Raw genomic sequence first — 144,179 nt, forward strand, 5'->3', positions numbered from 1 at the left:
TGAGGTCAACAGGGGAAAGACTATTGTACCCATTTTACAGATAGAGAAACTGATTGTTATGACCTGTCCCAGTTGGGTCCTATAACATGCTGTTCATTTGACACAACCATATACTACTGCCTAGTATGCTACTATTGACTGATTGGAATCAAAGATGCAAGATAAGGACTTCTTGGAAATCACATGATCACAGATCTAGAGTTGGAATAGATCTCAGGGGGCACTTGGTCCACCCATTTCAAATGTAGAACTCAAGGCCCAGGTTGGTTGTCACCTAGGTAGGATTGGAACCCATACCCTCTAACTCCAGAGTTATTGCTTTTTTCACCACTGCCATCTTGATGAAATGGGCTAGATTATAGGCAGAAATGGAATGGTAAAGGACGTTGAAGAGGAAGAAATAACAATGATTTAATTCAGAACGTTCCCTTCCATCTTTCCTTTCCTCTATGTCTTGCCTTCTCCACTATCCTTCCTAAGAGAGTCTAAGAGAGCTGACGTAGCACCTCCTGGCACCTTACAAACCTTGGAGTATTCCAAGATTCCAGTTCCAAGGAAAGGAAAGAGGGAGGGAGTGGGGGTTGGGAAGAGGAAGTATCAGTTGCTATAATGGACCTAAAGGAAAGAAGTAAGCTTAGACTCCTGCACTTCTGGCATCAGGGAATCTGTATATCTGAGACCTGCGTTAAAAAGCTTTGGGCCTTGCAGAGGTCTGCCTTGTGGATAGGTCATTTTCCTTTGCTGTGCTCCATTTTCTTCAAAAGTACAAACCCACCTCCACTTGTTAAGCACAGTTCATAACACCAAGAGCATGATGATAAATTTGCCCAAACTTTCATTAACTTAATAGCTCCAAGTTTCTTCTGAATTACTAAAAAACAAGTAGCAAAATTCACCAATCAGTTGCCACCCTCCTAGGGTTGCTGTGAGGTGTGGGTTTTGTACACTTATCAAATACTACTTAAATGCCTGATGTCATACGTGGACAGGCCTTCATTTTACTTCCTACTGTCACTGGAGTGGGGGAGGAGGCATCTGCAAACAGGAAAGAGAAAAGAAACGCAACTTCAAACCCTGTGGCAGAGTGGTAATTGGGAAGCCAGTGCCGCAGACAGGCTGGCCTGTCTGCCATGTCTAGTGAGCAGTAATCAGGAAAGGGAGGATGAAAAGGGGGAGGTAGCAAAGGGGGGAAGTGGCTTCTTGGGGCAAAGGCTTCTGGGTCTGTGCCAGCTTCACAAACCAGTACCAGGCAGCAGCTGCAAACCACTGGTGGGTCTGTACATGTTCTTCCTGTGGAAGGGGGATGGGGGACATGCTGTAGGACACGTCCTCACATATTCAATGAGCAGATGCCATTGAAAGAGTAATTTCCGAAGAGGAAGGCTATATAAGTCAGCACATCTCTCCGAAAGGGTGATCTTCTCAGATGTCACACAGTTAGCTCCTTGTGTGGAAGCCCTCTGGCTACTCATTCCTGGGACTGTGATAGAAATACAGCTCTGCATGAAATTAGAGGCATAAAGAGGGCCTTTTGGGTATGGGTCCCAAAATATTTTGCCTAAGTGTTTCCAGTGCAGAGTGAAAGAAAGTTAGAGCATACTTGGAATGTTATGTTAGGGGAAGCCCTTGGAAAAGAAATGCCCTAAGTCCACTGATAAGGGAAGGGTTGGAGGACTGGAAGTGAGGCAGTGACTTACTCAGATTGAGAACAATAGAGTAAGATAATGGGAGAGCAATGAGTCTGGGACTCCAGTTATTGGGGGGGGAAATTCAAAGGCAAATAAGCCTTGAGAAGAGGAACCTCTTTTCTGGCCAGTTGACGAAGTTGAAACATCTAATCCTTGGCTGGATCATGAGGGGGACCTTCTAGGAACTCCTGTGAATGCCAGGCAGTACATGGAGAGAGCTATGGACACCTGGAGAGAGATAGGGACTTCACAGAACTAGGAGTAAGTTAGGCAGCCTGTCAAGAGTAGGAAAAGAGACAACAGGTATGGATAGAACTGTGAACTCTGGTGAGATCCAAGATGGAAGAACCAGATAGGACTTCCAGCCATGGAGTGCAGTGCTGTAGATCTTTCCAGAGTGACTAGGCAGGATCTCCTGGTAGGAAGAGCCTTCCTATTATATCTATGCCAACCTAAGGCTGAGGAAAGAGAGAGTGGACCAATGATTAGAATACTAGACTTGGTATCAGAACTCTTGGCTTCAAACCCTGCATTAGTCTTCCTAACTGGGTGGTCCCTGAAGGCCTCGGAGTCTGTTTCCCCATATACAAAAGGAAGATAATAATACTTATTACCTACTTCACAGGGTTGTTGTTAGGAAAATAACCCTTTTCTTTTTTTTTATAATAAATTTATCTTTTATTTTTATTTTATAACACTCAGTTCCACAAGTTTTGGCGTTCCAAATTTTCTCTCCCTCCCTCTCCCCTGCCTCCCCTCCCAAGATGGTATGTAGTTCAATGTAGGTTTTACGTATACCTTCACACTGAACTTATTTACATAATAGTCCAGTTGTAAGAAGAGAAAATAACCTTTTTCTAACCCTTAAGAGATACATAAGTGGGAGTCATTCTAGAAATCCACAGTAGACCTGTGATACCCAAGAACTGTGACATCTAGGATTGCTGGTGACCTTGGTTAAGTGATCTAACCTCTGTGGGCCTCAGTTTCCACATCTCTAAAATGGAAGGCAGGAATAGACTAGATGTCTCCAATATCCTTTCTAGTTTTAACATAGTGCCATACCTGATCATTCTTCATTTTTGAAAAAGGCCCTTTTGATACAGTTTGACCAAGATATCTGTAGAAGCAGTGGAAGAAAAAGAGATAAGATGGGCAACACAGAAACAACAGAACAGGGACCTTATCACAGAGCAGGAATGCAGGTCAAAGGCTTCCAGCTGTATCCTTCCCTTTTTGGTGTCACTGAGTGCCTTCTTCATGTTTATCTAAGCTTTAAAGCACTTTATGTGGCCTTTATACGGAGCTACCTGCCATGGACATGATGGGAATTCATTTATCCTTACCTGTCTTATCCTTACCTGTCTAGAAGTGAGGCTTGAGGTGACTTTCATTTGAGAAAGGAGCAAGGCAAGGATAAAAAAGCCAAAACATTAATTTAAATCAGGCCTGCGCAACCTGCCGCCCCCCAAGGGATTTTTTTGTCAGCATTTCTCGTGGGCCTCCCAAAATACTTTACCTGACCGCAGGTTGTGCAGGCCTGATTTAAATAATCCTTTTATGAGTCAGTCAAAAGAGCTGAAAAATCTGTCAATTAACTACTAGGAAGTGTTGACAGTCTCACAAAAGAGCAGTAACACTTGAGGGTGGGGAGCAACAAATAGCAGGTCCAGCAGATGGTAGCAGCAGTAGCAGAAGCCAAGAAGTCAGAAGCAACGAACTATCAGAGTCAAGCCAGAACTGAGAAGCAGCAAGGTATAACTGGTTATTAGGAGACAGAGCCTTGAGAAGCATATTGTTCAGTCGTGTCCAATTCTTGGCGACCCCACTTGGGATGTTCTTGGCAAAGATACTGGACTGGTTTGCCATTTCCTTCTCCAGCTAATCTTCCAGATGAGGAAACTCAGGCAAACAGGGTTAAGTGACTTGCCCAGGGTCACTTGGCTAGTAAGTGTCTAAGATCAGATTTGAACTGAGGTCTTCCTGACTCCAGGCCTGGTGCTCTATCTACTGTGCTACCTCGCTTCCCTGGAGAGGTGTAATAACTATTAAAGAACCCTTTTCTGACCTTGGAGTATGGGTTTTCCAGGTAATATTCTTTCTTCTAAGGATATGTGCATGTGGTGGTAGGGGATGGATCATGGAGGGAAGTGAGGGAAGGTCTGTGGGATATTTTATCTCTTTGTGTATGTGGACAAGAGCCTGAGGATTATTCAATTACTTGATTTTCCTTTGTTATTTACTTTGTTATTGTATCACAATTAAATGCTTTGTTATCTGTTTGCTGAATAGAGTGCACTGCACATAGGAGCTTGAACCATTTTTGTAAAATTATGATCACTCCTATTATATTAAACCAGGGGTAGCAATGGGTTGAATGAGTTCCCTATTACCTACATATTTTTAAACAAATTACAAATAATTTCAAGGTTTATTTCAGGTTTATGCATATCCTATTAATTTTTTAAAGTTTTTTTATAAGTTTAATTTTAAAAGGAAAAGAGTGCTAAGATCTTTCATAGTTTCATGATCCAATGATAGAGAGGTTCTAGGGCGTCAAAGACCAAAATCACCTACTGAAGTTTGTAATAGGGACCACTATACCTCTTTTTCCGGAGACTAGATTATAAGAACCTCCCCCTCCCCAGTAAATTATATATGTCATTTAATTCTTAATACCCCACACACTTTGTCCTGCTTCCCCTGAAGTGGTAAGGTAAGCAGGAAAGGATATGAGCCAGTTTTGTAGTCCAGAAATCTCCTATCCTGTGAAACTGTCTTTTGAAACTTGGGGAGCAAACAGATCGACCACCTAATTCCACTAGAGAAGTTCCCTGTCCCCATTTCTTCATCTGTTGTAATGAGTTGTGATAATGCCTGCAGGAACCCGGGGTTGGTTTCTGAGGTTTAGTTACGAGCAATAACCAAAAAAGGAAGCGAGCAAGCGAGCAAGAGAGAGAATATACTCCTGGCATATGTGGCATTATGCATAAAGTACTAGACTTTGAGTCAGAAAGACCTGAGTTCAAATCCTACCTCAGACTCTTGCTAGCTTTTTGACCTTGGGCAAGTCATTTAAAATCTGCCTGCCTCAGTTTCCTCATCTGTATAAAAGGGATCCCTGATCCCCAGGGTTGTTGTGAGGATCAAATTAGACAATATTTGTAAAGTACTATGGAAACTTGAAAGTGCTATATAAATACTAGCTATTGTCATTGTTAGGTTCTCAAAGGCAAGAACAGGTACCTGTGTGAAGCCCAGGAGACCAGGCCTCTGAGCTTCTTTTTAGGTTTCTCCACCCCAATCCCTACAATCCCTCTCCCCTGAATATTCATGGACACGAGGGAAATCTGTTGTTCATGGGCCATTAGGCCATAAAAGCCCAAATTCATATGCCCAAAGTCAGGGTTGTAGTTTTCATGGTGATTGCTACTCTTTGGGAAGGAAAAGGAAAATCAAATTCAGCAAACATTTCCTAAAGTCCCCAAAATGAAGGGTCTGGCTGTCAGATTACAAAAGGGATGTAAAGGTTTCCTTGGAATCAGCTGCTCTGGCTTGGGACCATCTATGTTGTAATGGGACTACTCAGGCATCCCCAGAATAGATACCTCACAACCAAACTTCCTGATTTTATATCTATTTTTATATGTGTGTGTGTGCATTCGTGTATGTACTTAGAAGTCAGTGATGCCAAAAATATTCCCTCCCTACACTTTTTTTTGTTTTCTACAGTTTCTTTATTCTATATTTATACATCAGGAGACTGGAAACTGCCCTCTTGATGGACTGACCCCTTAGTATTGGGAAATAGTAGGCAGTAGTGGAAAACCCACTAAGTTGGGAGTCAGGAGACTGGGCCTTCTACACTTGGCTCAGCCATAAGTTTGCCTTATGATTGAAGGCAAGCCTTTTAACATCTCAAAAGCCTCATTTTTCTGATGTGTGAAATGAAGGGTAAGGTGGTCTCTAAGGTTTCTTTCAGCTCTAAATCTGAGCTCTTCCCTCTAATATGGGCTTTAAAAATGGTTTCCCCTCTGTGGGGGTCATTCTGTGAGCACACCACCCCAAGCTACTGGATCTAGAATTCTATAAATGGAACCACACTGAGGGCAGGGCAACTAGGCAAAATGTAGAGAGTACAAAAATGTATCACACGTTCTTCTTCTATGTGGAAGCCATGCCGTAGAATATGGGTTCTTAACCTTCTCTGTGTCATAGACATCTTTGCCAGTGTAGTGAAATCTATGTACTCCTTAGAATAATGTTTTTAGGTGGTGCTGCTGACAGTGACTGAGCTACCTGGGTGGGAGACTTTGACTGTAAAGACAGGAACTCGGTAGGTTTGTGCAGCTCCCTCATATGGACTCTTTTGCCCAAGGACTCCAGCAACTATCTGCAGGGCCCAGACCTGTCTTAGATGGCCTCACAGTTTTTCCAAAGCCTTGGCAGGATTAGAGTCCTGTCCAACCAAAGCAAGTCAACAAGCATTTATTAAGAATTTATTATCTGCCAGCACTGTGCTAAGTGCTGGGAATAAAAATATAAGCAGAAAGAAAGACAACCCCTGCCCTCAAGGAGTTTACATTCTAATGGAGGAAAACAACACATTAAAAGGAAGCTGAAAAGTGTGGGAATGGGGAGAGAAGGAGAAGAGATGAAGGTGCATTGTGGAGAAAATTCAAGAGATTCCGGAATGCAGCCTGGAGAGGAATAAAGACATGGCTGACCTGGGCAACCTCTTTAAAATGGAAGTTCTGGACCAGACCAGGGGTGGGGACCCTGTGGCCTCAAGGCCATATATGACCCTCTAGGTCAAGTGCAGTCTTTCGACTGAATCCAAACTTCATAGAACAAATCCCCTTAACAAAAGGATTTGTTCTATAAAGCTTAAAGTTGGTCAAAAGGCCGCACCCAAGGACCTAGAAGGCCATATGTGGCCTCTAGGCCACAGGTTCCCCGCCCCTGAACCAGACAATTGGAAGGAGAGGCCACAGGGTAGGAAGGTAGTTCCAATATATGCTGACCAATTTGTGGCAGGCCACAAGGGTTTGCTTGATGTTGCTGCTTCTTTTCATCTACAGCTTTGCCATACATTTGACGTTTTGTGTCTCTCAAGCCAGAGGAGATGATTTCCAAGGTTTCTTTCAGCGATAACCGTCTATGAATATTGAAGCTTTATGTGACCCATCTCTGAGCAGATTATTATCACCTCTCCTTAGTTCGTGTTGTTGTTGCTGCTCTTCAGTCCTTTCAGGCATGTCTGACTCTTTATGAACCCATTTGAGGTTTTCTTGGCAGAGATACTAGAGTGGTTTGCCATTTCCTTCTCCGGCTCATTTTACAAACGAGGAAGCTGAGGCAAACAGGTTCAAATGACTTTCCCAAGGTCTCACAGCTAGTAAGCATCTGAGGCCAGATTGGAACTCAGGAAGATGAAGGCTTCCTGACTCCAGGCCCAGTGCTCTTTGCATTATAGCTGCCCCTCTTTGACTCACAGGGCTTCCCAATAGGAGAGGGATTTCCCTTCTCTCCCCCCCCACCTCTTTGCTACTTCTTTGAGGCACGTGGACTATTTCATTTTTGCCCTTGTATCTCTGCTTGGCTTATAGCAGGTATTAAAAAATGCTTATTGATACATTGATTCTCATCTAATATTAAATTGTACTGTCACCCTGTCAGACTTTGGGATAGCTTCTCAGAAAAAGCTGAGACCCCTGTGCTGCGCAGAATTTCTGCTGTCCACTCCTTAGAAGTGGGCAGCTCAGACCTTGGAAGTCTCCCTTCAGCTCAGCTCCATTCTTGTCCATTCCCTACTTATGTCCAGTATTAAAATATCAGAAGAGTTTAAAGTGGCTCTCCCTTTCCCATGACTTGGCTTGTAACTTACAAGCTAAGTATTCCCTGTTACCTTTCAGGAGCATTTGTTTCTCACAAATCCACAATGCTCTCCAAATTTTTCTGCTGAAATCTTAACCACCTTTTCAAAATTAATTTCGAAGAGAAGTTCCTATATGAAGCCTTCCCTCGTTCTCCACATGAGAAATGAGCTGTTCTTTTGTGAATCTTGAATGAATGAATGTGAAAGGATTTATTGCACACATAGTATAGAACTCAGTTTTCACATCTCTTGTGTACTTAGCATGTTCTGTTTTGTATGATTCAAGACTCTATTGTATCCCTGTAATATTAATTAAGTTGGGACTCTTTTTTTAATGTTTTAGAATGCTAAATTGATTAAGTGTCTTTGATTGAGCCTTAACTAGGTGCAAAGCCCCAGGCCCAAACCCCTATTTACTAGGTGCTAAGCAGATGTGGGTGCGAAGCCCCCAAGGCCCTAAGAGGAGTTGCTAAGACCAGGAGGCGCCTAAGTTCTGGTCACTCAGATGATGTTTGATGATGTCTGAAAACTGTATAAAAAGAGAGAACAGAGTTATTTGCTTGAGGCTCTCACTCCTGGAGGAGTGTTGGCATGGGACTCTAGGCAGCCACTCTAAGAGCCTCCCGGCTTGTCAACACAGATGTTGATAGTTTTTTGGTAACTATGAATTGTAATCTGGTCTGTTTATATTGTGTATGTTTGTAGCTTGTTTGTATTTTCTCTGAAGTTCAGGATGCTGGCTTTTCCTCCTGAACTAAGTTAGTTTATATGTATATGTTGGATTAAAGTAAAATTGTTAATCCCTTAACATTACTTTCCTTAGTAAAGCAGATCAACAAAACCTGTGCTGGTAGCATTGTTGTTTTTGGGCTTATGTTGGTCTTTCACCCCCCACAACAGCTGCTAGCTGAATTGTTGCAACAATTTCCTTTCTCCCTTTAGACCATATACACCAAGAAGACAGGGAAAATGTTTTGCGCCATCTTTGAGTCTCCCCTGTGCCTAGCACAGGGCTCTGCATACAGAAAGTGTTTAATATATGTTGGCTCAATTTAAATATGGAGCCTTACCATTTCTTTCCTACCTCATCAGATTCCCCCACCAGTACCTTGGTTCTTTGTTTTGTTGGCACATCTCCCCAACCTGAATCATCAGAGCTCTTCAGAAGTCTTATCAGTGACAGGGATGATAGTGACCACTCCAGTACCTTGGAAGGCCAGAGATAACAAGGCAGCCATATCACTCCAGCATGACCACAAGTCCTCCAGCTGAGGCTGAGGCTGCCTTACCCCTGGCCATCTTAAAATGCCATCTTGGAGGTACCTTTTGATAAACCCCATGCAAGCTGCTGCTTGTGGGGAGCATTTGTATTCAAACAAAAACATGTGGGCATGTTCCATTGGGATGAATACAGTCTTTATGTGAAGAACTCCCCATCTTCCAGATGGTCTCCTCCTAAGCCTCCCCTAAAGCTGAGTAACTATGTAATTAATAATCAAGATAGTTGGGGGAGGAGGAGAAAAGCCCCCTTGGAACATCTGCAACTTAATGTAAGATGGAGAACTGTATGTCAGACCTCCAGCACCTTCCAATCCTATCTGTACTGCAATTGACAAGCTCTATAGGGCATAGGAGCCTCATTGTAACAAGACCCCCTTCAATTGACCTATTTCCTAGATTGCAAAATCACAGATTTAGATTTGGAAGAGCCCTTAGACATCATCTGTCTGACACTCAAATTTTACCATCAGTCAAGAAGAGTTTATTAAGTATCTACTACATTCTAGATACTATGCTACAGGATGCAAAGATAAAAATGAAACAGTTCTTGTCTTCAAGAAACCTATAGTCTATCTGGAGCAACAACATGCACATATAAGTATATGCAAAAGAAATTTAAGGTCATGGGAAAGGAGGGGGAAAATGGGAAGCTGAGGGATGGGCATGAGGAATCAGAAAGTCCTCAAGTAGCAGGTGGCCCTTGAGCTGAACTTGAAGGAAACCAGATATTCAAAGAGGAGGAGATGATGAGGGAATGTAACCTAGGCAAGGGACACAGACTGTGCAAAGGCATGGAGGCAGAAGGCTGGGTGTGAGAAACAGCAAGTGGACTACTTGGGTGGGAATCTAGTCTATGGAGGGTTATCATGTGTACAGATGAGAAAACTGAGGCCTAGAACCTTGTGAGGAGTTCCTTTTGGTGCCTTCTTAACTTAGCTTTACAGATGGAGTCCTAGAACAGAATCAGTAAAATGTACAACACCATCTTCTTTATTTTTGCTCATCCTTTCATTGTTTCCATAACAGAATTTCCCCAAAGACTTTGACTCGCCTCTTTAAAATCTCCAAAATATTTTTATTTGAACCCTTTTGGATGGAAAACTTTCTGAGATGTATTGTGTATTTCTTTGTCTTTGTAAACAGGGGATACCGGACATAATTTCATGGATATTTTTGTTGACTTGGCGCTGTCATTAGGAGCATCAATCATGGGGAAAGCCTTGGACTTGCAAGGCAAAGACCTAGACTCAAATCCCACATCTGCCACTTACTAGCTCTGGTGACCTAGGGCAAAGCTCTTCAACCTTTAGTTTCCTCTTCTATAAATTGAGGATGATTTGCCCTACCTCCTCCATAGGGTTATTTTGAAAAACAAATGAAGATTTATGTACCTCTAATTGAAAATAACTATAGTTCTCTTTAAACCTTTACGTCTGGATTTCTCTGGACCTCAGTTTTCCCATTTGTAAAATTAGGAACTCGAATTTGGTGGTCTCTAACCTTGAGATTTTATGTACTTCTGAAGTCATCCCGTTGGCTTAGGGGTCATTCTGCTCTCAGGACTTTTTCTGAATCATGATCACAAGTTAATGTGACCTTTTTTGTTACAGAAGTTCCTAGGTCACCTTCAGTCTCTCTTTCACATCTAACCTCCAACATTTTGGCATATGTAGGGCAGAGAGAACTGTAGGTGGAAGGGAACAATGAGGATTGTGTGTAATACAGTGAGATGGCAGTGATTCAGCTGTTATACCATAGCACAGTTGAGTCATTCTTTTATTTGGCTTCCCTCTCGTGTTCAAAATGCCTTTTGCTACAAGAGATGATCTAACATGTTAGAGTAGCGGTTCTCAGACTTTCTGGACTCAGGACCTCTTTACACTCTTAAAAATTATTGAGGACCCCAAAGAACTTTTGTTTATGTGACTTATATCTATTGACGCCTACTGTATTTGAAATTAAAACGGATATGTTTTAAGTTATTTACTAATTCATTTAAAAACAAGAATATCCATCAATTGGGGAATGGCTAAACTTTTATGCTATAATATGTGACAAGCAGGATGATTTCAGAAAAACCTGGAAAGACTTACATGAACTGATGCAAAGTAAAGTGAGCAGAACCAAGAGAACATTGTACATAGTAATGGTACTATTGTATGATGATCAGCTGGAAATGACTTAGCTATTCTCTGCAATACAATGATCCAAGACAATCCTAAAAGACTCATGATGAAAAATGCTATCCACCTCCATATAAGGAACTGATGGGGTCTGAATGCAGAGTGAAACATACTATTTTTCACTTTCTTTTTATTTTTTTGGTTCAAGCTCTCTTCCACAAAATGACTAATATGGAAATGTTTCACATGATTGCAAATGTACAACCTATACCAGATTGCTTATTATCTCAGGGAGGGGGAAGAGAAGGAGGGAGAAAGAAAATTTGGAACTCAATTTTTTAAAAGAATGTTTAAAATTGTTTTTATGTGTAATTGGGGAAAATAGCATTAAAAATAAGAACACTAAATCTATTTTAGGTTAACCTAAATAACACATTTTATGAAAAATATTTTATAAAAAATATTTCAATGAAAATAACTACAATTTCCAAAGCCAAAAAAAATTTAGCCAGAAGAATGGCATTATTTTACACAGTTTTGTAAATCTCTTTAGTGTATGTATTAATAGAAGACAGCTAGATACCCATATTTGCTTCTACACTCAATCTAATGTGATATATTATTTTGGTTGAAGTATAAGAAGAAAATCTGGCCTCACACAGATATGTGGTTGGAAAAAAAAAGTTTTTTTCAGTGGGCAAATAAAGTGTTAGTATTACTATTAAAATAGCTTTGACCTTGCAACCTCCCTGAAAGGGTCTTGGGGATACTCAGAGATCTGTACATAATACTTTAAGAACTGTTGCCTTAGAGTAAAAATTTTCAGAACAGGGAGGCAATGGGTAATAGTAGGATGAAGAGTGTATCTGGATGCAGAAAACCTCAGCTTGCATTTGAGTTCTTTCAATTTACCTATGTGACTTTAAGCAAGTCACCTCAGACCTCTGGGACCCATTTCTCTCATTTGCACAAGGAGTTCCCATTAGATGATTTTTAAAGCTTCTAGTTTGATCCTATCAACTAGGTGCAGTCATGACTCTGACCTCAGCCACGTATAGCTGGTGATATCTCCCTCTTAGAGTTCTAGTGGCTCCCCTGGAGGGTTGTGGTATCTTTCTCCCATGCTATTGATTCTAGCCCCCAATCCAATGTGTTTCCCCTACTGTTAGCCACCAGCAGTTAGCACCCCAGTTCCATTTAGCTAATTAATATCAACTAGCTTTTATGAAGGGACATTTACTTTGAAAATATAGCAAGAACAAGTACAAATATTCTTCTTTCTACCATAATACTTGGGAGCCATACCCTTATCTATACCAGCTAAGGATAGTGAGCTCAGACAACATACTTTTATAGTGTTGACCCCACCAAGTTCTTTTCCCAATGTGTCATAACTGCTGGATAGATCTGTATCTCAGCTACTGCTAGGTTGGGTTCTGATAGAGCTGGTCCTTGGGGCCTTGGTTTGCTGAACTCTGTCATGGGCTCTGCTCCTGGACCTGCTGGTGGATCCTTCTCCTCACCTAATTGACATAGCTGTTTCCAATCTCCACCTAAAAGTAGGAAAATAGACACAGTAGAGATAGAATAGCATAGTCATGTTTCATGGGCCTGGTGGGAAGGTAAAGGCCTGATGCCTCTCTCCTCACCAAGGCTTTAGTCTTTGCTTTCTCACTTGAAGACACCAGGCAAGAAAAATTGGGACTAAGGGACAAGCCCTGGCTGACTAGTGTCTTTTCATTGTACCACAATTCTAACTCTATAGTCAATCAAAGAGGCTCCTTTTCACTGTGTAGTTAGTGGACCAGAACCAGGTACAGAATGTCTGTGCGTGTTCTAACATCCATACTGAAACCCTCAGCTGAGTATCCTGCATATGCTCATAAGTACTGGACTCATTGGCCTGTCCCCCATTATGTAAATAGTACTTGTACTCCCAAGCAACTCTATAATTATTATATGAAATATATTATAATTATAATATAATTATATTACATTATACAGCTATAGGTTGCATCCCCCAAAGCAGTGAGCTCCCCATCATAAAGTGTTCAAATGGACTAGTTGGCCACAGGGATGATGTAGAAGAGATTCCTGAATCTGGCAGGAGGTTGGACAAAATGTCCTCTAAGGTCTCTTCCAACTCTAAAATTCTATGTGATTCATGCCATAAATGCAAGATATTATTACTGCACCCTTATGATTATACTGTGCTGAACTCTAGGCATATGCTCAGGGACTCCTGAGGACATACCTAGAGTCCACAGGGCTATTGGTCCCTGCACCATTTTCCAAACTATGCTCTGGAGACTGTGGAAGAAAATGTCAATGCTAATATTATTTTCACCTCTAAAATATTAAATTAAATATGTATTAATTCCATGTATGATTTTTTTCTGCTATGAAAATCCAGTTCAATTCTACAAATACTTATTGAACATCTACTATGTGCAAGCTTAGGGATACAAAGATAAAAATGAAAAACAATCCTTCTCCTCAAGATGCTTGCATTCAGTTTGTCTTAATTTCTTCATTCTCTCCTAAACTTCACTTGACTCCCTCCTTTTCCCCAGGGGGTATAGAATAGCAGAAAGCTCCTAGTCAATAAATAAATATTTATTAAGTACCTACTATGTGCCAGGCACTGTGCTAACTGATGAAAATACAAACACCAAAAAAAAAAGAAAGAAAGGAAGGAAGGAAGGAATAAAGTAAGAAGGAAAGGAAGGAAGGAAGGAAGGAAGGAAGGAAGGAAGGAAGGAAGGAAGGAAGGAAGGAAGGAAGGAAGGAAGGAAGGAAGGAAGAAAAAGAAGCACAGTCCCTGCCCTCAAGGAGCCTACAATCTAATGGGGAAGACCATATACAAAAGGAAGCAGAAAAGCAGAAAGTGGAGAGATGGGACAGCTGGAAAAGGGGGAATGGTCGAAAAGTCAGAGGAATCCCAAAGTAGTGCAGCCAGGTAAGAAATGAGCAGGGCTAAACATTTATGGGTTCCACAATACGCTGTGCATATGTGTGTGTGTGTGTGTGTGTATACATACGTGTATATATGTATATATACATATACACATGTGTATACACATATACACATATACTGAGGTGCATATACATATGTGTATGCATACACATATACACATATATACTAATATATGCATATACACATGTATTGTGTATTATGTGTGATGGGCTTTGTGTATGTGTATATATATACACACATACATATGTAAACATACACACAGAAATAGACATGGATATAAACACAGATAGATAGATGTACACATATATGTGTGTATGTGTGTATGTATGTGTGTGTGTGTGTGTGTGTGTGTGTGTATGTATATCCCAGGGGTCTGAATGATACTTCTGAGTCTTACTAGCTGGGTGTGTACAAGATTTTGTTCACGATCTGTCTTGATGGTTGTTGTGAGAAAAGTGCCTTATGAACTTTGCTATAAAAACATGAGTTATTTTATAGTAAGAGGACTCGCAAGTGTGGACCCCTGCCTCCTGTTCTTTAAAGGGACAATGCTTTGAGATGTTGAGACCCACAGACAGCTGAGGCTTTCCTTTTCTGTGATTCTTAACCCTATCTTACCCCAAACCAGAAAGCTAGATAGAGCTTTTATTAAAATTTACCAGGAACTGTTCTAAGCTCCCCCCTACCAAGTTTCTGCTTTCCAGGGACTGTACTAAACTTTAAGGATACAAATACAAGAAGAAAAAAAAACAGTCTCTGCCCTCAAGCAGCTTATATCCCAATGAGGAAAGAAAATACTTAAAGGGAGTTGAAGGGAGGAAGCTGAAGGGTAGGGGAAAAGAGTATAAGCACAAGGACAGAGCTGCTGGTGAGGAAATGAAGTATGGAGAGTGAGGCTGGGAGCCTAGAGCTAGAAGTGAGCATGTCCACTTAATGAAATGGTAGTTGGATCAGAGACTAAGCAATCAGAAAAGAAATCCCAAAGGTGGAGGCATCTTGAGGGTGAGAAAACTTTCCAGGCAGAAAGTAGAAAAGTCCAGAGAGTGAAGAGTGGGAACCAAACAAGTTTACTGCACTTTACAATAGTCTATGATGGCTCTGTGTGCATGATACTTTGCAGTGATATGTGAAATTCAGGATTTTAGGGCATCTAAACAAAATACTTCTAACTCTAGTAGCTGCCCCATGGGATAGCTGAGTGAGAGAGAAAAATAGAGTTCATTTATCTCCAACCAACTGATTATTGTTGTTTAGTCCTTTCAGTCGTGTCTGACACTTCATGACCCCATTTAGATTTTTTTTTGGCAAAGATACTGGGTTTGTCATTTCCTTCTCCAGCTCACTTTACAGATGAGGAAATGGAAGCAAGCAGAGTTAAGTGACTTGCCCAAGGTGTCTGAGGCCAGATTTGATCTCAGGAATACGTGTCTTCCTGACTCCAGGCTCAGCACTCTATCTGCTGTACCACCCAGTTACCCCAAATGACTATAACCTTGGGCAAATCTTGAAGTTTCTTCATCCATAAACCCGTTGGATGCTCCCTTCTAGGTCTAAATTCTGTGATTGTGTTTCTTTTGTTTCAGCTCCCTGGAGACATAATGTGTCCACCAAACCCACCAAAGGTTGAGAAAATTCCTCCACACCTGGAAAGCTGGGCCACAGAGACAAGAGAATCCATTTCAGTAAACTAACAAGATTCCTTACACAGGTTTAGGGCTACCTGACTTTACTCTGACCTGGCCCACAGCTAGAGAGTAACGCAATCTCTGGGAAGGCATAACATGGAAATCTCTTGCACGAATGTGTGAAGGTGTCAGGGAGGCTGGTTCCAAGGAGGTCCTGGGGAATTTCAGCCATGATTAGGGATTAGAGTTCTGAACTCCTGCATAGCACATTTAAACTTTCAAATGTTCCACCTGGGCTCCCTACCCCTTAGCCCTCAGGCTGGGCCTCTCAGACCTTAGTCTGGCCTCAGACTGAGTTATGGATCTTTGGCTGGTGAATGGGGAGGGAACCCATCTCCAGTTGGGGGAAGGGCAGGGTGAGTGTTATCTATCTCTGCAGGAAGCCCCTTTCCACTCCTCCTTCACCACAGGGTTTCTATGATTCACTCTATATAAATGAGTCCATCATAAATTTTGCCTTCCTAGCACATGCCACTGAACCATGTCAGTAGTTTGGCTTGGGCAAGCTATTTTGCTGGAAGGCACAAGGGTCTAATAGGTAATCACAGCATACCACCTCCTATTTATAACGTGTCTTGCTACTCGAAGGCCTTTACAGAATGAATGTCCACAACCTTCCCTTGTGAGGCAAGGGGTTAGGATGATCATGCCCATTTTACAGATGGGGAAGCAGAGACACACAGAAGTCAAGTCCAGGGATAGCCTCCTGGGAAGTCTTCTCTACTATAGTACCCTTTTCATTCCCGTTGGTTCATTGCCTAGGTTTTCTTTCAGTCTGTTTTCCTGCTGGGCTGAGATGCTCCTCATGGTCAAAGTCAGCCCACCTCCAATGCTTGTTACTATGTTCAGAGCCTGCAGACAGAGCTAGAGGTCTAGTGGAAAGACCACTGGATTTGGAGCCCAAGGACCTACTTTAAAGTCCACTACTGACCCTCTACTTGAGAAAGCCGCTCCTTTGATGGCATCTGCGAAAGGAGAGAAGGATTGGGCTAAATGATCTCTCAGGTCCCTTCTAGCACTAATCCCTAGGAGTCTTCTGAAAGGTATGAAGCAGATGAGTTTATCATCTGTGTTTCCCACCCATATCTCTCCCTTCCTTGCATCCCTAAGGTATCTAGAGCCAGCTCCCACAGTCACTATTCCCTCCCGACTCAAGGAATTATCTTTGGATAAGGGCCAATTAAATCCCTTACCCTGAACTATCTACTGAGCATTCAAGGCCAGGCAGTGTGGTAAGGCAGCTCTGAAGACAGAGGCCCTGGGTTCAAGTTTCACCTCTGATGCTTACTCTCTGTGTAATCTTAGGCAACTCATGGGCCTCAGTTTCCCCTCTGTAAAATGCTTTTACTTGGTATAATTTCTTCATTTTCTCCTAAAACTCACTTGACTCCTTCCTATTCCCTGGTGAGGGTGGGGGAGGGGTGGTATAGGATAGCATCTGGCTTCCAGTCAGTTACTTAATTGATATTTATTAAGCATACCTACTATGCATCAGGCATCATATTAAATGCTAGGGATACAAAGAAAGGCAAAAGACAGTTCCTGCTCTCAAGAATCTCAGTCTAATGGTGAAGTCAACATGTAAAAAAACCCCAAAAAACTATGTATAAACAAGCTGCATACAGGATAAAGTGGAGATAAGATGGCCTCTGAGATCCCTTCTAGAATCGATGTTATACGTACATAGATATATATATAGTCATAGGCTGCCAGAGCCAGAAGGGGCCTTAGAAAGCCTCCAATCCAACCACATCATGTTATAGAGAAGAAAACTGAGCCCCTTAGAGGGGAAATAAATCACCCAAGGTCTTACAATGAATTAGTGGTAGAGTTGGAACTATCAGATATAACGTAATAATATAATAATCCTGATAATCAGAACAGCCAGATGCACTTATTCTGTAGGTCAGTATTCTTGTTACTACCTCCAGCTGTAGAATTTTGGGTTGTCTCATCTCTGCTCCCCTTTCAGCAACTTGCAAGGGATGCTTCAGTTCATTTCCCAATCTTGGTGAGTGGAAGTTCACTTCGAATGGCAGTTGGATTGGCTGCATTACAGGATCTGTGGGTGGTACCATCTTGCCCCTTCATGTTATGCGTATCTTTATCGGGGGCAAAGGGCCTTCTGTGATGTTCCAAACAGGCAGTGGCATAGCTAATGGGTGTGGGCATACACACTGGCTACAGCTCTGTTTGGGGGGATCCCTGGGGGTAAATCCCACCACTGTGGGTGGAGGGGGTGCCCAAGAGCAGGAACAAGAGGTACTGGCTGACCCCTGTGGGTAGGCAGGACAGAGAGGCTCATGGTACTTGTGAAGGCTGCATTAGTTGTAAGACCAGCTAAAATTGTTCTAACAGATACACAGAATTCTGGCTTCTGTAGACCTTTAAAATGGTCTGGCCCTTAAAATTACCTTGGTGCCAGCCTGTGTCTCACCTGTGTTCTTTTGGAGCATGGTTCAGTGGGAGGCAGCCAGCTATTATGGAAAGAGTCAGAAGATTCTGGGTTCTGGTCCAGCTTAGCCACTAACTCATTGAGTGACACTGAGCAAGTCACTTTCTTAAGTTTCAATTTCCTCGGCAAAATCCTCTAACTCGGCCTAGAGGGCTCTCCCTTCCTTTTTTAATTCTATGGACTTGATTCTCTGTCTCTTCAGTAAACTGTCCATCATCATTAGACAGGGCTCCACTGGGCAGAATTCAGTGCTACTTTGCAGCTCTGTGTTGCTTAATGGTTCCAGACAAGATTTCCTTGGTATCGGTTGATCCAGTATTTCTTTGGTTATCAATTGCTACATGTCCTTGAATTTCTCACAATTTACCTTCAATCTACAGCTTCCTTTAAGCATAGCCCAGGTCTACTCAAGGCTTTTTCTGTTCTACTCCAAATTGCTCTGAATTATTTTTTGTGTATCTTATATTTACTTATCTATGTACAAATTGCACCCTCGGGTCCATCCCAGGAAAATGTTTCTTTGAGAGCAAGGCCTATTTTGTTTCTGACTATGCATCACTAGCCACTAGCATAGGTTTTGTTGTTTTTCAATCATTTTTTAGGCATGTCCAACTCTTCACAGATCCATTTGGGGTTTTCTTGGCAAAGACACTAGAGTGATTTGCCATTTCCTTCTGCTATTTCCTTTGCATCCTTGCTAATTTTACAGGTGAGGAAACTGAGGCAAACAGAGTTGAGTGACTTGTCCAGGGTCACACAGCTAGTCAGTATCTGAGACCAGATTTAAACTGGGAAGAAGAGTCTTCCTGACTCTAGGCCTGGCCCCCTATCCACTGAGCCACCTAGATCCCCCTAGGCTACCCCTAGCATAGAACCTGGTACTAATAAGTAGGCACTTAATAGACATTTATTGAACAGAACTGAGTTGAATTGAAAGAAATTCATATCCCTTGGTAAATCTTCTTGAGTGTGGCTTGGAGAATATGAGCATCAGCATACAGTGACAATATTTTCCTGTGGTATTTGCTGCAAGACTCATTTCCCCCCAAGGGAAACTCCATTCCCTGGTGCAGCAGTCCCTGACACAGAAAAGGAAATAATTAGCAGGATCACCAATTAAAATATCCCTGCTTACTTATCTGTGAAAATCATTTGCTGGTGCCCAGAGGCATTGCTACTCTGAAAAATCCCTAGTTCCCCATCTCTCTCCACTGTAATTATACAGTTCTGCATACTATGGATTATTCTTTACTATATCTAATTAACTGGAAGTAATGCTCTCAAGGGAAGCAGGTCATACATTTCTTCTCTTCTTCTCTTTTCAATATATCATATTACCTTTGGAAGACACGGGGATGTTTTGGCAGTAGAGGGGGAAGGGGAATGACAAAAATGATTAAAGGGCTGGAAAGTAGGACATAAGATGAAAGGTTAAAACAACTTGGATCATTTAGCCTGAAGGAGAAAAGGCTAAGGGGCAGGCAGCTTAATAATAGTCTTCCAGGGTTGAGAAGGTATCTTCAAAGAGAATACTGACTTGCTGTCATACACGTCCACTGAGAATCTAAGAAAATAGCATAGATTTAGGACTAACAAATTCAACAAATATTTATTAATAGTATACTATGTATGTGCAAGGCAAGTAATAATTGCTTTGTGGTCCAGTGGAAAGAGCACTGAATTTGGAGTTAAAAGTTGTTGCTGTTCAGGCATTTCTTTGTGATCCTATTCGGGGTTTTCTTGGCAAAGATACTGGAGTGGTTTGTCATTTCCTTCTCCAGCTCATTTTACAGATGAGGAAACTGAGGCAGCCAGGGTTGAGTGAGTTGCCCACGATCACATACCTAGTGTCTAAGGTAGAATTTGAACTGCAGCCCTCCTGACTCCAGGTCCTGTACTCCATCTATTGTGCTACTTAGCTGCCTGGATTTAGAGGACATAGGTCCAAATTCTGGCTCTGCTATTTGTTTGCTCTTGAGCAAATTACTTAACCTTTCTATGCTTTGGTTTCTTCAACTGCAAAATGAATGGGTTGTATTCAGATGTGGGTAACCTGTGGCCTCAAGGCCACATATGGCCCTCTAGGCCCTCAAGGTGAATTCAGTTAAAGGGCTGCACCTAGAGAGCCATATGTGGCCTCGAGGCCACAGATTTCCCACCCCGGATTCATTAGATCATTGGGAAAGTTCCTTCCAGCTTTAAATCTATGGCCCTTTTATAGATACAACTCAGATAATTTCTCAAGGAGCTTTCACTCTAATGGGGAGAAAAGATATCTCCACAAATAACTATGGTAGAAGGAAGTATGGTTTAAGTACTAAGGACTTAACATGTTATGAGAAATTCCAGTTTGATGGAGTACAGTTGAGGTTGGGGAGTATGGGGAGGGGGGTGCCAGAAAGGAGGTAGGCCTTGAGCAAGGCCTTGAAAGAAAAGAAGGACTTCAACAGAGACAAGAGCATGAGGGACACAGTGAGACATTGTTGGGGACAGGAGAGTGTAGGATGAAGGTAAGGGATACACCAGAACCAAGTTTGATGGAATATATCTGAAGAGTTAGATGATGAGTATGAGATAAGACTGGAAAATGAAATTGGAATCAGATTGTTAAATGTCTTAAATTTCAGAATGTAGAATTTATGCTTTGTTCAGAAGGCAATGGAGAGCCACTGGAGGTTTTCTAGTAAGGGAGTGATATGATCAGAGTTGTGTATTAGGAAAATTTCTCAAGCAACAGTGTAAAAGGGATAAACTGAGTCACAGATGTAGAGTTGGAAAGGACCTCAAATATCATCTAGTGATAGACCAACTTCTTCATTTTACATTTGAGGAAACTGAGGTCTTTCTTGCCAAAAAGATTGAGTTGCAGAAGGTCACTCCAGTAGTAAAATATCAGAGATGGGACCTGGAGTCCCTACTTATCTGACCACAGAGCTAGTGCTCTTTCCCAGAGGCAGGAAAACCAGTTAGGAAGCTATCTTAGCACTCTAGTTCAAAAGAAAAGACATCTGAATCAGGATGGAAGCCAGGGAAACGTAAAGTGTAGAGATATGGTTCAAAAATGTGGAGGTTGGAGACCCTTCCTGGGACCAGGTCTAGCTCAGGCCAATCTAGGATTGGGATTAGAATGCCAATGGAAACGTTGTAAACCATGAAATACAACAATATGCTGATAATAAGACTAAAAATACTACCATCCCTAATTAAATTAAAATAAAACATGATCCCCCTCCTCCTCTGCTTTCCCGTGGGCAATGCTGGGCTAATGGAAATACCTCAAAAACTTCAATAACCCTGACTCTATATAGGCTGCCCTTTTTATGGCCTGAGCCCTCAAATCCTGAGGACAAACCTCTTTGCTTACTTAAAGGGAAACCACCTCCTAACCTATATAAAATAAATACTGTTCCTACTACTGAGAAACTGAGAGATTAAGTAAGTGACTTTTATGGTCATACAGATACTATGTATCAGAGGCTCATAGTTTATGTATTTTTAAACTCCTATTTTTTTAAATGCACAAAAGAGAACAGAAGGAATCTCTGGAGGAAGCACAAATAAGTAAGATAGTTTTTTTATATTCTTTTTTAAGATTTTTATTTTTCCACAGTTACATATAAAAACAATTTTAACATTCATTATTAAAACTTTGAGTTACAAATTCTCTCCCTTCCTCCCTCCCCACCCTGCTTCATTGAGAAGGCAAACAATTTGATACAGCTTATACATGTGTAGTCATGCAAAACATTTCCATAATAGTCATGTTGTGAAAGAAAACACAGACAAAAAAACCCTCAAGAAAAGTAAAGCAAAAAAAGTATTCTTCAGTCTGTATTCAGATACCATCACTTCTTTCTCTGGTGATAGATAGTGTTTTTCATCATAAGTCCTTCAGAGTTGTCTTGGATCATTATATTGCTGAGAATAGCTAACTTATTCACAGCTTATCATCCTAAAATACTGCTGTTGCTTTGGACACAGTACATTTCATTTTGCATCAGCTCATATAAGTCTTTCCATGGTTCTCTGAGAACATCCTGCTCATCATTTCCTACAGTACAATAATTATTCCATCATAATCACATACCATTCAGCTATTCCACAAATGATGGGCATCCCCTCAACTTCTAATTATTTTCCCCCAGAAAAGAGATGCTATAAATATTTTTGTATATATAGGTCCTTTTCCTTTCTGGTTTTTTTTTTATCTCAAGGCTCGTTGTTTAAAGTGTTAAAAGAGGGGGTGGAGCCGAGATGGCGGCTGGAAAGCAGGGACTTGCATGAGCACTCCCCCAGGTCCCTCCAAACACCTGTAAAAAATGGCTCTGAACAAAGTCTAGAGCTGCAGAACCCACATAATAGCAGAGGGAAGCAGGGCTCCAGCCCAGGACAGCCTGGATGGTCACTAGGAAGGGTCTAGCTCATGGAGCTGGGAGTGCAGCAGAGCACAGCCCAACATGGGCTGCGCCAGGACCAACCAGACCTCGAGCCAGGCAGAACAGGCCATAGGGCCCTAAATCATTGAGCTGTGGCAGTTACCAGACTTCTCAACCCACAAACACCAAAGACAACAGAGAAGGTTAGTGGAAAAACTGCTGGAACTAAGTGAAAGGAGTGTGCAGTAGGCCCTAGCCCTGGGGGCGCAGAAGTGATGCAGCTCTGGGGCTGCTTCTAGAGCTCCAGCTGTGGTTGCTTCTGGCTCCAGGCCCACCCTGTGGGAGGAATTAAGCAGCAGATCAGAGTGGGAATGCAGAGCCTGCTTGGATCTGGGTCACCACCCTGGTTGGTGGTTCTTGGGGGAGCAGGAGCAGGAGTTTGCTGTGTAGAAGTAGCTCTGAAAATAGCAGCGCAAGGCCCTGAAAGCTTGGGACAAAGTACTCTCTACTCTACAAGCAGTCATACACTGACAAAAGCTCAAGGGTCAAGTAGTTGGCTGGGAACAAGAACAGGCAGCGAAAATGGACTCAGATTCAGACTCAGACTTTGGAATCTTTTTTTGGTGACAAAGAAGATCAAAACATACAGCCAGAAGAAGTCAACAAAGTCAAAGAGCCTACATCAAAAGTCTCCAAGAAAAATATGAATTGGTTTCAGGCCATGGAAGACCTCAAAAAGGATTTGGAAAAGCAAGTAAGAGAAGTAGAGGAAAAATTGGGAAGAGAAATGAGAGTGACACAAGAAAATAGGAGACCCAAAAAAATACTGAAGAAAATAACACCTTAAAAAATAGACTAACTCAAATGGCAAAAGAGCCCCAAAAGCCAATGAAGAGAAGAATGCCTTGAAAGGCAGAATTACCCAAATGGAAAAGGAGGTCCAAAAGACCACTGAAGAAAATACTACCTTGAAAATTAGATTGGAGCAAGTAGAAGCTAGTGACTTTATGAGAAATCAAGATATTATAAAACAGAACCAAAGGAATGAAAAAATGGAAGATAATGTGAAATATCTCATTGGAAAAACCACTGACCTGGAAAATAGATCTGGGAGAGATAATTTAAAAATTATTGGACTACCTGAAGGCCATGATCAAAAAAAGAGCCTAGATATCATCTTTCAAGAAATTATCAAGGAAAACTGCCCTGATATTCTAGAGCCAGAGGGTAAAATAGAAATTGAAAGAATCCACAGATCACCTCCCCAAATAGATCCCCAAAAGAAAACTCCTAGGAATATTGTTGTCAAATTCCAGAGCTCCCAGATCAAGGAGAAAATACTGCAAGCAGCCAGAAAGTAACAATTTGAGTATTGTAGAAACATAATCAGAATAATACAAGATCTAGCAGCTTCTACATTAAGGGATCAAAGTGCTTGGAATATGACATTCCGGAGGTCAAAGGAGTTAGTATTAAAACCAAGAATCACCTACCCAGAAAAACTGAGTATAATGCTCCAAGGCAAAATATGGATTTTCAATAAAATAGAGGACTTTCAAGCTTTCTCAGTGAAAAGACCAGAGCTGAATAGAAAATTTGACTTTCAAACACAAGAATCAAGAGAGGCATGAAAAGGTAAACAAGAAAGAGAAATCATAAGGGACTTACTAAGGTTGAACTGTTTTGCTTACATTCTTACCCAGAAAGATGATGTGTGTAATTCATGAGACCTTTCTCAGTATTAGGGTAGTTGAAGGGAATATACATACATATATATATATATATATATATACATATATGTGTGTGTGTGTGTGTAGACAGAGGGCACAGGGTGAGCTGAATATGAAGGGATGATATCTAAAAAAATTTAAATTAAGGGATGAGAGGGGAATATATTGAGAGAGGGAGATAGGGAGAGATAGAATGGGGTAAATTATCTCACATAAAAGTAGCAAGTAAAAGCAATTCATTGGAAGGGAAGAGGGGGTAGGTGAGGGGGAATGAGTGAATCTTGCTCTCATTGGATTTGACTTGAGGAGGGAATAACATACACACTCAGTTGGGTATCTTACCCCACATGAAAGTAGGGGGAGGGGGTTAAGAAAGGGGGGATGATAGAAGAGAGGGCAGACTGGGGGAAGAAGTAATCAAAAGCAAACACTTTTGAAAAGGGACAGGGTCAAGGGAGAAAATTGAATAAAGGGGGACAGGATAAGATGGAGGTAAATATAGTTAGTCTTTCACAACATGACTATTTATGGGAGTGTTTTGTATAATGATACATGTGTGGCCTGTGTTGAATTGCTTGCCTTCTTAGGGAGAGTGGGTGGGGAGGGAAGAGGGGAGAGAATTTGAACTCAAAGTTTTAAAAGCAGATGCTCAAAAAAAAAGTTGTTTTTGCATGCAACTGGGAGATAAAATATACAGGCAATGGGGCATAGAAATCTATCTTGCCCTACAAGAAAGTAAGGGGAAATGGGATGGGAGGGAAGGGAGTGGGATGACAGAAGGGAGGGTTGGCTGGGGCATAGGGCAATCAGAATACATGCTATCTTGGAGTGGGGGGGAGGGTAGAAATGGGGAGAAAATTTGTAACTCAAAATGTTGTGGAAATCAATGCTGAAAACTAAAAAATATTAAAAAATAAAGTATGGAATTAAAACAAATAAAATAATAAAATCTAAAAAAAATTAAAGTGTTAAAAGAAAAACCCTATGATATCACACTTTAAAGCTTTTTTAAAAAAAGATTACATACTTTTCTAATGGAAACCAGTGTATTTTTCTATGATTTTATTTAGAAGTCATTTTAACATTTTGCTATTTTTATTATTACTACTTTAGTTTTAAAATAATTGAATAATTTATTAATAAGTATTCAATTGTGTCTGACAGGAGAGTGCTTAGTAACTGCTTTATCTATCTATCTGAGATGGAAATATGAAAAACTCATTAATACTGTTCCATTTTTATTCTTAGAAAATAAAAGGACTTAAAAAGTTGTAAAAGAAAAATTGCCTTCAGAAAACATGAAAGAGGGCATTATAAAGTAGATTATAAATTGGAGAGAACTATAAAAAATCATAAAATCAAAGAAAAGAAATTGAGCAGAAAAGGGACAGCTTCTGAATGTTAAAGCAGCCACATTAAGCTAAATGTCCAGGGTTGTTTCAAGAACCCAACCTGGCTCTTTCCCAGTTCTGTGGTTCTGCCCTTTCATACTTTGATTAATATTAAATTCAATGGTAATTTGAAAAGCTAAAAGATTTTGTTGGAATTGACTCTTTGAGGATGTCTTCACTTCTCAAGTCTTGTTTGTAAAATTCATATCACATCATGCCTTCCTCTGGGATCCCTGATGGAGGGGCCTTTCCTTACCCTCATGTTAGGTGGCAGATACTTTGGGATTGGGCATCTAGGCAACAAAGTGAATAGCACCCTGGGTCTGGAGTCAAGAAGACTCATCGTTCTGAGTTCAAATCTGGCCTCAGACAGTTACTAGCTGTGTGACCTTGAACAAGTCAATTAACCCTGTTGGCCTCAGTTCCTCTTCTGTAAAATGAACTGAAGGGAATAGCAAACAACTCCAGTATCTTTGTTAAGAAAACCCCAAATGGGGTCACAAAGAGTTGGACACAGCAGAACATCCTGGTATTGCTTCTTATTGGCCATAAGGACATTGAAACTGACTATTTAGTAGGAGCTCCAGGTATATACTAAAGGGGCAATCTGAGCCCATCATGACTCTGTTTCTTGATGACTCTTTGTTCCATGGCTGATGGAATACTTGGTAATTTCTTTTGTAAATTTTTTTCTCTCTCCTTCCCCCCCACAACCTCCCACCCTCTACAATGAGGAAGGCTGCTTATGCAGGAGTCCAAAATAGATTTGTTCCGCCAGAATCTGAGTTGGGGATGGAATTGGAGCACTGGGGACCCTAGTTCACCTGTTGAAAAGTCAGAAAACCCCAAAACAACGAACCTAGGGCTAACTGGGAGGGCAGATTGACAAAAATAAAAAAAGATAGATATTGCCAAGTGTTGCCACCCCAGTGTCTTCAGCCTAGCAGTGCCTGGCTAGCTACCCTGAGCATCTAGTCACACCCATAATTTTACAGATAAGGAAAAGGGCTTGCTGATAATGAGGACCAGTCATTTTTATATCAGAGAACCAGAATTCTTCCTCTCCCCTGCCCCCCAGCCTAGCAAGGGGTGGCTAGAAGGCAAACCGGCACCACCTACCCTACTGTGGGGATTCACAGAATTTTTCCTTCTCAAACACAGCTACTCATTGCCTGATTGCCAGTTCCCATCAGGTAAAAGATTCTACCATCAGCTGGATGCTGACCCTCACATCCTTATCTGGGCTGGAGGCATCCCAGAACCCCACTAGATTCTCTAAGTATTACCTGGACTTTCTGTCTGCTATTTGTTGTCTCTCCCAATTAGAATGAGAGCTCCTGGAGCAACTATCTCAGCTTTCTGTTATCACCAGTGTTTAGCATTATGCTTGGCACATAGTAAACATTTAATAAATACTTCTCCATTCCATTCCCAGAGAAGTCAAGTCACTTGCTTATTGCCACAGGCAGTATGTGTAGTACAGATATGATTCAATCTCAGACCATTTGATTCCAAATCCAGCACTTCACTAATAAACATCAATAAATCCATCCAACAGACCTACCAGTTACAGCCCACACCTATATCAGAGATAGCTAGCAGAAGATGAAAGATGGACAGTATTCCTTATGTAACACAGGACTGTTACATGGAGCTATCTCTGTCTCAGAGTCTAGCCCTCCTGAGCAGGCATCAGCATGCTTAGTTGATGCAATTCCCCACGTGGAAAAGACCAAGAAGCCTGCTTTCCAAAGAGTTGTGATGACATGTCATGGAAGTATCTTGAAGAAATTTGGAGCATGCCCAGACAGTTTGTAACTGATCTACTAACCAGGTGGTATGATTTCAGAGCCAGAATTTGGGGTATATTAAAAAAGGTACTAGCCCACAAGAAACTTCTATCTTTCTCTCTCTCTCTGGATGATTTCTACTTTCTCTCTGGCTGATTTCTACCTTCCAAGTTACCTTCTTAAGGAAGAAGAGAGACAGTGTTGTAAGGGGCAAGGCCTTGGGCCCTCTCCCTCCAAGGCCAACATATAGCCCATGACTATGGGCCTCAGTTCTCTGCCTTAGAATTTGTTCTTTTATTTTAGGTTAAAAAAAAAAGATCAGAGGCTACAGCCTTGTGAATTTTCAAAGGTCAAGAGAGTAAGCCACCCAAGGTTTGGTTGGGAGTAGAGTCTGTGCTAGAGTTTTCAGTGAGCTAGTATAGCTTTGAGACCCTGACCTTTTGGACTTAGACTAGTGGCAGCTGAGACATGGCCTCATCCAGCAGTGATCCCACATTTGGCCATTAATTTGGGGGGACTAATGCTAGGTAGCCTCTACCATCAATTCTTTCTTGTGTCCAATGAGACACTGTTAAATCTGCTGTCACTCTCCCCAGACATTGAGGTGGTATAGGGGAGAGTGTGCCCCTAAAGTGTTGGGTGGGGAAATGTTTGTACTTCTGCTCTTGCTATGTCTTTGAAGTAAAAATCCTTTTGTAAAAGCTAATTGAGGTTAATTGGTTAAATGGAACTGGAGTGCTAATCGCTAGAAGCTAAAGATGGAGGGAATACACCCAAAATAGAGGCTGGCACCAATAATCTATCCCAAACACCTCAGGAGTATCCCTAGAACACTGAAAGGGAGATGTAATTGGCTTCAACGAGGGGAGAACCAGGCCAGAGAGATGCTTGTTATACTTGATTTCTAGAAAGCTGCCAGAAGTTTCTCATGTAAACAAGGAAACAGATGAATGTTCCCATCTGACTTTCTTAACCATTTCCCTCCTAGTCCATGCTCTTGTGTTTTGGAGAATTTATGTCCCATTTTTAACCCAGACTAATGGCCCTTCTCTTGTCAAGTATCTCTTCATTCAATTTAATTTGACTCGGTTTACTTCAATGTTAATGGAGTGACTATTAATCAATCAACCAATCAATGTTTATTAAGGACCTGCCATGTGCCAGGCACTGTGCTAAGGGCTGGGGATACAAAAAAAAGAGGTAAAAGACAGTCTTTGCCCTCAAGGAGCTTCCAGTCTAATTGGGGAGGGTGTGGAGAAACGCAATGGGTGCAAAGAGTCAATATAAAGTCTAGCATAGAGTACAATTACTGAGAGTATAGAGGCTAGGGTCCTGCTTTCCTTCCTTTTCCTTACCTAGTCATTGCCAGTGGCCACTATCTCTGCCACCATGTCAGGAAGCTGGGAATGCCCCTGCAACCACAGATTTTTAGATTTTTTTTTTTAGAATATCACAAGGTCATATAGCAAGGAAAAGAGACACAAAAGAGAAGCATCCTTATCCCAGGCACAGGCTTGCTTAGGCAGGACATGTGCTTGAGGCTACTTGGGGCCAGGGTGGAAGATAGGGCAGCCACACTTTCTCCACTTGACGCTCAGGACCCGGCTTGGGATGGGAAGAGAGGCAGAGTGATGGGTTGCCTCCTTTCACAAACCCTGAGTTCCAGCTCCAGAGCCAGTTAGGAAATTCTTTCTATGTCTCACTGGACTCAGTCCCTGAGCTATTAGCTCTCCAGCTCGGCAGCCAACTAGAGGACTCCTCATCACCATATAGTATAACTGCCTCAGTGATGAATCATACCATCCAGAAGACTCCCCTCCACCCTTCAATTTCCACATGGTTGTTTGGAGCCAAAAGTGGTGACTAGACATACTTCAATGGAGGGGGAATAATCCTACTTAAAATATATACAAATAATAAAAAAATCATTTCAAGTGGGAGAGATTGCTAATAACTAGGGGGAGGGGGATCAGAAAAGATCTGATGTAGGAGATAGTATCTCAGCAGTGCCTTGAAAGAGCTAAGGATTCTTCTAGAGGCAGAGGTGAGGAGAGAGTGTATTCCAGATGTGGGGGAACAGATGCAAAGGGGGAGGGGGAGGGATGGAATGTTATGTTCAGAGAACTCCTGGAAGGCCAGTTTTACTGGAATGGAGAGTGCCTGAAGGGGAGTGAGATGAAATAAGACAGGAAAAATAGGTGGGAGCCAAATTGTGGAGGGTTTATTGTACCAGGTGCGTGGTGCCAGACATGAAAGAGCCCTGATCTCACCTCACCGGGTAAGAGGAAAAAAAGATAAGCTCAGAGTGAGTGGGTTTAGGTTTCAGGGTGGAGCAGAAACAGGGGAGGGGGCTACTGCTCTGGTTACCATATTCCAGACTGAAGTATGAAAATAAACCATTAATACTCGTCTACTGATCGTGCAGGGGCATATGGTGACCGAGGCTATAAGAGGAAAATTCAGGCTAACCTGTGATAACGTTGAAAGCCCTTAGGTTCATGGAGTCCCCAGGGAACTAATAATAATAAAGATAATAGCTAACATGTATATAGTACTTACTATGTGCCAGGCACTGTGCTAAGCACATTACAATTATCTCACTGGATCCTCATAACGTTTTACAGATGAGAAAATGGAGGCAAACAGAAATGAAGTGACTTGCCTAGGGTCACACAGCTAGCAATTATCTGAGGCCAGATTTGAACTTAAGTCTTCCAGAATCTAGGGCCAGAGTTTTATCTACTATGCCACCTAGCTATGCACACTGAGTAATCAAGCCCTGCTCCTGAGCTTGACTTTTCTTAACCTCAGTGAAAGACTGTCCCTGGCAACAGACTGAGCCTGCTTTCTAAGAACCAGAATAGGTAAAAATGGAAAAGCTCACCCAAAACAGGCTGGCCAATAGGAGAGGAATTCTTTGTCCAGGGCCATATATGAAATGAAAAATTGGCCTCAGACCTGTGTGGCCCCCTTGTGTTTCTACAGTGATGAGGACAGAGCAGGATAACCAGGTGGTACAGCAGATAGCATGCCAGGAGTCAGGAAGACTCATCTAACCAAGTTCAAATCGGACCTCAGGCACTTACTAGCTGTAAGTTACTTAGCCCTGGTTGCCTCAATTTCCTCATCTGTAAAATAAACTGGACAAGGAAATGGCAAATCACTCCAGTATCTTTGCCAAGAAAACCCCAAATGGGGTCAGGAAGAGTCAGACATAACTGTAAGGGCAGAGCAGCTGTAAAGGGGATAGGAGCTAAGAATCATGTGGTTTTTAGATGGTGAATAAATTATTACTATAAATGTTGGTACTCTAAACTTAAGAGCCTTATTTAGTCACCAACAAGCAGACAATACTGGGAGAACTGAATCATATCAGTCTTGACATTCTGAATAGACATAAAGTCATAAGACAAAAGAAAGTAGTAGCCACAAATGGGAGGATGGATCACAAGTCTTCCTCGGAGAGGCAAGTAAAGGAATTGGTTTTATCATTTGTCCAAAGGCAACAAGAAACAATTCAATGGGACACTTGACCATCTTCCTTTCTGTGTTCATGCTGGGCGTAAAGAAAAAAGACTATCATGAAAATAATTGTAGTTTATGCATCAACTCCTGTTGCAGAGCATGAGGAAGTAAAGAAAGTCTATGATGAGATACCACAAATCTGATAAACACATGCTTTAATATTTGATAACTTCAATGCAAAGATGAGCATGGAGAAGACAAAACAACATGTTGGAAAATATGTCTCAGGATTGAGAAAGGGGCCAGAGGCATGTGTGTTGTAAAGAAATTTCATGACTACCTATCATGAATAACATAATAATAATAATCTTTCAAATGGCCCCTGAAATAATCTTCCTATAGCACTCGTGCCCCATCTAGAGAGATTCAACACTGAAAATGACTGGGGAACAAACACCAAAGGGCGATTAAAGGAGGAAGTTAAAGAACACACGATTTTAAAAGGAAGGAGTTAGAACATGGGGAGTGATATTGGGAAAATAGTGACCCGACAGCCAGTGCTTTGGTGGGATTGTGGTAGCCGGGCAATTTGTATTCCTGAGGGGATAGGATGGTGGGATGAACTGCCCAGCACTTCAGGGTAAAGCCCTAATAATATCAGATGGAAATTAAATTTACATGTCTGATGTTGCTAGAGGAAAGGGAGGTATGGCCATTTGAAAGGGGAAACGCGCTAGACGATGTTCTGTTGGCACAACCATGCCATCTTCAAGAGAAGTTCCAAAATCAAGGTTCCAAACTCCTATCTCACATATGTGGATGCTTATCCACCTTGCAGGTTTCATAGGAATTAAAATCTCTGAGAAAATGCCCTTCTGAGTTCCTCATTGGGAGCTATCCCAAGGAGGATGGGAAGGGCTCTCAACTTTCCATCTTCCCACTTATCCGCCATTGGTGATGGCGGTGGGGATTCAATGAGGTGAGTGAAGGAAGTCTTGGGTTGCAAACTATATGTGCTGAGTGTTGAGGTTGGTCTATGACAATTCCTATTTTTTTCTCATTTAATCCTTTATACATGTATTTTTTTTGTGATTGTCTTAAGGAAAACACAGCAAAGTAAAGGGATGACTAGTAGGATGGTGGCTGAACCATATATATGGTTGGTGGAGGTACTAACCTACACCCTAGACAGATGAGAATGTTGACATCATCCTCAAAGGGGTAGAGCCAAGGGGTGAGAAACAGCCAGTAGTTCCAGGAGCCAGAGAGAAACACAAGGAGCATGGCAGACACCCCCCAGAGGACCTAGGTGTCTTCGGTCAATTTTATAACTCTCCATGCTACTCAATATCACATGGCTTTAAAGCTCTATGAGGAGCAGTTAGGTGGCACGGTGGAGAGAGTGCTGATTCCTCATCTGTAAAATAAGCTGTAGAAGGAAATGGCAAACCACTCCACTATCTTTACCAAGAACACCCCAAATGGGGCACAAAGAGTCGGACACAACTGAAACGACTAAACAACAAAAGCCTCTATAAGCAGGATATGAGTTCAGCACATTAGGGTCACTGAGCAAGAGCCAGAAAGGACATCAGAGGTCATCTAGTTCAACTCTTTCATTTTACAGATGAGGAAAAAAAGGCATAGAAAGATTGAGTGACACGTTCTTGTTCATACACAGTGCTAGACTATATCAGAAGTGGTATTCAACCCTATCTATTTCTGATTCTGCATCCACCAGTCTTCTCCATCCCTCTGCATCATTTAACCCATTGCTTCAGGCTTCCCAGGAAGATGCAGGTCTCCTGTTTTGTTCTTTGCACAATATATGGTCTACACTAGACCGTATGGCCTTTCATCAAGTACCTCAATAAAGACACTAATACTACAATGTGAATTAGGTTTTCAGATCAGTCTGCTCTAGACAAGAGGGACTCTTAGACCCTCCATCTCTTCTTCCCAGTTCTGAGTACCTGATATTGAAAAATGATTTGTTTTAGGGCAGGAAGAGGGAAAAGACAACAAGAAATGATATGGGAAAGTCCATAGAGAAATTTGGATTACTACACAAATTTGCCAAGGGCTGGCCTTGGAAATGCAGTTGGTACTGCGGAGCATTTAATAATGTTTCTGAATGTTTCAACACTGTAGATCACTAACCTTCTTTAAGACCAACAGCGATTATTACAAGGAGTGAACAAAGTCACAGGAGATGACTCTAAATCTTGTGCAAAGAAGAAAACAGGAGACCTGGGGCGGAGCCAAGATGGCGGCTGGAAAGGAGGGACTAGCGTGAGCTCCCTGCCGAGTCCCTCCAAAAACCTATTAAAAAAATGGCTCTGAACCAATTCTAGAACTGCAGAACCCACAAAACAGCAGAGGGAAGCAGGGCTCCAGCCCAGGACAGCCTGGATGGTCTCTGAGTGAGGTCTATCCCACACGGAGCTGGGAGCTGGGAGCGGAGCAGAGCAGAGCCCAGCGTGAGCAACACGGACCAACCAGACCAGGAGCCAGGCAGAGTGTGCCCTAGTACCCTGAATCAGTGAGCTGCGGCAGTTACCAGACTTCTCAACCCACAAACACCAAAGACAACAGAGAAGGTTAGTGGGAAAAGCTGCAGGAGTGGAAGGAGTTCGTGGTTCGGCCACCGCCCCCGGGGCAGAGGAGGTGGGGCAGCTACAGCTGCAGTTGCTTCCAGCCCCAGGACCACCTGGTGAGAGAAATTAAGCGGCATCAGAGCAGAAGTGCACAGCCTGCTGAAGATCTAAGCCCAGTCTGGGTTGGGAGTTCTTGGGGAAGGAGTAGTGCTGGTGTGGCAGACCTGGCAATCCCCCCCAAACGTGGAACATAGAACTCTGTAGTCTACAAGCAGTCATACCCCGCTGAAAAACTCAAGGGGCAAGTTAGTTGGTTGGGAATATGGCCTGGCAGCGAAAACACACCCAGATTCAGTCTCGGACTTTGGATTCTTTCTTTGGTGACAAAGAAGACTAAAACATACAGACAGAAGAAGTTAACAAAGTCAAAGAGCCTACAACAAAAGCCTCCAAGAAAAACATGAACTGGTCCCAGGCCATGGAAGAGCTCAAAAAGGATCTGGAAAAGCAAGTTAGAGAAGTAGAGGAAAAATTGGGAAGAGAAATGAGAAGGATGCGAGAAAACCATGAAAAACAAGTCAATGACTTGCTAAAGGAGACCCAAAAAAATACTGAAAAATACACTGAAGAAAACAACACCTTAAAAAATAGATTAACTCAAATGGCAAAAGAGCTCCAAAGAGCCAATGAGGAGAAGAATGCCCTGAAAGGCAGAATTAGCCAAATGGAAAAGGAGGGCCAATGGACCACTGAAGAAAATACTACCTTAAAAATTAGATTGGAGCAAGTGGAAGCTAGTGACTTGATGAGAAATCAAGATATTATAAAACAAAACCAAAGGAATGAAAAAATGGAAGACAATGTCAAATATCTCACTGGAAAAACCACTGACCTGGAAAATAGATCCAGGAGAGATAATTTAAAAATTATTGGACTACCTGAAAGCCATGATCAAAAAAAAGAGCCTAGATATCATCTTTCAAGAAATTATCAAGGAGAACTGCCCTGATATTCTAGAGCCACAGGGCAAAATAGAAATTGAAAGAATCCATCAATCGCCTCCTCAAATAGATCCCAAAAAGAAATCTCCTAGGAATATTGTCACCAAATTCCAGAGCCCCCAGATCAAGGAGAAAATACTGCAAGCAGCCAGAAAGAAACAATTTGAGTATTGTGGAAAAACAATCAGAATAACCCAAGATCTAGCAGCTTCTACATTAAGAGATCGAAGGGCTTAGAATACAATATTCTGGAGGTCAATGGAGCTAGGATTAAAACCAAGAATCACCTACCCAGCAAAACTGAGTATCATGCTCCAAGGCAAAATATGGATTTTCAATAAAATAGAGGACTTTCAAGCTTTCTCAGTGAAAAGACCAGAGCTGAATAGAAAATTTGACTTTCAAACACAAGAATCAAGAGAAGCATGAAAAGGTAATCAAGAAAAAGAACAAGAAAAAGAAATGGCAAGGGACTTACTAAAGTTGAACTGTTTTGTTTACATTCCTACATGGAAAGATGATGTGTATGATTCATGAGACCTCAGTATTAGGGTAGCTGAAGGGAATATGCATATATACATATGTTTATGTGTATATATATATATATATATATATATATATATATATATATAAGTGAATGTGTATGTGTGTATATATATACATATATATATATATATATATATATATGGAGAGAGAGAGAGAGAGAGAGAGAGGGCACAGGATGAGGTGAAGATGAAGGGAAAGAAATAAAATCAAATTAAGGAATGAGAGAGGAATATATTGAGAAAGGGAGATAGGGAGAGATAGAATGGGGTGGATTATCTTGCATAAAGATGGCAAGAGGAAGCAGTTCTGTGGGAGGAGGGGAGAGGGCAGGTGAGGGGGGAATGAGTGAATCTTGCTCTCATCAGATTTGGCCTGAGGAGGGAATACCATACATACTCAATTGGGTATCTTACCCCACAGGAAAGAAGAGGGAAGAAGATTAAAAAAAGGGGAGGGATGATGAAGGGGAGGGCAGATGGGGGTGGATGTAATCAAAAACAAACACTTTCCAAAGGGGACAGGGTGAAGGGAGAAAATTCAATAAAGCGGGATGGGTTGGGAAAGAGCAAAATATAGTTAGTCTTTCACTACATGAGTATTGTGGAAGGGTTATACACATGTGGCCTATGTTGAATTGCTTGACTTCTTAGGGAGGGTGGGAGGGAAGGGAAGAGGGGAGAGAATTTGGAACTCAAAATTTTAAAAACAGATGTTCAAAAACAAAAAAAAAAAGTTTTTGCATGCAACTAGAAAATAAGATACACAGGCAATGGGGCATAGAAATTTATCTTGCCCTACAAGAAAGGAAGGGAAAAGGGGATGGGAGGGGAGTGGGGTGACAGAAGGGAGGGCTGACTGGGGAACAGGGCAACCAGAATATACGCCATCTTGGAGCGGGGGCGGAGGGTAGAAATGGGGAGAAAATTTGTAATTCAAACTCTTGTGAAAATCAATGCTGAAAACTAAATATGTTAAATAAATAAATTTAAAAAAAATTCTTTTAAATTTAAAAAAAAAAGAAAACAGGAGACCTGAATCTTCCTGGGAAGCCTGAGGCAATGGGTTAAATGATGCAGAGGAAGGAAGAAGAGAACAAAGAAGAGAGGAAGGCATGTGGAAGGCCAAACAGACAGGCTGCCAAATAGAATTATAGCCATTTGACTGTATTATTGCATGAACACAGGCCCTGCTGATACCTTGGCCCATTATTGTGACAACGCACGGCCCAATCACATTAGGCTTATGGTATAATACATGTGAACACTTCACACAGGCTGGCAGGACTTCAGTCACTGCCTGCTTTCTTTCTTGAAATCCATTTATCAAACCTCTCTTCGCACAAAGTGTTTCCCTAATTACATACAAGGAGCAGACAAATGCTGAGGGCAACAAGTCCTTTAACCTTTCTGGTTTCCATGGAAATGGGGGTGGGGAAAGCCTATCCTAGGAAGAAATGGGCTGCCTTTCCAGACATCTGCAGGCCAGGCTAGAGGCAGGGGCCCTAGTCCTGAACTTCACGTTAGGGGCGCTTAATTAGTGTTTGTTTCCCTGAATGATGACAGACTCTTGGATTTAAGCTCTTGGGCTGTATTTGACTACCTGGAAGGTAGGGCCTGAAAGAGGTAAATTCCAGCTCCTGGAAGGAAAATGGAAAATAGAAATGATAAAATAAGATTCCTTGCATACACAAACATACAGAGCTCTAGTGCTACCCTAGGAATATAGGGGAGGAGGCATCATCAGAGAATTGGTCAAACATGCCTGTTGTTGTTTGTGCTTCAAGTGAGTCAGTGGCTCCCTTGTTCTCCCATCCATCCTCCATTTCTCCAGCAAAAAGCATTCTCTCCCACTTCATATTTTCCTAGGGCACTTTGTTTGGATCTCTCCTTTGCTCTGATCATATTCTACCTTATCTAATATGCATTTACAGACATGCTGCATTCCTTGATTAGACTGGAAGCTCCTTAAGAACAGGGGCTGTGTGGTTTTTCATCTTTGTATCCCCCAGTGCCCTAGCTCAGTGTTTAACAAATGTCTGCTGAATTGAAGCAGATGGCAGAGCACTCAGATCTAGACCCTAGTGTTTTCTCTAACAGCTGCATGTGATAAGGTTATCTAAGGCCCAGAAAGAGCACTGGACAGGGAGCTGGGAGATGTCTGTTCCAGTCTTGGCTTTTCTACTAACTTTTGTGGTCATGAGCAAGACATTCCCTCCTCCCACCTCACTGTCTTGTCTGAGAAGTGATGGGGCTCACATGATCTCTAAGGTCCTAAAAAAGCTCTAAGAGCTTATGAGTCCCTGGTAGGATCTAGGAAGGGGCCTTCAGCAAATTAGTGGTTTATAAAACATTATTGCTTAAGAGATCACACTATACTGTGCATTGTGCTCTACAGGTCACAGAGGGAGACAGTTCATGCTTTATGTTCTTACAAACTGGAAAGGCACCGGACAGAACTATTCAGATATGCTCAAGTCATTAGAGAAGATATTTCTGATAAATCTCCAAGTGAGATGGTCATGGCTTTCTCTCCATATACCAGTGCCTTTTACTTCTATAAAGTAAATTACTTGGCTGGAGATAGCTTCTCCATCTTTTCTAAACATTATGAATGAAGCAAGAGAGCTGAGGATGACAGAGGAAAGGACACTGAACAGAAAAGGAAGCAAACAAACTTGGGTTGCAGCCCTGGCTCTGTTGTTTGTTAGCAATGTAACCACAGATGAAGCTTCCTTTTCCAGATGCTGGTTTTCTTATCCATACAATGAAGGACTGGACTCAATCTCCAAGGACCTTTCAACTCTGTAACATCCTATATGATTCTAGAATCTCAAAACCTCAGTTCTGGACCCCTTACTCCCCCTAGGTAAAGCGGGGGTGGTTATGGTTATGTAAATATGGCTTGAACCCACATCCAGTTCATTCTTGAAAAACAGACCCAGAAAGTACTATACATCAAATAGCAAAGCATTTAATTAGGACAGAATAGCAGAATAAATAACAAGGAAAAATCAAGTGACAAAATCCATCTTCAGGTTCCATATACATGAAGGAGTATAATATCCCACAGAATCCCGTGTCAGTGGAGAAGGTAGCATTCCTTAGAAAAGTCATACTATTAGGTATGGAAAAGATAGATCATGCTTGGAACACCTTTTATGGCTCCCTCTCCAGGAAACAGGCTCAACACCACATTCTTAGTTCTGACTCTCAGCTCCATTGGCAGAGTGGTTTCACTGACACTGCTATCACTTTCTGCCTCTGAAGCTGAAATTTGCTGCTTCTCTGTTAAGCTTCAGCTACACTCCAAAGGAGCTATCATTGCTTAACCATGGGGTCTTCTTCCTGGGGGAGAGGGGGCAGCTAGGAAGAAGGAGGAGTATGTGTTGTCATTCTTTTTAAAGACAGAGTAGAATAGAGAGGCAATGGAATAATGGATTGAACAACACATTTAGACAGTAGACCTGGTTTCAAAGCCCATCTCTGATACCTACTAGCAATGAGATCATGGGTAAGGCACCTATTAAGAGTCTCTGAGCCTCAGTTTCTTCATTTATATAATAGTTAGAATTATATTTCCTATCTCACTGAGATGTGAGGAGGAAAGTGCTTTCTCAATCTTAAAGCATCATACTATATCTCTCATTCTCCAAGCTCATCATTATCTCTCACTACCTCCTCACTCCACTTTAGAGATCCCTCTGCCATTGGTGAGTTCTTCCCAGAACCCCCATTTTGGGGAAGGACCTGGACCAACCATCCTTTATTCTTCTGATGCCACAGTGGCCCTATATTGTTACCTCTCCCTCTCCTTTTTTTGTTCCCCTTTTACGTATTTTCTCTCATTAGAATTTAACTTCCTTGAAATCAGGGACTATCTTTTTGCATGGATTTGTAATCTCAAACTCAAGAAAGGGCCTGGCATATGTTAAGACCTTAATAAATGTGTGTTAAAAGAAAATGATAAATGTTGGAGAAGATGTGGGAAAATTGGAACACTTATACATTGTTAGTGGAGTTGTGAACTGATCCAACCACTCTGGAGAGCAATTTGGAACTATGCCCAAAGGGCTATAAAAAGTGCATATTCTTTGATGCAGCAATACCACTTCTAGGTCTGTACCCTAAAGAAATCATAAAAATGGGAAAAGGACCCACATGTACAACAATATTTATAGCAGCTCTTTTTGTGGTAGCCAAGAATTGGAAATTGAGGGGATGTTCATCAATTGGGGAATGGCTAAACAAGTTGTGGTATATGAATGTAATGGAACACTATTGTTCCATAAGAAATGATGAGCAGGCAGACTTCAGAAAAACCTGGAAAGACTTACATGAACTGATGCTGAGTAAAGTGAGCAGAACCAGGAGAACATTACACAATAACAACCACATTGTGCGATGACTAACTTTGATAAACTTAGCTCTTCTCAGCAATGCAAGGATCTAAGACAACTCCAAAAGACTCATGATGGAAATTGCTATCTACATCCAGAAAAAGAACTATGGAGTGTGAACACAGATCGAAGCAGACTATTTGCTCTCTTTTTTTATATTTTGGTTTGTTTCTTCTTTCTCATGGTTCCTCTCATTGGTTCTAATTTGTCTTTACAACATGACTAATGTGAAAATATGTTTAATATGAATGTATATGTAGAGTTTATATCAGATTGCCTGCTATCTTGGGGTGGTGGGAGGGTTGGAAGGGAAAGAAAACTTGGAACTCAAAATCTTATGGAAGTGAACATTGAAAATTAAAAATAAATAAATAAATAAATCTGTATTTGTTGAGTATACAAATGTGGATTGTTATTGTTTTGTGAAATTGCCTAGGCAAGCATACGTTGAAAGCTAATCAACAAAAATGTGCGACAAATTTTGTTAAAAACAACAACAAGAACAAAATAAAATCTATACCATATCTAACTGACACAAAACAGTGACCATCTAGAACGTTCCTTACCCTCTTAGAAGAAAATTTTTCCCACCCTCACTTTTCTTTTTTTTTTTCCTGGAGGGGGGAAGGTAGGCAATTGCGGTTAAGTGACTTGCCCAAGGTCATACAGCTAGTAAGTGTGTCAAGTGTCTGAGGACACAATTGAACTCAGATCCTCCTGACTCCAGGGCTGGTGCTCCACTCTCTTTGCCACCTAGCTGTCCCCTCCCTCACTTTTATCTGGACAAGTTAATTCCTAGAGCAACTAGTACCAGGGTCATACAAATTGACGTTAAGCTTTGATACATCTCAAAGGAGGTACTTGGTGACACTGCAGCCAAGCTGTGAAACTTTTATGTGGCTGTAATCCTACCATCGTAACAAGAAATCATTATTCCCCTTATTCACGTTTAATGACTACATGGCCTGTTAGGTCACTTTCTAAATAATGGGAATTAACAGGTCTTATGTATTGGTAAGATGGGCTTTTAACACTTATTCAATCAAGTGCCCTTGAAGAGTTTGGCCTTTGTTTCCTTGATTCAATTAGGTGTCCTTGATGACCTCCTTGCCTCAAGGGAAAGCCTAGTTTACATGGGTTTGAGTGACATGTTTGTGACATCAGAGGCTTTTAGACCACGTAGGTTTAAGTCGAATTTTTGTGACTCTTTTAGGTCACATGGGGTGAGTCATATGTGTGACTCACCTTTGACCCTGAACAAGATATATAAACCCAGAGGTTGGCATTCTCCCTTGGGGCTCTGAGCCACAGGAGAAGTGGCATCTGACTCTAGGCCAGCTGTTATTATGAGCTCCCTGGCTCCTGAACTCAATGTTGATGGTTTCTTGGTAACTATGAATTGTATTTGGTCTGTTTATAATGTAATGTCTGTAATTTGTATCTGCTCTGAAGTTCAGGGTGCTGGCTTTTTCCCCTGAACTAAGTGAGTTTATATGTATATGTTGGATTAAAGCAAGATTGTTAACCCTCTAACGTTACTTTCCTTAGTAAAGCAGATCAAAAGAACCTGTGCTGGCAGCATTCTTGTTGTTGGGCTTATGTTGGTCTTTCACTCCCACAGCAGCTGCTAGCCAAATTGTTGCAACATCTTCTCACCTCTACTTTCTCCTCCCTCTAATCCACAGGTTCTTAATTTTTTTTTCTATCATGAACCCCTTTGACTGTCTTCTGGTAATGTCTATCAACCACTTTTCAGAATAATGTTTTAAAATGCAAAAAACAGAATATGTAGGATTGTAAAGGGAATCAATTATATTGAAATAATTTACCTATATATGTTTTCTTTAAAAAAACAAGTTCATGGACCCCAAAGTGAAAGATGTATCTAGTTAGATATAGACATATTTATATGTATCTATCTATCTACCTGCCTACCTACCTATGTGTAAAATACAAGTTCAAGAACCCCCGTTCAAAATCTTTTTTCCATTCTGTGGTTAGCAATGAAGCATTCCAACTGTTTATATGTTATTGTTCCCTTTCCCATGCAATCAGCCCACTTGCTTTTCTGATCATACATTTCCTCAGTGAGATCCCTTTTGAAACTTCTTGCACATAGGTCATCACTGAAAATATGCAGCAGCCCACTTGTGGTCACTGCGCATCTTTCCATTGACCTTTGTGTCTTTTACAACCTTGATTCCTCAGTTTGTGGTATTCAAAGATTCTCAACCACTCGGCATTGCTGGGAAAACATTTATGTTTTTAAAAAATGAGTCTTTGTGCTGAGGGTAGATTGGGATCATTAAAAGCAATATGCAATTTACCAACTCACTGGGCATCTGCAGTGCCTGCCCCAGATACATGTACTGACAGACTGATTCGATGAACTGACCATGTACTCCATATCATAGTCCAGAGAACAGGTATATCATACATTTTTATTAATATCAAGCAAGGAATGAACCAGGGAAATGGCATATTTGCTAAAGGTATATGCCACTGTCACAAAGGACTGTCTTGCGAAGGTCCGAATAAAAGTGGGATTCCCTACAGATGGCGAAAATGTCCAGATGCTTCATTCATGGATGATATTATGCTGACTGCATTAAGCCCAAGAACATGATAGGTCCTCCTCAACAAAAATCATGAATACTCAAAAAGAGATTGGTTTAACAATCCATAGAGGTTAAGAGAAATATTTCGTGAATTGTTGTTATGTTGTTGTTCAGTAATTTCAGTCATGACCCCATTTGGGGTTTTCTAGGCAAAGATACTGAGGTAGTTTGCCATTTCCTTCTCCAGCTCATTTTGCAGATGAGAAAACCAAGGCAAACAGGGTTAAGTGACTTGTCTAGGGTCACACAGCTAGTAAGTGTCTGAGGCCAGACTTGACCCCAGGAAGGTCTGAGTTCAAATGCAGCCTCTAAAACACTTAGGCCTTTTTAGCATCCCTGAGCTTCTCTGAGAAGTAGTGATGATGGACGGAGTGGAGAGATATTGGAGTAATGGCCTACTGAGTTGTGCAGGCAGCCTTTAGCAGGACCGTTATGGCTCCTCTCCTCCTACCCTGCTACCAAAGGCCTTCCCTGGGTTTTGGCTATAACTTCATCGTACAGGTGACCAGCGCTGGTCCTTGTGCACTCTGACCTTATAGATTTCGTGTGCATCCTTTTCTCCCCTTCCTTAGGCCTCTGAGCATTCCTAGTAAAGGCACAAAGGTCTTTCCATGAGAATTAAATTTCCTAAAGGCTGCCCAAACAACTGGGTAGGCCATTATTCCAAAGTCTCCCACTCTTTCCATCAGAGAAGTTCAGGGATGCTGAAGAAGCCTAAGTATTTTAGAGAGAGGGACAGGTTCTTCCTCAGGGATGATTAATTTACTACCTCTGATGTCACAGATATAGGAAATATTAAAGAAAGAGGTTTCATAGGAACAAGACCAGGCCTGCAAGACTTCTGGTTACCAGAAGTTGGTAACCTCTGGTTATTATCCCAAATACTCAGTAAGATGAGTGTAACTAGCTTTGCAAACCTTAAAACATTATGTACATTCTACAGTAGAAAAAATACTGGTTGTGGAGTCAGATGAGCTGGGTTTAAATCCCATTTCTACAATTTACTGTCTTATGCAAAACAATTAGCTTCTTTAGTTTCCTCATCTATAAAATGAAACAGTTTGACTAAACAGCCTTTGAGGTCCTTTACAGCTTTAAATCTATGACTGATGTTAGTTATGATGACAATTAATACTAAAATCTTATCTTCCTTCTGTTTTCTCTTCTGAGAATAATTTTGGACTGGAAAGGTCAGAACAAAAATGGCTAATTCAGAGTTAAAAATCAATATAATGAGGTAGCTAGTAAGAGAGCACCTAAGTACCTCTGATGAGTCCAAGTCACCAGTCCCTGATGAACTACATACCTTGGTACTGAAAGAACTGGTTGGACCACTCCCAGAAACCTTTGAGAACATGAGGAGAATAGGAGAGGGGCTAAAGGACTAGATAAGGGCAAATGTCCCAAATTTTACAAAAGAGATGAATAAAATCAGTCAATTATAGGTCACTGAGTTTGACATTCATTCCTGGCAAAATTCTAAAACACATTGGTAAAAGGTTGATTAGTGAACATCTGGAAGAAGAAATAAGGATCACAAGGAACCAGAATGACTGCATCAAAAATAGCTCCTACCAAATTAATCTCACTTTCTTTTCTTTCTTACTTTCTTTTTTAGATCACAGGAAAAGATATAGTTTACCTAGATTTCAGGAAAGCATTTGAAAAAATTTCTCATGCACACATTGTAGAACATAGAAAGGAAATCTCAACGACAGCCAAGTTAAGTGGATTAGGACTGGTAGGATGCCAGATTAGAAGATCTCTGGTGGAGTGTCCCAAGAATCTTTGCTTGGCTTTGTGTTTTTAAGTAACATAACTTTGAAAACTGTATAGATGGCAAAGTTATCAAATTTGCTGATGAGGCAAAGCTAGGGGGGATAGCTAACTATATCAGATGATATATCTAAGAAGATCTCAACATGGTAGCACAGTGGCCCAAATCTAATAAGAAGAAATTTAATAAGGATAAATGTAAAATCTTACACTTGGATTTAGAAAATCAGCTTCCTAAGTACAAGGCATTTTTCATACTTCCATGGAGAAGGAGTAGCATGATAACAATTAGGCTGAGGTGATGGGTCGACACAGATACTATTTCAGGGTATTTTTGATTCATTCATGGAGGAAAGGGTGGCATGAGAGAAGCTAGGTTGAGAAGAGCTGTCAACACAGATACTATATTAAAGTTTTCTTATTGGTGAGATTAGCTATTTATATGACATATAGGATCAAGGATTTAGTCAATTGGATTACGTTGGACAGCTAACTGCTGAGCAATAATCTAGAGACTGTGGGAGATAAATAAAATGGTATCCTTGCCCTCTGGAAGCTGCTCTCTTGGGGTACCAGATCTGTGAAACAGAGGATAGTTTAAAACCCTCATATCATCTACAGTATGGCAAGTGAATCCAAGAGGAACACATAAATACTGATGAAGCAGTAAGAGAAAGGGACAGTTGGGGAATAAATGAATCAGAGATTTAGAAGGGACCTCAAAGACCATCTAGTTCAACCTGTGCCTGACAAAGACTGGCCTCCATAACATCTCTGCCAAGAGGTCATCTAAACTTAATTTGATCTGTCTACATTAAAGTGGGTCTGAAGGAAACTATCCTAGACATGAGAATCTTTTTGCTCTGTATAGACAGCAAGAAAACAATGCCTGTAGGATAAAGAATGAATGTTGTCTGCATCTCTGTATAAATAAAAAGATTGCCTCCTTTGTTCATTATTTCAGCAAGCATTTAACTACTAAGGGAGATACTGTGGTCTTTGCCAGATAAATGGTGCTTGCCAGATAAATGGTCCTTGCCAGAGGCACAGTGTAATGGAAATGTGTACTGGGCAGTCAGAAGCACAGCCAGAGTGGGTGTGAAACATTGCACATGTCCAGTTTTAAAATATTTATTGATTCATTCTGCTAAATTATTCTGTTCTCTCATTTAAAAAAATTCTTTGCTACAAGGGATGACTCTGGGAGGGTGTACTAGGTGATGTAAAAAGGGATGACTCTGTGATGGGGAACTGAAGGAGATGTAAAAACAGAAGATATCAGGTCTTTAAAAAGCATGGTGAAGAGATATATATTTAAGTATCAGCTCTTCCATTTACTATGGGACATGGAGCAAATCACTTCATTCCTCTTTCTTCACCTGAAAAATGATGGAGCTGGATTAGATGATTGTCAAGGTCTCTTTCAGCTCTAACATTCTGGAATTCTGTGATCTGCAAGTGTACAACTAATTAGTAGACAAACAAAATAGAACATACTTGTTTAATTGTTCATTCATTCATAGTTTTGATGGGGAAAGTAGGAGAAATGTCTGCCCCTTAAGAATCTGTCACAAGAAGTGACAGAAGAAAAAGATAGCTTAAATTACTTAGGGTCTTCATAGCACACAGTAAATGAGCTGACATGTTTCATAAAAAATAATCGTGTCTTAGTTATATAGTTATCTTCAGTCAACTTCTCCAGAGAAGACTGGCTTGGTTTATGTATGAAGGACAGAGCTATTAGATTAGCAAAGTGAGCGTTAGTATAAACTCCTTCAGCGCAGGAACTATCTCACATTTGTCTTTGTATTCCCTGGGCTTACTTAGCACTGTGCCTGTTACTAGTCAATCAATCAATAAACATTTACTAAGCACTTACTAGAGAGGCAAAAGATAGTCCCTGCCTTCGGGGAGTTTATAATCTAATGAGAGCGACAATATACAAACAAATATATGCAAAGCAAGCTATATACAGCATAAATAGGAAGTAATTAACGGAAGGAAGATCCTAGAATTAAGAGGAGTTTGGGGACGGCTTGTGGTAAAGAAGGGATTTTAGTTTGGACTTAAAGGAAGCCAATAGGTGGAAAAGGGAGAGCTTTCCAATCATGGGGGACAGACAAAGAGCAGAGAGATGGACTGTCTTGCTCTTAGAATGTCTAGGAAGCTGGTATCACTGGATTGAAGAGTATATGTCAGGAGTAAGCCTTAATAAGTGCTTTTTGACCAACTGACTAACCTACCAGGAAGAGTTAAAAATCACAGAAAGTATGGCAGGTCGTCAAAGCATCTTTTCCCCTAATAAATTCCTAAGGTGGAGAGGAGTGGTACGCGGGGATATATGCAAGTGAATATAAAAGCAAAGAAGTGACACCTCCCAAATGTGACCTACACAGTAACAGGAGGTTGCCATGGTAAATGTGAAAAGTTACTGAATATAAATGTGAGGGAGGATGGAATAATATGTTAACTCTAAGGTCTGACTGACCTTGAAGCATATTCAACAGTAATAAGAACCACAGGTGGAAAAGAGTCTCTTTAATTAAGTGATATTCAGAACAATCCCAAAGGACCAATATAGAATAAGCCAGTCCAAAAATAATATAGTGTATCCACAGAACACACTTTGGAATTGCTTTCATTTAGAAGAGAGGTTCTTAACCTGAGGTCTGAGAACTTATTTTTTAAAATATTCTGATAACTGTATTTCAATATAATTGGTTTCCTTTGTAATCCTATGTATTTTATTTTATAAATTTAAAAACATTATTCTGAGAAGGGGCCCATACATTCCACCAGATAACCAAAGGACACAAAAAAAAGGTTAAGAACCCCTGACTTAGAAACAACATATGTCACATTTTGTTTACTCCTGTAAAACAAGGGAAGCGATGTGGGCACCACTTTTGTTTTTGTTTATTTCAACTCTGTTATTAATGGGGTAAATTATCCAGGACTTTTGCTTCCTCTCCTTTTCCTTTCTATTCCTTACCTTTTAGCCATTTACAGACTCATTTTCCATTTCCACAGAAGGTAGGAAGGGTAAGGAAAAGGAACTTAAATTATAATGAGCTGGCAGTTCTAATAAGAAATTTGACAGAAAAGCAAATTAATGGTGAAAATGGATTTTATCTATCACTGGCATTATCCAGTAATAGATTCCCTAGCCATAATGAACAAAAAAAATACCACATGATATTGGGGGGGGGGGAGGACATGTTTTCTTTAAATATTCTAAGACTATTTTTTACAAAGAACTGTCTCCAGTCATTAGAAGAAATCCTTAAGACTAGAAGTTGACCACTTAAAACTTCTCAATAAACAAAAAATATATATGTTACTTACTTGACCTTTAATGACTCAAGGGCATCCCTGATCTCATACATACGGGCATTCCCCCCACAGGTACAAAGTACCTGTCCCCTCATCTCATCCAATTATTCTCCACATTTTTCCATAAATCTTCTAGAAAAGACAAATTCCATATACTAAAGACTTCTCTCTGGTTCTTTTAATTTCATGAATACCAATGCAATACTTGTGTTGTTCATCTGTTAACCTTCATTCTTTATACATGACTGGTCAACCTGCTTTTCCAGTCATAAATATCCTTGATGCTTTTAAGCTACTTGTCATGTACAAGGTGGAAACATGCTACAGCTCCTTTATGCACCATCAAGCAAGCAAGCACTTATTAGGTGCTGGTAATTCAAAGACAAATGAAATAGTTCTTGCCCTCAAGGGTCTTACATTCTATTGGAGGAAAGAAACAATATGTATATTTATAAATATATACAAAATGTCATATACATATACGTGCACATATATATATATATACATATATATGGAAAGAGGGGGAAGAGAGAGACTAATTCACACATCCAACTATCTATCATTATCTATGCAATATTCTTCCATTTTGGTTTTCTGTGTGTGGACAGCTAAGTTGACTTCTTTGGTATAGCCCTACAGTGGTTCCTGAGCTTGATGGAGTCTACACACTGTCCTCTACAAAAAGAAACATCTAAAACACTTGTCAACAGAAAATCCTTCTATCTGGACTTTGCACAGAACATCCTCTGTGACAGTGGCCAGCATAACCTTTCTGCTTTGTGCTTTGCTTGAGGCCGATACTCAGCAGATTTGATTAAACAAAGTTATCTCCTTTGGTAACAAATGTGAAAAACACTTTGTTTGAGAAGAGTCTTCCAGGCTGAATTTTGATCTGCTGAGTCAAATGTCTTTTTTTTTTCCTTCTGGTAATTAACAAACAGCAGATTCAGTGGGATCTCATATTCTCTACACTGTTCCGTCAACTGTGTGACTGGGACTATGTGGTTTTCTGTAGAAAACTGTCCACAAAGGGGCATTGAGGTAGTCCAGTGGATGGAGCACTGGCCCTGGAGTCAGGTGGATCTGATTTCAAATCTGGCTTCAGATATTTGACACTTACTAGTTGTGTGACCCTGGGCGAGTCATTTAACCCCAACTGCCTTGAAAAAAAAAAGAAAGTTGTCCACGAAAGCTTGCCTGTTCCCTTCTTGTATTTTCATTATGCTTAACCTTATATGTGTATAGAACACATTCTCATACATTTCTCATAAATTCTTACAATTCTCATAAAAATTTTGCAGAGCTGAGAAAGCTAGCATTGGTAGTTGTCAGTGTCTTCAACTTATGATCTGGGAGTTTGAGGTTGTTATGATTTCCCCACTGGGTTGTGATAAGTTCATAATTTCCTCACATGTAAAACTGGGACAATACTCATGCTATCTGCTTCATACAGTTATCGTAAGCATTAAATGAGAAAACATATAAAGCAATTCATAAGTGAGCCATTTACATTTTACTTATTGTATGTTACTATTTTTCTGATTTCTATGAGCTCTGGCTATAAGCAAATGTATTTTACTAACACACACACACATCACAATTATATTTTAAATAATGCTGGGCCCATTAAAAATGGCCCAAGCACCTTCATGGCTTAGGATCCCAGTATCCCTTCATAAACAGGCAGTGGTTACTTCTGTCCCAAAGGAACTCAGAAATGTAGTAAAGAGGCTAAACTCCTCTCCAGGAAGGTGTCTGAGGGGTCAGTGACCTATATTCTATCCACAAGAATTTAGGCAGCCAGAGACTGTGAATAAGGTCACTAGCCTCCCACCCTGAGATCATCTCCCTTTGGCTTTCTTTCAGAGAAAAAAACTCAATCTTTTATTTGTCTGATTAGCAACTCCAAACCTTCTCTCACATTTATACCTGGGATATATATTTAAATTCTATGTCTCCAAGCAAAATTTTGGAAAAGCACCACTTTTGGACTTACCTCCTGGAAAGGCCTTTTCTTTTTCACGTAGACCCCATGAAGGAATTACTCAAGTAGCCACTGGAGCCAAGGGCTATCCCTAGGGTATGGAAAATCTAGTGAATACTTCTGTCCTCAACTCTTTCAAGGATATCCCTACATCCCCATTCTCCGTCTCTCCCTTGCTGATAATAAATAATAATAAACATAAATACAAATAACAATATAAATGTATAATGTAATTTAAACCGTATATAATATAAATAAAAATAATAAACAGCTAATAAAGCTGTTACTAATTTCTTAAATTAAATCATCTCCCCCCCCCATCTCCATTGAGAAAGCAAGAAAAACAAAACCCCTATTACAAACATGTAAAGCTAAGCAAAACGAATTCCTTATTAGCTGCATCTAAAAAAGAAAAAAGAGTTGGTAGCATGTTTACTTCCATGAGTCTTCTGGAATCATGGATGGTCATTGTTTTGATAAGAGTTGTCTTTTAAAGTTGTTTGGCTTTACAATATTGTTGTTATTGTGTCAATTATTCTCCTGGTTCTGAATAGCTATCATTCAAAAGTCATAATGATTGTAAAGCTCAATTTACTTATTTATTTACTCTTTGAATTCTCACTACAATCAAGTAAGATGAGAACTATTATTATCCCCATTTTACAGAGGGAGAGACTGAGGTTCAAAAAGCATAAGTGATTTGCCTAGGACCACACTGTTATTAAGTGTCTGAGTTATGATTCAAACCCAGGTCTTGCTGACTTCCAGTCCAGTACTTAATCCACTGCCCCAGATAGCTTAACTGGCTGTGCTAAAAAGATATGATGCTCATTTACATCCCTCCACCCTTCCCCCCCCCCATTAAGGCAAAAGATGAGGCTCCTCCCCCCAAGAAAAAAAAGTGCTGGATATTTTAAAATAATTTCTAATATGGTCTTTTCACCTAGATAAAAATGTTGGGCTTGTATGCATACAGGGAGAAGTGAAACCCAGGTGATCTTTCCCCATCCTCCCCCATCAAGCCCTAAATGCCTGCCACAGTCTCTTGAAAACCCAGGTCCTTTCACCGGCCAACTGGGGTCAATTGGTGGTTTCCCCCTGAATTTCCCACCTGTCTTCTGAAAAATAACTCTCAAGTCTTACCTCTGCCACAAAAAGCCCTTAAACAAATGCCTGTTCAGAATGTAAATAATTCACCCTGAAAACCTATGTCCTTTAAAGTCACTTTCTACCATCAAAGGAAAATGGATGGCTAGTAATGAATAATGAGAAATAGTTTAATTTCCTTCACCTCCACCCATCCTTTCAAGGTTTATTATCTTATACAGCTCAATTTGGATTCATCCAGAAGAGTTTGAAAGATACTCATAAATCTTATTTAGAATAATTCATTATAGCTTACTTTTTAAAAACTATAGACAACCCTAGTTTCAAAAAAAAAAGAACTGCTGCAATTTTTAAGTTTAGAAAACATGGAGACTTTGAAAAGAAACAAAAAGATCATTGCCTCTTTCCCATCTGGATTGAAATATACTTTCCTCTCCCCTCCTCCCTTTCTCTCTGCCCTTGTCCTTTAAAGGCTTCAGTTACATTTTGAAATAAATTCTATATCCTGAAGGCTGACACATGCTAAGCTTTAGAAACTAGCCTCAGATTGGGAAAACATTTAAGTTCTCATAAACAATGCAATCACTAGTTACTTTTAGGATGATGAATTCTATTGATTGGTTCCAATCAAACTTGTGACCTGGTAGTGGTATTAGATATTGGCTGTAAAACATCATCTCATTAAATTTTCATTGGAGAGAGTGATGGAAGAATAGAGCCCCAGTCAGCCCATGCACTAGCTGGCTGGCTCACTCACTCATACCCTGATGATGCCATTCTGCTCAGGGCCCCTTTATTGGATCAGGGTGATTAGTTTTCCAGCACTGACTGTGATAGTCGAATCAAATTTCTTTCTCAAGCACACTGAGCTTACAAATAGTCATGTGCTTTTGGTTTGATGATAGCATCATGGAATTACTAGAAGATGCAGTGTAGTGAAGTCATTTCCCATTATCCACATACCTTGTAATTCTGAGGCAATGTGCTATAGCTATGATTACAGCCTCTAGGGCATTTCTCAGGAGAGTCAAACTCATATAAATCAATAGGGTCTCATGTGTTTCTATCTAACAAACTGGCAACAAACATGGGTAGAGTGGTAAATCAAGCCCAAACTCTCAAAGAGACATTCATTTTTTAATCTTGTCATCATATCCATCCATTTGCCAGTATATATTATGTGCCCAGCATTGTGCTAGGAATTGTAAGGGATAAATAAGAAGTATAAAACTCTTGATTCTTGTTTATGAATATTTCAAAAATCTAACTGGGGAGACAAGACCACCATATCTGAAATGATTAGAGAACAAGGTAAGGCAATATAGAACACCATAAGACAATTTAGAACCAATGTAAGGTAAAGTACAGGCACTCAATGCAGCTGGCATTCACAGAAAGGAGAGCTTGTGGGGGTTACCATACAGTGTCAGATAATGATTGGAAGATATACAAGGGCTTAGTTGAAAGACCTCATGGTCTGGATTATATGAAAAGTTCAACAGCAGAGTAGTGAGAAGCAACATTGTGGTGAGCACTGTGGAATGACCTTCATGAAAGGGCTCATGAGAGATGTTGGATATTGATTGAGCAACCAAAGAAAGGATCTGAGTGGAGAATGAGGGAGACAGAGTTAAAAGGCTGGCTCTTTCCTAAGGCTTGACTCAGTATTTCTAAACCCTTGGTTTGGTCTAGATGAGCCAGGCTATCCCTTATAGTATCTTCCATTAGAGAGGTTGGGTAAAAGCTTCACTCAGGATAAATCTATTGATTTTCACATCTCTGTTGACTTCTAGGTGTAATAATCTCACACAGACCAGCTTCTGGGCCCAGCAGGGACTTTGGTGCTGGCTTTCTCTTTACACTGTAAATCATATATAGAACAGCTGATTATTTCCTCCACACAAAAGACAAGTGAGCAATTCATAAGACTTAGCAATAACTGAATAAATGAATGAAAAAGCATTTATTAAATGCTTATATGTGAAAAACACCATACTAAGTCCCGAGGATACAGAACAAAAATGTCAGGTGGTTTCTGTTCTCAAGGGGCTCACATCCTAATGGGGGAGACAATACATGGAAGGCTTCAGTTGTAAGCCAGATGGAAAGGTCCAATGGTCCTGAAGGCAAAGCAGCAAAGCGGATGGTAAGGCCTCTTCTTTAATGTTGTTTCCACTGATAAAATCATGTCAGTTTCTGATGTGAAGCTATTTGATGGCAACTACTTCTTTTTCTGGGTCTTCAGGACCTGTGGCTGGAGCACCTGAAGGATCAGGTACTGCATCTCCACTGGTCTTGCTTCCCAGGAAGACCTCTACAGGCAGCAGGCTAAAAGTTTTGCTATTCCCAAGGCTCTTGGTCCTGGGGTCAGCGCCCTGGGCTGTCTCCACCAGGGTGGGAGGGATCTGATAGTCAAAGACAGCAGCACTGGTTTAACTTACCTGATACATACTACCCTTTCTCTCTCCCTCAAGTGGTCTTGTTGCTTCAGCTAGACTGCCGATTGTCCTGTGTCTGGTAGTTGATTAGCAGGTGGTAAGGATGGCTGGACCCTCCTCCACAGAAGTCACCTCCCAGTCTGAAGGTTATGATTGGCAGCTAGGTGATACCATAGATAGAGCACTCAGTCTGGGGTCAGGAAGGCCTAAGTTCAAATCTAGTTCATATTTATTAGCTGTGTGACCCTGGGCAAGTCACAAGCGAGTAAATGGGTTACTCTTTGGGTATAGATGGCAAAGCAAAAGTAAACATTTTTTTTCCTAATTCTCCTAACACACCTCCACAAGAACCTAGAAAACTCACTAGACTAAATTCTCATCGAGAAAGCCAAGAAAAAAGTCACAGTGAGTCATTTTTCCAGCCTAGGGCAACATAGGCAGAGAGGTCTATGGATGCTGAGGTGGGAGCTGGCCAAGAGCACAGCACAGTAGGGTGGCAGGAGCAGAAGAGGGACCGACCAGAAGCATTCTAGAACACAGGGACAGAAAGGAGACCAAGATAAAGTACCGGGGTAGAAAGGGATCCCTGAACTAGTTCTGGGAGCAGGAACATTTGCCATCTGACAGCTGTGTCCTCCATTACCCAGTTCTAGGTCACAGCAGCTTAAAATGAGTATGAGGGCCCTAGCTGAGAACTGAGGACAAAACAAATTCCAGAAACTTAGCTGTGAGGCTCTGAGCACAGGAGCAGAGAGGAGATTTAGTTCTAGCCCCTTAGGAAGCACATGAACCTGAAATAGAAAAACTGAGGCAAGGGACCAAGACCAAAGGGAAGCCAGTAGTTTGGTGGCTCTGAACCTGCAGAACCCTATAGCAGGCAAACACTGACTGAATCCAGCAACAGTCTACTGAAACAAACCACTCACAAACCAACAGACCCAAACCTGGGTCAAGAATTTTCAGAACTCAAACCAAGAGGGCAGTGAACAGATGTTTCCCTAGATCACACTACTTTGAAAGCACTGAAAATTTTCAGGCTCTTAGATTGAGCTGTGAAAGCAGCAAAAGCCCAGGTCAAATATCCCCCATCCCAGAAGTGAGCAAAACTCAACACTAAGATAAAGTTTAAAATCGAGAAGCAGGCTAGAATAATGAGGGAAAAAAACAAAACAAAACCTGTTTGCCTCTGTTTTCTTAACTGTAAAATGGGGATAATAACAGCACCTACCTCACAGGGTTGTAAATCTCTAAATAATTTGAAAGGATTCATCACAGCGACTGGCACGTGGAAAGCATTGTATAAATGAGCACCCTCTTTCCCATGAGGATTCGACTAAGCTAAAAGCAGGACCAGCAGTCTGGTGGTTGGGGGTGGGGTGGGTGCTGTTTGCCATTCCCAAGGCTCTTTGCCCATCTGTCTGTTGACTGCAATTGGTTAGCAGTTGTTGTTTGTAGTAATGAGAAAGGTGGGTCCCTTCCCCACCATTTCTCCTTCAGTGGTGTCAGTAGGAGCTGGGCTGGAAGTAGGTCTAGTAGTTTGGAGGAACTGCCATTTCCAGGCCTCTCTCTGAGGGCTGGAGTCTGAGGGGATGTGGTCGTTAAGATGATAGGACTTACCTGGCACATTCCTACCATACTCTTCTAAAAGACAGGCTTAAAACATCAAAACGTGAGACATTTTGTGGAACTGCTGAATCAGCATTTCACCTTTGACTCAGCTCTGCATTATACAAACAAATCTCTCTGGGTCCATGTTTTCTGTCAAATCAGGCCAAGAGTCAAGCTAGTGGTCCCCTCCTGCTAGTGGTCATCTTTGCCAATCACTGTAGTGATTGCTTAGGGCTACTCTCAAAGTGTATTGGCACTAACAGGGGACCCAGGAGCTCCTAGGCTCTTACACTCATATAAAGTTGCCTCCCAGGCTAGAAACATCTATTTATAGATTCCTGTTCAGTTGTGTATGCTCAGGAAAGAAACATAAAGCAAAAGAGACTGCTAGGGCTTTGTAATACAGTCTCCAGCCCACCTAGGGGAGCATGTGCTACTGGCTGCCATGTGTGAACAGCTTTGCATTGTCAGGATGGGGAAAAGAATGCCTGAGCTTTACCTTATTGGAAGGTTCCACCTTATATTTATATATTATATATATTTATATTTTATATGTTTATAATTATATAAACATATAATTTATAATTATAAAGTCTATTGGGTAGCTCGTCTTAGCTCAGTAATCAATCTACTCTGGCTGCAGACATTCATTAAATACAGTCACTGGACTAAGAACTGCTTCCTTCTCCCCAAACTTCAATACATTTAGCACTGAACCACACACGTGCCCAGAGAGCACAGTTCAGTTTGGTTGTTTTTCCGTCTTGTCCGACTCTTCATGATGCCATGTTGGGGTTTTCTTAGCAGAGATATGGTTTTACCATTTCCTCCTCCAGATAATTTTACAGGTGAGGAAACTGAGGCAAACAGGGGCAAATGACTTGCCCAAAGTCACACAGCTAGTAAATGTCTGAGGCCAAATTTGAATTCAGGAAGATGAGTCTTCCTGACTCCAGGCCTGATGCTCTATTCACTGTGCCACCTAGCTGCTCAGTTGAAGTTAGAATACAGTCGAAGTTCCCTAAAGGTCCATCTCCACACCTTCTCCATAGTGGGAACTTAATACAACTTTCACCAGTTGGTATGCAAAGTCCATCCAACTTTTTTGGGTTAAGATGACTGGTCTTCAAATTTTTGCATCTCCAACTCCTGGCTTCTCAGCTAAAACCCCATCTCCTACAGGAAGCCTTTTCCAACTCCTTAATTCTAATGCCTTCCTTCTGTTAAGTACTTCCTATTTAGCATATATATTACATAACTTGTATTTTATTATATATATGCATATATACACAGTTAGCATTTGTTTACATGCTGTCTCCCCTACTAGATTATGAGCTTTTTGAGTGCAAAAATTATCTTTTGACTCTTTTCGTATCCTTGGTGCTTAGCACAGTGCCTGGCACTTAGTAGGTGCCTAATAAATGCTTATAATTGAATGACTAGAAAGTGGACAATATCATTTGATTCTCATGACTAGAAGCAGGGAGGTTTGGGCCTGGGCAAATTACATCGTGTGGACCTCAAGTTTCCCCAACACCTTTAAGGAAGCTTAGGGCAGATATGTAGTGTGATGAGAAGGCAGTGTATAGCAGAATGTCAGAGGAGCTAGATTCAGGTCAAAGCTGTCTGACCTTGGCCAAGCTCTGTCACTTGCTGGCTCTAAGTTATTTAGAATCATAGGATGCTGGCACTGAAAAAGACCATAGAGATCCTTTCATCTTGGCCCAGGAGCACCCAAGGAGTCAAGCTTTCATCTTTAACTTCCTTTGGCTTCTTGCCTTCATCTAGTTTAAATCAAGATAAAACTTTAGGTACAGTTATTTCTTGGGTGTCCCCGAATCTTGCAAAGCAGTCAACATGACATATAATTATTGGTTATGGGATAGTTCTTATGTCACCTCATCAAAAATACATAAGATGCTGAGGACTCACGGGATTAAATAGACAAAATCTTCCCCAGAAGGGAATTGAACTTGGGCATTTCATCAAAGCAACCCTCTGTCATTTTGGCAGGTCCCTCTTTGCCACAGATTCCTACATTTTCTCTCAAGGCTGGTAGTAGCACCTTGTGACTTTGATCACCTGTCCTTTTCCCCCAATGAAGATGGCTTTGGAGCTTAATGAAAAAGTAACCTCCTTCTCATTGGACCTGTGCTGTTGATTTTGATTTCCAAATAGAATACCATGGAGGAACCACTACTTTTTTCTCCAAGAAGTGGGATGCATCAAGAAAAATCTCTGTAGAAGGTCAAGGACCTGAACTTTCAAACTCAGGAACTTTACAACTTGGGTTACCCATAAATCGACCCTCAAAGCTGTTACTACCTAGAAAACTGCCTTGTAGGCTAGAAGGCAAGATTCCAGGGTTCATACTACATATGGGATTCAAAATCCCTTCTTCTCTAACATAGGAAGTTAGGGTCTAGGAATAGCATGCCTGACCTCCTTTATTAGACTGAGAATAAGCATGTCTCTCATTTCCATGTGATTCTGTTCTAAGCCAACATTGCAACTTGGTATTGGGGGGTGGGGGGGGAGGGGTGAGAAAGAGAGAGAATCCCTTCCCATCCCTTGCTGTACCTCGGATGAAACACAAAGGAAAGGGTGAATAGTACTCAAGAACTGAGAACCAAAGAGTAGACAGACTCCATGAGGGGAACAATTGATTTTTCAGTTAGTCAATCCCATCCCTTTAGTTTTAATGGGGGATTCATCAATTTGATAAGATTCTTAAAATGACAAATAACCTGTAATCTCATCAGGTTGACTGGGCGGGGGGGGGGGGGGGTGGGGGGGATACTTCATTTTGAAGAGAGACTCACCTGAACCACTCCCTCCTACTACAAATGACTAAACTGGTATTCAGAGAATGACTTGCTCAAGAACTCTTAATCCCTAAATGATTAAACTCATGTCTCCAAACTCCTGGTATAGGCTCTTTCCAACATACCAAACTTCAGTTTTACTTATGGTTGTAAAATCCATGAAATTGTTGCCAGCTTAACCTCCCAAATTGGTCATTATGGTTCTTTGGAGCCCTAATTTTGGAAAAACAGAAACAAAACTGGGTTCAAATCCTGGCTCTACCTGTGCTAGCTCCTACCTAGAATAGGTCACTTAATAGACTTAGTTATACACCAGTAATCTCTGCTATTAGAAAGCTAAGGCTGGTGGCATATTTGAATTTGAGAATTCTGAGCTGCAGTAGGCTAAGCCAATTGAGCATCAAGCACTAATATGATGAGCCCTCAAGGCAGGAGAGAACAAAGATGGGTACCACGCTGCCTAAGGAAGGACAAAGTGGCTCGGGTAGCAGCTGCCATGAGCCTCAAGAGTGGGACTGCCCCATGAGTGGCTGGTGCACTTCTAGCCTGGACAAAATAGGGAAATGAGAAAGGAAGAAAGGAAAGAAGGAAGAAATGAAGGGAGGGAGGGAGGAAGGAAGGAAGGAATCTGAAGGAAGTTAGGAAGGAAGGAACGAAGGGAAGGAGGGAGAGAGGAAGGAAGGAAAAAGGGAGGGAAGGAGACTGAGAAAAAAAAGGATTGTTAGGATTAAATATGCAAAGTATTATATAAATGCAAGGCATTGTTAATAAAATTATTATCAAGGATAAGCACTTGAAAGGAAAAAGATCTCACCAGGAATTGTCTGAGAGGCAAAGTACTAAAGGTGAACAGGCAGTCCTACTACTTTGTCTTGGTGGATGACAGAGACGGTGTTGGTGTTAAAGAGCAAAGACTGTATATGGAAAGAACTCAGTCATCTCCTCCCCCCACACACACTTTTTTCTTTTAGCAACAACTAGCAAAACCTCTTCTCCATGCCCTTTCCCTTACCCCAGCAGGCTGAATCCTTGCGACTCTGAAAATGCACAAGTATTCTAAGAACTCCTCAAAGTAGAAAGCAGGGGAGAGGGGTGAGTAGTATATCCCTAAATTCTGGCATCCTATGGATGGCTCTGTCTAAGCAGCCCTCAAATATCATATTGTTGACATGCCCAAAAGGTATAGAGTCAAAGGAAGCATTAAAATTCCACATTATCATGGCTTTCAGGTAGTCCAATAATTTTTAAATTATCTCTCCTGGATCTATTTTCCAGGTCAGTGGTTTTTCCAATGAGATATTTCACATCACCTTTCAAGAAATTATCAAGGAGAACTGCCCTGATATTCTAGAGCCACAGGGCAACATAGAAATTGAAAGAATCCATCGATCGCCTCCTCAAATAGATCCCAAAAAGAAATCTCCTAGGAATATTGTTGCCAAATTCCAGAGCTCCCAGATCAAGGAGAAAATACTGCAAGCAGCCAGAAAGAAACAATTTGAGTATTGTGGAAACATAATAAGAATAATCCAAGATCTGGCCGCTTCTACATTGAGAGATCGAAGGGCTTGGAATACGATATTCCAGAGGTCAATGGAGCTAGGATTAAAACCAAGAATCACCTGCCCAGCAAAACTGAGTATCATGCTCCAAGGTAAAATATGGATTTTTAATAAAATAGAGGACCTTCAAGCTTTCTCAGTGAAAAGACCAGAACTGAATAGAAAATTTGACTTTCAAACACAAGAATCAAGAGAAGCATGAAAAGGTAATCAAGAAAAAGAACAAGAAAAAGAAATTGCAAAGGACTTACTAAAGTTGAACTGTTTTGTTTACACTCCTACATGGAAAGATAACATGTATGATTCATGAGACCTCAGTATTAGGGTAGCTGAAGGGAATACGCATATATATATATATACATATATATATGTTTATATGTGTATATATATAAGTGAATGTGTATGTATGTATATATCTATGTGTACATATATATATATATATATATATATAGAGAGAGAGAGAGAGAGAGAGGGCACAGGGTGAGTTGAAGATGAAGGGAAGATATCTAAAAGAAATAAAATCAGATTAAGGGATAAGAGAGGAACATATTGAGAGAGGGAGATAGGGAGAGATAGAATGGAGTGGATTATCTCGCATAAAGGTGGCAAGAGGAAGCAGTTCTGGGGGAGGAGGGGAGAGGGCAGGTAAGGGGGGAATGAGTGAATCTTGCTCTCATCAGATTTGGCCTGAGGAGGGAATACCATACATACCCAATTGGGTATCTTACCCCACAGGAAAGAAGAGGGAAGAAGATAAAAAAAGGGGGGGAATGATGGAGGGGAGGGCAGATGGGGGTGGAGGTAATCAAAAACAAACACTTTCAAAAGGGGACAGGGTGAAGGGAGAAAATTCAATAAAGGGGGATGGGTTGGGAAGGAGCAAAATATAGCTAGTCTTTCACAACATGAGTATTGTGGAAGGGTTATACATAATGATACACATATGGCCTATGTTGAATTGCTTGACTTCTTGGGGAGGGTGGGTGGGAAGGGAGGGGGGGTAGAATTTGGAACTCAAAGTTTTTAAAAATGGACGTTCAAAAACAAAAAAAAAAGTTTTTTGCATGCAACTAGAAAATAAGATACACAGGCAATGGGGAGTAGAAATTTAGCTTGCCCTACAAAAAAGGAAGGGAAAAGGGAATGGGAGGGGAGTGGGGTGACAGAAGGGAGGGCTGACTGGGGAACAGGGCAACCAGAATATATGCCATCTTGGAGTGGGGGGGAGGGTAGAAATGGGGAGAAAATTTGTAATTCAAACTCTTGTGAAAACCAATGCTGAAAACTAAATATGTTAAATAAATAAATTAAATTTAAAAAAAATTCCACTTTATGGTCTTTGCTATTAGAGTATCTAGGCCCCACCTAAGAGCAGTCCCAAGAAGACATATCTATATCTAGGTTTCTTCTTTAATCAAGGAAAGTACTACTCCATTCATTCTCAGTGACCTGCATACCAGAGTGATGAGCTTATGACTGACAAAAGCACCTGATGCCAAGAAAGGGAAATCTTTCTATCTATGTATCCATCTCCATGGCGCTTATTACCATAGTGCCCTATTGTATATTCTTGATTCCATGACACAATTTGTTAGATTATAAACAAGAGGGAGGGACTCTTCACTCTCCCACATCTTCTCTGTTATAACAGGCTATGTGGAGTAAAGGAAAGAACATTGGATTTGAATCCTCATCTCGACATTTGAACCTGTATTAAAAGTCATTCTGCTTCCTTTCTGCTTGTTTTTGCTTCCTCATCTTTATAGCTATGAGACTTTATGTAAGTCATTTAACCTTACCCCCTTAAGCCCCAATTTCCTCATATATAAAATGGGGATAATACAATCATACTACCCTCCTCACAGTATATATATGCGTGTATCTATCTATCTATCTATAGATACACACACACATATGCATGCTTATGTCTTATATGAGAAGGGAAGGGAAAAAGCATTTATTAAGTGCCTACCATGTGCCAGGCACTGTTAAGCTCTTTATAAATATTATCTCATTTGATCATATACATATATGTGTGTATACACACATATATATGTGGGGTGGGGTACCATCTGTATAGATGATTGCTGTTCTTTGCAATTCAAGGGCCTTAAAGAAGATTTTTGGTCATTGAATATTTATATTTATGTTCATCTCTGGTTTTGTAATTGTAGAGTTTATCACGAAGACAGCTTTAAGAAATATTAGAATGGAAACCTAAGAAATTTTACTGGTTCTTATAACTTAGTTGTAGCTATCATACTTATTGGTCATAAATGAATAAGGTTACAGTCACTGATGGAAATAATTTTCACATTTATAGCCATTAATTCCCACCAGTGATGCCTTCCATTTTGTAGATGATAAAGTGGAAAACTTGTAAGTTAAAACTCTCTGATTTAGGACCATTTCTGCTATGCTTAGGCAAAGAATGATTAATTCCCTAGTTTCCCAAGACCTCAGTTATTGATTGGAAATGTCTGTTAGTGTCTGTGAACATTCTATCAGATTCTCTAAGTGACAGTCACCATAGAATCATATGGATAAAGGGGCTTTTGACAGGAACAGTGCTGGGCTTTAAAAAGAACATTGAATATTTATTTCTTCAAAGCACAGCTTAAGTAATCACCTTCCACATGAAGCCTTTCCTGATTTCTCCCGTCTCCAACAGTTGCTAGTGCCCTCCCTCCTAAGCTAACTACCTTGTAATTTACTTGTATTTATTGTCTCTATGTTTATTCTGTATATATCTACAAATTTATTCTCTTCCCCATTAGTAAGCTCCTTGCTAGTAGGGTTTGTTTCTGTACTTGTATTTCCAGTGCCTAGCACACTACCTGGTACATACCACCTAAGTCTTATGATAATAATGACAGCACATCTGGGAAGTAGTTTTGCATCTCTCTTGTAGAGTACATCAATCTCTTAGGAAGTGTTATTCCAGTGATGTAACTTCAGGCAAGTAATTTGCCTCACTGGGTCAGTTTCCCCATCTGGATTAAGTGAGATGTGTATATAAAATGACTTGCAAATGTTGAAGCACTATATAAATGTCAGCTTTATGACATATAAAATGAAGGGGCTGGAATAGATGTTTTATAACATACTTCCATCTCTGAATTCTATGATGTGTCTAATCCATTCTTGTCCTACCATTCTTTCTGTCCTTCCCCCACCCCCAACCAACAATAATGTAGGCAGGGACTATTTGTAATCATCTCAGATGGACATGAATCTCTTAAATTTAAAAACTTTTGGAAAATGAAATTTCTCACTCTACCTCATATTCCAGATTTTAGTAGCCTTCACTTTAGGAAGCTCTTCCTTATTTTCGTATTCTTATTTTCTCTGGTTTTATCCTGAATTGGGAAAGAAAACAGCTTGGGCATCATCCTCAATATAATAGCTACTCATGGGATTCTAGAAAATGATAAAGTCCTTTCCATATTAACTTTACTTTCCCTTGAACTCTTCAGGTTTAGTTACCCTGGTCCTTTAGTCTTTCCTTATAGAGTCTAAAAGAATTAACTCCAAGTGAGTTCATCCACTTACTCAATTCCATTTGTCAAATCTATTTGTAAGATCAAGCCTAATTGTCCTTTATAGTCTTCTAAGCTCAGGGAGCATATGTCACATACAAAAATGAATAGTCCTTAAGAAAAGTGAGTTTTAATAGAATCAAATAATAAAGCTTGGGCATACAGTTCAGCAAAATATCATTTTCCTTCTGCAAGACTTCAAGTGTAATGATGCACCTAAATGATGAAAAGGGTCCTCAAGTCACATGAAAATTCTGGCACACAGACCTGAGTCTTATGATAATGATGACAGCACATCTGGGGAAGTAGTTTTGCATCTCTCTTGTAGAGTAGATAGGCTAAAGCCTATTCAGATGAACATGTCAACTTATGTTTTCCTTCTTCCAGTCCCAAAAAGGTTGATGGAAATAAAATGTCTGTTCTTAAAGCAAGTCCTTACGTCAGCACCATAAGTAATAGTATCTTCGTTCTGAGTTGGCTTTTTTCAGAGAGATTTCTGTTTTGGTGGAAAGCATTTTTCCTAGTCAGTAGTGTGACAAAGACACAATTAATAAGTATATTTCACTTCCCTGCTCACTGAAACAATGTGGGAGGAAACAAACAAAACGTGGGTTTCTGCTAAAGACTTGATTAACAAGTTGTTCAATGACTTCCTATTTCCTACCACTAAAAGTCTTAGCTGGGACATGAAATGGCTTTTAAGCCTCTTAAAAATTTGGCCCCACCCTAATTATCTGATCAATGTGCTCTCTCCCTCAGGCCGGTTCTCCCACGTATCCTACTCCTTAGCACTTTCCCTGATTTGATTGATCTCCTTTATCTGGAATTCCTATAGGATAGCCAGTTCAAGATTTCCAAAAGGCAAATGGTGACATGGGACTGTAGTTCAAGAGCGAAAACAGGGCTGATTATATAAATCTGGGAATTATCTACGTAAAGAGGATAATTGAGCTCATGGGAATTTGATGAGATCACCAAGGGAGACCCAATAGAGGCAGAAGAGGAAAGGGCCCAAGACAGAATCTTAGAACACAACAAAGTCAGCAGGTAGCCTGGGGAAAAATACAACTCAAAGGCACAGCTTTGTATTGTCAAAGCCTAAATTCTTCATTCTAGAATTCAAGGCCCTCCACAATGTGGCCCCAACTTGTTTTCCCCTGCTGCTTCATGCTTTCCTTTCTTCCCACATTTATTTATACTATACCCCTTATCTCTTATCCAAAAACTACCCATCCTTCACATCCCAGTTCAAGTATCAATTCTTTAATGAAATCTTCCCTGATATGATCCATGAGATATGAGCGCTCTCGCTGCTCTCGCTCTCTCTCTCGCTCTCTCTCTCTCTCTCTCTCTCCCTCCCCCCTCTCTCTTTCTCTCACCTAACAGGAACAATTTATACTTCTCCTACAGTAATTATCAGATTTTATCTTACATCATTCATAACCTGTATCCTAGGACCCCAAGCTCTAGGCTAATGTGAAGGAGGCCAAATCTTGGAGCAGGTTCTCCAAATCGTAACTCTTTGACTCATTTTGCCTTACTTGAGTTGTCTTTGGGACATCTCAGAAAATAGCTCAAAGATAGCTCAGCTCCACATTTCCAAATATGGGGGAAAGTGTACTCGACTCTCATATAAGGGTTCAAAGTAACAATAAATATCAGGTATAGGGCAGTCTTATTTTACCCAGCAGGAGATGGAGCAAATCATAAAGGACTCATGTTATTCAGTCATTTCAGTCCAACTCTTCATGATCCCATTTGGGGTTTTCTTGGCAAAGATACTGAAGTAGTTTGTAATTTCCTTCTCCAGATCATTTTACAGATAGGAAACTGAGACAACCAGGGTTAAGTGAGTTGCCCAGGGTTACACAGCTAGAAAGTATCTGAAACCAGATTTGAACTCAGGAAGATGAGTCTTCCTGATTCCAGTCCTGGAACTCTGTCCACCGTGCCACCTTGCTGCCCAAAAAGACACTTAATAGTCCATTAAAAATTGACATAGCAGCTCTTACCAGCTCTCAAAAGCCAAGTGCTAAAATTTCAGTGTGAGCATTTACACTCACAACCTGTGTGACCCTGGGCAAGTCACTTAACCCTGTGGTAAAGTGCCGTTAATGTATTGCATGATAATGTTATTGTTGTTCAGTCATTCCAGTCGTATCTGATTCTTTGTGACTCCATTTGGAGTTTTCTTGGCAAAGATACTGAAGTGGTTTGCCATTTCCTTCTCCAGCTCATTTTACAAATAAGGAAACTGAGGCAAACATGGTTAAGTGACTCACCCAGAGTCACACAGCTAAAAAGTGTCTGAGGGCAGATTTGAACTCAAGATGAGTCTTCTTGACTCTAGGTGCAGTGCTTTATCTAGTTGCCTTCATACATGAAGATAGTAAACAATAAATTATTCTATTTGAGTTCCTGGTTGATTTTATGTTTAGGTATCAGGGAAATAATGGTAAAAGCTGGCAAATAAATCCCAATAACATCTTTGAATTCTTTTTTTCCCCTTACATCAACAGATGAGGTCTGACAAGAGCAGATAATAGTGGAACTACCCCCTCCCTATTCCTGGAAGTTATGCCTTTCTTAATATTTGTATACCTTAGTAGCTTTTCATCTTGCTCAGCAAGTTGCCATTTTAGACCATATAGTCATATCACTCAAGTGAAATGGAAATCTGGAAAGAATCTAATTTATGTAATTGAGACACATGGCCAATTCAGATAATTTGGACCTCCAAATAAATTCTTTTGAACCTAAATTACAGTTTGATTTGGTGGTCTTTACTGATCAAATGATGAAAACAGTAGATATATCTTTACAATATCCTATTCAAAAGAAACATAGCCTCTATATCTGATAAAGGTGACAAATTGGGTGCAAATATTGATGACTTTTATTTGTGGAGACTCCTGTGGAAATAATTTTTAATAATAAAATTATAATTATTAAAATATTTTTAAAAATTAAAAATATTTAACCACATGGTTAACCAAATATTTTTATTGATATAATTCATGACATAGATAGCACACTTTCTCAAAATTAACTTAAATGGATAGGGAATCAAATTGAGAAAGAGAAAAAAGATCTCTACTTTAGTTATGAAATGTACTGCTTCCTTTCTGCATTCTTCTTCCTGCCAATATTCTCATTTTTGTATTGTTACTATGAAATGGAAACAGATTTCAGGATGATAAATGCATTCTTGAATGACATCTCTTTATGCAATAAATTGTTAGTCAATAGCTTTCCATCAGGTTAGGCAATTCAGAAATATAAGTCACCCGTGACAATCAACTATGGACTTTCCGGAGTTAGCAGATCACATCATCTATAAGGCTTATAATAATGTTCATGGTACATTGAAGGAAGTCACATGGCTCAGCTCCTTTCTTTATAGTGTTACTCAGAGAGAAGGATCTGGAAATGAAGAATTTACTAAGACTTACTAAAATCAGCTAAAAATAAAGTATGTGGGAACTGAACTTTTGGAAGTAGGGTGGTCAACCCACATCTTTCTTAGTTTAGCCTATGGGCCTATTTTTGTTCTCTCATAACTGGTTGACTATTGTTGTGGTCTTATGAGCCAGCAGAGTTCTCTAGTCAAAGCAATATTTTATAGTAGCAAAAAGCTGGTCAGAATCTGGTAGTCCTCTCCTTTATCAAATGATAATAGCTAGTGCCAGAATATGTGGTTGAATCTTGCTGATAATAAACCATAAGAGATTGTATACCCAAGTGTTTTGTTATAAAGGAATTTTGTAGTATTGAATGTCGCTTGAAATAAGTATCACACTAGTCAGACCTGGGGAATGTTTACCTATATAGTAACTCTGGTTGTGACTGTTTTTGTTCTAAGGGTATTTGGCCCATACCTTGGATTAGAGAGTAATAAGAACAATACTGCCCAACATTTCCAAATATTTCTTGGAGTTGATTGGAAATTGTTTATTTTTAAAGGGAAGGTGAAAAGGGGATAGTAAATCACTGGCTGAGTCAAAGAAACTCTGATCATTTGGCTTTTTGATTGCTGTAGATGAATGAAAATCTCTTGACCTATTTACATTATCCCCTTTTGCTGCCTCACTTTGCTATATAAAGAGTTCAAATCCAGAACTTCAGGACTAGAAAAGATAATCTGTTAAGTGCCAGTCTTTTTCAGAACAACTGTTATCTATCTCCTCCACTGCATATTTCTGCATACTATGTAGTCATGAGTCAGCCCAGCACAGGAATGACTTGGATATTTTAATAGATCTGTAATCTCATCAGGATGGGTACCTACCAGTGTAGATCACAACTTGAATAGCCACCCTTTTTCAGCAGGTGATTCTTATCTATGTCTTTCTGCAAAAAGTCCATGGAAGATACATTCAATGGGCTGGAAGTGTTTTAATACTTTGTAAATAGAATGCTCAGGCTGTCCATTTATTGTTCTATATTTTTGCTACATAACTGGGCAACTTCCTTTGCAGGTGGCATATGTCTAGCATTACTCACATGCGAGTCATTATTCTGCTTCACGAAGTCTATTTTTCACCCAAATTGACTTATTTGCTGCTTCCCAAACTCAGTATCTTATCTCCCATTTCTATTCCTTCACTGAAGCTGTCTCCCATTCCTAGAAGGCACCCTCATATCCACCTGTCAGAATCTGAGCTTCTTTTAGGAGCTATCTCCTGTGCTTCTTAATTCCCAGAGTTGTTCATGTTCTTTCCCTTCAAATTCGCTTGCATTTGCTGATCTATATACATACTGTATCCTCCGGTACAATGTCAGCTCCTTGAATACAAGGATTACTTTTCATGTTTATCTTTGTATTTCCAGTACCTAGCAGAGTGCCTTGAACATATCAGGCGCTTAATAAATGTTTGTTGAATTAAATAGGAATATGCTGCAGCATACTTCAATCCACCACTTTTTTTTAAACATTCATTATTTATTTATTTAATATTTTTAGTTTTCAGCATTTTCACAAGAGTTTGAATTACAAATTTTCTCTCCATTTCTACCCTCCCCCCCCACTCCAAGATGGCATATATTCTGATTGCCTCATTCCCCAGTCAGCTCTCTCTTCTGTCACCCCACTCCCCCCATCCCCTTTTCCCTTACTTTCCTGTAGGGCAAGATAGATGTTTATGCCCCATTGCCTGTATATCTTATTACCTAGTTGCGTGCAAAAACTTTTTTTTTTTGAACATCTCCTTTTAAAACTTTGAGGTCCAAATTCTCTCCCCTCTTCCCTCCTCACCCACCCTCCCTAAGAAGGCAAGCAATTCAACATAGGCTACATGTGTATCATTATGAAAACCCTTTCACAATACTCATGTTGTGAAAGACTATATTTTGCTCCTTCCTATCCTATCCCCCTTTATCCAATTTTCTCCCTTGACCCTGTCCCTTTTCAAAAGTGTTTGCTTTTGATTACCTCCTCCCCCTATCTGCCCTCCCTTCTATCATCCCCCCTTTTTATCTCCTTCCTCCTTCTTTCCTGTGGGGTAAGATACCCAATTGAGTGTGTATGTTATTCCCTCCTCAGGTCAAATCCGATGAGAGCAAGATTCACTCATTCCTCCTCACCTGCCCCCTCTTCCCTCCCAACAGAACTGCTTTTTCTTGCCACTTTTATGTGAGATAATTTACCCCATTCTATCTCTCCCTTTCTCCCTCTCTCAATATATTCCTCTCTCATCCCTTAATTTGATTTTATTTTTTTAGATATCATCCCTTCATATTCAACTCGCCCTGTGCCCTCTGTCCATATCTATATCTCTCTCTCTATATGTATGTATACATATATACATGTATATATATAATATACACACACATATACACACACACACATATATATACATACACACACACACACACACATACATACATATATATATATTCCCTTCAGCTACCCTAATACTGAGGTCTCATGAATTATACACATCATTTTTCCATGTAGAAATATAAACAAAACAGTTCAAGTTTAGTCCCTTGTGATTTCTCTTTCTTGTTTACCTTTTCATGCTTCTCTTGATTCTTATGTTTGAAAGTCAAATTTTCTATTCAACTCTGGTCTTTTAACTGAGAAAGCTTGAAAGTCCTCCATTTTACTGAAAATCCATATTTTTGCTGGGTAGATGATTCCTGGTTTTAATCCTAGCTCCATTGACCTCCGGAATATCATATTTCAAGCCCTTTGATTCCTTCATGTAGATGCTGCTAGATCTTGTATTATCCTGACTGTGTTTCCGCAATACTCAAATTGTTTCTTTCTGGTTGCTTGCAGTATTTTCTCCTTCCACCACGTATTTTTCTACTGCTCTTGGGTCACCTACAATTTTGATTGTGGTGTTCTATGACTTACAAATATATAGTTTTATCAGAATAGGGACTACTGATTTCCCTGCATTAGCCCTTCTAATAAAGGTTGATGTATAAAATCCAACAATAAGCAGAAAAGCTGAGACACCATCACCACAAATGACATTGAGAGTAAAGACAGTTTAGAAGAAGTGTAAAAAAAGTCCTACTACATGAAAATCCTATTCTGATGCCTCATTCTGGTACAGAGATGACCCTGGAGTACCAAAAACTATGCCAGTAGAGTGTGATCTTTGACAGATTGTCCCACACTAGAAAGTCTATGAGTATGATGAGAGTTGGAAGGAACCTCAGAGGTTATCTGATTGTACACAAGAGGAATCTCCACTGTAACAGACCCATCAAGTGGTCAGCTTCAGTTCAAACAACCCCAAGAAGGGGGAACCCCCACCTCTCAATGTTGCCTACTCCACTTTTGGACAGCTCGGTTAGGAAGTTCTTCCTGACATCTTCCTACAATTGCCTCTCTGTAATTTCCACTCTATTGCTCCCAGTTCTGCCCACTAGAGCCAAACAGAGAAAATATAATCCCCCTCCACAAGGCAGCCCTTCAAATACTTGAAGACAAATATCATGTCTTCCTTGAGTTTTCTCTAGGATAAATATCCCCAGTTCCTTCACTGCATCCTAATAAGACATGGACTCAAGACCTTTTACCTGCCCCCCTGTGGACATTCCAACTGTGGCTGAAGACAGATGAGTTCTGATGAAGGCATAGCATAGTGGAACTACCATCTCCCTATTCCTAGGAGTTATGTTCCTCTTAATTAAGCCCTCACATACATTAGCTTTTTGTTGGCTGGCATATTTCACTGCTGACTTTCTATCGAACTGGCAGTCCACAAAAACCCCCATATCTTTTTCAGAATAACTACTGTCCAACTGTACCTCCCCCATCTTGTACTTGTAAAGTTGATTTTTTTATACCCAAGTTTCACTTGTATTGCATTTCATTGTATTAGATTGAGACCAATGCTCTAGCCTATAAAGATCGCAACAATAGATGATGTTTGTTTTCCAATGACTAGCCTAGTTAAGTACAAACAAGCACATTATTGCTAGCTGGGCAAGTGGGTGGCGGCATCAGAGAATCCTTGACTCCTCACTATCCCTCACCCCGTCAAATCCAAACTGCTGCCAAGGCCTGGTGATTCTACTTTTGTAACATCTCTCAGATACACTCCCTTCTTTCTTCTGACACTATTACCTGGTGCAGGCCCTCATCTCCTCATACTCAGACTACTACAATAGCCTGTCACAAATTTCTCCCCACTCTAGTCCATCCCCCCACTCAGCTGTCCAAGTTATCTTCCTAAAGTGCAGGTCTGACCATATTACCTCCCTACTTAATAAACTGCAGTGGCTCCCTATGGCTTCCAGGGTCAAATACAAAATCCTGTTTGGCATTCAAAACCCTTCATAACCAACCCCTCCCTCACCTGTCTAGTCTTCTTACACCTTACATATTCTCTCCCTTCCCCCCAACACACATACACACATAAATACATACAGTGACACTGGCCTCCTTGCTGTTGCCCAAACAAGATACTCCATCTCCCAGTGCATTTTCACTGACTGTGCCCCATGCCTGCAATGCTCTCCCTCCTCATCCCTACCTCCTGGGTTCCCTGGCTTCCTTCAAGTCCCAACCAAAATCCTATCTTTTACAGGAAACCTTTTTCATCCTCCTTAATCCCAAAGCCATTTCTCTGTAAACTATCTCCAATTTATCCTGTATATATCTTGTTCACACATAGTTGTTTACGTGTTGTCTCCTCCACTAGACTATTTTTGCCTTTCTTTACATATGGAGCACTTAGCACATACTAGACAATTAATGAATGTTTGACTGACTATGCTACCAAAAGTAGAAAATAAAACTATTAAAGCACTGTCCCCTAAGAAGTTATGCTATCATACATTACTGGCCCAAATTTATCAACATGATAAGAAGTAAATTAAGGAGATTTACTTAAAATTATGAAAAAAATCAGCAGCAAAACTTAACAAAAGCATTCAATACCTTCAACGTAGATATTTTATATTTTAAATAAAAGCCTGGTATAGAGATTTTCTTATCTGGAAGCTCCCTACAGTGTGCTAGTGGATTGATATGAGAAGTGGGATGAAAAGCAGATCATTTCTCAGAATGTCCATGAAGAGGTGATGAGTACAACTGGTAGCAGTGCCTCTAAACCTGATGGGCCTCAATTCAACTTCCTTTCTCCTTTGTCCTATTGCTCGGCTGCTGGTCCTAGACCAGCTCTGGATGCACCCACTTTTTCTTTTCCAGGGCCAGACCTTCAAAGTCTCTCCTCTAACATGTTTAAATCTTGTGGGTTCAGAACTGGTTTTCTATTTTTTCGAGGACCCACAAGGTATGACCAGTTTTCTTTAGCCAATGGAACACTCTTCCTGTTAAGTCACTCTCATTCATCCAAAGACTTTTCAGCCCTTAATCTAAAGTCTTTGATTGAAACTTGTTCTCTATTCAAAACTGAACTCATCATCTTCCCTTAAAACCTGCTTCCCTTCCCAATCAATTCCTTTCAAGGGCACAATCATTCTCCCAGTCTTGCTGTTCAGTTATCCAGTTCTGCAGGACCCTATGGACCACAGTACACAAGGTCCTTCTGTCCTCCACTATCTCTCAAAGTCTATCAAAATTCATATTCATTGTTTCCATGTTATTATCTATCCATCTCCTCCTCTACCATCCACTTTTCCTTCTGGCTTCAATCTTTTCCAACATCAGGATCTTTTCCAAGGAATCCCATCTTCTCATTATGTGGCCAAAATATTTAAGCTTCTCCTAGTTACTCAGGATCAAAACCTTGAAGTTATCCTTGACTCTTCTCTCTCCCTTTCCTACCATATCCAGTTACCAAGTCCTGTTAATTCTACCTATGAGATAACGGCCCCTACATCTCTCCATTCACACCTCCATATCCTAGTTCGGGCCTTTTATCATTGTTGGAATTGTTTCTAACTAGATCCTTCTGCTTCTAATTTCTTTCTTCACCAATTCATCCTTCACATAGCTGTCAAAATAATTTAATACTTATGTTTGAGATCTAACCAATCTAACCATTTGTGTACCAAAACCTTTAGTAGCCCCTTACTACCTACAGCATATAGAAATATCTTAGTCTGATAGTTAAGACTCTCCAAAATCTGGCTCCAACCTGTCAATCCAACCTTAGTACCCACTCATCCACCATACAGCCAAATTCTCCTACTAGCTATTTCTTAAACTAATCCTGCCCTCCTCTACCTCTCTGAAGGTTCTCTTGTATGCTTACAATGAAACTTCCTTCTCATATTTCTTCAGTGAAATTATTCTTTTCCATCCCCTCCAGGAGTGATTCCTTCTCTGGGACTTCACCCCAACCCTCAAATAGGAATACTTTGAACTGGAAATTATTCCACCAGTAGACTGGTTTATGGTTGACTAACCGCTATTTTAATGCATGGGGGTAGGATTGTGATTGATTTTTTATCTGCCATTCACAAGATATTTCCTACATTTGCTCTCATCCAAAGGACAAAGCTCTGTAACCCTTTCAAACTGATTTAAGACTTATTCATATCTAGTTTGCATTTTTTGATTGCTTGATTTAATATCTATGTCTGAGCCTTCTGTGACTACATTCTGTGAGTAGAGGTGGGATCTCAACCTTAAATATACAATACACCAAAAAAAGCTACTAGAGGCTTATAACAAATTTTGCCAGCAGCCCTGAATTTAAAATCATCTATGATACTGTAGAAGGAATGCCTACATTGTGTGGAAGGTCCATAAGATCATAGAAAAATAGGTGTACACCCTATTGATGAAAGAAATGCAAATCAAAACAATTCTTAGGTACCACATCTCTCCTGTCAGATTGGCTAACATGATAAAACAGGAAAATGATAAACTCTGGAGAGGATGTGGGAAAAGTGGAACACTGTCACATTTTTGGTGGAGTTGTGAAGAGATCCAGCCATTCTGGAGAGCAATTTGGAACTATGCCCAAAGGACTATAAAAATATGCATATCCTTTGACCCAGGAACACCACTTCTAGGGCTGTATCCCAAAGAGATCACAGAAGTAGGAAAGGGACCCATATGTACAAAAATATTTGTAGCAGTTCTTTTTGTGGTAGCAAAGAATTGGAAATCAAGGGGATGCCCATCAATTGGGGAATGGCTAAACAAGCTGTGGTAAATTAATGTAATGGAATACTATTGTGCTATAAGAAAAGGGGAAGATATGGACTTCATAATAACCTGGAAAGACCTACATGATTTGATGCTGAGTGAGGGGAGCAAAACCAGGAGAACATTGTACATAGCCACAGTCATATTGCTTCTATGATGACTAACTCTGATAGAATTGGCTCTTCTCAGCAATACAAGGTTCAAAGACAGCTCCAAAGGTCTCATGATGGAAAGTGCTATCTATATCCAGAGAAAGAACTAGAGTCTGAATGCAAATTGAGGCAAACTATTTGCTCTCTTTTTTTTTTCCTTTTTTTGGTTTTGTTCCTTCTTTCTCATGATTCATTCCATTGGTCATAATTCTTCTTTACAACCTATTATGTAAACAAGTTTAACGCAAAGGTTTATGTAGAACATATATTTGATTCCATATGTCTGGAGGAGGAGGGGAGGGAGGGGAAGAAAATTTGGAACTCAAAAACTTGTGGAACTGAATGCTGTAAACAAAAAATTAAAAATTGAATTTTAAAAAACAAGAAAAATAGATTTACCACAGAAAGGGACCAGAACTGAAAGAGATCATTTAGTAGATGACCTTTAAGTAGTACAGTCCCTTCCAGCTCTAAGACTATGAATCTGTGTTTGTCTATAGCTTAGAGAGAGGCAATGTGGCATTGTGGAAAGAGTACTAAGACTAGGCATAAGAAGACGAGCTCACTACATGTTACACACTTTCAGCAAATTATTAGCTCTGTCTGAGCTTGTTTTCACTAATATAAAATGAGGAATATACCCTCTCTGTATATCTCTATAGAATTTGTCAGAAAAAAGGTGAGAAAATTTACATGAAAGTACTGATAAATTGTCAAGAACCGCTTAAATGTAAGGCCTGCCTATTCATCTTTTATCAGATCATTCAATATTTTATTATTGTCCTTACCTGAGCAACTTGTCCAGGGTAAATAAAAACAACCTGGACAAACAGCAAATAATTTTGCTTTATATTTCCTCCATTAGAATGTAAGCTCCTTGAAGACAAAGGCTGTTTTCCCCTTTTCTTTGTATCTCTAACAGCACAATGTCCTGCAAATAGTGCTTAATACATGCTGTTTAATTACTTACACACACACACACACCCCTTTTATGGAGTATGAATTTGACTTTTTAAAAGTTTGGTGAATTAATATCTTGGTCCTTTCTTATATGGAAGCCCTATTTTTTCCCTCCTTCTAGTTATATGCTTCTAAGCTCCCTGGAATTTTGTATTTCCAGGTGACTATAGCTTTTAGTAAAGACCGAAATTAAAACAAACAAGGTATTGAATCTCTACCTGTTTGGTACCATCAACTATCAATTTTCCTTTACTACCTAAAAAGGCAAAAATGTTTCTTTTATTTCTTATTTTTTGTATAAAGGTTCCTCACTCTCCGCCTCCCCATGTCTTTTGTCACTTGACTCATTTCCTGTTTTGACTTTTCTGATCTTATCCCTCCCCTATGAGATCTCATAACCATGCTAACTATTCTTTTTTTTAAGGGATCTGACCTAAGTTCCAATTGTGGTGTGGTTTTTTCTAGTTGTTTCAGTTCCTTATAAAATCTGTTTTAAAAGTTGTTATCTCCTACAATTCCCATCTTTCTTCCTATGTCCTCAGTATTGTTTTACTGAGGAACAGACATTCTCCTGGTTTGTTCTATTTGGGGACAGAAGACATGGTTGACATGGTTTCAGGACAAATTTTATTAGCTGGCTAGTTAGGATTTACACAGCACTTTAAGAAATGCATAGCACTTAACAAATATTATATCATTTGGTTCTCACAGTGATCCTGAAAGGGAGGTGTTATTATTATCCAAGTTTTACAGATGAAGAACCTGAGGCAGACAGCGGTTAAATGACTTGTCCAGTTATACAGATAGTAACTGAGGCTGGATTTAAATGTAGGTGTCCCTGACTGCAGGTCCAGCACTGTGTCCACTGTGCCACCAGTGGCCTCATTGCAGTCACTTACTATTGGTGTGACTGTGGACAAATCTCTTAACCTCTGTTTCTCATCTTCCTCATCATAGGATTACATACTTTAGAAATGTAAGGGCCTTTACAGATCATCAGATCCAACTCCCTCATTTTACATATGAGGAAACTGAGGCCCCGAAACATTAAATGACCTACCAAAGGTCACGAGTATGAGGTAGCAGAGCTAAGATTCTAACCAGGGTTCCTGACTACAAATCCTTACGGATAATACCTAGACTAACCTACTTCACAGAGGTGTTTGTGTGGTTCAAATGTGTACATATATGTAAAGCACTTTGAAAACTATAAAATTATATATAAATGTCAGCTATCCAAGGGATTTGGGGTAGACACTGGGAAAAAAAAACTTTACTGCAATGGCTGTGAAAGTCAGAAAGAATTCTGTGGTCTCAAAAAATGGTTTTTAAGAGAGAGATTTTGGGGGAAAGGTATGAATACTGTCTTGTCTCAAGGCAAATGGATAGCTCAATTAATCAACAAGTATTTATTAAGTATTTAACCATATGCTAAGCACAATGCTAGGAGCTGGAAACATAAAGAATGAAAAATTCCTACTCTCAAGTAACTTACATTTTAATGGAGGAGACAAGTACATATGTAAGTATATACAGAATATCCAAGGAATAAATACAAATAAATACAAAGTAGTTAGGGAGAAAGTCCTAGCAATTGTGAGGATCAGGAAAGACTACATATAGGTACTGGTGCTTGGGCTGCATCTTGAAGGAACAGAAGGATTCAGGGCACGGGATGGAAGGGGGGGTGAGGGTGGGAGCACTGCAGACATGGGGACATGGTCAGTGGACAGGGACAGAGACAAGATATGGAGTGTCATGTCTGAGGAATAGAGGAAAGGCCGGGCTAGCCAGGTCACAAAGTGTGGGAGGTAAATACTATACTGCAAGCCTGGAAAGAGAGGCTGGAGATAAAGGTTATGAAGGGCTTTAAAAGCTAAACAAAGAAATTTATATTTTATACTAGAAGCAATATCCATATTTGTAGGAAATCCCTTTGGCAGAATTGTGCGGGTTGAGCTGTAGTGGGGATGACTTGAAGAGGAGAAGAACAATGTGGAGGTCTTTGCCATAATGTAGGCCAGAGGTGATAAGGGCCTAAACTAAGATGGCAGCTATATGAGTAGAAAGAGGAGGTCAGGTGTCAATGATGGTATGGAGGTAGAAATGAATGGCAAGGTTTGGCAACTGATTATATGTACTGAGTGAGGAAGACTGAGGAGATGAGGTTAACACCAAGTTTAGGAAGCTGGGAGACTAGAAAAACTGTGGTACTTTCAATAGAAATCAGAGTATTTGGAAGAGTAGTGAGTTTGGGGAAGAAAGAAAACAGGTTCTGTTTTGGACCTGTTAAGTTTGAGATGTTTTTAGGGCATGCAGATTGAAATGTCCAATGATGAGGCTCAAGGGAGAGCCCGGGATGTGGCTATATAGATCTGTGAGTCATCTGCCTAGAGATCATAATTAAAGCCATGAAAGTTGCTGAGGTCACCAAGAGTGACAGGGTAGAGCAGAGGTTTTTAACCTGAGGTCCATGGATTTCAGGGGGGTTTTGAACTTGAGTAGGAAAAATTATACCTGTATTTCAATATAATTGGCTTCCTTTGTAAACCTATATATTTTATTTTATGCATGTAAAAACATTCTGAAAAGGGGTCCAAACGCTGCCAAAAGGTTCATGACACAAAACAGGTTAAGAATTTGGTACAAAAAGAAAAAAAGCCCAGTACGGAGCCCTTGGAAGCTCCTATAGTTGGAAGGCATGATATGGATCATAAGCCAGCAAAGGAGGATGGAGGGGTAGTTAGGCAGGAGAAGAACTAGGAGAGTAAAATGTCACAAAAACTCAGAGATGAACCCAAATGGGGTGCTCAACAATTAAAATGAAGCACAGCAGTTGAAAAGTATGAGAACTGGGAAGATTATCAGTTCTGGTAATTAAGAGATTGTAACTTTGGAGAGAACGATTTCAGTTGGGGAAAAAGTTGGAAGTCAGACTGCAGAAAATTGAATGAAAGGTCAGGAAATAAAGGCAATGAACATACCGTTTTCTAGGAGTTTGGCTGAGAAAGGGAGCAGAGATGTCAGATAATAGCTTGAGGTGATAGCAAAGTCTAATGATGGTTTTTTAAGGATGGAGGAAACAGGTATGTTTGAAGGCAGCACAGAAGGAATCAATAGACTGGGAGAGCTTGAGGATTAGGAAAAGAATGAAAATATGATTAAGGTTACATTCTGTTGGAGAAAATGGAAGGGGATAGGATGAAAGATATACAGGAGGAAAGAAATAGCCTTTTTAAGCACCTACTATGTGCTAGGCAGCATGCTAAGAACTTTACAAATATCTCATTTGATCTTCACAACAACCCTGGAGGGTAGGTGCTATTATCATCATTCCCATTTTACAGTTGAAGAACCTGAGGCAGACAGAGATTAAATGAGGGTGATACATCTAGTAAGTATCTGAGGCTGAATTTGAACTCTGGTCTTCCAGGCTCCAGGTCCAGGGCTCTATCTGTTGCACCTTCTATAGAGATTGGCCTTGGCAAGAAGGGCAAATGATCTTTCAAAGTGTCTTGAACTTAAAATATTCAATGATTGGATGATTATTTTGGTACTTTTGTTTAAAAAACTATGAACTGAAATACTTCTCAAAATGTGATTTTACTAACAGATCAACATTTTCATTTGGATTGCTATCAATTAAATTCTTGTTAGGTACCTGATCTATAAAAAGAAGAGAGTAGCCTAGATGACTTCTAAGGCTCCATCTCGTTCTGAAATTCTGATTTCATAAACTGACAAACCTCAGCAGCGCTGATTTTCTCAAGACAATACATTAAAAAAAAACCTCCATGGGTATTAAAGTTGAAAAATTCTCATCTCCCAAATAAGGCAAACTTACAGGTAAGGAAGGCACCTTCAAGGTCCCCATCTATAACTCCAGTCTTACTGTTTGAATTCCAATGATTAATACATTCTGAGCTCTCTCTCACAGTGAACGCTAAGATTTTCTTATAAGGTTCTTTTATGGCTATGAAATCTTTATTACAGCTTGAGTAGGGCTAAAACTATATACTAGCAATGCAAACTTTTTAAAGTGGCAGTTTCCCACAGATTTTGAAACAAATATGCCAATAATGTCTGACTTTGATGGAAAAGATGTTTAGTAATTAGGGGGGAAGAGAATACGAATTTATGGAATGCCTACTAAGTGCCAGGCACTACGCTAAGCACTTTGCAAATATTGTTTCGAGATAACAGCTTAGTACAATAGATATGTGGTAGGCACTAAATAACCTCCAGCTGACTTTCAGAGTTCAGAATATTGTGCTTCTGTCACTGTAAATATTATACAATGAGAACCCAGCTTTAACAATGTCCTACATAAAATGTTCAGAAGAACTTAATACACAGGAAAAAAAAACCTTATAAACACTTCTTCTACTAAAGCAATTTTTAAAACTTATTTTATTAAGCTGAAGAAAAGATGCCATCCTGCAATGATAGAGGGAATTACCTGACATGTAGCATACCCTCTGGGCTACCTTCCTAACTTGGCACTCACAAGTTGGTAGGTTGGGTGCCCAAGGGAGTGACTATATGGGCCTCTTCACAAGCCCCAACCAACCAGTAAACCTACTTTTGTTAAGCTCAATTGTAAACCAAAAATATACAGTAAGAACAGCAGCTACACAGTACTTTCCCCATAAATTTGAGATGCTTCCTTCCACAAATACGTACAGTGTCAGTGGGAAAAGTGAGCACCAACTTAGGATATACTAGCAGTAAGGTACCCATGTAGGGGATACATGTGGTAAAGGCATCTCAAACCTCTGATACCTCAGAGCGCCAATGTCGTTTCTATTCTCTTGGTGTCCCCATGCTGCTTGCCACTGAGTACAGCATCTCTGCTGGACAGGTACACAACAAAAACAACTGGAATCCCTAGGAATGCTCCTCTCTGAAGCGTGACTCACGATTACTGAGCTAGCACTCTTACATACAATTGGCTCTATTCTTTATTACCATAAATCACACTCATTGAAACTGCTTCTGGCTTGAATGCTGCCTCTCTGTATTTCCCTAGAGAAGGATATATGTCTCTTACTGGCTTAGTAGCTCTTCAGCAAGGCATCACAGCTCACAAGCAATGGGGGGATGTGGAGAAGGGAAGAGAAACGCACCCCCCTCCACACACACACACACACACACACACGTTCTAGTAGAGGCACAAGGGTCATACTCCATGAAATTGCTTCTTGCCTCAAAATCCTTCATTATTCTACCATTTCCAGAGTTTGCCAGGCCACTGCCAAGCTGCCCTTCCAAAGCAATCAGGGGAGCTTTTATACTCCTTAAAGGGATAATGGGGCATGCATAGAGGAGTCTAGGTACTTCATTAATATGTTCATTTCCATTGCTTGTATTATCTCTTATTTTAATCATGTCAGCTGAGTTGGAAGAGGGGGGGGGGCAAAATATCCCACCTATTGAAATGTTAATGGGATAATAAGTTTTCCCCACCCATTAATTGGCTGCACATGTAGCCCACTGGGGGAGGGACTTGCCTAAGGAGAAGCTTGCTTAGGGGAGGCTTGCTTGCAAGGAAGGCTTTCACATCTTTTGGTACTAAGTATATCAGGCACTGAGTCACTAGAGTTGTGATCCCTTCTGGCTCTGAGAAGTGTATATATACTCTGAGTTGGTATTTTGCCTTGGGGGTTTGCTTATGAGAAGGATCTTTTGATTTCTTGGTCGAGACTCTGAGTAGCCATATGTTCAGAATCCAACTGCTCAGATGTAAAGGTTCTCTCAATTCAGTGATGTATGTACAGTGTATAGCAATATTGCTTTGATTCAGGCAGTTAAGAACCCTGTCTGTTGGTCTTTATGCTAATTTCTCTGCTTGTATTTCTCTTACGTTCAGGGTGCTAATCCTTCCCCTGAACTATTTATTGTAATTAAAAGTAAGATTGTTAACCCCTTTTTGGGTAGTCTTTCCTAGAAAAGCTAATCTAAGAACCTGTGCTAGCAGGTCATCCTGGTATGCTAGGGTGCTTGCTGTTACAACTATAGACCATTTATAAACTTTAAACATTGCCATTTATATACCTATTATAAATATTTGTCAAGCCAACTTAATTTGTCAAATTTAAAATGAAAAAAAAAACATCTGGGGCATATTTTCACTTTCAAAAGATTGTTTCTAAATTTGAATGGGAGTTCTATTTAAGGGAGCATATTATTCATTGATTCATAGCTGTGAATGTTTATAAATTATATTAAGATGTATTTTCAAATGCAAGGAATGTTTTCCTACCCAAAAAAAAGCTTTAAAACTAACCATAGTCAGAAAAAATGAGAAGATCTGGCTAGTCAAATTTAAATTAAATGCTGGTACAGTTGTTTTCTGAATCCTCATTTTACATAATACTACTTTTTCAAACTACATTGAAAATGTAATTCAAAAACTTGTCAGGTTACTAAGGTATTTTATCATTTGCAATTTAAAAATTTTATAAAGCCTTTTCTATAGGAAAATGAAATGCTACCAGTTTTGTGATTGGCAAACAGCAAACAATTTTGTTCATTACACCAAAAATCATTAATACGTTATTACTAGAAAGACAAGCTACCTACCAACAGTACAAACAAAACTCACTTTAAGAACTACATTTTAAAATGTGATAGAGTGACTTGGTTCTATGTGTGCGTGCAAATGAGCGTGTTCTACTAGACGAAAAATTGCTACTGGCACAAAATTTATCTTCCAAAAGATTAGCTCAATAGATACTTCTAAAACATATTCCTTTTCCATTACTTACTCAATTATCAATGAACCATAGGTTAAAGTCAGTCACATATAATAGTGGCTTAAATTGTACCAAATTGATTTTCCATTACCCATTCTGTTATTAACAACAATTAACTTAAAACTAAAAGGGTTAAGGACTGATCATACATAGATTTATAGCTGGAAGGGACATTGAGTCATCTAATGCAACTGGCTCATTTTATAGATAAGAAAATTAAGGCCCTCAGAGGTTAAGTGACTTGTCCAAGGTCATACAGGTTATAAGCAGTAGCAGTGAAATATGAACCCAGATTAGATGGCTCCATATCCAGCATTCCTTCCATTATACCACATTGACTCCAGTGCTAAACTTGACATTTCCACAGCAAATAGTGGGAAAACTGGGACTAGACTCAAGTCCTAGTCCAGTGTTTTTTCCATTGTACAATGTTGCTTCCCATTTGAAAAATAAATTGCCTGAGGTCCAACTAGCTAAACTATAAAACAAAGAAAAAGAAGGGTTCATGGTAAATATACAATCTCTCAAGAGGAAGTGGTAGAGAAGACACTGATTCATACAGTTCTTAATGTTGGCCATTGTGTAATGCCTAAAAAACCCAGGACAACTTGATTCAAGGAAAAAGAGTACCCAGGAGTGATGATAGCCTAACAGTCATATTTAAATTTTTGAATAAAGAGACAGTTATCTAAAGCAATATTCCTGGAGAAAAGATGGTAGACAACCTATGATTTCTGTCTGAAATGTAAATGAGGCAAAAATCTGAGGTTTCAGTACAAAATATAAATATACCTCCTAGAGTCCCATGTACTCAATTACCAGTGCCTATAGAGCAATGTTAAAACTCTGTCTAAATGTGAGAAAGGCTTTGGAAGGAGGGTAATTTTTCTTTTGCAAAGAAAACGATAAAATTTAAGATCAATAAACCTGGGAAGAAAAAGAGACTTCTGTCAGGATGGACTACCAAGTCAAGAACCAAAATATAAATCAGCAAAAGGGAGGAAAATCAATGAAAGATCCAACCTAGTTCCATTTATATTTCCATAAAGACCATGACTCTATACACTGTGGAGGATTTTTTTTAAAGCCTACTGAGTTAGTTAGTAATATTCCTTTCTCTTTCTACAGTAAAAAAAAATCATTGGGACAGTTATGTTAGGGTTATAGAGGGCGAGGGGAAGGTGAAAATTTATATCCTATTCCTCACAGAGGCATGGATAAGGGGACCTAAGGTAAAAAACAAAGAGGTATCAAGTCATGCAAATATATGTGTGTGGAAAACAAACAGGCATGATGGGAAGCCTGGAGCCCAGGAACTGTTAAGAATCTTCTAGGCTTTAAGCACCAGCAGGAAGCCATTGAAACCTCAGTTTCAGTGACTAAAAAGACAAAACAATAAACTACCACAAATAACAGTGAAATGAAGCATATCGTTTAATCGAAGAGTCCCATTATTTGACGTAACCATATAAAAGTATTACTGATTTTCAAAGAATTAGGTGTTAATATATACTTAACATTAGCTATCTCAAACATAACGTCATCTTTAATGATTCAGAAGGAACTAAATTACTTGAAATACCTCAAGTATTAATGACTTCTGTGCAATACTTTAAGTCAAACGTATGGAAAGTAGACTGAAGCCTTACTAACTCTATGACATTCTTAAAGTTGCTTGTTTGGCTATCTCCCTAATTTGTTTATTTTCTACTTTTCCCATTTAAAAAAAGTGTAAAGAATGTCAAAATACAATGTCATAAAACTCTGGGGGGCGGGGGAGAAAGCTGAAACTTTAAAGATTATTTAGTTGGATTTTCTCATTTTACAGGTGAGGAAACTGAGACCAAGAATATTTAAGTGGCTCTTCAGCACTGGATTTGGAGTCAACGGAACTGAGTTCAAATTCTGACTCTGTGCCATTCCCCAACTGATAAATGGTCAAAGGATAAAGTTCCCAGAGGAAGAAATCAGATCAACCAATAGTCATAACAAAAAATGTTCTAAATCAGTAATGGAGAAATACAAATCAAAACATCTCTGAGGTACCACCTCACACCCACCAGTTTGGCTAAGATGACAGAAAAGGAAAATGTTGGAAGGGATGTGGAAAAATAGGTATGCTGATGCACTGTTGGTACAGCTGTGAACTAGTTCAACCGTTCTGGAAAACTATGTGGAACTTTGCCCAAAAAGTTATTAAACTGGGCATATCTTTGACCCAGCAGTACCATAATTAGGTCTATATCCCAAAGGTATCAGAGAAAGGGGGAAAGGACCCATATGTACAAAAATATAGCAGTTCTTTTTGTGGTGGAAAAGAATTGGAAAGTGAGAAGACGCCCATCAACTGGAGAAATACTATTTGTACTCTAAGAAATGATGAAGGTGGGGCAGCTAGGTGGTGCAAAGAGCACCAGCCTGGAGTCAAATTTGGCATCAGGCATTTGACACACTTACTAGCTGTGTGACCGTGGGCAAGTCACTTAACCCCAACTTCCCTGCCCTCCCCCCTCAAAAAGAAAGATTTCAAAGAAATGATGAAGGGGATGGTTTCAGAAAAACCTGGATAAATGCATATGAACTAATGCAAAATGAAGTGAGAACCCAAACAATTTACACAGTAACAGCAATATTGTAAAGATAATCAACTGTAAAAGAATAATTCTGATCCACACAACGACCCACCACTATTTCAAAGTAGTCATGACGAAAAATGCTACCTACCTCCAAATAGAAAACTGGTGGACTCAGACGGAAGCTTATTCCTTTTCCCTTTTCTTTTTGGGGGCACATGGCTAATGTAGAAATTTGTTTTGTATGACTTCTTATCAGTTATGGGTTTTGAATTTTTTGACTTCTCAATAGATGAGGGAAAGGAAAGAGAAAGGGAAGGGAGTTTGGGGGAAAAACAGTTGGAATTTTTAAAAATTCTGGCTCTGCTACTACCTATAACAGGTTACATGAACTCTTTGGGCTTTAGTTTTCTCATCTGTAAAATGATGGATTGGATGAGATGACTTCTGAGGTCCTTTTCAGCTTCAAAAGTATAATCCCATGAAGCATTTCTATAAATAACTACTATTAACTGACAACCTGCTATGATAGTTCAGCACAGTGCCAGGTGATTTATGGTGATAACTGTAAGAAAGTCACTACAATCAAGTGGTCTATAATCTAGTTGGGAAGATAAATGTATACACATACAATGGGTATGCTATACATGTTGCAAACTCTGCCATATTACCAATGATTAATTATTAGTTTTCTAATAATTCAATTATTAGATATAATTTTCTAAAAATTTCTAAATATTCTAAAAATAATTAATTTTCTAATAATGCTATAGTTCCTTTCAACGTCCTTGTCAATTTCAACATCCAATCTATGGTTAGAACACTGTATTGGTGAAGAGGATATTTTAACAATGGGGTAAAGCATGGTACTCATGAAGCTATGGTCAGCTATACGGCCAATTAGTGTTAGTTCCTTGGTCAGAACATGAATGCACTCTTAACCTCAGCCACAAGGGGAAGAATGTTAGGTTATACAAATCCTGCACTGAAAATATGAGACCCTAAGACTCATGTACTGAGTAAAGTAACATACCATATTTCGCCACGTATAAGATGCACCCTTTTTCGAAAAATTTGGGGTCTAAAAACTGGGTGCATCTCATACAGTGGTTGTAGATTTTTTTACTTGCATTTCCCGCTTTTTCACGCTTGTTTTTGCGCTCATTGTCATAGATTTTTTTTTTACTTGCATTTCCCGTTTGTTCGCATTTGATACTGATTATTAGGTTACATTTTACCACGTTCTGCCCAGAAATGGCTCAGAAAAGATTTTTGTACGGTGTTGAATTCAAGTTAAAAGTGATCCAGTTTGCCAAAGTGAATGGAAATCGTGCCACTGAACATAAGTTTGGTCTTCCTCCAACTAAGAAAACAATCCAAGACTGGCTACGGGAAGAAGAAACCCTACTGAAAACACCATGGCAGAGGAAGACCATGAGACGCAAGTCAGCAAAATGGCCTGATTTAGAGAGGGAATTGAAGAGCAAAGGGCAATTGGAATTCCTGTGTCCACAAAGATGGTTCAGCATGAGGCAAGAAGAATTGCTGATGAAAAAGAAGTTACTGATTTCAAAGGAGGACACAGTTGGTGCTTCAGGTTCATCAAACAGAATGGACTAAGCATGCATACACGCCACCAGACTTGCCCAAAAGATGTCTGAAAGCTATGAGCAGATGAATAAAACCTGAGTTCAATAACTTTATATAATATATTTTTTTTTCAAATTTTGGGCCCCAAAATTAAGGTGCATCTTATACATGGGAGCATCCTATATATGGGGAAATACGATACTTGTTCCGAGGGGCTGCTTTTACCTTGAAGATAATTAAGTCTGTCAACAGTGCAAAGAATATCCACTGCTAGTTCAGGCCTCAGAGCTAGGGACTTTGTTCAAACAGTACAGATAGGGAGCCTTCATCTAAGCAATCTATCATAAAGAACCTGGTAGGTAAAAAGAAAAAACATCTGACTCTCAAATTTGTAACAACAGGTTATCTATTACTCCTTCCTTTCTCTCACATCTCATATCCAACGTTATTGAGTCAATTAATCAATAGACATTTATGAAGTGCCTACTCTGTCCCAGACATTGTGCTAAGTGCTGGAGATACAAAAAGAAGTAAAATACAGTCCCTGCCCTTAAGGAGTTTATAATCTAATAGTGGAGTTGTATGAATTCTACCTTTGTAACATCTATTGTATCTGTCCCTTTCTGTTCCCAGCTGTCACCTTCAGCTATAACTAGAGTTGAAAATGAAGTGGAGTGAATGGGGGAGGAGAATCCTCAGACATACACGGCACCCTTGTGGAGGGAAGAATCCTGGAAAGTTCTCTGTACAGAGAGGGTGGAAGACCCTGGAAACCCTGGCCCCTGTGTGTAGAGCCCACAGAACACTGAAAATAACTGCTGGAAAGGCCAAAGCCAGGGAGAGAACAGGATGGGACTCACAAAAAGTACACTTTACCATCTGGTAGGTTCTTTACTTCAATACTATTATGCATCTGTGATTTCACCAACTGGATACTCCCTCCAGTTACAAAGACTGCAACCAATCTGTGCACGTCCATGTTCTCTTATAAATCCACCCAACGCACTAGGTGTCATCCTCTAGACTTGACACTATATGGATACTAATATGATATCCAGGATGTCCACTTCTTAAAGATAGTCTAAAAACTGTGATCCTAAGCTCCCTCTGCCCCCTTTTATGACACTTAGCCATTGTCACTACGAAAGTTGAAGGGGCCAGGGGCCATTTTATATTTTAATTCTATGGGTTATCATGGCCAAAGAATTCATCCCCAAATAAATAGCTAGCCTATCCAGTAATGAGCTTCTCAATACTCAGCTAGACGAGTCTTTGGAAAGACAGACATAGTTTACTGCGGGTTCCATTTTCAAAGCTTTTGTAAAATGGAGGAACTCTTCAGAACTTTCATTCTACAGACATAGCCTTGAAGAACCCTGGATCACCATGCCACAATACAGATTTTCAAAAGAATAAGTTCCTATTTTAACATTAATCCAGCTAAGTGTTCAATTCAGTTGTTTCTACCTAATGCACACCTCTGCCTCTGTGCCCTTTGGTATTCACTTAATCTCTTAGAACTCTAGACAGCTAAGACTATTACTTGTAAAAAAAAAAAGGTGCCAATCTGCAATTTGCATTGGTAGAGTCTCCTCCCTCACCTGGGAATTTCCTACATTAAGAAAATCATAGGTGTAGTACCTGTCACTATAAAGTTTAAATTAAAAAAACCAGCATTTTAAGTAATTTAAATAACAAAATAGTTTAAGTAATACTACAATTTAAAAGAGCTATAAAATTATGTATAAGACAGTGGAAAATAGGGATTCAAAATAAGTATTATCTCCATTTTAACACTGATAAAGAAATGTTAGAATTACAAATATCTATAACAGAAAAATTTTAAAATGAAGTCTATTATCTATACTATTTAAAAGGATAGCACGCCTGTAATTAATGTTCATAGTGTATTGCACAGGTCCACAAAATTTTATGTTTAATAATATTAAAAATAAGGAAATATTCAAGATATTTGTTTCATAAAATTGTATTTATAGCAACTTCAGCTTATAAAAAGGGCAAAGAAAAAGAAATGATTATTTTAAACAGACCTAAAGTAAAAGAAAATTCAGGCTTTATTAAGGACACAGAGAGGGGTAAGTAAATGATGGCCTTTCTTTATTACAAACACAGAGAGGGGTAATTAAATGATGTCGTTTCTTTATTAACTTTCAGTAGAAACAAATACACTGAAGAAACAATTTACAAAGGATTCTGTTTCATAATCGTTTTATTAAGAGACAAAAGCTCTTCTGGCTTCCACTGGAGTTTGACTTATATAAAAAGCCCAGAACTAGATACAAACCTTTACAACTTAATTCTCAATCACCCCTATTTTACTACCCTGTAAGTTTTGTTTACCAGCTGAGCTAGTCTGTTGAGTCAACCGAAATACAAATGACAGGAACTGTAATTCCTAAGTACTAGAAGAAATAGAGGAAATCTCAGAACAAATAAATTGTACAAGGCACAAAACTTTCATTGAGTTTTGATAACAGCAGGACATCTATACCAAATGCCACAGTCTCAAAAATAAGAGTCTATTCTCTCATAAAAGAACAAATTGTTAGGAATTAGTTATAAGAAAAGGAAGGTTAACAACTATATTTGTGCTTGTACTCAACAAATATGGTTATCTTTCAAACTAATGAATGCACTTTGAAAATTAATTCTTTAAAGGACAAAGAATAGCAATTTTAAAATGTGACAAAGAATTATCTCTAATTTCCTATTAAATTAAGTCCATTTCCTAAAATTAATTTTAAGTTTTAAATGTTAGAAAAGCATTTTAACAATTTCTGAGTACCAACAAAATCTTGTGCTTTTTTATACATTCTTTGATTTCCCTAAGTTTGTTCTCATGTTTATTTAAAAATAAATTAGTAATAAACATCTAGTTACAGAATCCAAAGGGGGAGGAATTTTTTGTTAAACTTTATGAATTTTTTTTCTGGAGAAAATAAGCTTTGCTCCCAAAAGACTACTAATCTTCAAATAACAAAGACATGAAGAACTTCATAAAGTAGTACTATCTGTTATGTAGCAGGAATAAAAGTTTTCCAGGAGAGCTGAGTCCTCCAAGTTGCTTAAGCTCTTATATTTGACACTCATTAAAAAACAAGAGTGAGCAGGGCCAGTTTGATAACAATAGCTTTCAGAATTTTTGATCTCTTTCCAAAACTGTAATCAGGTAAACTCAATAAATTACATTACTGATGATTCATAAAGTACATAACCACTAGTACCTTTCCATACTTCTCCCTCCCATATCCCCCAAAGGAATTCACTCTCATTTTTGAGCATAGCAGTCTAAAGTGAAAGAGAACATGTCCTTTGGAGTGGCAGTTTCTCCAAGGTGTTTTTGAAATGATGATGTCAGAGGAAGAGTAAAGGAATGATTTGTTCCAAGAGAGTATGCTATTCTAAGGGGAAACCAGATATCCTACCTGTGCAGGTATGTCCATGGATCAATAAGCACTTATTAAGGACTTAGTATGTACCAAGTACTATGCTAAGCACTGATGATACAAAGGTAGCTAGGTAGTCCAGTGGATATTGTTGGATTTAAGAGTTTAGAGTCAGAAAACCATGCATTCAAATTTTGACTGAGATACTTACTAGCTGTGTGACCCTGGGCAAAGTCACTTAACCTCTCTTGGCCTCAGTGAGGTTAATAATAGTGCCTATATCACAGGGTTGTTGTGGGGTCAAATGAAATAACATGTACAATGCCTTGGGAATCTGGAAGTGATTAAAGGCAAAACCAGTCCCAACCCTCAAGTAATTTACATACAAATGAGGGAGATAGAACATAAGTAAATAGGTAAACACAAGATACATAGAAATAGAAGGTAACCTTAAGACAGGAAGTCTCCAGTTGGTAGGGATTGGGAAAGGCCTCCAGCAGATCATTTGAGCAGTCTTGAAGAAAGCTAGGTAGTCTAAGAAGTAAAGGTGAACAGAGAAAGCATTCCTGGCACAGGGCACTGCCAGTGCAAAGGCACAAGAATATAAGATGGAAAGTCAGCAAGTAGGCTAGTACGACTAGAATGTAGAATGCATGTAGGAGACTAAAGTGTAAAAGAATTAGAAGGGTAGGAAGGGCCCAGATTAGGAGGAGCTTTAAATGCCAAAGAACTTTTATGCTTTATTCTAGAAAAAAAAGGTACCACTGGGGTTTAGCGAATGGGGGGGGGGGTGATAAGGACAGTATTACACTTAAGTAAAATTACTTTGGTAGCACTGTGGAAGATGGACTGGAGTGTGAAGAGACGTGGCAGGCAGATCAACCAGCACACTATCAAAATAATCTAGGTTTGAGGTGATCAGGGGTGGCACAAGAGTGATGGCAGTACCAGAGAGGGGGGTGAATTGGAGAGAAGTTGCAAAGGTGAAATCGACAGGCCTTGGCAACTGCTTGGATATGTGTGGTGAGAGATACAAGGAGCGTCAAAGACTGAGAGCCTCAGGGACTGGGGAGGATAGTGGTGCCCTTAACAGTAAAAGGGAAGTTAGAAAGGAGGGAGGGATGTTATTAAGCACCTACTATGTGTAAGTCATTTTGTTAAGACTCAAAGGATCCAGAGACAAAACATTCCCTGCTTCTGAGCAGTTTATACTCCACAGGGAAGATATGAAATGTACACACATAAATAAATGCAAGGTAATTTGAAGAGAGCATCAACAACCTGGAGAATCAGGGAAGGCTTCACAGAGAAGCAGCATCTAAACTGAAGAGGAACGATACGAAACAAGGCTGTAAAGGTGGGTTGGAGCCTTGAAGGGTCTTAAGTGTCAGGCTAAGGAAGTTTGTATTTTCTTCCTAGAGGCAAATTGGTAGTTACTAAAATTTTTAGCAGAGAAATAACTTAGTAAGACATTAAAAAATTATTTTGGTACCTTGTAAAGGACGGATTGGAGAGAAGAGACTGGAAGCAGGGATTACTATCGTCTGGGTAAATGATAAAGTCCCAACAGGGTGAGGGTGGCTGTGTAAGCTGGAGAGGAAGACAAATATGAGATGTTAAGGAGGTAAAACTGACAGGACCTGGCTATCAATGGAAATGGAGAGAGAAGAAAGAGCCTAAAATGTTTTCAGATTATGAACCTAGGTGATTAGGAGCATAGTGAGCCCTTAACTGCAAAAGAAAGTAAAGGATGACAATTTTAAGGAGCAATGTTTATCAGTTCTGTTTTGGATTTGCTGATTTTGTAATGCCAGATTATTCAAATGAATATGCCCAACAGGCAGCTGATGATAAAGGATGATAGTGGATATATAGATGTGGGGCTCATCTGAAAAGTTAATTCAATTTATAGGCAGTAAGTATAGCAAATAGGCTGAGGACAAAATAAAGGCAGGAGAATGAGGAGCACACATTCCAGGGCCAGGATATTTCAGTTCAAAGTAGAATATGTGGAGAATAATATAAAGGAGGAGGATAATACAGTGAAAAGCCACTAGATTTGGAGTCAGAGGACCTAGGAATCAAATCATAGCTCTGCTACTTACAACTTTCATGACTCAGTTTCATCATCTGAAAAATGAAACAGTTGTACCAATCTGTAATCACATAAAATAAGACCATAAAGGTGGGATGTGTCAGCTTTAGACCGCCTTGAATTCAAAGCAAAATGTTTGAGCTTTACAAGTTCAAATAGGGAAATAGACAAATAGGCAACAGGGAACCAGGGAAGGTTTCTGAGGAACAACATGATAAGATGTAGTGGTATTAAAGATGGATTAGCGGACAAGAGGCTGAAGACACTGAACACAGAATAAAGTGACCTGTGACAACGAGGACCAGTACTAGAGTGGTGACAGTTGAAACAGAGGAAGAAACAGATGTTCCAAAGGTAGAATCCCCAGGCCTAAGTAACATGACTGAACATGACAGGTGAGAAAAAAAGAGGGAAAAGTAATCCCAAGGTTATATACAAACATAGTGGTGTTGCAAGAAAAAGATAAAACAGGTTTAGAGTAAAAGACAATGAACTTTTTGTAGATATATTGAGTTTGAGGTGCTAGTGGGACAACACAAATATTCTGAAAGCAGTTGGAAGTATAAATCTAAAGCTAAGAAGGGATACCAAGACTAAGCAGATTTCAGAGCTTCTTGCACAGAACTGACAAGTTGAAACATAGCGATTAAATGAAATTGCCAATAACAGTAGCTCAATTTCTATAATACTTTATGATTTACAAAGTACTTCCCCCCAAAACCAAGTGAAGTAGGTCGCACAAATGTATTTATTCCCATTTCATACATGAGGAGAATTAGGCACAAAGCAGTTAGATGCCCTGATCATATCACAAAGCTAAGTAAAAGCTGGAGCCAGGATTTGAATCCAGGTCTCCAGGGTCCAAATCCAGCGCTCTTTCCACTATACCACGCTGCTAAGGGAAAGCACATAAAGAGAATGATTCAAATAGACTTTTAAGTAACTTAACACATTAAGGAAGTAGTTGAAGAGATAATAGTCAGATAAGTTAGAATAACCGAGAGAATGCAATGTCCCTGAAGGTTGGTAAGTACCCAGTGAACAGGAGATAAAAGAGGCTGAAGACAAAAAACTGGCCACTGGCTTTGGCATTTAGGAAATCATCAAAGACGTTACGGGAGAGAAGCTTCAGCAGAATGCTAGGAGTAAAGGCCAGACTGCAGGCGATTGAGGAGACAGTGAGATGGTGCTAGGGAGTATACAGTACTTTTTTTTTGAAGTTTAGTAGTCAAGATAGAGTTTGGAGAGCATAGCTAAAAGGGACAGAAGGAATAAAGGAATGCTTTTTTAAGAACTAGGAAGACCTGTAGGAAGAAGAAAAGAAGCTAGGGTAGGGAGAGAGACTGAAGATGCATGTAAAAGAAAGATCTTAGAGGAGGCAGAAAGAATCGGAACAAAAGAATAGGTAGGGAAGGAAAAGAGAGTAGGTCATTCATTGAACAAACGTTTTGTTAAGCACCTGTCAGGGGCTATACCTGAGCTCTACAAGTGATATGAATTTTTGGTAAGACACAATCCCTACCCTCATGGAGCTGGGGTAGGGTGGGGGAGGGTTGGAGAAACACATAGATAACTATGAACCCAAAGTGAATTAGAAACATACAGAACTATTTGTGGTTTAAGAGGAAAAAAAGTGCTTCAAGAAGGAGATACACTGGAGTTTGGGGTAGGTAGGAATTTGGCAAGTAAAGAGAGGGGAGGGAGGGGCATTTTAGGCATAGAGAATGGTTGTGAACAAAGGCACAAAAGCCAGGAAGCAAAAGAAAATGTTTCAGAAACAAAACATTATTCTATATCCCACCTTAAACAGCCTCTCTGGATAGGCTGTTTGGGTTGAATATACTATAACAGCAGCTGGCAAGGACCTCAGAAGCCCTGAATCCATTCCCCCCATTTAACACAGGAGGAAACAGACACAGAGAAATGATTTGCCCAGGGTCACAAAGTATCTGAAGCAGGATTTGAACGTAGTTCAGAGTCCTATCCACTATGCCATAAAATACATGGAAGCAAATGATAATAAAATGCTTTAAAGTTTACAAAAAGTTCTATATATATTATCTCCTTTGAGCCTCTCAATTCCTATTGGTACTATTACCCCATTTCCAAAAACAAACCAAAAAACCCCAGAACAGAATAGAAAAAAATTACAGTTAATCAAGGCTTCCAAATGGTCTTTCCTCTCCCCCCTTCCTCCCCAACCATTCCCAAAGGCCACTTCTTGGGAATGGAAAAAACAATCTCTTCTTTTTCATATGGTAAGAAATGAAAGTACCTTTACATTTCTAATACCCAGAAGCTGGGTAGTACCTGGAGCAGTAGTTTTTCCCCTATTTCACATGAATACAATGATTACTCCTTTCATGTACAATTCCTGGTTTTAAACAGGGGAAGTAAAGGTTCCAAAATTCCCCTTCTAAAAATGAAAAGTCTAAGCAAACATTCTAATCACAGAATCTGCCAAAACTAACGTATGTAAGTTGTACAGTGAGCAACATGACTGCACAGTGATCTAAAACATATGATTCCAGACTTCAAATGCAGGAAGACACTAGAAAACTTGCCTCCGGAGACAATTTGTATAGGTTGGTTTTTTAAGAAGTATAAACCCAGAGTTGACAACACAATTCTGTCCTATCATGTCTGTCTAACTGAGAGCTACATCAGGTCTAGAAATCTCATTTTTTTTTCATATTTTAAAACACTGCATTCACTACCAACAAAGACTTAAATCACCAAAACTCTGAAACTGACACAAATAATCTCCCAAAATTTATCAAGGTTCAATGAATTTACTGGATGAGGCTTTTTAGTAATTTGGGTTCAATTATCATCTCTATGCAGGTGACTTCCAAATCTTTATATTCAGCCCTAGTCTAGTCCCACACCACCAATTACTACTGGACATTTCAAGTTGGATATCCTGGAAAAATCTCAAATTCTCTATGTCCAAAAAGAATTTATCTCCCCTGCCAAACTCACTTCTTTTCCTATCTTCCCTATTACTGTCAAGGGTACCACTATTCATCCAGTCACCCAAGGCTCAAAACCTAGCGTCATCTTCATTTCTCAATTTCACTTACCTCATATCTCTAATGGTCAAATCTTGTTCTATCACCATGACATCTCTCCTTTGTCACCACCTTAGTTCAGGCCCTCCTCACCTCTGCAATTGTGTCCTATTGGATCTCCTTGCCTCCAGCCTTTTCCCACTACACCACCAAAATAATTTTCCTGAAGCATGTCTGGCTGTCAGCCCCCTCTGCCCCTTTTACAAACTACAGTTGCTCTCTATTGCCCCAAGGATCAAATATAAATTACTGTTAGACATTTAAGGTTCTTCATAAACTGGTCCTTTCAACCCTTCCAGTCTTAACCTTTATTCTTCTCTTTGCACTGTGGCCTAACCACACTGGCCTAGGTCTAGTCTCTGTTCTATACACAAACCATTTCATCTCCCACCTCCGTACCATTGTACTGGCTGTCCTCCAGGCCTTAAATGCAGTCCACTCCCTCCTCACTTCCACCTCTCGGAATTCTTCAAGACCAGAGTAAGCACTTAAATACCTGCTGATTGACTCTTGCACCACTTTCTTTATGAAGCTTTTTCTGGTCTCTTAAAATGCTAGAGCACCTTATCCCAACACTACCTTTTATTTATCATATACTGGATATACTCATGTGAAGCAGGTCTGGCAGTGAGTGTGGCAGGGGAGATAACTTCTCTTTTAGACATACTGAATTTGAGATTTTTCCAGGACATCCTCATTAGAAGATAAGCTCCTTGAGGGCTGAAACTTTTATTTTTGTCTTTGCATCCCCAGTGCTTAGCCAATTGACTGCCAAATATTAAACATGTAATAAATGCTTACTGATTGAATATAATGTATTTTTATGATTATCTACATAGATAATATCCTCCACTATTGCCTGGCTCTAATGAAAGTGACCCTGGGGTTCTCAAAGTTTATGTTAACAAAACAAAAGTTCTGGAAGGTCCTACTAAGATGGAATGGTTTCAAGTATAGCAGTGATAGCCTATGTCTTTGTTTCAGAACCAAACTAGCTAAATTTAGAAAGGCTCACTACCAGGTTGGTGGCAAGGAGGTGGAAGCATTTTTCTGCCAAAGCAACTTTCAAAGATAGTCTCCTAAGTGATGGAGAGGTTGTTACCCCTGTTGGAGGGAGTACCAACAACCAAATTACAAATCTCTGAAGCAATATACAAATCCCCAAACTAAAATTTAAATTTATATAACAGGTTAATTTTAAAATATTTTTCAAAACAAAAATTAAGTTTCAGGGGTAACAAATTTAAATCATGAATTCAAGATTACTAACCTGGCACACTTTAGGTTAGGATTTCTATATGAAACATACAATAAAAATACACACAAAAAACTAATTCACTCTGAGAACACGATTTACCATTCACACCAGATCAACCTAGGGCTCTCACCAAGTAAGCATTAAACCACAGAGATAATGGTTGGATTTGTCTAACTTGGGACAGAAAGACAACTATTTTTACAATAAAAAGAATCCTGAACATAGAATTTTAAAATATAGTTTGACATTTCTAATTCTTATAAGTATCATAAAGCTATTATTATTATTATTATTATGAAATTAAACTTTCAGAGACATAGTGTGAGTAAGTATGAATTCAACCTATAACTATACAATTTGTCTAACAGGCTCCAGCTCCCTAAATATAAAAATAATTTTTTAAAAACCCCAATCATCCAATTAGAGTCTGTACTAAACAAATGGAGCTTTCAACTACTTAAAAATTTCATTTTCTACCTTTTTTGTACATTCAATGAATTATAAACAGGCTATCTTCATTTCAATTCAACCAATACTTATGTCCAGGCTTTGTGAAAGTCACTGTACTACATGGAGAAACAAAGACAAAATCGCCCATATATAACCATTGTAATAGTGTGAAAAAAGTTCTAAGTATATAGATTTGTAGGCCTTCGTTAGTCATCCACGGATATGAACCCCAGAGCTACCCTCCATCCAACAGCAAATATTTTTCCCTCCTTGATTTTTGGGAACTTTTGAGGAAAAACACCAAAGTCAGACTTAGAAAACTACTAGAGACATGAGAGGAAGAGCACTACTATCAACAAAATATTTCCATTAAATTTCTTGATGCTTCCTGTTACTGTTAATATCATCATCATCATCAATAACTTTCATAGTTTATAATTTTTATGTAAGGGGCTTTGAGTACAGACTTGCTGACCATTCTTTTATAAGCCTGGGGTGGCAGTCACTGTGAAATCTGAGGAGACCATACCAATAACAGAATGCAGGTCACTGTGACATGGCAGACGACACAGCAAAGTCAAAATCGCAATTCATCTTGCGCTGACTAATCATCCTTAAAGAAAAAAAAAAAATTAAGTGGAGGCGTCAGTTTTCTAAGGTGTTTTTGCCCTGCATTCTTCAAGTTAAGCCTTTATCTCATTCCTGGAAGGTCAGAGGGAAGGGCGCTCAACTGTAATTCACTTCAATTTTCGGTAGATTTGGTTTTATTCCTCACCTGAGGCCCATTTTGGTAACTCATGACACACTTATTCTCATTTCCTGATCAGTCGATCAGATAGATATCTGAGGCCTGGATACCTCATCAATTAAATCCGACTCTGCCCTCAGGGAACTTAAAATTACATCAGGCATCCTTCCTGTATCACTACTTTCCACAGTCCAAAGCAGTAGAACTAATCTCATTTTAGATACCCAGTCACTACTACCACCTTCACTTCATATTTCTCCCTAAGATTCCACCCCAAAGTCCTTGGCACCATCAAACAATGTATCAGTACAAATAACATTGGGCATTACCATCTTCTTTGTAGCTGCACCTTCAGGACCACCGGACCTTTCCATCTGACATGCAGCTGAAACTTTCGATGGGTGTTCAAATTAACCCCCGTTGGAATTATCTTCATCATCAGTAATTTTTGTGGTTTATAATTTTTATATGGTGGCATATAATAATTTTCATATGGTAAATGGTTGTACGGAAAGAAAGTCCTGGCCATCGGCTATCTTTTCTATTTGTATCCCCAGTGCACTGCACGTAGTAGGTGCTTAATGTTTCATTTATTCATTCTGAACCCCACGTATTCTTTCCAGAGCCCCACCCCAGCAACATCCCCACCCTTCTCTCCCTGTAAACCAGAGGTTCTCAGCCTTTATGTGACGGACCCCGACACGCACGCACACATAAACACACACGACACACACTTTGGCAGTTTGGTGACACCTACGGGCCCCTTCTCACAAAAATGTTTTTTAGGAGGTGCTAAATTTCCGTGATCGGTAAAAATAAAGATGTAGTTGTTTGGGTTTTTCAAAGCCAAGGTCGGAGACCCCAGGTTAAGAACCCCTGCTCTAAATCTTGCCTATCCCCTCCAGACCCTCTCCTTCCCATTGGAAATCCCTCCCCTCCCCCCCAGGCCCAGCCCCCAGCGCCGGCCATAGCAGGACCCCGAGGCCGGCTGCGTCAGGGGCCTCCTTCTCCGGAGGTCCATCCCAAACTCCCAGACGCCCCCAGGGCAGAGCGCCCCCAGCCTCTGGGAGCCTGAGCCTCTGGGGGCCCTCCCCTTCACCGCCGCCCCCTTCCCCCATTATCCGTCCGCCCAGGAGTCGAGTAGGCCACAACTCACTGCATTCCTTCCTGCCCCACAACCTCGGTCTCCTCGACCCCAGGAGGCAGAAAAGGAAACGAGGCGGCCGGGAGGGATGGGTTGGGAAGAGGGGGATTACCTCCAGAAGTCCTCCCCCTTCTCCAACCTGCCCCCATTACCTCAGCCGACCTAAGCCAAGCAGCCCCAGCTGCGGCTAAAATTAGAAACCCAGACGCGCGCCCGTTGGCGGTGACCTCACGCCGGGCACCCGCACGCCTACGCACGCGCGCGCCCGAGAAAGAAAGAGAGGCGGAGGAGGGAGTGAGTCACCGCGCGCGTACCGGCTCTTCTCCAGCCCCTCCCCCCAACCCAGTCTTTTCTCTCGAGCCCGATCCTCCCTCGCCAAGAACGGGCTGACGTCAGCCGCTTCCCGGAAGGGTGACGTGAGCACGCCGTAGGGAATAGAGAGAGTAAGAGAGAAAGAGAAGCTCGTGGAATGTTCACGGAGCTTCCATGCCTTAAAGGGACAGGGCTCAGGCTAAAGAAAGGGTGTTTTATTTTGAGGAGATGATCGGATGAGGTCCCAGTCAGTGAAGTAAGTTCCGATGACGAATAAAAGATTCTGCCTCTGAGGACCAGCTTTTCTCATTAAGTTAAAAGAGAAAAGGGAGATGGAGGTGATGAAGGAGCAGGTGGAGATGATGGAGGAGGAGGAGATGATGGAGAAGGAAGTGGAGGTGATGGAGGACATGGAGAAGGAGGAGATGGTGGTGATTAGAGATAATGAATAAAGGAATAATTTCTCAAAATTGATATTAGAAACAAAGCCCCAGAAGACAAAATGTCAGAGGGGAAGTTAGGAAGGCCAGGGGACCAGTCTGGCCAAGTCACAACCTTTCTGAGCCTCGGTTATCACATCTGTAAGAATGGGAGCCCAAAATAGCTCCTACCTCACAGGGTTGTTCCGGGGATCAAATGAGACGTGAAACAAGGCAGCTGAACTCTGGCTCCAATTCATCCAAATAGTTTTCCATGACACTTTCTCACCCCCTTCACTCACTGCCTCTTGTGTGCAGTTTGTTTTGCTGCTGCTAGGTGGTAATCCTTGCATGTATCATGTTGATTTAAAAATACGAACATAGATTGTTAGAACTAGTAAGGATCTTCGCGGGAAATCTAGTCCAAATCCTTATTTTACAAATAATTAAACTGAGGTTAAGTAAAGTAACTTGCCCTGGTTGAGTCAGAGAGCATTTATTTAGTGCTTAGGTGGCAAAGTGGATAGAGTACCAAGACCGGAGTCAGGAAGACTGTCCCCCTGAGTTAAAATCTGGTGTCAGACATTTAGCTAGCTGTGTGACCCTGGGTAAGTCACTTAACCCTGTTTGCCTCAGTTCTTCATCTATAAAATGAACTGGAGAAAGTCATGGTAAACCACTCCATTGTCTTTGCCAAGGAAACCTCAAAAGGGGTCACAAAGAGTCAGACACTACTAAAATGACTGGACAAAAACATGTGCCAGGCACAGTATGCTAAGTCCTAGGATGCAAAGTAAAGCAATAGATTATCACTGCTTTCAAGGAGCTCTTCTTCGCCTAATGGAAGAGCTCATAGTCTAATGCAGAGATGTCAAATTCAGGTATTTGCAGCATAGACATGAGCCTGCAAAACTCCCAAAACCACTTTAAAATGTAATTGGAAAATGCTTAACAGAATAAATAAAAAATACAGTACAACATAGACAATGTTAATTTATGGTTTTCTAAGTTAATATGCCACCCACAGGTATCCATTTCTACTTAATTTTAATACCACTGGTCTAATGAACTCATAGGTAGTAAGTAGCAAGTGAGAATTCAAATCCAGGTCCTCTGACTCCAAATGCAATGAGCTTTCCACTGTACCCAATAGTATTATTATTAGTAATGAATTAGTTGTTCAGCTAGGTAGCAATCACCAACTTACTAAGCTTCAAAAGATCAAGGATCAATCTGTTTAGACCCCATTCCTAACCTCCGCTCCCCCCGCCCCATCAGATTGTAAATTTGTTCAAAGCAGGGGCCCTTCTTTGTATCCACCTGGCTTAGTATAGTGCTTGGCATATATTAGATCCTTAATAAATGTTGATTTACTAATTTAACATTCTTTACTCATCACCAGCACGATTCTATTCATAGTCACACTGAATATGCGTATGTTGTTTATGCTGTTATAAGCAAAAGAGAATTCTCTAAAGGTCTTATCTACCTGCCTTCCAGCAGGACTCAAATCTAAAGTCTCGAAAGTCTCAAAAGAGCTCCACTGTTGCCTTGGTTCTAGGTTCAGACAATTCAAAATTTAGATGGGGGAAGGGACAGGGGAGTTATAACCTAGCATATAGACAGACTTCTTCACCCAGGATTTTTTTTTCTTTTTGCTTTTTGGCAGGGCAATGGGGGTTAAGTGACTTGCCCAAGGTCACACAGCTAGTACATGTGTCAAGTGTCTGAGGCCGGATTTGAACTCAGGTCCTCCTGACTCCAGGGCTGGTGCTCTACTCACTGCACCACCTGGCTGCCCCCTCCACCCAGGATTATAATACAGAAGTTCTAGATATCACAATAGCTAGTTCTATCCAAGTGAGGGGCAAAAGATGAAATTTTGTCTCTTTTACCATAATCGACTGATTTATTTGAATAACAGAAAGTTCGTTAGAATTTTATGTCCATGCCAAATAGGAAGAGAAGAAAACAGAATGGCAAATGTTAGACCAAAGTAATGGTACCTATACAATCAAAACTGAACTAACTAGACCATCTTTTGCCCTTGAACAAACCTGAGGTTCTGTTGCCACTATGTGTCCTTGAGGAATTAGAATTGGCCAAATGAATAATATTTTACAGGTCTATCTCCTACTCTCTATAGATTTCAGTCCTAATGAGTACCCCTCCCTTTCACAGCCCTTCCCCTAAGATTCTGTTCATAAATAGTTCTCTTTTCTATTTCCCATCGTTTAATATTGTGAATTAGAATCCTTTCCTTCTGCCCTTTGTCAGAAAGCCTATTCTCCCTACCTCCTGCTGTCCCCAAGTCCAGGGATTCTTTCCTCTGCCCTGCTGATCCCATTACTATGGACCTCACTCTGTTGGCGGTGAGGGCCACTCAGCATCTTTTTCTGGAGGGCAAGAAGATAGAAGTTAGGATATCCAAATCGATATTCTTTTACCTGAGACTGGCTTTTGGCTGTCACACAGACTATAGAGCCTCAGTATTTCAATTCTGAGAAAATATAAGAACAGAATGGAGGAGCTGAATGCCCTTACGAGCAAGGTATTTGCTCAAGGGAAGAATTAGGATGAGGTGTGGGAGAAGATAGTAGATATGGGAATAAAGAGAAGAGAAATGGAGCAAGATCAACATTAGAGAACAATAAAGAAACTGAAAACAACTATCTGAAAGATGCTGGAAATTTTCTGTAGCTCATTCCATTCTTTGGTATTGAGAGGGGAGGGAAAAGACATGGAAGAGAATTTTTTGACATGTGCTACTTCAGCAGCTTTCCCTGATCCTACCCCAACCTACCCTCGATTAGTAACAACATCCCCTCTTAGACCTAACATAACACTTTGTTTCCTACCTCTCTAATACACTTATCATGTTACGTTGTATACTATAGCTATCTGTGTTTAAGTCCAATCTCTCTCTTAGATGGTAAAGTCTACAAGGACAGATATTGATTCTTGGCTAACTTTTGTATTTCTCCTCTTGCCTAGCACGGTGCTCTGCACACACTAGGCACTGAATAAATGTAATGTCGTTAAGATGTAGGGGTTAGTGTAATGATAATACAACGAAGTATGGTCTGGCCATCATTTTAAACTCTTATCATTAAGGATCAAGTGTTCCACATTTTCCGCATGTATCTGTCTGCCTTCCTCCTTCACCATTTGCTGTGTCCCAGAAGCCCAATTAAATGTTAATAGCCTCTACTATAGGAGGGCGGTAATCTAGGGCAAACAGCACTAGAGAAGACAAGCCAGAATCTTGGGAGCATTCCCAACTGTGCCAGTGACTCATTGGATGACACAAGGCAAAGTGTTACTTTCACAGTGCTCCGATTCCCCATCTGTGACTGAATGGGGTGGGAGGGGGTGTGTCAGGGAAGAACAGAGTAACACATGTCGCCTTCCAGCCTTACAGAGATGTAGGGGAGGTCAGGCAGGATGAGGATAGGGGAAGAAAAAAGGTCACTGAGTCAGTGAGTTGGTTCTCTATATAGGATAAAAGCTGAAGCTCAGAAATGGCATACTGAGTCAGCTACATGGTCCATACAGTCCAGTGGTCTATTTCTGATTGTGACATAAAGGAATGATTTATAAGATATTATTTTTTCCCTCAAGTTCACAACCCCCCTGAAATCTAACCACAAATCTTCAGGTTATCCCAGATTAAGAACCCCTGCACTAAATGATCAATAAAGCCTCTTCCACTTTAAATATTCAGTGATTCTGTTATGTCATCCTTATGGGTTATAATGTGTTCTGAGCATAGTTTTAGTGACCCATTATGGAACTATCCGTTATTAACCAATATGAACCCTTTTAAAACCTATTTATATTTTTGGCCTGCATGGCCTCTCAGATCCAATGTTAATTTAATACAAGCAGCATTTATTAAGAACCTATTATGGTCTGGGCACTGTTGCTGTTGTTGTTTGTCCTTCCTTCTTGAAGAGGACCATGACATCAGGGAGGTGATGCCATGACATGCAAGTGAATTGGATTTAAGTGAGGGAGGGCTGAACAAAGTCACTAGCCTCACCCTCTCCTTCAGAGCCATCTGGGTCCAGTGGCAAGATATAGATCAGGAGGACTAGAGATGGCCCTGGATGCAGTGAGAGACCTTGGCCTTAGATCTCTGGAGATAAAAAGATAAAAAATGAAAAGTCTCTGCCCTCTAAGGACTTATATTTTACTGGTAAGAAACAATATATGCACAAGTAAGGAAATACTGGTTATAAACAAAGTAAATACAAAGTAATTTTGGGAAGGGGAGAAACACTAAAAGTTGGGATGGGGAGGGTGGCATGGTGGATCATGAAAGGCCTTATGTAGCACTTGAGTTTAGCTTTGGATGGAGCAAGAGGTACCAAGGGGACTTTCGATCAGGGTAGTGGCATGATGAGACTGTGTTTTATAGGAACGTTCATTTGGCAGCTGTGTGGAAGAAGGACAATGTGAAGAAGGGTGAGCCACGGGTGATGCCGCAGCTTAGTGCTCTATGCCTGCCATGTTCTGGCAGGGTTTCTGGTTGTGCTCGTGGTATTGGGTGAAATATCCCACATTAATAAGGGAGGGATTAGAAGGTAAAGGTAAAGTAACAAGGGCTATAACTAGCAGCTAAAATCCCACCTTCTGCAAAAGCCTTCTTCCTTAATCTTAGTGCCTTACCTCTGAAACTACTCCTAGTTTATCCTGTCTGTATCTTGTCTGTACCTTGTTTGCATGTTGTCTCTCCTAACAGACTGTATCCTTGAGAGCAGGGACTGGCTTTTGCTTTTATGTACCCAACACTTAGCATAGCGCCAGGCATTTTATAGGAGAATAATAAAGCTAATTGACGCCTGACTAGAGACAGATGTGAATATCCTCTGCATCTTTTAGAACTCTGCCCCAAATGTGATAAATATAATAAGCTGCCATTTGTTGAATTTGCATAACTCTTGTATTTAGGGGTGATAGTGATTTCAGAGATGGTAGGCTTGGGACCTTCCTAAAAACTGCAATTTTGAGACTGTTAAAGAACTCTCTCTGAACAGATTTTTAATAGTCTCTAATGCTGGGCATTGGGAGGGGCACTTGAAAGAATAGTGCTTAGGTCTCAGTAAGACCATAGAGGAATTTCTGGGGGATATAGATAAATGAGCCATTTGATTTGCTGGGAGTGGGGCAGGATCTATCTCCATTTAAAAGGAGAGTCAGCTTTCATTCTTGCTCTAGAACAGCAATTCTCTTTCTCACTGGAATTTCTAGAGCAGGGTGAATTGAGAGATTTCTTCAGAATGATCCCCACAGGCCCTGGGCACCCTTCTCTACTCTGGAAAGAGTGGAAACTTCACAAATGGCTACAGAGCTTCCTAGCAATACTGGTTTAGAAGAGTCTCTTGCATCCTCTTCTGTATCTCTTTGCCTGAGCATGAGGATAGCTCTACAGGCCCTATCATAGAGGGTCAACAGCAATACCCTTGGTTCCCAGCTTAATGGAGCAATGGTGGCTCCTGCAGTGATGCTTAACCCTGGCACAAGAAAAGCAGTGAAAACACCCATGTGTTCCAACAGCAATGGGCAGTGTTGCAAACTCCTGTAGCAAGTGGCAGTGGCTTGGTCCCCAGCAGTGGCACAGGTCCCTACAGCAGCAGAATAAGCCCTGGTAGAGGTCTTGGTGGCAATGAGATGAATGGGCAGTGTCACAAGCCCCGATGGCATTGGATATGAAATTGCCTACCCCCATAGAAGAAGGGGAAAAGAAACAAACATTTATTAAGCGCTTACTATGTGCTGGGCACTATGCTGAGTGCTTTATAAATATTATCTCATTTGATAGAGAAAAATAGAAGGGGGCAGTCCTTCCACAAAGTAGACTAAAGGGATAATAATTAGGTATCCTCTCCCAATAGGACTTCTAGGGACAGAAAGATCCTGCCTCATAGGTGAAGGAATACTGATTGGGTGTAGTCTTGGGAAAGTATTGACTCTGAAATTAGAACACATTTTATGAAGGAGGATAATAACCTACGTTATTATATAAGCAAGCTACGTTGCTTACAGATGACTTGATGTATGATGAGGACTGGCAACTATGTTGAAAGTGGCATCATCTACACTGTGACCTTCCTGTTCCTGATGCTGTTCCTGTTCATCACCAGGGCTCTTTACATTAGGAGACCTGAGCACTGTGAACTGCAAAGGTTTGATATCATCTACCATATGGACCAGACTGTTGAGATCTTGGACTGAGTCCTTCCAAAGGGAAAAGGTAAGCTTGGGATTTCTTTCTTCTTCTCTATATTCTGTTATTCTTTCAAGAAACTATTGTATTGCTCATTCCTGTTGTTGTTATCTATATACTTTTGTTTTTCTTTTTCTCCTCTAGTGCTGCCTATGCCAAGCTTCTCACATTCTCAAGGCCATGATTAAGGCCATTTAAGTGGTAGAATGTCCTCTAAAACAGTGGTGTCAAACTCAATTGGAAAAGGGGACTACTAAATAATACATAAGAATCCATGCAGGCCACATATTGAATTAGAAACCCACATATTAACATTATCTATATTCTATTGTATTTTTTAAATTTCCCGATTAATTTTTAATGTGGCATTCAGAAGTGAATGGGCTTCATGTTTAATACTTCCACTCTAGAAGACGTTTAGGACCTTGCCACCAAGGGGTGGTTTATTTTAAGAACAACAGGCATTATATAAGATTGCTTGTCTTCTTGGGGAGGATGGATGGAAGGGAGGGAAGGAGAAAAGAAATTGAAACTCAAAATCATACGAAAAATGAATGTTGAAAACTATCTTTACAAGTAATTGAAAAAATAAAATAGTATTTACCAAAATAAATTATTAAGCCCCCTCTTCTCCCCCTGAAAAAAAAAAAGAACAACAGGCAGGTGGTGGTACAGAACTGAAGTTCAGGAGAGAGATGAAGGCTGTCATAGGAGCAGCATCTACCCCATGAAGGCTAAACTAGTTTGTTTTTTTTTTCTTTTAAAAGACAGTGAAATAGTCCTGACAAAAATCAAATAGCCCTTCCCTCTTTTCCTCCTCTCTACTTCCTCCCGCCTCCAGACAAACATATATTATAGCACTCAGGCATCACTCCCCTCGTCATATTTCACATAATCGCCAAAGTCAGCTTCCTAAGGCACATGTCTGGCCGCATCACTTTCTTGTTCAGCCTTCAATGGTTCCCTTTTGCCTCTAAGATAAACTACATTTCCTTAGCCTAACATTTAAGGCCCTTGGTAATCAGGCTTTAAGATGTATCTGTTCCAGCTAAATTGAACTACTAGTTGTTCCTAAAACTCAAAGCACCCATTTCTTCTTTCAAGGCTTCATCCACTAAGGTACTATTGCTTCCATGTGTTCTTCCTTACTGCTCCTGGCTAAAAGTGTTCTCTTCCTCAAGTATTCCTAATACACTTTGTCTAGATTTCTTATTTACTCCCATCACTGTCTACCTCGTATTAACATATTGTATTTCCTACTTTAATTTGCAGATTCCTTGATGGCAGGAATGGCATCATTTTTTCCCTTTACATCTTTAATACCTGACTCTATAATACCCAAGCATAAAGTAGGTAAATACTTAGTACATTTTTTTAATCTAGATGAACATTTCTCGTAAGTTGTTGTAGTAAAAAAAAAAACAGTCTTTACCTGATGGCCAGTTTTCTAGTGATTAACCTCTCCAAAATTAGCTGGACTGGTCCTTGGATGACAGTTTCCAAGTCCATCACTGGGCCTGTAGTCAGAAACTTTCCACAGAATCTGCCAGAGCTTGTGCTTTGCTGGCCAAGCCTTAAAGAGCTCAGGGTCACCTCCACACCATGATGAGTCATCAGAATAAGAATTGAGGGGAGTCTTGTACTTTGCTGAATTTTGGCTATGAAGAAAGAAAACTTCATTAGCTCAGTTCCTGTCCTTCAAGGTCTTGAACTCCAAGACAGACACATCTAAAGCCACAAAAAATGAACAGTCAAGGAAACAGATATTTCAGAAACAAATTATTTTGGGGTAGGAGATGAGGATAGGTTTATAAGGGGTATAGAGAAAAAGCAAAATGGCTTCAGAGAAGTATAAAGTCTAGTTTGCATCTTCAAATCAGTCCTGGGAATCTTCATAGAGGAAGAGGGATTTCAAAAGCTAAAGAAATAATAATAGATGACAACATTGACATGGAGATACATGAGTTCAAATCCCACTGCTGATACTGGCTCTGGGTCTTTGGACAATTATCTTTCTGGGCCTCAATTTCCTCATCTGTAAAATGGGGATAATAATACCTGTGGAACCTACCTCACAAAGTTGTTAAGAGGGTCAAATGAGGTAAGCCAAAAAAAAAAAATTGGAAGAGCATCATGGTACAATGGATAGAGGGTGAGCTTTAGAATCAGGAAGACCTAGATTCAAGTCTGAACTCTGACAAATGCTAGCTATGTGAGTATAGATGTAAGTCAGTATCTTCCCAGTGTCCCCAGGCAATTCTCTAGGGTCATAGGTTACAGACCAATCAATCAACAAGCATTTGTTTAATGTTTACTATGTACCAAGCACAGAGGCAGCTAGGTAGTTCAGTGGATAGAGCACTGGGCCTAGAGTCAGGAAGACCTGAGTTCAAATCTGACCTCAGACACTGACTAGCTGTGTGACATTGGGCAAGTCACTTAACCTTCGTTTGCCTTAATCCACTGGAGAAAGAAATGGCAAACCACTCCAGTATCTTTGCCAAGAATATCTCCTACGAGATCACGAAGAGTCAATGTGCCAGACACTGTGCTAAGTGTTGGGGATACAAAAAAACCCATAAAAATAAATGAGTTACTTTTCCACATTCCTAGAGAGAATTTCCACATTAAGAATTCATGACCTTCCAAAAAAATCCTCCAAAAAAAAAAAAGAATTCATGACATTCATGAAATTACAAATCTTGACCCATATATGTGTGTTTATATTTCTACATTGGAACTTCCCTAAATGAAGACCAAACATACACATATGTGTTTGTGTCTTTATATAGTTAGCTGTCATTAGAACCTTGTGCTAAGTTCTCCATGGGGACAGAGAAGAAGGAAGAGACTAAATGTTTTCTATCAAATATGTGAAAAAAATTTTTAAAGCAGGCCGTGTTATAAATAGAATATTTAAATCTGCTTAGAGACCACATCATATCATTACTGGCCACGATTATGAACATTAACATTCTGATTCCTTTTAATTTAAATGTCTCAGGAATATTGTATACTATTCAGCAAGCTATGTTCTCCGAATATTTTTTTTAGCAAGGTAGGAGTAGATATAGTATATAATATGCACACAAATTTATGTATAAGTGTATATATATGCACGAATACCTGGTATGTATATAGATGTATATACATATATATATATATGTGTGTGTGTGTGTGTGTGTGTAAATATGTTCTGAGGGTTCTCTATTTGCCTATCTATCCGTCCATCTATCGATCAATCTACTGACCTATCTAACTATGTCTATCTATCTATCTACCCACCTACCTATCTCCACTCAGACTCACAGACTTTCAGGCTTAGGTATCGGTCATAGAAGGTTATTTGTGGATTGGGACACTGAACTTTATGATTGAGCCCCTTGTTCAACTTACACTGGGACATTAAGGTCAAGATGATGGAGAGATGTCATATTTAGAACATGGCTCTCAGAGAAACCTTAGTTTGTTTAGTCACCTATGACATGACATCATATTGCTACTTAATATAGTAACAGCAGTTGGTTGCTTTGATGGGTGGTAAGGAGGGGAGGCGGGATAAGATTTAGGTGATCAACAGTACTTCGAGGATAAATTTAAAGGGAGCAGTTGGGCAACTGTGGCCAGAGGGAAAATCCTCTGGGTGGGCTATGCTACAGTTTCCTCAGGATTAACTGTTACCACTCTCGGAAATGTGAGTCCTCTATTGAGCTTATTCTGGGGTGGTGTGGGGGAATGCTAAATTACAGTGGTATTTTACCAACAAACCGTTATCGGGGGAACAGTGAATATTTAGGCTGTCTACGTATTTTACCAACACAATGGCTGCCAGTGAATGTTTCAACAGGTCAGCTGTTCAGCTTTGTCTATAGGATGGCTCCCTGAGAAGCAGCTTGATTTAAAAAAATGAATTGATTATGTAGGGTGTTAAATAACCAAAGGCACAGTAGTTTAGCTTGGAAAATTACAAGGAGATAAACTTTAGTGGGATTTCTGTGTTATACTGGCTTTGATGGCTGGGACTAAAACCCAAATAATGGGTTAATTCTGTTATAGCAGCTTGTACTATATGGGAATCATAGTTTGGAGAGATGACTACCAGTGGTCATAGACAAGTCTGTGTTATTGTGAACCATGTTATAATGAGGTTGTGATATATTTTGTTAGCATTTTCATTGTGATCATTTGAATTAAGACTGGCCTGCTTCTTTTAAGGACCCAGGATTCTGGTGACATACTAATTTGGATTAGTTGTATACATTAATTAGGTAATGACATGATTCCTGAGAGACAGCAAGTATGGTAGAGTAGAGTATTTACAACAACTGTTTAGTTGTTGTAAATGACCCTTAAAACAGACCTAGAAAGAGGAAAATAGGTCCCCTGCTTTTTTCCTTGCTACTTTTTGCTGCCAGAAGGGGAACAGAGACCCCCAATGCTAAATGACCAGGAAGGAGTACCCAGAAAAGAAAGCAGTGTTATCTGTGAAACTCCTGTTAACTTTGTAATCTAAATGCAATTAGAAAAACTTTTCCATATCATTTCAACCATAACAGGGATAGTATAGCCTATCAGTGTGGGACTCTCTCCTCATTGGTAGAGATCAATGCCCTGTGCCTGTGTGAGGGGTAGGGCAGAGTTAGGGATATTGAGAGAACAGAGCTTCAATCTCTTCACACTCTTCAAGCTCTAGTTTGAGAGAAAAGATGGGAGGCTCTCGCCCACGTAGCATGGGGGTGTCATTGTGTGGCTCACAGGAGGCAGAATAGACATTTCTACCTTCTTATTCCCTCATCTTTCCCCAAGGAAGACTTTTCCTCCTTCTAGGAGGAGAAGCTGGAGGTTGGAGCCAGAATCTTGGACACTCTGCTCTCCAGAAGGAGAGAGCAGGTGCCAGGCCAGAATTATATCTGTCTGCTCCCTTAAATGTTGGTAGTTGATGGAATATTATTTTCTTATTACTGTTTAAAAATGGGGAAAGAAGAACTACAAGCTTTATAATCTTTGACTTCCTTCCTACCAAATGCTAGTTCCACAATGAACACACACATAGCAGACAGTGAAGAAACCCATTTATCCAAATCAATAGCAAAACCAAAACCAGAGAAAGTATACATAGGAGAACATATGAAAGACAATACAACGTGTAGCAGTGAGGTAACTCAGCTCAGCCAAGTGACAGAATCTCAGACCTCAAGCAAGGGGAAATTCCCCTAAGTATCTAATATAGCAAGCTGGAGATAGGGACCATATTGGAGACTGCTAGCTCCTCTCATGTTGGCTTCTTCCCAGAGTCTTATCTCCATTTTCTCTCCTGAAAGTGGAATCTGGAAGTGTCTGAAGTGATTTCTGAGCCTGGAGAGACTGGGAACTCTGCTCTCACCAACTCTGTCCCATCCTGCCCCTCATATAAGAATGAGGCATTGCCTTCCAATAAAGACAGTCCCATGCCAATGGGCTTTGGGGCTTGAGTTACAGTGTACAACTGTACAGTGTACAACAGAAGAGCACAGGCCTTTGAGTAAAACAAAACAAACAAAATAAAAACCTCAGGTCCAAAACCTCCCTTCTTAACCTCAGTTTTCTCATCTCTAAAATGGGAATGAGAATACTTTACCTTCTTGCTTTGTTAAAGTTTTTTGCTCGTGGTAGTGGTGGTGGTGGTGGTGGTGGTGGTAGTGGAATATGTGTGTGGGGGGGGGCAGGGATTTCATCAATGTAGGGATCTCCTTGTGTGAAAATTCCCTTCACTGACAGATCATTAACTAACTTATCTGTATCCCTTTTAGTGGGATTTATTCATGGTCAGACTCATACTACCAATAAGTATCAGAGGTAGGAGGTCTTGAACCTAGGTAGGTCTTCCTGATTCCAAGGCCCAGCTTTTGTCTACTACACTGCTTTTTCTCTTTTGTTTACAAAGCCTCACAGGCTTTAAAGGTGTAACACCCGTAAGCCTTAACTATGTACCTAAATGGTGCTGGGGATGCAAAGATGAAAAACTGACACAGTACCTGCCCTCAAGTGAAGGGGGTGGGGTTGAAGAGGAGGATCAGAAAAGTAAAAAGACCAAAGAAGCACAGATTTAGAGCTAGAAAGATCTTGAAATAACCGAAACCGACCTCCACATTTTGTCTGAGAAAACAGGCACAGGGAAGTTGTGACTTGCCCCAGATCACATAGCTAATCATTTAAACCCAAGTCTTCCAGACCCCCAAGCTTAGCCCCCTTTACACTAAGCCACACACATATATATATGTGTGTGTGTGTGTGTGTATATATATATATACACATATATATGTGCATGTATATATACACACATATATGTGCATGTATGTGTATGTGTATGTGTATATATATACATATATACAGACTATTCTTGGAGCAAAGAAACAAATGGGACCTAGTAATCCAGGAAAGCTCGAGGAGAGAGAGAAAGATCACTTAGTATGGTAATTATTTTAATTTTTTTTTTTACTACGGACCTGTGAATTCTTCACAAGGGTAATCCCGATGTGGAAACTCTCCACTGATGTAGATCACCATCTATCTGCAACTTGCCTGAGGTACTGAGAGCTTAATGACTTTCTTATGATCACAGAGCTATTAGTGTCAAAAGTGGGACTTGAACTCAGATCTTCTCGGAATTCCACTTTACCATGATTTTTCTCATAATTGTTACTATTAATACTGTAAGTTAAAAAAAAAACTGGAACCTTTTTACACCTTCCAGGAACCTTCGTAGCCTTCTCTTCTGTCATTTCCCCTCGCCTTCCAGCTCTTGAAGAGCCCATAAAGATAACTAACTGTGATGGTAATGAACAAAATCACTTGTCCGGACAGATCCCCAGGGAAATCACGGAACCTCCTTAGAAAGTCTTCCAATTTCAATTTATTTCTCCTTCATGTAAATAGATTCGTTAACCCCAAGTTGGTGATACTACTCTATCGCCTTTTATGTCTCAGAACAACCTAATTTGGTGACCACTTTGAAGCTGCCCAGTGATGCATTAACATTATCCCACCTCCCTCCCCCTGCAGGAGGATTTTTTTGTGATGCCCGGGGCACTGAGGCATTCCGAAATTGGCACGAGCCTGCAGCTCAGAGCCGAGTGGAGCCCCATTCCTCCTCCTGGTGACTCATCTGACATTAGCATAATTACGTTAAGGGAGTCAAAGTGATTTTCAAACTATGAGTAATGCAGGGTAATAGAGGGAATGTTGACAAGACGAGGAATATCAGCTCGCTGAAGGAATCAACTGCTGATAACAGCTGCAGTAAGTGGAAAAGGCAAAAAGAAGCTCTCCTTCTTTGGAACAATCAGATACCGGGGAGAGGCAGGCACAGTTGAGTCTCTTGGAGAGGATCAGAGTGGGCATCATTAGCAGAGTGGGATGAAATTCCAGGTCATTTTACACCAAAGTTCTCTTTGTAGAGGCTCATTTCTCTTTTGCGCAGTCATGAGAAAATAGTGTTTCAGTGGTCCAAAGAGCATTTTAAACCCCATGTTTTATAACAACGATGTCAGTTTGAATTTATATATAGTATCTTTCTTTGTAAATGTCAAAATGCCTTCTCACATTTTTAACCTTATAGTTGTTGTTGGTTGTTGTTGTTTTTAAATGAGGTAGAAGTAGGGCAATAACCTGTGACCAGGTCATATAAACTCCTTGAGGATAAAAACTGTTTTATTTGGTCTTTGCATCCTTAGCACCTAACAGAGTGCCTGGCACGAAGGAGGCTCTGTGTTTGTTGATTGCTTGTCATTCACCCTATAAAAATACATTTATTTGTTTTGCTGGACTATACATGTTACAAGGGAGGACTTCTGGGAAGGGGCAGGTTAGCAGGTAGTGATAGGCACATCAAGGGCACCAGTGAAACATTTTTTTTTAATGCACAGAAAACAAAACAACCAAAATGGCACAGAAGGGGACACAAATAGAACAATATTGTTACTATCTTTTAAAATGCTTTATATATATATATATATATGTGTGTGTATGTATATGTATCTATGTGTATATATGCAGATAGAGAAATGACTATATCTACACACACACACACACATACATACACACACGGTACCAGGCCAATACATATATATATATATACACACATATATATACATATACATATACATACATATATATATATATACATATACATATATAACATAACATAAAAATTAAAAAAAAACCAATCTAACAAATTCGCAACTTCTAATGCAAAGCTCTTTCTTGTTCTTTGTATATTGAAGTGTTTACATTTGTTGGTGATTGTCAATTAAGAAATAAAAAAGAAATTTTAATTTACTTGTCAAATGAATGGAGCCCTAGGCTAGTGATGAGAACTGAGTCCTAGTCCTGATTCCACTTCTAAATTCTTTCACTTCTCTCTGCCTCAGTTTCCCCATCTGTATAATGGAAGTGATATTAATACCTACCTTGCTCACCTCATAGGAATGTTGTGAAGATAAATGAAATAAGAGCTGTAGGATCTTGTGAACTCTATCATCCTATCTTGTATTCTCCCTTCTCACTTTCTTGCCCTTCAGTTGATAACCCTTTAGCCTTTCCTGATTTCCCACATATCTTAGTTTTCTCTACTGCCTCATTACCCTGTGTTACCCTGTGTTATTTTCCTCTCTGTAGAGCATGTAAAGAATGTTACACAAACTGTCAGATATTTGCATAACTATTTTTCTTTGTTATAAGAGAAAGTTTTGTTAGGGATGGAGTGAAGAAACAAAGAAGTGATGGTGGGGAAAAAAGTGGCATAAATAAAACAATTTTTTAAAAATCAATTTGTTAGTTGTATCCCCTCAGCAGAATGTAAGTTCTTGAGGGCAGAGAGAACTTTATTTTTGTATCTCTTATCTAGTACAGTGCCTGGGCACATGGTAGGTGCAAAATGATTATTGAGTTGAGTTACTATCAGTCTAAAGTATTAGCATTAATTGGGAAAATAATGGCATAAGCCCTTAAGAACTAAATGTTAGAGTAAAGGGAAAACCAAATCACTCAGCCCAGAAACCATGTTTTTTGGTAAATGACAATGAAATTTAAAAAAAAAAATAGTATTGCAAAGGACATTTACAGAATATGAGAAGAACTACTGACTTCTCTTTTACTTGCTGATCCTTTGCCTGAAGTCTTCACTCAAGTTTCAAGATTTGTTACAATATGGTCTGGGATAGATAGAAGCAAAAATCCCATTGTTAAGTATATGTTATGGGCAGAAGAAGAAGCAGAAGCAGAAGCAGAAGCAGAAGAAGAAGAAGAAGAAGAAGAAGAAGAAGAAGAAGAAGAAGAAGAAGAAGAAGAAGAAGGAGAATTACAGAAAAAAGAACCTTGATTTTATATGCAAGACTATGTCCTTGACAAATGACATCGACACGATATAGCGGTAGCCTCAAAGCCTAGAAGGCCTGGGTTCAAGTCTAACCTCTGACATCCATGGTGATATAACTTGGATAAAATCACTTAACCTCTCAGTGCTCTAGGCCACTCTCTAAGATTATAAATTGCAGGAAAGGTTTGCATTGGTAAAGGGAATTTCCTCACATGGAAGTTCCCTACACCAATGAAATAAAAGGTTCATTGCCTATCCCTATGACAGAAACTTATATGTATAAATGTGGCCTTTTGGGGGCTTATGCTTCCAATCCCCTGCCTGCACACTTGCACTACTGGCCTTTCAGCTTTTCTACTTCTGGTTCTCCTTCTCTGCCCCTTTTAATCCCTTAGTCTCTCTTCCCTTCTGCCTCCACTAGTAGTTTCCTCTTGTCTTTGCCTCTGCTCCCTTCCTTTTCCAACTCCAACTCTCCTCCTAAATTTCTTTTATGCTTATATTGTCTTCATTCTCCCCCTTTATGGCTTCCTCTCTTATTTTCTTCTTGTTTCTCTTTGTGTTTGTTCTTTATTATCTTATCTTTTCTTTCCATTTTCCTTCTCCTCCTTCATCCTCTCCAGTTACCTGGTCATGTTAAGAATGCCTTGGCTCCAGATTTGACACTGAGAGACCAGGGAAATAAAGATGCACGGAGAACTCTGAACTGCCCCCACATATTTGAGGTTAGCTTTACTTACTGCCAAACAACCAGTCTGGCTGATGTTTTCCCTGAACTAATGTATTGTTTTGATTATTTCAAGCAGTTTTCAGGTTAGAAATACAAGCAGGTTTGGGAAGTAGGAAAATAAATTCATAAGTGATAAATCCATTTTTGGAAATTAAGAAAAATTAGGGATATCTGGAATAAGTTTATTATCTCTGAGGATGATGTCATGGGAGATAACTACAATTTTTTGAACATTATGCATTGGTTCATGGATGGACCAGGACATAATCTTGGGGTAAGCAGAACATGGGTCTGACACAGTGTTGCATTGTTGATGTTCTGATGTCATAGGCAAAGTGGCGTTATGGATACATTGTTAGGCTCGAAGTAAGCAGATCTTGCATTTAAAGCCCACTTCTGACACTTGTTAGCTGTACAATAATGGACAAGTCTTATAATCCTGCTGAGCCTCAGTTTCCACACTCATAAAATGAGTTTAATATCTGTGGTATTTACCTCATAGAGTTCTTGGAAAGCACAAATGGAATTATGTATGTAAAGCGTTTTATAAACTTTAAAATCCTGTTGGTGCTGTTCACTTATTCAGTCATATCTGGTTTTTCAAGACCCCATGGACCATAACTCCAGGACCATAACACCACTCTTCCACTATCTTCCAGGTCTGTCTAAGTTCATGTTTGTTGTTTCCATGATACTACCTACCTATCTCATCCCCTGCCATTCCCTTTTCCTTTTGCCTTCAATCTTTCCCAACATCAGGGTCTTTTCCAATGAATCCTGTCTTCTCATTATGTGGCCAAAGTATTTAAGCTTCAGCTTCAGTATTTGACCTTCCAGTGAATAGCCTAGATTAAGTTCTTCTTTTATTTTTTTTTTGAACTTTAAAGATTAGATTTATTTGGAGAAAACAAAACAACCCCCCGCCCCCCGCCACCAAGTTTAAGTATTGACTGATTTGACCTCCTTGCTGTCCAAACGGCTCTTCTCTAGCACCACAGTTTGAACATGTCCCTATCGTCCAGTTCTCACAGCCATATATGGAACACCCATAACTTTGACTACATGGACCTTTGTCAGCAAGGTGATATCTCTGCTTTTTAGTATGCTGTCCAGATTTGCCATAGCTTTCCTTCCAAGAAAAGGAAGGAAATTTTATGGCTGCAGTTGCCATCTGCAGTTATCTTTGAGTCCAAGAATATAAAAATCTGACCCTGCTCCCATTTCTTCTCCCTCTATTTGCAAGGAAATGATGGAACCAGTTGCCAAGATCTTAGGGGTTTGGGTTTTTTTATGTTAAGCTTCAAGCCAGCTTTTATACTCTCTTCTTCTACCTTTATCAAGAGGCTTCTCAATTCTTCTTCACTTTCATCTGCATCTCTGAGATTGTTGATATTTTTCCTGCCAACCTTAATTCCAGTTTTTGATTCATCCAGCCTGGCATTTTGCATGATGTACTCTGCATATAAATTAAGTAAGGTGACAATATACAACCTTGTCATTCTCCATTTCCAACCTTAAACCAATCATTTGTTCCATGTTCAGTTCTAATTGTTGCTTCTTGGCCCAAATACAGGTTCCTTCAGGAGATAAATGAGATGATCTGGTACTCCCATCTCTTTGAGGACTTGCCACATTTTTTTGTGATCCACATAAAAGCTTTAGTGTAGTCAAGGAAGCAGAAGTAGATAGTTTTCTGCAATTGCTTTCCTTTCTCCATAATCCAGCAAATGCTGGCAATTTGGTCTCTAATTCCTCTGCCTCTTAAAAAATCAGCCTGTTCTTCTATATAAATATCAACTATTGTTTTTTTATGGAGCCAGACTTTATTTCTTAAGCTATTTGTGTCACATATGTGTAGAAAGAATGGCAAAAGTAGAGATGAGGAATCTAGACCATTAACATATGACTTCATCCAGGGAGATGTGTTCTTTCAATAGAGAAGATATGGATATAGATGAACAGATAATTTCAATGAAACCCATTTCTCCCCATCTCTCAATTTAAAACATCTTCCTATATTTTTTTGGTCCAGACCTGGGATTTCATTGGTTTTAGTAAATGATTCTCCCTCTACCTTTACAAGGCAGCAATTGTTTTGTATTTCATAGTTTTACTACTGCCTGGGGGAACTGAGAGGCTGTGATTAGTCCAGGGTCATACAGCTAGTAGGTGTTGGAGATGGCTAGAGGCCAACTCTTTATCCATTATTACAACCTATCTCTCCTGTTTTACTTATTTTTAATAAAAATCATGTGTTCTTCCTAAGCACCTAGTTTAAATAAGCAAATATTTACTTTGGTAAAAACTTCAGCTATTAAGAATTGTAATTTGGATAGCTAACTTTTTCTAAAGAGATGAGGGTTTATCCCTTTAAGCAACAAATATTTCTTAAATTTTAATAATTTTGCCTGAACTCTTTATAAAATGTACTGCATGTATGAGGAATAATAAACATTTCTTGGTTATTATTATGATCATCAGCTATAACACTATGTTATAAAATAAGGTAGAAGAGCTGTTTGTGCCTATACTAAGTAGCACCAGATGTTCTTTCAATGTTATTGTGTCTGCTTTTTATTGTTGCTCTGTTTCTTCTCTTTTTATCAGTCCATCGGTTAACACTCCAAGCTGCTATCAGTGTGTCTGCCTATAACACTCAGTCTTCCCCCTTCTAATTTGCTGCTTTTAAGATGTTATAGGCTTGAAAAACAGATAACCATGTTGTTAGAACTGTGAAACTGTGAAAAGTAATAGTAAATAGGTTCCTGTATTAATAACATGCATGATCTTTAGTGCATTGAATTATTGACATCTATTTTGGTGCCCTATGAGTAAAGTATAATTCTTTTGATTGTATTCATATATTTCCTGTGTGTGTCTTGGCAGGCAGACTTCAAAGTTATTTTATAGTGTCTGCAGTTATTTTAAGTGGAATTTCCTTTTTTATCTCCTCCTTCTGGGCTTTGTTGGTAACATATAGAAATGTTGATGATTTATGTGGGTTTATTTTATATTCTGTAACTTTGCTAAAATTGTTAATGGTTTCAACTAGTTTTTTAGCTGATTCTCTGGGGTTCTTTAAATATACCATCATATCATCTGCAAAAAGTCATAGTTTTGTTCCCTTGTTGCCTATTCCTACTCCATTTTTTTTCTTGTCTTATTGCTATAGCTAACATTTCTAGTACAATATTGATTAATGGTGACAGCAGACATTCTTGCTTTGTGACCCCATTTGGGGTTTTCTTGACAAAGATATTGGAGTTCTTTGCCTTTTTCTTCTCCAGCTCATTTTCTAGATGAGGAAACTGAGGCAAATAGGGTTAAGTGACTTGCCCAGGGTTACACAGCAAATAAGTGTCTGAGAAGATTTCAACTCAGAAAGATGAGTCTTCCTGACTCCAGGCCAGGTGCTCTATCCCCTGAGCCACCTAGCTGCCCCTCAGCAAATATTCGTCAAACACCTATTTATAGCAAGGCACTCTGTCAGATGCTGGGGATATACAAAGACAAAAGGAAACAGTTCCTCCTCTAAAAGGAGTTTATATTTTGCTGGAGCATGATGGAGAGGGGCAGGGGAGAAAACCGACATGTACGCAAGTAACTACCAAGTCTATCTAGAGATATTCAAGAGGGAGAGAACTTTAATGAGAGTGAGGAAGAAAAGGCCCTGGCTAAGGGATGGCATCTGAGCTGAGCTTTCTGTGAAGTGAGGGTGCATTCTGGAGTTGGGAAACTGACTTGTGCAAAGGTGTTGGAGAGAAAGGTATGGAGAACAGAATAGTTGGATAAAGAAGTGTCCTAATAACATCTGGCCCTCCATATGGCTGCAAAATAGTTATGTGTCGATAAGTCAGATTTGAATGAATGTCTATTTATTTTTCACCTCTGCAACATTTTCAGCATTGTAGTAACACTAGAGATTGTCTTTTGCTCTCTGGAAAGGGAATGGGATTAGGTCACTTCGAGTTTCTTTTTTTTTTAAGCTGGTATTGCAGTTAGTTCACTCACATGAGGTACACCACAGATGCCAACTAGTAGTTTCAAAAGCCCCATAAGATGGCAGGTGCAGTTGCAATCCAATCTTGAACCGAATACCTTTCCAAAAATAGAGATTTTCACTCTTTTTTTAAAAATTTTATATGTCTTATATTTGTTTTTATTGAAATGCTTTTTATTGAAATGCTTTATATTTATACAGTCATGCAATGGGTGCAAATATTTTGAAATGTTTTCTCCTTACTAGTCTAAAACATCCTCCTCTCCTGACCTGCATAGGGCTTAATCGATCATAATAGTTGTTGCCTGTAGCCCAGGGAAGGTGCATTCCCACAAAGGGGGCTTTGGCTTTGGATTCATATGGACCAGGCTCAAGACATTTCCCCCTTGTACCTTCTGGCTCATTGCCTCCATCCTAGAGTTCCTAGGAAAACATCTTTTAAAAGTTTAGGCTTGAGTTCGAGCTCTGCCTTTACTAGTTGGTATGACTTTGGGCAGGTCATTTAACTTTAATCAGTTCACAAAAATTTATTAACTACCTTTTACAGGCAAGGTGAGAAGCCACCTGGCATGATGACTAAAGGGCTGGTCTTAGAGTCAGGAAGACATGGGCCACCAATGATGTACACTTCGAGTCACAATTAAGATTTGCTCTGATGAAATATGCCCCACAATTCTTTAGAATAATTCACCCCATTAAATGCCAGTGTTCTCATTGACAATCAGAATTAAACACTGACAAGCACTAAGTACATACCTGTATACTTTTTGTTCAAAAAAAGTTGATTAGGTGGTTTTTAAAATAGCTTTTGTATTATTGCCTTAGAAATCTATATTTTTGATAATAATTCATATTTCTATAGTATTTTAAGGTTTACTAATACCTTCTTAATAACCCTATGAGGTAGTTGGTACAAATATCATTATACCCATTTTACAGTTGAGGGAACTGGGGCTCAAAGAGGAAAAATACTTACCCATAATTACACAGCTCACAGATTCTACTTTTCATTGATAGCAACAAATGAAAATATCTCCCACACATACAGACTTCGATCCTATGTCCCACTCTAGAAAGATGTGGATACCTCTGATTTAGCACTAGGAGACAAGGAAATGTTTCTGAATGTATCGTAATTAGCATAGTAATATATTTATGTAGGCAACTAGGCACAGTAGATAGAGTTCTGGAAGATCTGAGCTCAAAGTGAGTCTCAGATACTTACTGGCTGTATGATCCTGGCCAAGTCATACCTCAGTTTCTGAAAATAATAATAATAAAGTAAAATAAAAGTAGACTTAATAATAGTACCTACTTCTCAGGGTTTTGCTGAGGATAAAGTGAGATATTTATAAATTGATTTGCAAATCTTAGGTCAGCTAGGTGGCGCAGTAAATAGAGCACTGGGTTTGGAATCAGGAAGATTTATCTTCATAAGTTCAAATCCAAACTCAAACACTTATTAGCTGTGTGACTCTGGGCAAGCCATTTAACCTTGTTTGCCTCAGTTTCCTCATCTGGAAAATGAGCTGGAAAAGAAAATGGAAAACCGCTTTGCCAAGAAAACCCCAAATGGGGTCCTAAAGAGTCAGACACAATTGAAACAAATGAACCACAACTTGTAATTCTTAAAGTGCTATGTGAATACTACCGATTTTTACTATACCAATAATGCTTTTTCTCCTGTAAACCTATAATCTAGTCTGTAGTCAAACTGTTAGTAGTCCTGCACTCTGAGCCTTCCTAGCTTGGTAAGATCTGTCAGAGTTTCCATCCTGCTGATACAATCTTGGAGAACTAAGGCTTCTTTTAAGGCCTTATGATATCAGAGAAGGACTTTCAAGAAGACATTTTAGAATTAAATAAAGATAAAAATATATTCTGAAAATAATTGTGTGTCAAAAAAATCAAAGAACAACAATGGAGTATTGCAATTATTAAATGTTTGAGGATTCTTGGCCTAGCATTTTGATTTAACTCATTGTGATGGAGAACTTATAGTGAAAGCAAAAACTATAAAGCTAATAATTCAGACTAACTCAACAACCAGTTAGAGGTAGCTAGATGGTGCGATGGATAGAGTGCTAGCTCTACTAGCTATAATAATAATCATTATTATTGTTATTATAATTTTTATTTAGGAAAATACAATAACAGTTGATCTATACAACATAGCCTAGAAATGATGTGAATTTTCCAGATAATTTCAGTTTATTCTTTTAAGGGGCAATTAAAAGAAAAAATTTCAACCATTTTGGATAAAAATTTCTCTCAAATGTGTTGCAAACTTTCCTGCCTTCTTAAAAAGAGAATACTCAATACTTCCTAGGCTTTTCTAGTCAGAGCTGTCATCCAACAGAAGACTTGAGCTTGAGTCCTCGCTTTAGTACAAACTAGCTGTGGGACCTTGGGCAGGCCACACAATATCTCTTGGCCTCATTTTCTTCGTCTGAAAAATTGGGGGTTGGATTAGATAATCTCTAAAATCTTGTCAAACTCCAACAATCTTCATAATTGTGAAAATCACTTACTGTGTTTTTAAAAATTATGTTCTCGATATGATGAACAACAAAAAAGAGAGAACATTTCCATGTGCAAAATAGAACAGAAAAGGGAGTGAAGAGAGCATGGTGTGAAATTCCACATCTCTCTTATGTACAGCTGGCTTTTAAAACTATGTATATAATAAAGTCAACGTGTTATTTTCAAAACGGTCCTACTTATCTGTTTCCTTCTGAACTTCTTTCTGTTTTCTTTGGTGTATTTTATAAAAACACTTTAGCGTTTTTCTTTTGTTTCTTTTCTTTTTTGGCAATGCTACCACTTGCTGTCTTCTCCCTAAATCTCACACCCTCACCAATAAAAAATGAAAGAAAAGAAAATCATAATTCTTGTAAGAAATAAGCATAGAAATAAGCACAAACAATTCCATACATTTGTCACGTCCAAAAACATGTCTCATTCGTCCCACTTATTTATCATCTTTTATATTGTTGACGCTTTTGGTCTATGATGCTAACAGCCAGTGATTTTTGGGATATGAAGGTCTGTTTGGCCCTCTATTAAATAGTCCCAGACTGGTATATTTTTTATATTTCTTACATCTGCTGTGTTTAATTTTTATGCCTCCTCCTTTGCTTCTGGGTTCACAGGGCAGCTAGGTGATGCAGTGCAGAGAGCCCCAGGACAGGAGTCAGGAAGACCTGAGTTCAAATCCAGCCTCAGATACTTACTGAGTGACCCTGGGCAAGTCACTTAACCCTGTTTGCCTCAGTTTCTTCATCTGCAAAGTGAGCTGGAGAAAGAAATGGCAAACCACTCCAGTATCTTTGCCAAGAAAACTCCAGATGGAATCATGAAAAGTCAGGCACAACAACAAATTAAATGCAGGTTTAATGGGCACCTCACATAACCTCTCCCTGCCTCAGTTTCCTCATCTGTAAAATAGGGATAATAACAGCACCTAACTTCCAGGGTTGTTGTGAGGATTAAATGAGATAATAACTGTAAAGTGCTTAGCACAGAGTAAGCACTATTTAAATGTTAGCTATTATTGTTATTACTAGGATCATAGTTTTAGAGCTGGAAAGAACCTCAGAGGCCATGGAGTCCAGTCCCCTTATTTTACAGAAGAGGAGTTGGAGGTACAGAGTGATGCAGGGTCTTACCCAGGGTCACGCAGAAAGCGAGGATCTGAGGCAGGGATTCGAACTCTGATCTTCCTAAATTCAGGCCCAGAGCCTTTGCTGCTATGTCACCAACCTCTGGGTTTGTCATTTCTTATTTCTTATCACCAGTGTGCTTGTTGGAGCAGCATTGAATTCCATTTTTATTTGCTGTTTCTCATCTGTTATGGACTAGAAAACAAAAATTGTTTGAATTGTGTCTAAAATAAAAGTCAATAAACTCAGAATAAAGGCTTGAGGATCTCTCCAACAAATGAAGTCCTTAAGCTGTAAGGTGCAGATTTGATGACATCCACTATGGCTGCTATGCCATATTTTTTTGCTTCCTTCCTGATTCTCACAGATATTCTCAATAGATTCTTGCCATATAGATAACCTGCAGGAAAAGAGAAGTTTTTTTTTTTATATCTGTAAAGGAAAACAATTTTATTGCATTCAAATACTTCAAGTAATTAAGTAGCCTGACCAAAAAAAATGTTACCTTATTGATATTCTAAAGGACCTGCTTTAATGAAAAGGAAAAGTTCGTTCATAAAAAGTACCTCAGTTTGTAAGCAAATGGGTCCTTCTAAAATGGTTGGGGGTGCTTGAAAGCAAGTAATTTAAACAATTGCCTCTTAAAGTCTCATTTACACAATTATTTTGCTCTCAGTTGATCGGATTTGCTAAGTGAAGGTATACTTTTGGACAGCCCTTGACCAAACCATCCAAAATTTTGAGTCCAGACGAATGACTTTTGAGACTGAGAAAGCAACAAAATTCATCTACTAGGTAGCTAAAAATCCCGGGCCCACCCTTTTAAAGTGGTGGACCCTGTGGGATTCTAAAGAGGGAGGTCTTGGCCAGCTCTTCCTGCAAGAAAGTCTTATTTTAGTTACTGTCATTAGCAGTGGAAAGAAGACCTGCCGGGTCATGCGACTCTCCTTCAGTGGTGTCACAAGATAGTGAGCTAGCTCAGTGCCCATTTAAGGAGAAACATGCTTATTATCTCCGAAAGAAAACTGAACCTGAGAGGAGCCATTTATTGGACTGGACCTATAATGGGGTGAGGGAAGGGAGTTTGGACCCTCAGGATAGGAGGTGAGATTCCTTGATTCTTCTAAAGCAGGTCCACATTAGCAGCAAAATAATCAGATATCCAGATAATGTGAGCACAGCCTAAACCTTGCTCTATCATAACATGGAGAAATTATTTTCAAGTCTAAAGGAGAGCCCTGGGGGACTTCTAATGTATTAGTCCTAGACTCAATCATCCAGATGGAAACTAGGGTGAGTACTAATGAGCACTAATGATAGGCGTAGTGCTGAAAGTGCCCCCCAAGCACAGATTCTGCCAGAAAAAAAATGCTAAGATGTCATTTGCCTATCCCCAGGCCATCCCCAGATTCACTCCTAAACTATTCCAGATGTCACCAAAGGTCTGAAATTCACATGGTACAGAGGACAGAGGCTTGGTTCTTGAGTCAGAGAATCTGAGTTCAAATCTTTTCTAGGCTATTTACTCCAGTGTAAAGTGACCTCAATCAAGTTAATTCCTCTTTCTGGGCCTCAGTGTCAACATCTGTCAAATAAGGGACTGGACCACATGATCTTGAAGATCCTTCTAGCCTTATTTTTAAAGACCTATGAAGAAGAAAGTTCTACAGCCTCTTTCAATCACCCATTCTCATTTTTATTAACAATCCTCAGTGTTGGGAATTTATTTTTCTGTTTCACTTAAATCCCTTTCACTGCAGTTTAAGTCAGTTTCTTTAAGTATTTAGCCTGTTGAAGACAGGAAATAGCTGATTTTTCTCCTGCATGTTTTATTAAAACCCTTCCTATACCAGCAGAATATTATTAAGTCCCCCTCCATGCGTTTGCCTTTTCTCTTCTAAGCTAAAAAATCCCAGTTCCTTTTAACCCTTTTCCATAGCTTCTTTGAATCTTTTAATCATATTTCTGTCATCTCTTTCTTCTTCCCTGCCCCAACCATCCTCCTATTAATCATGGGAATATCAATTTAGAATAATAGTAATAGTAGCTAGCATGTATGTAGCACCTGCTGTGTGCCAGGCACTATGTTCATTTCTTTATAAATATCATCTTATTTGATTCTCACAACAACCCTGAGAGGTAGGTGCTGTTATTATCCCCATTTTACATTTGGGGAAACTAAGGCAAACAGAAATTACATAACTTGCCTAAGGTTGCGCAGATGGTCATTGTCAGAGTCAGAATTCAAATGCAAGTTCTTTAATCCCAAATCTTGTACTATTTCTGTTGTACCAGACTGCCTTTCTTCAAATCATACCAAATACCAAAAGCACACCATGAGAAAACCTGAAAGGAAAATGTCAATTTTCAGAGCAAGTCCACAGTTGAAAGAAAAGGCTAGAATCAAAACTAACAGGGAAGAGAGGACAAGTTGGAAGAGAAGAGCGTAGAAGAAATCTGCAAACTTCCTTTAATTAAAGGCACAGGTTAAATGGCACGGTCACATTTGTTGACAGCTAAAGGGTTTATAAGCTGATATGAGGGATCCTCTCTCAAATGCTATTCTTGTGCAGAGCTTCTGTGAACACAATTTGATGCCAGTTTTTAAATCCACAAAGCAACCACCATAAACTCTTCCCAAGAAAGAGCCCTTTGCTGTGCAATTCCTGCCCCCTCTGCTTTTAAAAATTGTGTCTACTGTTATAGAGCAAGCTAGAATTTCCATTCAGAGAAGAAAATATATGGAGTGCTAAGTTCTCAACATACTTGAGTCACTTTGGGACTTTATGAGAAGGGGAAAAAAATTAAAAATTGTCAGAGACAATTTCAACAGAGTCATGGCAGCCCACTGTAGAAACCATGATCTAAAATACTTCATGATATTCCTTTACTGAATGAACATTCTGTTCTAAGAGAAAAGTCCTCAGGGTACAGACAGCGATGGATCACTGGGAACTTTTTGATCTCTGGTTAATTAGAAATTTTTTAGAAAGGTTTTTTGCTGACTCTATATGACTGTATATGACCTGTGTGACAGTGGTCCCAAGCAACTCTGGAACTGCTTTTGCCTATAACATGTTCTTCATGGAGTCTTTCAGGGTTGTTATAATTATGAAAATACAGCTTTAGCTCCTTTCCAGAACATTCTTTACTAACAGACCAGGCAGGAACCATAAATCACATAGCAAAGCACTTAATTGGACAGTGTATCGAAATAAATAGCAAAGAGGGAGGGAAATCAAGCAATGGTATCTGTGTGTGTGTGTGTGTGTGTGCGTGTGTGTCCCTGCCTATAGACTCCTGTTCCAGTGCAGAAGGGAACACCTTTCTAGAAAACTTATGTCAGAGGTGAAGAAGGGCTCCGTTATATCTGGAACATCACTTACGGGTCTATCTTCTGGCAACTGTCTCTGCCTTTCTGCTTCTCCTCTTGGCTTCTTGGCACTCCCTTGGCATGGTGTAGCTATCTTTTGTTAAAGCTGTTATTGACTACTGTGGCTGCTTCTTTTTCCTCAAGGGTTCAAGTGAGGGTTAGAATGGACCTGGGACTAATTCCTTGGGACTAATCACATATTTTAAGGTACTCAAACTAGGTACAACACCTGTGTCATTCAGGCACTCATTGTTCAAGACATTAGTAGTTGAGTCAGGGCATTTCTTTGCTACCCCAAAGGGTATTGCTAGGGATATTTTGGTACTTATTAGATGTTTGTTTCTATCTTTGACTTCTTTGGGGGATATATATATGTATGTGCATGTGTATGTGTATACAGACACATGCATATATACATACATATTCATACTGTGCTGTGTTTTACAAATATTATCTCATTTGATTCTTACGACAGCCCTGGGAGGTAGGTACTGTAATTCTCTTCAACAATTGAGGAAACTGAGGCAGACAGAGTGACCTGCCCAGAGTCACACAGCTAGTAAGTGTCTGAGATTGAATTTGAACTCAAGTCTTCCTGACTTCAGGCTTGGTACTGTACTACCTAGCTGTCGAAGGCCTCCATTTGGTCCTTTGTACAATAAGACTGGAATAGGTGACCTCTCTGCTCCCCTCTAGCTCTAAATCCTATGATACCATAACTTAAGCCATAGAGAATCATGTGTGGCCCAGAGACTCAGTTTTTCCAGGGAGCTAAGCACCCAAGCAGGTGGCTGGTGCTCTAGACATCTGTCCTCATTTATGCATCTCTTTGTGAGTGTTGTGTTTTGGGTTTGTTGTATCCCCTCTAGCCCCATTTACTTGTGACCTTCCTTAGGCAATACACTGTCTTCTATGTGTCTCCTAGGCAGAGTTCTGCCCTGCTCCTCAGGATGCTGAATGCCCAACAGACCCAACCACACAATCCTTGCGTTGTTGTGTTTCAACCAGTACAGCTCTCTGCTTCAAACAGGACTATCCTTACAAATATCTGCATATGTTTTACAAATGGGAGCCCATCTTTGTCTAAATGAGCCACAGGGATGCATTCCTATCCACTTGTCCTAGCATCTAACACTTCACCATAAAAGGAGGCCTTTCTTGGGTCTAGCTTCATTCCCCATCCCTGTGGTCTTCATGTCTGGCTTCTGTGGAGACGGAGATACAGAGGAGCTGCTGAAGAATAACCCCATTCTACAGATGATGTGTGATGCTAGGATAAATCTCCAATAGCTTCAATACTTTAGGAATTGGAAGAGTGACTCGCAGAATGAGGAATATGCGCTTTCGTAATTTCCCAAACTAAAAAGTTCCTTATTATTCATTTTTAAATGGATACAGAAGAGATTAAATAAAATGATACTTCAGTTTGCCCCCCGGTGCCTCCTCCTGACATTGCGATATGAGGGTTCTTGACAGGGTTCAAGAACTCTGGGTTCTTGAAGGCTCTGATGGTGGAGCATAAGTTTTTGAAGGCCCTACCAGTCTGAAAAAGCTTCGAGTACAAGCACAGAAAAGGACTTTGGGTCTGTTGTCTGGGGACCAGACTGGCCAATTTGGGAGAGGCCCTTCGTCAGAATAACAATTGTTTTTTGTCAAGCAACTCATGAAGTATCTTCTTCCCTGGAGGTTTAGCAGAGTGAAAATGGCCTTGCTTCTGGGTTCAAATCTCATCTCTGATCTTACTCTCTGTGTGAACTTAGGCAAGTCACTGGCCCTCCATCAGACTCAGTTTCTTCATCTGTAAAGAAGGGGGTTGGGCTAGTTGTCAGCTGAGGATCCTTCCAGTTCTAGACCTCTTATCCTATGATGCTACAAAGGAGTTTTGGAAGGGATAGAGCATCCCCACCAATGAGAGTGGTGGTATCTAATGTAAGCATTCAGAGGACATAAATTAAAAAAAGGCAAACCTTATATAGAAACTCAAAACAAGCACTATTCTTACCTTGTGCCCCTGGTAAACAAGTAAAACCTCACAAATGTTGTACCTAAAATGGCATGCGTGTCAGCCTTGAATTTCTCTATTTTGTCTGGGCTGGCAAGGAAGCGAGGGAAGGTGAGAGAAGAAGAAGAAGAAGAAGGGGAAAGGTCTAGCAGGAGGAGAGGGCAGAAGGACAAGAGTATATGAAAAAACACTAGAGTAAAAAGACCTGGATTCCAAGCTTGGCCTTACCACTAGCTATGTAGCTCTGGACAGGTTTTTTTTTTCCTTAGGTAAAGCGTAAATAAAAACTTTGGTTAGCTAGATGGCACAGTAGTTAGAGTTACAGGCCTGGAGTCAGGAAGACTCATTTTTCTGAGTTCAAATCTGGCTTCAGACACTAGCTGTGTGACCCTGGGCAAGTCATTTAACCTTGTTTGCCTCAGTTTCCTCATCTGTAAAATGAGCTGGAGAAGGAAATGGCAAACTGCTCCAGTATCTTGGCCTAGAAAACCCTAAACAGAGTCACAAAAAAATCAGACACAACTGAGAAGACTGAACAACAACAAAAATAAAAACTTCCGAATAAGGAGAAGTATGTCAAAGTGGAATGGCTAGCCTCAAGAGGTGGTGCTCGCCCCTCCCCAGAAGTCTGGATAACCATTTGTTAAGTATGTTATGGAAGAATTCTTGTTCAGGTATAGGTGCCTGGCAAGGTACTTTCCAAGTCTGTGATTTTGTGACATATTTAAAGATCTGCCTCAGTTTCCCTTTTTGTAAAAATGGAATTTATGTCTTACTCACCACATAGACAATTGTGAAGATCAAATAAGAAAATGAGTACAAAATCCCTTCAAAATGTATAAATACCATATAAGGTACCATTATAATTAGGTGAACCCCATTTTTAGTTTTTTCCTCCAGACCTATGATTTCAACAGTATGGGAAACTCCCTCCACCAATACAGATCTGTTTCACTTTTGTCTTTGTATTCCCAGTACTTTGCACAGTCCTTGTCTTTTAGCAGGCACTTACTAAATATCTGTTAATTGGTTGATTGAACTCAGACCCTTAAAGGGGGCTGCTGGGTGGTAAAGTGGATAGAAGAAGGAACCTGGAGTCAGGAAGATGCATCATCCTGAGTTCAAATCTGGCCTCAAACACTTCCTACCTGGGTGACCCTGGGCAAGTGACTTAACCCTGTTTGCCTCTGTTTCCTCATCTGTAAAATGAGTCAGAGAAGGAAATGGCAGACCACTACAGTATCTTTGCCAAGAAAACCCCAAATGGGGTTACAAAGAGTCAGACATGACTGAAATGACTGAACAAAAAAAAAGTCTCAGAGAGTTGTCTAAGTTCCCTGAGAGGGTAACTTGCCAGTGGACACACAGCTAGTATGTGTCCTAAGGAGAACTTGAACCCCCAGTCTTCTTAATTCCAAACCCAGCCCTCTATTCACTACACCACACTGCCCATCATAAGACAGTACCTATTTTGGGGAAGAAGTAAATGTTGCCCCCACTTCAAATAGTAAATCAATCAATCAAATTAGAGTAGGCTTAGAGTTTCTTACTCAAACCCAAGTTAGAGTTTGTTACACCCAAATTGCCCAGCTCTAAGCCTGGTAGCACACAAAACTGGGATAATACAGCAATGGTATGCTAGAGCAGAGATGTCAGACTCATGGCTCCTTAGCCCACTACTCCACACTCTCAAGTGGGGCAGGAACCAGATTAAAATGTAAATAGTTAAAATTTAACAAAGCAAATAAAAGTACAATAAGAACATAGATAATATCAATGTGTTCTTCTAAGTCAATATGCCACCTACAGGGCTTCTTTCTCACGGTTTAGTGGCCCACATCTTTGTTTGCGTTAGACATCAATGATCTAGAACAAGGCTAGAGAAAGGAATGATCAAATAGTACTAAAATTATAGGCTTAAAGTTAAGAACAAAGAAAGCAGTTAGCAAGCAATCCATAGAACACCCCCTGACAGATAGACATAGATTATGGATCCACCTGCTGTCTAGAGGAAGGGTAGCTAGGTGGCCCAGTGGATAGAGGGCCAGCTCTAGGGTCAGAAAGATTCATCTTTTGGGTTCAAATCTGCCCTCAGATATCTACTAGCTATGAGACCCTGGGCAAGTCACTTAACCTTGTTTACTTCAGTTTTATCATCTGTAAAATGCGCTAGAGAAGGAAATGGCAAACCACTCCAGTGTCTTTGCCAAGATAACCCCAAATGGGGTTGCAAAGAGTCAGACATGACTGAACAATAACAAAATCGTCTGGAGGAGTCCACAGTCACAGGCCATGTTTCTGTAGCACTTTATATACAACATCTCTGATTTTCACACAGTGGTCTGAGCTCAGAACACAGCCGTCTATAGCTTACATAGTTTTAGTTCCCTGAAACTCAGAGAAGTGAAATGATTTGACTGTATTGCACAGCTAATAAGTGTCAGAGGTGGGACAGGAACCAAGGTCTTTCAGACTCCAAGTCCCATATTCTATCTTCTACAATCCAATGTTGTCAAACTCAAATAGAAACTCATCCATGAAGGTTGAGTTTGGCTTAGAAAACCAGAGATTAACATTATCTCTGTTGTACTGTATATTTATTTATTTTGTTAAAGATTTCCCAATTACATTTTAATCTGGTTCCCTCCACATTTGAAAGCATTAATATGTCCATTTTCCAGAGGAAGAAACTGAAACTCTGAAAGATACCTATAGTAAGTGACAGACCCTGGTTTTCTAAACTCAGTTCAAAATTCAGCACTTTGCAGTCCTATATCATACTTTTACTTCTCCAAAAGTCCCACTGATAAACATATTCTTTGTAGCTCCATGGCCCAGGGGCAAAGGAAACCCTGAGATGAAGAACGGAAGAATGAGGCAGTAGGTCTTTCTCTCTTTCACAAAAAAAAAAAATTATGCTAGATAAAGGGGATACTCTGTGATGGGGAAGCAGCCAGGGTGGGAAAGATACTTTTCTGTCCTTCTACCCAGCTAACATAAGTTTCTTAGCCCAAAAGGGAAATGAACTCTCTGTACTTGCCAATGATTGTTCCTCTTCTATATGACCTCTGAGTTATTTTAAAACAGCTTTACCAGATAATGTAAGTACCATATTCTAATATTACCATTTATAAGAATTATCCCCTGGGGGATTTCCCATGGCAAGTTGAAGCAAAAGGGCTTTGGTTTGAATGCTAACAATTTTTAGTCCTTCTCTAGAGAAGTATACACTACTATTTAAAACAAAACAGATCTCTATGGTCTAGTCTTTTGGTTTTCCTGTGAGAATTTGAGCAAATAACTTAGCCCCTCTGGGGCCCACTTTCTGCATCTGTAAAGTAAGGCCAATGCTATCTCCTTCACGGGCGTGGGGGATGGTGAGCAAATGGCAGACCATCTATCAAGTGCCTTGTAAACTTTAATGCAGTAGATAGTCGCCTATTGTCATTGCGGTCATTATTAGGCATTTTATTTCACCTGGGTAATTTGGGGAAACTTGTTTAGCCTCTCTGAGCCTTGGGCTCCTCATCTATAAAATAATGCTGTGCTCAATTTCCCTTCCAATTCTAAATCCTTTGATTCCTATAAACCCATTTCCCCTACAGTCATCCCTGTGAATGGAGGATTTCTTTTGTGCCTCTTGTTCTGGGGATAAAACTCTTCTGGTTAATAACTCTGCTCTAACTCAAATCTTCGCAGTAATTTTAAACCCTATGTTTCTATAAAGTAATGATTTTATTCATCTATGTTTTAGCTTATTAGAGTGAATAAATTTAAAAAATTTGTTTTCAATTAACAAGTATTTATCTTCTTTTGCTCACAACTCCTCTCCCTCCACCCCCTCATTGATCAGGGAAGGAAGGAAACAAGCATTCAGTAAACACTTACTCTGTGTTCTGCACTGCACAAAGAACTTTACAAATATTATCTCATTCAATCCTCACAGCCACCCTGGGAGGGAGATGCTATTATTTTCCTCATTTTAGAGTTAGGAAATTGAGGGAGGCAGAGGTTGTGACTTGCCCAGAGTCATACAGTCAGTAAATGTCTGAGTCAGAATTTGAACTCAGGTCTTCCTTACTCCAGGCCCAGTGCTTCATGCACTGAATCTCCTAGCTGCTTCTAGGTAGTAAAAGAAGAAGGAGAAGAAGAAGGAGAAGGAGAAGAAGGAGAAGAAGGAGGAGAAGAAGAAGAAGAAGAAGAAGAAGAAGAAGAAGAAGAAGAAGAAGAAGAAGAAGAAGAAGAACCTCTTGTAACAAATATGCAGAGTCAATCAAAGCAAATTCCCACATTGGCCATTCTGCCCAATTTATGCCCCATCCCGCATCTTGAGTTTCTTTTTTTCTAGGAGGTGGGTAGCATGCTTCATTATAACTCATCTGGAATCATGGCTTGTCGTTGTTATTATTAAATACTAATTTAAAGGGGCACAATCTGTTTGAAACTTATCAGTGGACACACTCAAAATGAAAAATATAGATTGTTTTTCTTGTTCTTTCCTTTCTTGACTCTAATACAATTTCACAACAAGGAACTGCAAGAACTCAGATTCCAGAACTAGGATGGGGTAATCAGGGCTTTCCCCCAGGGTGCTGAAATTGAGGGTCACTGACAGTACTTGCAGTCTTCGTGGTATAGAAACAACTCAGCTTAGCATCTAGGCAGCATGAAAGCTGGTTTTTAAAAAGGAAGCTACTGGATGGTAGCCACATATTCTGTGTGAAGTTCTTCTTGGTCAGCCTCCATCCTGCTACACCCTGACTCAGTAGTATCGACCTCAAGACATCCTGGGATCTCTGCTTTCCTACCACCACCACCCCTTTCCCCTACATTCATACAAATGAATGGAGGATTTGCTTTGTACCTCTTACTCTAGGGATTAAAATGTGCTTGTTAATGCCTCTGCCCTAACTCAAATCTTCTGAGTCCAATGAGCTCCAATTCAATTCAATTAAGTGCCACTTCTGTTTGAGGCACTGTGCTAAGGGCCTGGGCAAACATACTAAGATGAAAAACAGCATAGTCCTTGCCCTCAAAATGCTTGTAGTCTAATAGGGCAATGTGATCATATAAAAATGTGTGATCTGTCCATCATTCTCAAAGAGGACCGTGACATCAGGAAGATGATGACATGATTTGCAACTGAACTGGATTTGAGTGAGGGAGGGCTGTGCAAGGTCGCTAGACTCACTTTCTCCTCCAGAGCCATCTGGGTCCACAGGCCAGATATAGATCAGGATTCCTGGAGATGGCCCGGCTTTATAAAAATAATATTGTAAGAGGAGGGTTAAATGCATAGGAGACATCAAACAGAGTGGTCTGAAAAATCTGAAAAGAGGAACCACTTACAGATTTTCAGGTGCTGGGGGAGAGGGGATGGATTTGAGAAGGCTTTATGGAAGAGGTGGTACCCTAGCTGGCTACTGAGGGAAGGGAGGAATAGCAACAACTAGAGATGGATGGAGGGGTAGAGGTGAGAGGAAGGAAAGGAGACTTTTCCCAGTATGGGGTATGGGACAAAGTCAGAGAAGAGCAGTACAAGATCTTAGAAGTTTGAACAGTCCTCTTTGAATAAAGCATAGAATGCAAAAAAGGGAAATACAGTCAGTTCTGCCATACCACTTGTTTTGAAAATGAAAGTTTGTTCCAAAATGATTGATATGTTAGTGAACAGTTTGAACATAATGTGAATTTCACATTTGCTTACGCATGATTTCATCTGTGAGAAACACTAGAGTAAATGCAGAAAGCTGCACCCGGCTGAACCGAGCCACGTAGGGATGCATAAAACACACACCCACACACACCTCAAACAGCTACCAGCTACCTCAATTCACTCTGTGTGTTATCTACAAGGTTATGTTTTGGTATCCTTTTGCTTTTGGGAACATATATATATTTGTGTGTGTGTGTGTGTGTGTGTGTGTGTGTGTGTGTGTGTATGAATGTATTTAAACATTCGCTTGACATCCTAAACATGTCTGACCATCCTGTTTCAAAAACACCAAGCAGTCCATGCAAAAGGGAAGCTTTAAGTATTGAGGAGAAGCTTGAAATAATAAAGCCCCTTTAAAAATGAGACTATACATGATAATCTCCCAAGCAATGTACATAAAGGAATCCACATTGAGGACCACCAGAGATAACACCACAAAAATAAAAGAAATGTCTGTGACTGGAAGTGTTGTGTTCCCTACTCCTATTTTTCCCATAAGCCCCATGGGTTATTTTTGCGTGATTTTGCATAGTGTAATGAATTTTAGGAATGTATATGATGTGTTACAACAGGACTGACTATACTATGGAATATGGCTGGAAAGATAGGTTGGAACCAGATTTTGAAAGCCTTAAGTACAAGTCTAAGGAGCTTGTACTTTATCCTTTAGACACTGGGTAGCTATCGAAGGTGTCTGAGCACAGGAGTGATGTGTTCAGAGCTGATTAGAAAGATTATTTTGGCAGTTTTCTGAAGGATCATTTGGAAAGGAAATGGGCTGGAGAGAAGCAAGGGACACCAGCTAGGGGGCTGTTCTTGTCATTTAGGCGAGAGATGATAAGAGCAGTGGGAGCAGAAAGAAAAAAAAAAAACAAAACAAAACAGAAGCTGGATGATGGTGATACAAAGACAAAAATGAAATCGTTCCCGCCCAAAAGGAGCTTCCGCTGTGCAGTGTTGTCTTTCTAGACATGCTGATATATGACAGAAGAATCTTACTGCAGATTGACTTTGTTGTTGTTGTCATTCAGTTGTTTTTAGTCATGTCTAAATCTGTGTGACCCCATTTGGAGTTTTCTTGGCAAAGATATTGCAGTGGTTTGTCATTTCCTTCTCCAGATCATTTTACAGGTGAGGAAACTAAGGCAAACAGAATTAAGTGACTTGCCACACACAGCTAGGTCACATAGCTAGGAAGTGTCTGAGGGCAGATTTGAACTCAGGAAGATAAGTCTTCCTGGGGGCAGCTAGGTGGTGCAGTGAGTAGAGTCAGGAGGACCCCTGAGTTCAAATCTAGCCTCAGACACTTGACACACTTACTAGTCCTGTGACCTTGGGCAAGTCACTTAACCCCAATTGCCCTGCCTTCCCTCCTCCAAAAAAAAAAAAAAAAAGATGAGTCTTCCTGACTCCAGGCCCAGCACTATTCACTGAGCCACCTAGCTGCATGATAGGACTTCGGGGATATCATTAATATAATGAAGAGCACCTAGCTTCAAAATATGTGTAGCCAGTTTGTCCTTACAATTTGTTTCCCTCTCTAAACTTTGACATGAGTTCAAATATAATAATAACATAACAATAACTGACATTTATATGGTGCTTTAAGGTTTGAAAAATACTCTACATACATATCTTATTTGATCCTCGGAAGTCGGTAAGGCAAATGCTAGAGCTATTGTTAATCTGATTTTACAAATCAGGCCACTGAGGCTCAGAGAGGTTATGGGGCTACTACTATTACTGGTGGGCAGGGTCACACAGCTAGTAAGCATCCAAAGAAGGATTCCCATCCCCTCTATCTTCGAGGCCAGAATAGCCAGAATTATCTGATGACTAATAAGTGAATTCTCATAATTCTCTAGGAGGGGAGATGCTGACCTACTTCCCTGATGAGCCAGTTGCAGGGAAAAGCCACTGAAATCACCAGACCTCCTCAGTGACTCAGACAGGTCCCCAAATTGTGTGTCACGTGATCAAGCAGGCTTGGAAATAGGGTCATGGTCCTGTGCAACAATGTGATCTTTCTCTATGAGGCTTTCCCTGGACTCCCCAGGCCATTGTTGATGGCACATTCTCCCAGCTCATGGTGTCATAGGTCTTTGTGCTAGAAGTGACCTTGGTCCAACCCTCTCATTTTACCAGTCAATAAACATTTTACAAGAATGAAGAAACTGAGATGAGACCCATAGAGTAAAGTGACTTGCCCAAGGTCACTCATCTACTAAGTAGTAAAGATAAGATTTGAACCCAGGTCCTTCTTTTCTAAGTCCATCAGCACCATGTCCATGTCTTCTTTTACTTAGACATAGCAGCTGATATAGGAACTACTTGCTTTGGGCCCTAACCTTCACTTTATTCTTGTAGCAAGCTATCTTTTCTCCTCCTCCAAAAAGGGACTGAGGAAATTGAAAACAAGAAAATGTGAAATAGTAAGTTTTTATTCTGTGGCTTTTCACCTCTTCCTCTTTTGGCATCTTTTTTTCTCATCTTTTTTGACAGTAGTTACCGCATCTTTCATGTCCCTTCGTGGTGCCCAACACTGAGGATCTTCCACTAAACTAGCCTTCCTGGGTAAAACCCCATTCTAGTGATGTTTCCTTCTCTTCTTACCCAATAATAATGATAATGATGATGATTCAATAAACATTTGTTAAGTGCCTACTATGTCCCAGGCACTGTGCTAAGCACCGGAGATACAAAAAGAGGCAAAAAGCTCCTGCCCTCAAGGGACCTTACAATCTAATGGGGTGGGACTGGGGGGAACAACGTGCAAACAAATACACACAAAGCAAGCTATAGACAGGAAAAATGGGAAATACCTAATGGAGGAAAGCCACTGGAATTGAGAGAGATTGAAGACAATAGTGGCTGAAATTAATACTGCACTTTAAAGTTTGCTGAGAGCTTTACATATGTTATCTCAGATGGTCATAACAACTATATGAAGTAAGGGCTATTATTATCCCAATGTTGTTGTTCAGTCGTGTCTGACTCTTCCTGACCCCATTTGGGGTTTTCTTGGCAGAGATACCGGAGTGGTTTGCCATTTCCTTCTCCAGCTCATTTTTTACAGATGAGGAAATGGCGGCAAACAGGGATGAGTGACTTGCCCAGGGTCACACAGCTAGTAAGTGTCTGAGGCCAGATTTGAACTCAGGTCTTCCTGATTCTAGGCCCAGCCCTGTACACGCTACCCCAACTGGCTACCTTAACCTGAGCAACTAAACCCTGCTAATAATGACGAGCGGTGCAGTGGAAAGCTCTACCATTTATTACTTGTGTGTCCTTGGGCAAGTCACTGAACTCTCTGGGTCCTAATTTTCTCATCTGTAAAAGAAGATTAGACAGCCCCCTCCCCTAGGTCCATTCCAGCTCTAAATCTGTGATCCTAAGTCACATTTATATAGAGTTTAAGGTTTAGAAAGTGCTTCCACAGAGCATTTTTATTTTGTGTGTATTTGCTAGTACAAGAATTATTACCATTTTGCAGATGAGGGTATTAAGGGGCATAGAAGTTACATGAGGAGCACAGTGACAGAACTAAAATTTGAGTCTAGGTTTCCTAAGAACAGCACGGTGCTTTTCTAAGCATAGAACTGTGATAATAGCTGCTAGGGAGCTAATGTGTTATCCACCTCAGGTTAATTTGCGTTTTAAGAGGGGCCTTCAGGAAACAGTGCCTTAAACCAAGGGAATGGGGGAGATGTTTTTTCACAAGTGGACTTTTCATGTCCTTCAAACCACCAACTCTACCTGCCCATACGTGGTTTCTTTCAGTGCTTTGATAGTTAACAAACATTTGTCAAACTGCCTGAAGGACCAGCCCTGTTTTTCTACTCTTTTCCAGAGGCCTGCTGAAGCCAATTTGTACTGGGCCTCCAGAGTCAATTGATAAATGTTCAGTGTGAGCAATTACATCTTGGAAATTAGCTACAAATCAGGGCATGTTTTTTATTATTTTATTGATTGTGTGGACTTAAAGTAATAGGGAAAATGTTAATGATGCATATTAAGCTGAAAAGTGTGTAGGGCATGCATTTCCTCTCCCCTTCCCACAAAACCACTGATTAAACATTCACCAGCCTACCACTAGCTCTTCTCCTTCTCCTGCTATGGATCTTTGTTGGTATTATTGTTTCATTTGTGTCTTATTCTCCATGAGCCCATTTGGCAAAGATACTTGAATGGTTTGCCATTTCCTTCTCCAAATTCATTTTACAGATGAGGAAACTGAGGCAAACAGGGTCACACAGCCAGTAAGTGTCTGAGGCTGGATTTGAACTCAGATCTTTCTGACTCCAGTTATGTTCCACTATGCCACCTAGCTTCCCTCCTATGGACCTAGGGAGAGAAAGTCTTGAATGAAGAACAAGTGTTGGTGGAAGCTGTGAGAACAGCAGTACACTACTTTCTCACCTCTGAACGTTCGCTCCCTCCATTCCCCCTGCTCTTTATGAACCTTTATTTTACCCTTTCTTTAAGCCCCTAGGTCAAAAACCTCACCCTCTCTGTGAGGCCTTCCCTAGTCTCCCCAGGCCCCCATTGATGCCAAACCCTCTCAATTCATAATACCATAGATAGGTCTTAAAGCTGGAAGCAAATTTGGTTCAAATCCCTCATTTTACAGGAGGGAGACTTGACCAAGGTCAGATAGCTTGCAAAGATAAAATGTCAGGAGGTGGGGAGGGTCCTCCATCTCCAAATCCCATGCTCTTTCCTCTATAATTCCTGTAGCACAGGTATCAGGAGCACCAGCAGGAAAATATCCTGTTCTTGTCAGCACTGAGCATTTGCCCTGTTGGCATCTCTTGTTATTTCTTTCATATATATGCCCCATCTTCTCAACCAGCCTCCCCGAGGCCTGTACCAATGTCCTAGACCTCTTTGTTTCTTAGTACCCAGTACACTGTTTAATTCATTGTAGGTAGCTAATAGACATTCGTCAGATAAGCATTTATTGAGGATGATTAGAGTAAGTGGCTGCCAGTTTCAGAGGGGAGACTCATATCTTGGAGCCTCAGTTTCCTCCTCTTAGAACAAGGGGGTTGGATTCAATAATCAATAGGGGTCCTTATGCCTCTAGAGTCCTCTGACAACATAAAGGGACAGAGAAATCTTCCTGCCTTCCTCCTTATGTTACCTCCCCATCAGCCCATAAGGCAAGGCAGGAAATGACAGCCCTACAGAACAAATGATCAGAAGAGTTAGACAGTTAAATGGATCACTGAGGCTAAAAACATGGCACTGAAGAAAGAGTTTTGTGGACAATGGAGTGAAGTCTAGGCTATTCAGATTGACTGTTAGGAGAGAGTTGCTCAATTTTCCACTTCATTTTTCCATTGTAGACAAAGACAACGTAAGCGAGGCCAACTTTTTTCCTCATTCTAGTTTGCTGATCTCTATCACTAACATGTTAGCAATGTTCGGCAATTGTGACTGCATCATTCAAACATTTATGAATCAGCGAGATGTTTCTAAGAATGTATTTTCCGATTGTTCACTTTATTATAATAATAGCATACCTTGTATACAAAGCTGATGCGTTAGAACCTAAATAGAACAGCTCTCAATTGTGTGGGAGGTATGTATTGCCTTGGTGATAAACTGGAAACACAGTCCATGACTCACACACCATATTTCTTTCATTTTCACTTTGGATTACCTCTGTTTCTGCATGTTCTGGACTGTAAGAGTTAGCCCTGAAGTCCATGTTCACTGAAGGCAGCATGAAAGAGGCAGAGAGAAGGGGACCAAGGCCCCTTACTAACAGTGGCCTCATCTCCTCATGACCATTTGCAGGCAGGCTCAAGTCACAAGGAAGAGAAATGATTCTTGGCTCCTAGAGCAAACTCCTCAAACAAGGATCTAGTTTTTAAATTCTGTCTAGAACTTTTCAAAGGAAACAGGATATTTATGATTAGCAATAAAAATGGAATCTTAACAGGAGGAAGCTGCTAACATCATAGATTTAGAACTGGAAGAGTCCTTAGAGACCATCTAATCTAATACCCTCACATTACATATGTGGAAACTGAGACCCAGAGAGATCACGTGATTTACCCAATAAGTGTCAGGGGTGAGAGTTGAACCCCTGTCTTCTGACTCCAGTGCCAATACTTTCCCTACTGTACCCCACTGCTTTTTTCTTTCCATATTTCTTTCTCATTCTTAATACAATTTAAACCTAAAAGTAATTAACTTCTTAAATGAAGTTCCTTGAGAATAAGGACATGTTTCTCTCTTTTTATGTTTTCCTGATGCTTTTTCTTTCTTGACATCACTGTTACATCCCAATAACCACTCCCCCAACATAAAACCTTGCCCTGTACCAAAAAGTTAAACAAACCGACACATTGACCATCTCTGACCACATATACAGCATTCTGCACCCATAGTCTACCACTCCTTTGTGAAAAGGGGGGAAGCATGTCTCATTCCCAGTCCCCTAGAATCCAAATTGCTCACTATGTTCATCCAAATTTTGATTCTTTTAGTGTTGTTTATGGTATTCTTTTGGTCATACAAATCTGCTCGGTTTCCCTGAGTTCCCCATATTTGTTATGTCTTGTATCAAAATAATATTCCGTTACATTCAACTCCCCAGTTCAGGATGCCCAGGAGGTAATCACAGAAAGTAAGGGGAAGATAGCAAGGTAATAAACTGACCTTAAAGATTTATCTGTTCCCTATATTCTTTTCTGAAATCTGCAACAGTTGTCTTTGAATTGGAAGGAGCAACCATCAGCCAGCTGTTGATCGGCCACAACCTAATGGCCCTTAAAAAAACAGTTGAAATGTTGGCATTGTTGGTTTGAGGTCTAATTGAGACACGTCTGGCAAGAAGCAGACACACACACTCATCACCACAGACACAGAGAAGCGATCACTCAGGGTATGAAGTAACTTCAAGAAGAATGACCATTAGCATCAGAATGCCAAGAGTTGAGTTGTAGAGAGGAGAAAACCCTGGCAGAGAAACTGCTTCCCAAGAGAAACAGGGCAAGGACTCCCAAAGTGGGGTGGGAGGGAAGGATATTTTAGATTATAAAGTACCAACCGGAGGCCTGAGTTGCTATGTGCATTACCTACACATGCGCCTTACTACCATTGTACTCTGTTTGCTCTTCCCGTGATGTATGCGATCTGAGAAAAACCATACCCCAAGTTTATAGAGAGAATACTTGGTAGCTATTGTTCTTATAGAAAATGCTGTTTCTTGGAGCTGATTGTATCTACTGGTTGGCTGTTAATGGGAAGTTTACTCATGAGGGCTTTTGAGCTCTGGTTTTAGGAGTATACCTTCAACCTGGGATAAGTAGTTGTCTTTGGGGCACCCAACCCTCTAGTCTGAATATAATTTGAGAAAATATTTATTCCTGAGGAGATGCTAAACTTTCCTATACAATAATTTGTTCAATCATTCCCCAATGCCCAAGTCTCTTCTAAATTTCTGCCTAAAAACTGGAAAGGGTAAGGGAAGAGATGAGATAAATACTATACAAATGGACAAGTAAAGAGATTAACATTTCCATTACAAAACTTAACCAAAGACAATAACAATCAATCAACCAGCATTTATTAAGTCCCAGTTACTACATATCTGATATTGTATATTTATTTTTAAGTGCTTACTACGCCCCAGGCACTATGCTAGGCACTGGGAATACCAGTACAAAATTGAGATAGTCTTGCCTTTATGGAGCTTACATTCTACTAAAGAGATTTAACATATCTATAGGTAATTAAACACAGGATACAGACAAGAAAATTGCAAAGTGTTGGTGGGGGAGGCAACTAACGTTTGGAGGAATCAGGAAAGGCTCCATGTAGAAGGTGAAACTTGAGCTAAGCCCTGGCCAGATCTAGGGCCTCCAAGGGCTGGAGGTGAGGAAGGAGAGCGTTCCAGTCATGGGGGACAGACTGTACAAAAGCACTGAAATAGAAGATGGAATGTCATGTACAGGGAACAAACAGCAAAGAGTCCATTTTGGCTAGAGCTGGAGAGTAATGAGCCTGGAAAGATGGGCCAGATCCAAGTTATCAAGGGCTTTAAATGACAAACAGAGGAGTTGATATTTTATCATAAAGGCAGCAAGGAGGCCCTGAAGATTATAAATAAACATATTTTGGATTTCTATACCAATCAGTTCTAGGTAAAACAGGGAGAGAACTTTTGTGAGCACTTATTTCCAATTTCATCATGGAAGGATCATACCTTCTCCAACCCCTTTCCACTTTCCTCCATAATATTCAGCAAGGTCAGTCGGTCAGTCAATAAAATTTTATTAAGCACCAACTTTGTGCCAGGCCCTGTGTTAAGTACTGGGGATACCAGGAAAGGCAAAAAATAGTTCTTGGCCTCAAGGAGCTCACAGTCTAATGTGGAGAGTGCCAAGGAAGATCTTGGTTTGAATCTTGCTTCGGGCTAGTAAGTTACTAGTTGTGTGATCAAATCACTTAACCACTAAAGTGTTACCAAATACTTTAACCTTTCTCTTTTCACATCTTCAAAACTGAGATAAAAATAACTGTAGCTCCTACTTACCAGTTGCTGCTGTCTGAGGTTCAAATAGGACTTCATATGTCAAATGCTTTGCTAAATTCAAAGTGTTATACAAATGTCAATAATTACTATTTTTACTTTAATATCTCCAAACCATTGTGGATGAAATCTTAGATTCCAATACTCTATAACAATGAAATAGGGAAATATAGTACTTGAAAGTCACGAAAAAGTAGGATCTTCCCACCATCCCCCCTCCCCTACTATAGTTAACTCTTCAGGAATTAGGGACTGGTTTGCCAGTCTGCAGCTATCCTAAAACCATGGCTTCTTTCCTGTCTTGATTCTGTAGCCTGTGATAGATCATTTTATTGTTCCTTAGCAACTTCATCAAAAGAGTGAACAGCTGGTTAAAAGTGGAAAGTGATGAAATAAAGCCATTGGTTTTCCTAGGAACCAGAGTTATCCATGGATGTCCAATAATCAAGAATCAGCTGCATTAGATTTCTGTGTTTTTAGCCTGGAATAACTTCCCCCTTTCTCCTGATCTACCCAACCTCTTTTCCACAGATCAGACTCAAAAAGCTTTTCCTAGTCCTTCCAATTTTCTATGATCACTCCTTTTTCTGAACTCTCACTACCTGTATGTTCTGTACCCAACAATTTAGCACCTAATTATGTGCTGTCATTTATAGCTTGCTCATTATCCAACATGTAAATATTTACTGCATACCTACTATGTTCTAGGCATCTTTCACGTACTTTTCTTGGTAGTATCCCTACCTAGTTGATTAGCTCTATAAGGACAAGGATCAGTAAGGGAAAGGGGTAATGGTACAAACAGTCCAAAATAATTTAGTCGATTAATTAAATTAAAATGATTAAATGTATAGTAATGCTCTCTGGACTCAGCTTGCAAAGGGAAACCAGCTATACCCATACTTCTCAGTCTTCTAAGGTTACCCCTAAAGGATTAAGAAAGGCTTTATCTAACACTATTAGCTCAAGCCCCCATTCCAATGTGTTTTCCCCCCACTTTTAGCCAAGAGTGATTAGCATCCCAATTCCATTTAACCAATTATTGTCAATTAGCTTTTTTAAAAGGATGTTTACTTCAAAAACAGCAGGAACACATGTATAAATATTTCTCTCTAATATCTGTGAGGCAAAAAAAGCTTGTCAGTCCCTATGAGAATCAGGCTCATACTTAACACCATTTCTACATAGCATTCACTCCACTGAGTTCACTTCAAATGTGGCATGACTGATAGGTGGATGCTTCTGTATCTCTGCTTCAGCTGGATGAAGCGAAGCAGGTCACTGAGGACTTTCCTCCTTACCATCTGCCTTCTGCACATCTGTGCACTGATTCAGGCAGCCAGACTTCTGGTGATCCACTCTTCTGATGTTTCAAAGCCTCAAGGTTGTAGGCATCTACAATCTCCTTCACCTAAAAGCAGGAAGACTAGATATAACAGGGACAGAAGCCATGAGCTTATAGGCCATATCTTAGCAGCTCCATTGCAAAGTTAAAAGTCTGGGGTCTCGGGGCAGCTAGGTGGCACAATAAGTAGAGCACTGGCCCTGGATTCAGGAGGACCTGAGTTCAAATCCAACCTCAGACACTTGACACACTTACTAGCTGTGCGACCTTGGGGAAGTCACTTAACTCCAATTGCCCTGCCTTCAAAAAAAAAAAAAGTCTGAGGTCTCTCTCCACGCTAAGTCCTTGCCTCCTCACTTAAAATTGCCAGGCAGGAAAAAGCCAGAGCTAAGAAACTCACCCTGACTGAATAGTGCCTTTTGAATACATCCCAGATCTGCATATGCAGTCAATCTGTCTATATCCTCATCACATCTGCTTATTGCCTCATCACATAGTTAGCAGGAACTAGCTACAGAACATCTGTATATACTACAAATCGAGGAAGAGAACACTTCTATTGTACATCATCATGCCTTTCCAAAAGCAGGCTCCCCAGTCTCTTCCATAAGGGTGATTGTATCAGTCCTATCCCTGGGAAAAGAAAATGACAGAGAACAGTCTGACAGAAATGAAGGAGGTATCATTTGCAATGTGGGGAGAAGATGGATCTAAGAGGTTCCATGGAGCAGTGGGCATCTGAATTGGACCTTGAAGGAAGGGAAGGATTTCAATAGCTAGAGATTGTTGGAGAAATGATTGGAATTAAGGAAAGAGGGAGATCTTTCCCAGAATGGGATATGGTTAAAAAAAATAGGAAAGGTCAGGACAAGATTTTGGAAGAATGAAAAATTCATCATGAATAGAACATAAAATGCATAAAGTTCCCTGAAATATCATGAAATAAGTCTGGAAAGGTAGGTTGGAATCAGATTGTGGAAAATCTTGAATGATGAGCTAAGAAGTTTGTATTTCATTTTTTAGGTTGGGAAAACTACTGAAGGGTTTTGAGCACAGGAGTGATAGAGTCAGACTTGTGTGTTAAAGGGATTATTTTGGTAATTTTGTGAATAGACTGGAGAGGATGCATACCAGATGGAAGCAAGGAGATCAATTAGAAGGAAATTAGTCCAAGTGAGAAGTAATTGGACCTCTACCATGGCAGCCTTGGTAGGAAATAGAGAACAGAAAAAACAGCTATTTCAGAGGATAGATTCAATAGAACTTGAGAACCTTTCTTGCATTCCCCCTGAGGCCAGTAGAGCTTGGTGCATAAGAGATTCTCTGGACGTATTTTGATGGATAGGTATAAACTCACCTGGATGACTCAACCCTTGCCTGCAAGCTTCCCCTGCCCCCAGTCTTTACATTACAGTTTCAAGGACAATTAATCATCAATATATTTTGGGACACATTAAAAAGGTTCCCATAGTTCTGTTGTGTTTGTTCAGTCAATAGCAGGGCTTTTGTAATTGTGGTTATGGCAGATTGTGGAATAATT

At 40.0% G+C, this 144,179-nt stretch overlaps 1 long non-coding RNA gene across 1 annotated transcript; it reads right to left on the bottom strand.

Moving 5' to 3' along the window:
* Window positions 1-44,915: 44,915 nt before the first annotated feature.
* On the bottom strand, window positions 44,916-97,092 carry LOC118848560. The gene is made up of 3 exons (XR_005010260.1): window positions 96,967-97,092; window positions 49,103-49,181; window positions 44,916-45,152 (listed from the first exon to the last, which is right to left on the bottom strand). It is a non-coding gene; the product is annotated as an uncharacterized LOC118848560 (long non-coding RNA).
* Window positions 97,093-144,179: the final 47,087 nt, after the last annotated feature.

The sequence above is a fragment of the Trichosurus vulpecula genome, chromosome 4 (genome assembly GCF_011100635.1).
Source record: "Trichosurus vulpecula isolate mTriVul1 chromosome 4, mTriVul1.pri, whole genome shotgun sequence".
Taxonomy (NCBI): domain Eukaryota; kingdom Metazoa; phylum Chordata; class Mammalia; order Diprotodontia; family Phalangeridae; genus Trichosurus; species Trichosurus vulpecula.